Raw genomic sequence first — 110,817 nt, 5'->3', positions numbered from 1 at the left:
CCAAAATGATGTTCGAAGGGATGTTAAAATGATGTTCGAACTGGGGGCGCCAAATTGATACTCGAACTAGGGGGAGGGGGCGAATCGATGTTCGAGCTAGGGGGGCGCCAAACTGATACTCAAACTAGGGGGCGCCGAATTGATGTTCGAACTAGGGGGCGCCAAATTCATACTCGAGCTAGGGGGCGAAATTATTTTCGAACTAGGGAAGCCAAATTCAGTTCAGGGATGCCAAAATGATGTCCGAACGGGGGGGGGGGGGCGAATTGATGATCGACCTACATGTAGGGGCGCCGAATTGATACTCGAACTAGGGGGGGGGCGCCGAATCGATGTTCGAACTAGGGGCACCACATTGATGTTTGAACTAGGGGGCGCCGAATTGATATTCGAACTAGGGGCGCCAATTTGATGTTCCAACTGGGGGCGCCAAATTTATGTTCGACCTAGGGAGGCCAAATAGATGTTCGGCGTAGGGGGGCGCCGATTGAATGTTCGAACTAGGGTCGCCAAATTGATGTTCGAACTAGGGGGCGCCGAATTGCTATTCGAACTTGGGGCGCCAAATTGATGTTCGAACGAGGGGGGCGCCAAATTGATGTTAGAACTAGGCGGCGCCAAAATGACGTTCGAACTATGGGGCGCCGAATTGATGTTTGAACAAGGGGGAGGGGGGAATTAATTTTCGAACTAGATGGGGGCGCCAAATTGATGTTTGAACTGGGCGGGGCGCCAAATTGATGTTCGAACTAGGGGAGCGCCGAATTGATGTTCAAACTAGCGGGGCGCCAAACTGATGTTCGAACTAGGGGAGCGCTAATTTGATGTTTGACCATAAGGCGACAAATACATGTTTCAGAAGGGGAGGGCAAAGTGATATTTCACATGGCGCCAAATTCATGTTCAACCGAGGGCGCCAAATTGACATTGAACTTAGGGGGCTCCATGCAAATTCATGTTCGACCAGGGGCGCAACATTACTCGTATTGCCTGTTTATAGTGAAAATCATTTCCTGCCCAAAAAGGTTAAATTAATGCGGCTGATTTAAAATATCCCGTTTTTACGATAATAGACAAAAATCACGCGCTCGCATCACTGTTTAGTTATTTACGCATCCCGACCTCACAGTTTTTTTTATGCGAACGAGAAGCACAAGCTGAAAATATTTTATATTCTAATCTAACAACTGAAAATGTCCTTTTCATTTCATCATTAAAAAAGTTTTCAGCTAGCGCTTCGCGCTCGCATTCATTTCTTAAAGGACAAGTCCACCCCTCAAAAAAATGTTGATTTGAATAAATAGAGAAAAATCAAACAAGCATTATGCTGAAAATTTCATCAAAATCGGATGTAAAATAAGAAAGTTATGACATTTTTAAATTTTGCTTATTTTTCACAAAACAGTGATATGCACAACTCAGTGACATGCAAATGAGACTAATTCTCAGACCTCACTCACTAATTCCTTTGTTTTTTATTGTTAGAATTATACAATATTTCATTTTTTACAGATTTTACAATATGAACCAACTTGATTAAACCATTTAGTATTAAACAATGCTAATTGATAATGTTCAGAGAGGAATTAATCGTTGTTTCACACGACAACGGAGAAAAATGGAATGTTTCATATTTCATATACTAATATACAAAAAGAAGTAGTGAGTGAGTGATGTCATCAGTCTCCTCATTTGCATACCGACAAGGATGTGAATATAACTGGTTTGTGAAATTAAGCGAAACTTTAAAATGTTGTTGGCCTACCTATTATCTTTGTGTATTTCCTATAAGATTCTCAAAATATTCCTTTTTAGGTGTCTCGATTGTCAAAAATGAAGGCCTATGAGCTAGCGCTGTGCGCTCGCATTTTTATTGGTGATTTCTGTATACCTATACAGTGGCGTAACTACCAGGGGGCATGGGGGGCATGTCCCCCCCCCCCAAAAAAAAAAAAGAGGAGAAATTGTTGTTTATTATAATGTTATATTATATCATAATTATTTTACATAAGAAGCATTTTTTTCATGACTTTATGAAACAGTTTGCTCGGGGCCTATGTCTTCATTGTTCCTGGTGCTCGCATAGACTGTTTAAAGGAGAATGAAACCCTTGAAACCAGCTGAATCCATATCAAAGAGAAAAATCAAAGGAACACATTGTTGAAAGTTTGAGGAAGATTGAATGAATAATAAGAAAGTTATGAGCATTTGAATATTAAGATCACTAGTGCCATGTAGATCCTCCCATCGGCAATGCGACCAAGATCTGTGATATCACACACGTACAACTCCCTCATTACTTTAGTACTTATTTCACTTATATTCTCACTTTTATAGAGTCTATCACAAGGTGAGGTGTTCTCTTTATGTGATGACAAGTACAGAGGTTTCACAACATTATATCATTGATGAATCGTTTGTCATATGATTAGAATGAGCAAAAAGAAATGTTTTGGGGTATATTTTCAGTGTCCAAATGGGAGAGTTGTACGTGTGTGACATCACAGATCTTGGTCGCATTGCCAATGGGAGGATCTACATGGCACTAGTGATCTCAATATTCAAATGCTCATAACTTTCTTATTATTCATTCAATCTTCCTCAAACTTTCAACAATGTGTTCCTTTGATTTTTCTCTTTGATATGGATTCAGCTGGTTTCAAGGGTTTCATTCTCCTTTAACGAGATGTATAATCCTGTTGTACTAAAACCTCCCGTTTTCATATCAATATACACCAAATATATTTCCTCGCATTTCGAGTTATTATTGTTTTATGTAGTGACATTTGCTTCTTTTTCATGACTACTTAAAGTGATTGCCCAATTTTAGGGTCTTAATATAAAACATTTCCTGTCCGTGCTAACGTTCGCATTATTTGATTGGTGAGATGTCTGCTCTTCATGAATTCCTAAAATCAGTTCTTAAAATGTCAATTTTTCTGATCTGAATATAAAAAAATTTTAGCTCGCGCTTCGCGCTCGCATTATCTATATCAGTGAGATAATTATCCGTTTAATGGCATTGCATGTCCTTAAAATTTATCTATTAGGTCAGCATACCTGGCAACTGAGCGCGCTCCCTAAGTGACACCAAATTTGTGGTGGTGCCCCCCCCCCCCAATGCCGTGACCCACGGTACGTCACTGTACCTATATATTCTATAACAAACTACTTGAATTCCCCCCATTTAAAAATTTCGGATCGCGATTTGCGCTCGCATTATTTGCTATAAATGTATCAACCCATGAATGCTGTTCATGATTACAAAAATTATAGAATATCCAGTTTTTCAGGCCTCATGCACTGTCAACAGATTTATTAGGCTTATTAGATTAATAAATGAAGAGCTCACTTGCAAAAGGGGTTAGGTCCATTTTTCATCAAATTTGATTTTTATGTCTCAATGTATAGATTTTTAGTAGCTCTATGAGATGATACCAAAGAAAAGTTGAAATTCCTATTAAAAAGTGAACTAAAATGGCAAAGAAAAGCCACCTTTTTTTTCAAAAGGGGTTAGGTCCATTTCAGTTTAGTTGCAAAAGGGGTTAGGTCCAAACATAATTTTTTTGGAAAAGTATATCATAAAATATATGAAGACAGGTAGATTTCTTTTATACCCAATTTCATGTTCTCATGGAAGGGTATCATGGAAAATCAGTTTCGCATAAGAATATTGCAATATGGGAGAATTAAAAAAAATGATTTTCTTGGAGTGGACCTAACCCCTTTTGCAACAAAACTCTTCTGAAGAACTCATTTGTCAAAATGGGTTAGGTCCATTTTTCATAAATTTTATTGCTTTCTGATTCTAAACCTCTAAATTTTTAATCACTCTGATGATACGAAAGAAATTTGAAATTCAAATGAAAACGTGAATGAAAGTGGCAAGGAAAAATCACTTTTTTAATCAAAAGAGATTGGATTCATTTTAATTTAGTTGCAAAAGGGGTTAGGTCCACAATGATAATTTTTTAAAAGATATATAGAAAAAAATTGAAGACAGGTAGATTTCTTTTATACCCAATTTTATGTTCACATGATAGGGTAGTACATCATGACAATTTAGTTTCTCATAAGACTATTGCAATAAGTGAAAATAAATAACATGGTTTTTCTCGGAATGGTCCAAAGTGGACCTAACCCCTTTTGCAACTAAACTCTTCAAATATGAAATAAAATTTTATATGAATTCATAACTAAATTGTCCCTTTTTCAGAAAAAAATATCGACACGTTTTAGGAAGAGGAATAGAAGATAGGCATCATTTTTATATGACAAAATGTCCTTAGGCCTAAAATGTCTCGATCCTAGTTTAAAATAATAATAAAATATCAGCTCGCGCTTTGCGCTCGAATCATTTATTAAGTACTTTCCACATCCACTTCACAATTCCCCTATATACACAGTGCTTTTAATATTGCTTAAATTGACCCATTTCATATCGGAATTTCAAATATTATTTCCAGCTCGCGATCCGCGCTCGCATTGTTTTTTTTCATGATGAAAAATGAAATGTATTCAGAATGCCCAGATTTTGTCTAAAAACACGTGCATGCATGTTTATTGAGATACGCATCTTGATCTTATTAAAAACGTGCTAAAATTATCCAGTTTTAGATCAGAATATCAAAAATTTTCTGCTCGCGCTTTGCGCTCGCATTATTAATGTAGAAAGATACCAAAAACTACCCATCATTTTTCATGAGTGACAAAACATGAATCGAGTGTCCCGTTGGGGGTTTGAAATCTAATTTTTTAGGTTGGAATATCAAAAATGTTCAGCTCGCGCTTCGCGCTCGCATTATTTAATCGTTGAAATATGTATCGTCTTAATGGCTAACTGCAAAACTTCCTTAACAAGTCCCTTTTCGACCAGGTCAGAACGCACATTAAAATTTTCTGCTCGCGCTTCGCGCTCGTAGTAATTACCTAGTTACATACGCATCTTGTTCAGGTTCACAAACATTGCCCAGAATGTTCAATTTTCAGGTCAAAATACATGAAATTTAATTTTTTTTTTTTATCTCGCATAGGGCTTATGAGATTATTGCACATTAATGTTGTTTATAAAGTAAAGCTAGGAAATGACTGTTAGGACATAGGCGTTTTGTCCCCCCCCCCCCCCCAAAAAAAAAAAAAAAAAAAAAAAATCACGACCAAGAAAAAAAAGAGAGAAAAGGAAAGGGATTATGGTGAAATATAATATTATTTTCCAAATATAATGTCAAATATATCGCGCTTCGCGTTATCATTATTTCTTTAGGCCTTGTGAGATACCTCAATGTGTTTTTATGAATAAAATTTCGGAATTTCTTTAACTTCTACCGCCCATTTTATTTTTATTTGTTTACCTTGGTGCCCTCTACAAAAGTTCAACAAGCCCCCCCCCCCCCCCCCCCCCCCGTGCAACCCTGCTGAATAAATCACAGCTTCGCCACTGATGAGGAGATTGAGTCGATTGCCTCGAGATTGCATTATTCCCAAGAGGTTATCATTGATATTAATGAGGGCTATTCTAAACAACTAGTAAAGAAACTACAGCTCCCGTTCACACAATATTCCAGTAGAGCCTACTCTGGTGAGAAGTTAAACCAAATTGAGACCCCCAAAATCGCTCGCGCTTCGCGCTCCCATTGATAATACATTATATATTCATGGAATTTTTTTTTCAAGAACACATTAAAAAAGTGGTCTTTAATTGCCTTTTTTAATGTGATTATGTAATAAGATAATTCAAAATACATTCAAGGCATTTAAGTTACATTTAAGTTAGCCTGGCCGGGAGGGAGGGGGCGCCATTTTTCGAAAAGTACACATGGGCGCCAAAAATCAGGTCAAATTTGGGCCCCCCTCCCCACAAAATCTTGGATCCGCGCCTGCATGAGACATGTATATCCTATGACTATTTCTACTGAAATCCTTGCATTTGATTGGCTAATAGCAAAATTGTCAGGGAAAATCCAACTTCATGAAATGCTGCCGAGGCGATCAAAAGGAGACACAAAAGGTTTTATTAGTTTCTACAAAGAAAAACAAGGGGTTAAAATAATAAAAGGGGGGGAATAGAAAAAATATAACAATCACGAGTAGGATCACTTAAAAAATATCGCTAAATAAAGAAGGGAAACCATATTCAATAATAATAACAAAAGAAAAACAGATACAACGTTGCCACAGACATGACAGAGAAGGGGCGTGTGTCCGTTGTTCCCCCAACATAGATTCACGTGAATTTCTCGGAAGAAAACAAAACGAGTCATGAAAATAAACATATTTTTTTCAAAATGATAGAAAAAGAAATTCCTGAACAAATCATGTTGTTGTTTGATCAATTAAAATGCAAAAAGGGATAAGTTTGATTACACTTCTCTTCTTTTCACTTAAAAAAGATAATCTTTTGCATCCCCCCTCTAATTGCCGCAAATTATATTTCATAATAGGTAAGGCCTATACTTTAATGAAAATGCACCTGGGTCGAGTGCAGCACAATGTGGATAAATTTCTTGCTGAAGGTAATTACGCCATGGCTGGGATTCGAACCCACGACCCTCTGTTTCAAAGTCAGAAGACTTATCCACTGGGCCACAAATATTCTCAACAGTAACTTTTTATCAATTCCTCTTTAATTCCAAATTGAATATTTATTAGTAACCATTCGACAAACCAATCTATCAATATTGATCGATCAAAAAACCAAGCAAGCAAGCAATAAATGTACCGATAGTAGAACGTTATTTTATTCACGCTATGTAATTGAAGTTTAGATAATCATTTGTTTAACGCATGCATGCCCTCGAGCCGATCTTTGGCCTTCGTTATACACCTGTATCCGTAGGATGTACACAGTAGTTTAGTAATAATTGTATCATGTACATCAACATCAACAAGATCTTCTAGCCATTCACAAGCAATATTCTATATATATATATATATATATATATATATATATATATATATATAAAATTCTCCTGGCTATCATTTCGAGAGATAGGGGCCTATCAAAATCCAGAATTTATTCTTAAAATAACAATAGGCCTAAATATCCCGAAAGAGGTGGATTTGATAACAATTTTTTTTTTTTTTTTTTTTTTTGGGGGGGGATTTTTATCTTATTGATCGATTAAACATACCGAATCATTACACAAATGGACAAATCAAACCCGGACAATTATTTCCAGAGAGTAGAGTGTGCCAGAACAAGGACACTCTCTCAAATTTGCCAAGCAATGACGATCTAGACTGGATATAAGGAAACACTTCTTTAGCCAAAGGGTTGTCAACCAATGGAATAAAATCCCACAGTCCACAGTTGAGGCACCAACACTCCTGCAATTTAAGACACCATTATCAAAATTGGGTTTTTAAATGGGCTCTAAGAGCTAGCCTCCTTAAAACCATGCCACACTCATCTGTACACGGCTCGTCGTGAAGACAGTGAGATGTGGCCATCTAGGTAACTTCAAGGTAACTTCAAGGTAAACCACATTGTTTCAGTTGACAAGACCCAATAAATAAGAAAATTTACAATTAAATATTTCCAAGGTGTCATTTTCTATATAAATTTTGTACCGAGTCCGGAATCTGCTATTTGGGTCCGGTGTTGCCCAACGATTGCAAAACTGTTTCTGGAGCATAATTATGAATTCCATAAAATATTTGGGTCTTTGTGAAACTTTTCAAGGAAAAGTATACGTACATGTAAATGTCATTTTCTGAGCAAGTGCAAATGCTTGGAGATCGATCATTTTGAGTCATCCTTGATTGTAGTCATAGTAATTAAAATATATTTGGACTCTATCTCTGCCAACACACCAAATGAATAGATAAACTGGGGCGGTATTCTGAAAACGTTCTTATCTTAATTTTGTTCTTATCTACGTCACGTTCTCAAATTGGTATTCTGAAAACGTTCTTATCTTTTTCTTATCTTTTGTTCTTATCTTTTTCTTATCTTGCTTTCCATCGATGCTGAGCGCGTAAATTTATAATTCGCGCATATGATACAAAAGCGCGCTAAAAGATAAGAACAAAATAAAGATAAGTGGTATTCTGAAAACGTTCTTATCTTTTATCTTTCTTATCTCTTTACGATATTTATGATAATATTTAAGATAGCTAGAGGGTTATCACATCTCAGGATGTCCGCGTTCTTTCTTTCTCAAAATCGATGGCCACTGGTAGTAACAAGTATTCTTTCCACCCTTTCTTTAATTCACCCTTTATTTTGCCCGTCTCTTTTTCTATCTCTTATTTCTTTCTGTATTTATTTTCTCATTTTCTTCATTTCTGTTTGTCTCTCTTTCTTCCTTTCTTTCATTGTTTATTTATATCTCTTGTTTTATTCTTTTGAATCTTTTCTTTTCTTCCTTATTTTTCTTTGTTTTCCTTTTTTCCTTTACTAAGTCTTTATTTTCCCCCCTCTTTCTTCTTTTCTTTCTTCCCCCTTTTTTTCCTTCCTTCACTTTATTTTTTTTTCATTATCTTTTTTATTTCTTCATTCTTTTTCTTTCTTTCATTCATTCTTTCGTCTTTATATTTGTTTTATTTATTCATTTTGTTTGTTCCTTTTTTCTTCCTTCCCTTAATTTTTTATTTTTTCCTTATTTTTCTTTGTTTCTCCTTCTCTTATCATCTTTTCTTGTTATTTTTTATTCTTTTTTTTCTTTATTCTTTCCATCAATCTTAATTCGTTTCTTTTTTTTTCATTCATTCTTTATTTTTCCCGCCTTTTTATTTTCCTTTTTCGTTCTTTTTCTTTATTGCTTTACCGTTCGTTCCTTCAATCTTTCTTTAGTCTTTATTTTATCTTTAATTATCCTTTCATCTTTTCTCTTTCTTCCTTTTTTCTTTCTTTCTCTCCGAGTCTCTCTCTCTCTCTCTTTCTTTATTTCTGGTCTATTTTCCTTTTTTCTCTCTTCCTTTACTTTTTACAGTTTTTTAATTCCTTCCTTTTTCTTTTGATTACTTTCTTTCATTCGTTTTTTTTTTCTATTTCTCTTAAGGTTATTGTATTCTTTCATTTTATCCTTTGTAATCTTTTTATTTTGTCCCTTTTGGTTTTTTTTTTGTAAAGTTTCTTTCTTTTTCCTTCTTTATTTTCTTTCATTTTTTATTCCTCTTTTTATCATTAATAATCGTTCTATTCATTCCTCCTTTTTCTTTCTTTTATTCATTCTTTATTCTTTCTTTCTTTTCTTTTTTTTTAAAGTTCTTTTTGCTTGCTTTCTTTTGTTTACCTTTTCTTTTTTTCATTGTTTTCTGCTTTGTTCCTTTCATATTTTTTTATTTGTGCTTCATTCTGACCCTTTACTGTCTTCTTTTTTTTTAATTTTTTATTCGTATTTGCTTTATTTACCTTTTTTCTTTAATTTGTTTCTTTATTTTGTGCACGTGTCTCGAAATAATAATCAGTCATTGCGTATAAAATGCCTATTTCGCGCAATGTGCCACAAACAGTGTACGCGCAGCGCCCATGATATTCTCTTCACACAAGGAACGCTTCTATTGGTTAAACTTACAATATAACACGCATTTTGATTGGTAATATCCTAAAAATGGGCGTGTTGAAGATAAGAAGGAGGCAGTCCTTACAGAGATAAGAACGCGTTAAGAAGATTTTCAGAATAATACCAACGAACGTAGAGGGCAGCAACACACAAGCGTGTTGCTCTAAGGAAGGTCAACTCCGCTCGAATTTTGTGACCACTTTAAAAAATAAGGTGGGGTTTTGGGAAATTTGTCGAGTTGATTTTTTTTCATTTGTTAATTTCAAATATTTTTTAATGAACAATTATTAGATTGGTTATTCTGGGTATAAATATTAAAAATATTACTTACATTTTTAAAGAAAATATTTAGCTTAAATAATCATGATTTTGACATTTTTCCTCATTTTGGAATATTAAGCCTGTGACGAGGATACCTCATATCTCTTATTTTCTTCTGCTGAATTTCGCTGCACCACTAATAAATGCATAGACAACCACCGTAATAATCGAGGTCATTTTTCTGGCCTGGGTGCGCCCAGTCTGGGCCGGTCGCGCAGCTAGCTAGTGACGTTGATGATGCGCTGGGGCTTCAGGCGACTCGTCATAGATCTAGCAACTTAGACAATGACATCTAATTTGCCTGGCCTGATTTGAAGTGTAATGGCTTCAGGGCTGATGTTTATCAACGATGATTGTTCAAGGTTAGATTTCAAATTTTAAATGTCATTTGACTTTTAAGTCTATAAATCTGAAATAAAGGCGCTGTATCCCCGAAATCCGGGTCTAAATTTCAACTCTGAGTCCGAGACCATGGCATGGACGGCGAAAAAACAACCCATGCATCGGATGCATTGCATTGGCTGCGCGCTGCGCTGCAGCTGCACTGTGATGATGGGTTCAGCGAAGAGCTCAGAGAAAATAAGGTGGTTATATTCAATCCCGAAATGCTTTGCGAGTGGTCACAAAATCGTCTCGACGCAAATCACCTAATACAGCCGTCTGGTGAAATCGCTGATAACAACAATCACCGATTTGGTAATGATTTTAGTTTCTTGAAACTTATATTTGTAAAGTTTTAAATATCAAAGTATGTTTTTATATGTATGTATATTCCTCAACATATTTTTTAAGTTATCTTTGATACGTTGTAGTCATATTCTTTCATATTCGTTTTTTGATCGCTACTAATTTGTTGTTGTATTGGATCGGCATTTGATTTCGTAGGCATGAACAATAAAATACGCGCGCAGCTCAGCTGCATGCGCGTATCGAGTTGACCTTCCTTATAGCAACACGCTTGTGTGTTGCTGCCCTCTACGTTCGTTGGTGAATACCGATTTGCAATGATTTTAGCGTCTTCTTATCTCATTGAGATAAGAACAAAGATAAGAACAAAGATAAGAACGTTTTCAGAATACCACCCCAGATGTATAATAATACTAGATATATTATTTGGAATTTTCACACTGAGTATACAAAATAACATAATCTGTACAAACGCGAACGGCGATGGCGCTTTTGTACTTGTCAAAGAAAAGATGGCGACTTCCACGCAGAATGCGAAAAGACCCCTCGTCGATGCAAGCTATGATGACGATAGTGATGATGATTACGGTATCTATTCTTTGAGTTTATCATCTTTATTTTTTATATTTAATTTAAAAAAAAATTCACCAATAGTATCATTCATATCCTCGGAAAGCCATTATTAATTTAACGTTTAGATTCACTTTGGTCCCACTCCATTATTTTTCAAGTTGGCTAGTGCAGCTGTTCACATTGCAATTGAATTGGGCGCTAATGCAGTTTCGCACCACTCTAGAGTCTAGGCAATTTGCCTATTTAATTTCGTGTTGAGAAAGTGAGTCAAACGGGTGTGAGTTTGGTCGTTAAATGCCAGCCAAGTCCTCTAAATTTCGGTCTTACTTCTTCTTTGACTGTCTGTCATATTATTAATTATTATTATATTAATCTACGATTATGAATTATGATATTGATAATTGATATAAAATCGGTAGGCCTACTCGCCATTTCTTTTTTTGAAAAATTTGGTGATTTCATCCCCTCTTCTGGCCAACTCTCGCGACGGCTGTTGTCGCAATAGGGTCATGTACATGCAAATCCAAGGCGAGTTGTCACCTGACGCTCGCGAGTCTCTACTCTAGTCTAGGCTTATTGGCCTTTATTATTTTTTTGTCATAATTTTACAATGATGCTTATAAATATTGAAATCTGTAGACGAGTCTGTGCAGGGGCATAACAGGGGTATATATTAAGAGGGGACACAGCACATGCCCTGGTGGAAAATAAAAGTTATGTAATGTAACTTGTAAGTCCACAGTGAGCAAATAGAGCAAGAAAAAGATTTTCATGAGAATCTAACTTTGAGTTTGAGATAGATTTTGACAACGTTCTTACATTTTTTACATGCATGTGACCAACTTGTGATGAAATATACTTTTTCTTTATTTCATTCAACAGTTCCGTCTAAGATTCCAAAGCAACAAAGAGAAGACAAGAGCAGAAGTTGCCCCTATCTGGACACCATAAACAGGTGTGAACTACAAAAGGAAACACGGCTGGAGTGACAAAACTTTGGTTTAAGAAAAGTCAAAGATATGGCCTGCATAGCTCTGTTATCCTTTGGATAGTCTTCCCATTGACATTGTGTATATATAATGAATTTATATTCAGATAGAGATGGGGCAGCATCACTTGCTACATTACATGTACATGTAACTGTGTCATGCTATTGATATAGAAAGAAAATGATTTATTTCACCTTTGTGACAAAAGAGTGAATTGATACACTAACTTGGACTCATTTCACTAAATGCCAAATTCCTATTTTATCTAACAACATTTAGTCACAATCATGAATCGAGACAATTGTCTTTCCGTTGATGCCCACAATCAAAGTGTTGATTATTATGGCAAGGTGAAAAAAGTTGACTTGACCTTGTCTGCGATATCCTACTTTACTGTTAAAACATGTGATTTTTTTTTCTTCAAGGAAGAATAACAGAAAGTGAATGAAGAATGAAGTGTAAAATGAAACTGTGTTGTATATATGTAGTCCCTGGTAGAGCTATATAAAGTATTTATAAAAATGAAAGGTAATAAACAAGGACTTGCAATCTAACATAGTAAATGTAAAAATATGTTTTACAGGGTGAGTCCTAATGTGTGCTTTTTATTTTCACAGTGTTGAATTTGTTATTTCTGTCATACAGGAGCTTGTTGGATTTTGATTTTGAGAAGCTCTGTTCAGTCTCCTTGTCTCATTTGAATGTGTATGCCTGCCTTGTTTGTGGAAAATACTTCCAAGGTAAGAAAACCCATATTTTATCTGTATTTTTACTGTTTTAAAACCTTAGTTATCTCTTTAGATTAAAAAAACAATGTAGTTTAGAAAAATTAATCTACATTTTAGTGTAACACGCGGAAACTGATGTAGAAAGATGACACACGACACCATTCCTTGTGTTTCGGTTCGTTTAATATCGATGAATCGTTACATACAAAATTCAAAGTACAAGAACAAAAGATAGAAAAAACCTGTAAAAACCAATAAGAACAAAACCATTAAATAGAATTATATGTTTAAAAAAATGCACAGAATAGAAATATACACATATTTGCTTGTGACTCTAAGATAAACATTCATCAATATGACGTCAAGTGGACTCGTAATAATAAATGATAAACATGTTTTCTATATCCATTCATTAAACTTAATCAATATTGCCTGAATCCAACTCATCTAATCACAAATTCAGTTCCTCCATCGTTATGGATAACTCTTCCAACAAATAAATGAAATACATCCATCAAGTGAAATTTACCAAACAATAATTAGAATATGCCAACAAATTAACATTGAAATACAGTGGTTAATGAATGATAACCACTCACCCTGACAATCTGGCCTAGAGGACCATATTTCCTCTGGTGAGAGCCTCACCCGCTACACGAATGTCATGTCAAATACCTTTAAAAGGAAAGTAACAATTATTACACATAGTAAGCAATCATTGTGACCCTTTACTCTGAAGACACAAAACTGAAACATTGAATTAACAATTCAATAACCAAAATCAATTTAACCAAAATCTTTCACTCTAAAGATCATTTTACTAAATCGTTTCACTATAAGATTAGAACCGAACACATTTTATGTTTACAACTACATACTACAATCAAGTATACAAGTACAAGTAATTATACAAAATATAACAAAATGACATAAAAATCATCTGAAGTAACAAACACAGATGCATAACTAATAAACTATTTAATTCACAAAACCCCTTTAAAATAAGACGGATAACATGCTATGCTAGCAAAGATAGCACTTTAATATAACCTAACGTATTATTTAAAACAATAGAAAATGCATTGCGAACCAACTTTATAAACTATTATTCAAAACTAACAGAATCGACAAAATAAGATAATTATCTTACCTATAATTCTGACCCGAAAATGAAGAAGCCTCCCTGCCTGCCCCATGAATGGGGTGCAGTGCAGGAGTGAATTGGAGCAAAATCCTCTCTCCCTTTTATGCAGTTATCACTCTCCATTCACAGATGCTAAACCTTGACCATAATTATCTACGTCATACGAGCTCATAGCTCTGGAATGTGATGTTTTGACCCAAAGACCATTCAGCATCACTCTTACCCAGAAAGAGTGTGAATCATACTTCTTCAAAAGCATGAAGATTGTTAAATATTTCTACTTTCTACTACTTCCTGTGCACTTCCTGTGAAGGCATCTATCACTTACAGACAAATGATTAAGAGTTATGAAAATATTTGAATTTCCATTAAACAGTTCATTTTGACCTGTTACATAAGAAACATCAATTTGAGGGTGATTCTTTTATATTTGTATCTGTACTTAAAGCTGTAAATCTTCGTACTCTTTTCCTGATGATTGACTCGGCACTTATCCGTTATCGACTCTCTTCTATTATTGACTCCTCATGTTATTGACTCTTCATTATTGACCCCCACTCAACCATTATAATTCTTTTATTATTCCAGGTCGGGGTCAGAAGTCTCATGCATATACACACAGTGTATACATCAACCATCATGTGTTTCTTAACCTGCATACACTTAAGTTCTACTGCTTACCTGACAACTATGAGATTATTGACTCCTCATTGGAAGATATTACTGTAAGTATTTTTATTTATTTATTTATCTATTTATTCATTTATTTATTTTTATTTGTTTATTCATTTCTTTTTTTATTTGTTTATTCATTTGTTTATTTTTTGTTTATTTATTTTTCAATTTTTAGCATTTTATTATCATTTATTTCATTATTATCATTATTACTTATTAATTTATTTATTATTCTTTTTTTTTTTTTGGAGGGGGGTTCTTCCACTAAATTGGCTCTACAGAACCAGCTAGTTTGTGGACTTGCTATAAAAACAATCTAACACCATAAAAAGCATGGAAGTAAGCCAGTGATATTGTTTTTGTTTTTTTAGAGCATTACATTGTGTCAAAGAGTGCAAGCTGTTTCAGTTAAAGCAACTTTTTTTTGCAGGAATTCCACAATAACGTTGCTATGCATCTTTTCACAGCAACTCTCTCCTGTTCCCCATTGTTTTTTTCTTCGATGAAATGTTAGAAATGGTAATCAAAAGCCGCTTGGATGTTCTGGGTGGGAAAGACACAGCTCTGACATTGATAGAGCAAAAATAGGAATTAAGTTATGTGAACAACAAACAGCAGTAGTTAACAGTGGTACTCTCCAACATCGACAAGCATGGTCTGGGGAGTATTTGATGAAAGGGCCTGACTGATGTTTCAACAATTATATACATTTAGTGACTGTCGAACACCTGTTCTTAAAGCAAATTTAAAAAAAATATGGAAAGTTATCAGATCTGAGAACTTATCAGACAACAAATTAAGACAAAACACTCTCCAGTTCTCATTTACTCATTCAAGTGGAGGTGTCATAGTCTGGTGTTCATGACTCTCGTCTTTCAATCTTAGGGACCTGGGTTCCATTTCCATCTTGGCGTATTTTCCTTCAGCAAGAAATTTACCCAGATTGTGCTGCACTCAACCCAGGTGAGGTGAATTGGTACCCGGTAGGAAGAAATTTCTTGAATGCTTGAATGCCAATAGGGTAGCGCAGCTCTAGCTATAGCTATAATATGTTAATCAGGGCCTGTTGGTAGAACAGTTTTTGGAACTGAAGTTGGTGCCCTGGATAAATAGTATTAACATTATTATTATTACTATCATTATATTCTTCTACTTATACAGTATGTCCTGAAGCCTACCTTTATGAAGAAGCAGATCAGGCTGCTAGACAAGGACCAGAAGGCCTGCAGAGCTTATGATACCACCATGTACACGGCCGGTATTGTCGGACTCAACAACATCAAGGAGAATGACTACTGCAATGTTCTCTTACATGTAAGTCCGCTTCAAGCATGGTTTCTGTTCAATGTAGAATTGTTCTTTTTTTATGATTCTGCTGGTGATAATGATGATGATGAAGATGATGAGGAGGATGATGATGATAATGATGAAGATGATGAGGAGGATGATGATGATGGTGATAATGAAGATGATGAGGAGGATAATGATGGTGATGATGATGATTATGATGATAGTGATAATGATGAAGATGATGGTGACAATGATGAGGATAAGTGCAGTTCTCCATCTTGGGCCCTTTTCATAAATGTTACTATGGTAACTTGAATCTTCCATTAAATCTCTGATTCTGATAGGCTGTTGAGCCTTGTAACCATGGTAGATATTTCGTAGGAATTAGTAGGAATTATTTCTTACATTTGGAAAACTAAAGCAATGTGAACTGAAGATTCTCTAGAACTAGAAGCACTATGAAGCACTCAGGAACATTGTTCCAATGTGTTGTATATAAATGCAGATTATTGTTATTGTTACTGTTATCATTACACCTGTGGCTTGATTTTGTACATCTTCCCTCATCTTTTCTTTGTCATCATTTTTACTGAAGGCATTATCTAATGTTGTGCCAATGAGGAATTATTTCTTACGTGAAGAAAACTACAGCGATATCAAGCTACCACCTGGTAATATCATGAGCATCTTATCTCAAAGGTTTGTTTCTTCTATGAGATATTTATTGTTTTTCTAACCCCCATAGCAGAAAATATGTATTGTCTTATTCAAGCCTACATCTATTTTTTTGTAGGAACATAAAGAGGAATTGATACAGATTCTGTTTTATTGATTGTAGGTAATGAGGCAAAGAAAAAACTTTTTTTAGACGCTGTGAATTTTTTTCTCATTGCTATAAAAGCTAAATGTTATAAGAACAAACATAAAATGTTTTATTTAGTTGCAAAAAGCTAATCTTAAGCTTTAAAATTATATATTACTGTCAAAATTGATCAACAGTAACCAACACAACTACTTGAAATATTTTGAAGAAATTTGGTGAGAACTTCAAATAATAAGGGGAAAACAAGGACTGAAGTTTGGAGTTTGCTGAAGAATGAGATTTGCACACTGCAATCTCAGTGCAACTTCCAAGCAGTGTCTCTTGTCTTTATATCTACACCCTAATTTTTTTTAAATTATATGAAGAGGAATAATTGTTCTTTTACATTAACTAATTTTCTACATTTTCACTGTTTGAAGACCAAATTTATATTTTGGCTATTTACAGAGAATCTTCCCTGGTGATTCATTGTTGGTTTTAGGGTGGCTGGTCACATCATTTAAAAAAATGCATGATACTTACATGTATACAAGATTCTCAGCACACCTTAAAATTCAAGTTAATTATTTATGGGGGGGGGGGGGTTATCCATGACAGTTTTCATTATGCCGTCTGTGTTTTTACTGCTGCACAATGCCAATGTACTTTTTTCTCTGTATTTTGTAAAGGTCTATATCATAATTTTAATCTTATCTTGTAGTTTGCAGTATATTATTAATTGCCTGTCTGGTCCACTTTTGCTGGTGAATTTAGGTTTGGAGAGCTAATGCGTAAGATGTGGAATCAGCGAAACTTTAAAGCCCATGTCAGTCCGCATGAGATGTTACAAGCCATTGTACTGTGCAGCAAGAAAAGATTCCAAATCACAGAACAAGGTAAGATAAGATAAGGGGCCAGTTTTATAAAACTTGTTACAATAACAAATTTGCAATAACAGTTTAAAGCTACTGAAATCATTTGATCTGATTGGCTGACAGAAATTTTAAAAGAAATTGCTAATTTTCTATTATAACAAGTCTTGATGAAACAGGACCCAGAACTTAATTTCATTTGGTTTCTTCATATCATACTGAAGGTCTATATTCAATTGGTCTTATATTTACAGGAACTGGTCTAATACCACATGGGCTTAACCTCTTTGGTCTACATTTCAGAAACTAATCTAATACCATGTGGCTAAAACTGTCTGGTTTACTAACAATTTAGTCTATTCACCATTCGCTCTAGGTCTAATACCCATGTGTGTCTAAGTCTCATTTAGTTTAATGCCAAGTTGGTCTTATTTCCACTTTGCCAAATGAAGATTTGGTCCAAATCCAGTTCATGGAATCATAATATATAGACTAACGGTGTTAGACATGGTGGATATTAGACAAAGTGGCTGGAGTCTAAATAGAAATTAGACAAAATGGTAAATAGGTAACACAAGTGGCAATTAGACCAGGGGGGTGTTTCACAAAGATTTAAGTATGACTAAGGTCGCACTTAATGCTGACATGTACATGATAATGATATGCAACACACAATCTTATTGATCAATACGCAGTAGTGCACGTCCTGTTTGCATGATCTGACCAATGCGGTAATGCCTTTTCTACCGCACACAACTCAGCATTTAAGTGCGAATCATAAGTCATACTTAAGTCTTTGTGAAACACCCCCAAGATGGTTAGACAGCAAACTAGATGTAGACAAAGTAGGGGTAGACCAATTGAGAAGAGACCACATGTACACTTATCTGCAATTTACTAAAGAGTTTTTGTTTATGCACTGTCATAGTCATTTTACTTTATTCTTTTTGCCAGCTTTTTGTAACTTGATCTTTGTTGAAATGCCATTTAAGATAATAATGATGATCACAGTGTTTTGATAATCTTCATACTAGCTTTCAGCCATAATGCTGTTTGATAAGTTCATTTACATGTATAACTTGGTGAATTGCTTTGTAATCTTGAGACTCACAATCACCCTCTACTCATCAGGTGATCCTGTGGAAGTGCTCTCTTGGTTCATCAACGCTCTTCACGCCTCACTGGCCGGCACCAAGAAGCCAAACAGCAGTATCGTCTACAAGACATTCCAGGGAAGGATGAAGATCTTCACCAGGAAGGTGCTTCCTGCTGATATCTCCGATGAAGAGAGGACCAAGCTTCTCAAGACAGAAGAATATAAAGGTAAGGGAGTGGTTTCACAAAGACCTAAATTGATTTCCCAGGCTAATACTAAAATGATTGAATTCAGTTGAATTGACATGATTAATCCTGGGGCCCATTTCATAAAGGAACTGCAACTGGTAACTTTGCCATAATGGCAACTACCATGGTAACAGGGCTCAGCAGCCAATCAAAATCAAGGTTACCATGGCAGTTGCCTAATGGCAAAGTTACAACAGTTGCAAGTCCTTTATGAAATGGGCCCCAGATCTGCCAAGTAATACTGATGTTCAATACTTGGTACTGAAAACTGAGAAAAGTACTGACAGTTTCATTAAAAATACAGATTTCTTAAGTTTCAGCTTTATGTGTGGTATTTCTTTGAAAATACTGATTTCTTCACTAAAATACAAATTTTTCAGCTTCTAAACCACTGAAATGTTCTCATTCGGGTTGGCAGCGTTGTTGATCATCTAATCATATACACTAAGTGTGTTGGGCAAAGAGGATATTAGATGAAATGGAGCCTTAATGAAAATTAGACAAAATAGTTAATGGGCTAAATGGTAATTACACCAAATCATGGTTAGTAGATGAAGTAGGTTTACACTACAGTATGTGGGACGAGACTGAACGGAAAGTATAGATGAAGTATGTGTAGACCAATCAGCAATTTCCCATTGTCTATAAGGTCAATACTTATTACATTTTGCTCTCATTAGTTTGAGGAGTTGCACTTGTGTATATGTGTATGTAATTATAACAATAATATGTAGCATTTATGAGGTGCCGATCATCTAGTTGCCCATTCAGTGGTGCACTATATATTACAACGGCTTCATGTATAGCTGCAGCTGCTGAAGATACTTGATACATGCAAGGAATTAATCCTGCCGGGTACCCATTCACCTTGCCTGGGTTGATTGCAGAACAATGTGGGTTAATTACTTGCTGAAGGAAAACATGCCATGGCTGGGATTGGAACACATGATAGTCGTAACCACTAGACCATGATGCCCCCATGTTGCGTGTTCACAGAAGAAGCCCTTGCAGGTCTGCAGTGTGAAAGCTCTCTTTTGATTCATACAGTGATTATTACGAATTATTATATTACTTTACGTGCATGTTTATGTATTATAGAGACAGAGCAAGACCAGCCGTTCCTGTTCTTATCGCTTGACATTCCTCCTGCACCCCTCTTCAAGGATGAACTAGAACAGAACATCATTCCTCAGGTTCCTCTCGCAACACTCCTGGCCAAGTTTGATGGACAGACTGAGAAGGTAGGTTCTCACTTTGTGTCCTTCCCCCTTTGCTTAACTCGAAAAGGGAGGGGGCGACCCCCTCTACATTTTTTCACAATAAATCCGCTGCGCAAAATTTTTTAATCGCGCCGCTCGCTGGCTTTTTGCTTTCAAATCTCGCACAACTTTTGAGACCAAATTTGCGATGCCCGGGTACGCGGTTACGAAATGTACGCAACATTATGAAAGTGCATGTCAGACCCAAAATTGCTCAAAAACGTGAATTCGAGTACAAATCCAATGCAAATTGTGTATTTATCCAAAATTCATAAATGTATCATTATTTCTACTTTTACTGATTAAACTTAATTAATTTTGTCTTGTTTATGATCAGAATTAAGTCTGCAACAATTCCATCAAAAAAACAAAAAGTTGAAAAACAAAGAAATACATAAGAAATAAAAAAAACAATATAATGCATAAGAAAAGAATTGCGATACCAATCTTTTTTTTAAAGTTCATTTGATCAAGATCCTACAAAGAGTCTGTGAAAAAAAAATGAGCAGTTTTGGCCCGTAAGATAGTTGATTAAAGCAAATGTTTTATGTCATGCATAAATTAGCAAAATTAATTCATTAAATATAAAATCTTATTATTAAAAAAAAAATTAACCATACAGCCTTGTAGATTTTTTCGCACACTACCTTAGTGCAAATTTTTGTGGCGCTCGCGCGATTGAAGGTCGAGATCTCAGGGGGGGGGGCGGAATCCTATAAAGAGTCTGTAAACCAAAAATTTGCATTTTAGGGGCATTACTTAGTTAATTAGAATGAGCATTGATTTTATGCATAAATTAGCATAATTGATTAGCAATGAGATTTTTTGCAAAATTCGATCTAATAGTCTTGTAGATTATGCCATGGGTAACGCGCGTGCCAATTTTTTTAGCGATCGCACGATCGACAGCCGAGATTATAAGGGGGGGCTGAATCAGGTCCCCTCCCATCTTCTTAGGCATGAAACAGACTCCTGATGAACAAAAGCAGATTCTAATTATTACTATTTCCTTTTATTTTACAGGAGTACAAGACATACAAGGAATCCTTCATCAAACGTTACCAGTTAACCAAGCTTCCACCTTACCTCATCCTATGCATGAAGCGTTTCACCAAGAATACATTCTTTGTCGAGAAAAACCCCACGATCGTCAACTTTCCTGTAAAGTGAGTTCCTCATTTATTACAGAGCCATGGGGTTTTGCTTGTTCAACAATTTGTGCATTTCATAATACCTGCGCGCCCTTATTGTGACGTCACTCGTACATGTTTATCCTGAGAGTATTGTCGACCAAAGTGCTCTCTAAACCATTCATTAATCAGTGTTTCTCTTTCAAAGTGATTACAAACCTCATTTACACTGCAGGCCCCGTCTTACAAAGAGTCATGATTGATCCAATCAATCTCAAGTATTTGAAAATTCATCAATGTCCTAATTTTTTCTTTAGGAAATTCGCTCATTGCCCTTTTAAAACAAAGAGTAGCATACTGCATTGTAAAGAAAACAGTGAATGTATGAAAATACATCATTTCTAGAAAACATTTTGAACAAGCATGTATTTTAGATGTTGATGTTGCTGGCTTTCCATAGTTGCGATTGATCGGATCAATTGTAACTCTTTGTGAGATGGGCACCAGTCTTCCTGGGATCACACTTGTACGTCTGTTGATTAATCCTTATTCTTCCCTTTGCTTCGGATGCATTGTTCAGTCTTAATCATGGCCAGTGCTGTCTTGTATGTCTTAGGAAAAGTGAAACACACCGATAACTTTACATTCTACCAAGTTCTGAAGAATGCTTTCTTTCTATAAACCAATAGGTTTCAAATGGTTGCATCCTAAATGATACGTGTATCTCATCAAGATCATAGACCTTTCATGCGACACTAAATGTTTGTACTTTATCAAATTTTATGCATACGATGGTGACATGCTTTGAGCATGAAAACTACATCGAAAATCTGCACTTTCCAATAAGATTTGACAATTTGAAATATGTATATCTTTTTAGAACTTTTAGTGAAAAAAAAAACCACAACCACTGTCAGTACCACATTGTATAAATGGTGTATCCGCAAACTTCAGCCAATATGAAGAATGCTCAAATATGATTTACATCATGATTTGGCTTGGATGATCTTTGTAGGTTTGCATGGTGGAGTTTATAATGTGGAGAAGATTTACGGTTCACCATGTGAAAAGAAAAAATTAGAGGTATTCTTTTCTTGAAAGTAAGTGAAGTCCTAAATAGGACTGTAAACCAGATGAGATGAGATGAATATGGCTTGAGTAGCAATGATTTGAGTTGTAGCAGGTTGAAGTGAAGAAAGGTTACTCGACGTTTCGGGCAGGTTGATTGTCCGTCTTTCACTCGTTAAGACGGCCTTTTCAGGACTTCACTCACTTTCAAGAAAAGAATACCTCTAATTTCCTCTTCCTTCTTATTACACATGGTGAACCGTAAACCCCCTCCACGTTATGATTGGGTTTGTCTTTAGAGTGCATGAATCTGAAGTTCAGAAGCTCATCTAAGTATGTTTGCATTGCTTTGGCCACTACAGGAACATTGATCTTGCAGAAATGCTACCGGATGACCCGGAAGTACTAGCAGCCCACAAGTACACGACCTATGACCTGGTAGCCAACATCGTCCATCAAGGTGAACCAGGCAGGGGCAAGGGGACGTTCAAAGTCCATGTACTCCATCGGGTAAGCTCCTTCAAGATCCTATCCAATAACGAGTCCTGTGTCATGAAGCTTAGCTATTAATTGCAGGGGCTGAGTTTTATGATTAATTGCATTGATTGTGTATGATCAAATATATACACCAGCCCCATAATCAATTATTAAAGGTCAAGTCCATCCCAGAAAAATGTTGATTTGAATAAATAGAGTCAAATCAAAAATCAAACCAGCATAATGCTGAAAATTTGATCAAAATCGGATGTAAAATAAGAAAGTTTAGGCATTTTAAAGTTTTGCTTATTTTTCACAAAATAGTTATATGCACAACTTACTGCATGAAAATGAGAGTCGATGATGTCACTCACTATTTCTTTTGTTTTTTATTGTCTGAATTATACAATTTTTCATTTTTTACAGATTTGACTGACCCATATAGTATTAAAATAATGTTAATTCCACATGTTCAGGGAGGAATCAATCTTTGTTTCACTTGACAATGAGGTGAAAATTAGAATATTCAGTATTTCATATAATGAAATACAAAAGAAATAGTGAGTGGATGATGTCATCAGTCTCCTCATTTGCATACCAACAAGGATGTGCATATAACTGTTTTGTGAAATTAAGGACGTTCCACAGTTATGTTTGTGCGCATTATGATCTGCGCATATTTAACACTCTGCGCGCTGACGTCACAATGGATGAACAGGTGATTAATTAGCTGTGGGTATGAGCTGATTTTTCTCATCATCTGCACCCTAACTGCAGATCCGATGCGTTATTTTATGAAGCTAAAAAACTGGAATTATTCCATGGATCATTAAAAAAAATATCTCTACAATTTCAAAATACTTTACTCTGCAGTACTGCCAAGAATCACGAATATGACCCCGAGTTTGAATAAATGGTAGAGTGGTTTTGATTTTTCTTCACATATATACAAAGCTTTTGGCGCATTTTTGGTGTTTTAAAAAGCACATTTGCTCTAATAAAAATGCTGATAGTTTGAAAACAAGCACATGAACCCCTATTTTTTAATGTTTGTACCTCTTAGGTATAGCTTTCTCTACAACCTTGCAAATTTTGGTGAAAATGACATGGATTTTGAATAAAGTGCAGCATTTATTGTACTTTTGTAGTCTGTTATTGAAATTTCACATTTTTGAGATTGTGTTTTTATCTTTTACGCCATTTTTAAGAACCGACTGTGCTGTTAGACTTAAAGTTGCAAACAAATAGCACCATAAATAGATTCTCCATTCTAATGATACAATTATTAACTCTCTCGCGAAATTTGATGACTTTTTCATGTATTTTGACTGAGTAATAGAGGTTTAAACTCATTGTAGTATTCTTGCGAGGTCTAAAAATGCCAAATTCTTTTGAATGCGCAATTCTTAAGAACATCAATTTGGGTGAACTTTGAAGCTCTACAGCAAACAAGTGGAATGCCTCTGGCCGTCTCACCTGCATCACGCGATTCAATATAGCAGCAGTGCTGATTTTGAAAACTACTATAACTCGCACAAGATGTTCAGTGATACTTGGTTACTCTTATTTCCACGTTTTATGAACTAGACCAATACACTTATAGAGATATGATGGCAATTCAACAAATACCCCCAACGTGGCCAAAGTTCTTTGACCTTACATGACCTTTGACCTTGATCATGTGACCTGAAACTCGCACAGGATGTTCAGTGATACTTGATTACTATTATGTCCAAGTTTTATGAACTAGACCAACACACTTTCAAATTTATGGCTGTAATTCAACAAATACCCCAATTTGGCCAAAGTTCATTGACCCTAAATGACCTTTGACCTTGATCATGTGACCTGAAACTTGCACAGGATGTTCAGTAATACTTGATTACTATTATGTCCAAGTTTCATGAATCAGATCCATAAACTTTCAAAGTTATGATGGTAATTCAACAGATACCCCCAATTCGGCCAAAGTTCATTGACCCTAAATGACCTTTGACCTTGGTCATGTGATGTGAAACTCATGCAGGATGTTCAGTGATACTTGATTAACCTTATGTATAAGTTTCATGAACTAGGTCCATATATTTTCTAAGTTATGATGACATTTCAAAAACTTAACCTTAGGTTAAGATTTTGATGTTGATTCCCCCAACATGGTCTAAGTTCATTGACCCTAAATGACCTTTGACCTTGGTCATGTGACATGAAACTCAGGCAGGATGTTCAGTAATACTTGATTAACCTTATGGCCAAGTTTCATGAACTAGGTCCATATACTTTCTAAGTTATGCTGTCATTTCAAAAACTTAACCTCAGGTTAAGATTTGGTGTTGACGCCGCCGCCGCCGCCGTCGCCGTCGGAAAAGCGGCGCCTATAGTCTCACTCTGCTATGCAGGTGAGACAAAAATCAAGCACATGGACCTATGTTAATTTTTTGCATATTTCGAATATTAAGGTTCTTAAGTATCTATGTGCAAAGTTTGGTGAAAATGACATGGATTTCACTTCAACTGTGGAACGTCCTTAAGCGAAACTTTAAAATATCATAACTTTCTTATTTTACATCCGATTTTGATGAAATTTTCAGTGCTATGCTTGTTGGATTTTTCTCTTTTTATTCAAATTGACTTATTGTAAGGGTGGACTTGTCCTTTAACTTTCATGTTACTGGGTTTAGGGGAGCATTTTATCACAAAAAAATATAAGACAAAAAAATTGATTTTCACTAACTGGTGCTGTATGCTACTGAAATCCTTGCACCTGATTGGTTGAGAGCAAATACTTTTTAATGAAATGCTCCCCATGAATTTTAAACAAAACTTGAACATGTTCTTGGGTGCTATTTTAAAGTCAATACCTTGCCTAGGATATACTTCCATCATTTAACACAAGCAAGAGTCATCAGTCGCACGTAATGTCATTCACAACTTACAAACAGCTTAATGAAACACCCAACGGGGCGGGGGGTGGTGTCTGTGATTGATTGCATTGATTATTGTGTATTATCTATCATTCACATCAGCTCCACGATCAATTGCTAACTTTGTGTTATGTGGCCAATGGGATTTTACCTGTCTAGATATATGAAGTCTGAGGTCCAAAATTCAGCTACGGCATATTTTTTATTCTCTCTTTCATGTGTTTCACATGTTGACATACTACTGGTCGATACTGTACGTTTGTTTAATAAAATCAAAATAAGAAACACACACACACTGCTATGAATATTCTTTAATGGTTTGAAAAGTTACTTGAACTTCGGAACTATTTTTCTTACAGCCTACAGGGAAGTGGTTTGAAATTCAAGACCTTCACGTAGCAGATATTCTCCCACAGTTGATCACACTCTCAGAGGCTTACATACAAGTGAGTATCATAAATTTTCTTAGCACTACCTCACAAACTAGGTTTAATTTAGATCAGAGTTTGCAATTGGAGCAGTATTGTTGCTCATTTGTAGCTGGTCTTGGGTTACTGGTTGAGAGTAATTTCTTGAATTCTGTCAAAGGAAAGGGAATGAATGAGCAGAAGAGTGCCGTTTGTCTCAAAAGCTCTGTTGATAGATCATAGATCAGCTGAGGTATCGTCATCATTACCACCACTGGCACCATCACTAACATCATCTTTATCTTCATCATCATCACCACCATCATCATCTTCACAATCATTGTCAAATTATTCATCATCATGTCCACCACCACCATCATCATAATCCTCATCATACCATTATCACCATCATCATCTTTATCATCATCACCATCATCAGTCATGACCACCACCACCATCATTAGCATTGTCAATCATCATCACTATCATTACCATCATTATTATCACTATTACCATCATCAACATTATCATCATTACCATCATGTGACACTAGAAAATGCCCTTGTACTCTTGAACATATACAGTGCTTCTCAGAGATAAACGAATCCAAGAATTAATGATGATTCATCTTAACTAAATCACAAATATAATTGACAAAAGACACATCACCACAGCACGTCTTCCTTCTTTTCTTCTTTCATCTGGTATACATGTAACTTATGAGTTCTTATACTTGCATGAGTGATCCCTACTAAACCTAAAGCTCTAAAACTGGCAATCAAATATGAAATCGTATATTATTCTCTCTCCTATTACAGATATGGGAACTCAGGAAAGACAAACCCAGAGAGGCAGTGGTCAAAGCAACACCAACGGTCAAAAAGTTATGACACTGGTCAAGTCTCTGTCATTGTCTCCTGTTTTTTGATAATGTAATATACTTTTGTAGTTTGTTGTACATATTCACCAACTGTCTGCATCCGAGATGTCCATTCATGTGCCTTGTAGCCACTTTAACCGGTTTCAAACGCTAATAGGAAATTTTAGATATTTCCTGGAAAGGGCAAGTCTTCTATGAGATTGTGGCTTATCTAATACTTGTAAACAGACCAACAAAATCAAAGACGTGTTTTCAATTCATTAATTTTTGTTCATACCATAGTTGGCAACTTTATTTGAGTTACTCGTATGTTCATAAAAAATGGCAAGTACAATCAACTGGTAAATACAAAAGAAAGGCAAGTACAGGCTATTACATACATGTACATCTATAATAATGCTGATTTCAGCCAATTCTGAATTTCATTTTCAGGCTTATTTGTCCATACAAAGCTTGTTATAAATATCTCAAGAACTCTCCAAGAATAACAAGGTGATGAAATCAAACTGAATTTCAAGTAATTTATGATATGAAAGTATTTGTTGTTCATGCAATAGAAGGGACTTTACAAAGAATGTTGGAATATTTCACAAGGACAAATGAATGCTTGCAGTTGTAGTGGTTTTGGATTTGCCATCTTTTCTGATTAGTGTTGCAAACATTTGCAAACATTTCTTTGCAACATGAAGAGCTACTAAATAGCAAGTACACAAACATTTGAAGCACATTTGCTTAGTAGGTCGATTTTATAAAAGGGTCATGTGGTAATGTTGCAAGCATTAGCGAATCAAAAAGAATTTCAGTGACATTGTCTTACACCCGTTTTGAAAGGCTTACAACCATTTTGCAAACAATAGCTAGAGTTTGAAGGAAATGTGATTTGCAAAGGAAAACCTGTTTGCAACTTTTTGAAACGTGGAAAAATACGAAAATTGCTACATTTGCAACCATTCTCCACTCAGTGTGATACCCCCTGAAACCCTTATAAATCTAGCAAGGTACACCAAGAAACCAGCTGAAAAATGATCAAAAACTCAAATAAACAAGCACTTGTTTCTGACAATTTCTCCTCGTCAGTGTACACTGGGATTTCCTAAAAGGTTTAATCTTTCATCTTTTAACCTTTACTTCATTATAACCTTAACAAGTGTTAAAGTGCATAGGAAAGAAGCTGAATTCTTGACGACCTGTGTGCATTAATGTAATGCAGTAATAAAGTGACCGACATGATGGAAACGTTGGAAAATTGTGTCTGAACATTTTCATTTCATACTTCTTGGAAATATTTCAAGTGATCTGCAGGAAGAAAGTTTGAGGGAAAAAAAAAACTTGGCTTGGGCAGATTGGGGAAAAAAGAAATAAAAGGAATTATAGAATTCACTTCACTATGTTAAAATCAGGTTGTCAGTTTTGATTTCCAGCTGATATCAGTTTTAAGAGAGAAACAACCAATTCCAAGAGATTTGATTGGTCTAGAGCTGTTTATAATTGATTTTTGCTGTCAGTGAATAACTCCTGGCAGGACTGACTATTTTTTCATCCACTATTAAGGAAGACCAGACCCAACATCGCAAATATATTCTCCTTGTTCAAATTACAATACCTTGTATTTTCCTGAAGTGTATTAGCATGACATACGTATATATTTAGCTCAATGATCTACTTGAGAAGTTTCCTTATCGCTAATTATACTGCTGAAACTTCTTGGTATTTTGCTGACATTGCTATGTACAAAGAAAAGTACAATAATGTGGTATGTATATCATACAAATATAGGCTACACTTCTGAGAATATTACAAAATGAGGTCACTCATAATAAGTGTAGAATAGGAAAAAAAACCATACATTTTGTGCTAACAAAGTATTCCACAGACAAAAACAGTCCTTTCTTGTTGCAACAGAGTCTATGTATATCTGAACAAACTAAGATAAAGTTCCCACTCCAAGGAAATGAGACATCAAGTTGATCGTTGACTGGGATTTTTCATAGATCTGTATTTTGAGAGAAAAAAAGTATATATATAGAAGACAGTAAATTGTCCAATTATGGCAGACTATGTAAAAAAAAACCAGACATTTTCTAATATTAAGCACATTCTATTTGTTACACCTGCTGTGAAGGATCATGTAGATCATTTGCTCTCATCAATTTAGCAATTTCTAGTTGGAAACCCTGAAGTAATTGGACAAGATCTGAAGGGAATGCCGCCTGTTTTTTTCTTACACTCCCCAAAAAGTCAAATGAGTGTGAGACTGCATTGGTACATTATTGATAGATACATGTAGAATTGAATCAAACTGGATCAATTCTTTATACTATAAAACATATCAACAAATAGATTGCAATCTGAAAAGGTTTTTATTTACAAATGAATATATTCATATTAACAAAAAAGAACAAGAATTTAATCTATGCTTACCTTATGAAGGACGACAGCAGACTCCATGGTTGGAAGGTGTCATGAAGTTACAGGTGTAATTGGGAGGGCATGGAATAACCGAGTTACACGACTGGGTGGTTAGTGCCTGTCTGTTGCCACAAGCTGCCACTGTATATGTTACAAAGAAATGAAAGAAACCAAATTACGATTATATGTACCAACTCACATGCTCTTCCCAGTAAAATTAGTGGCTATAGTCAATGAACATATTTATTATACGTGTACACGACACGAAAAGCACTGATGTGGATATTTATCATGCCCAAAGGTAGAGTGTCTCACTTTTAATGAAGGTACTTTTTATTCTCTCAAAATACAGATCCACACAAATCACAGCCCACAAAGATGGCACAGTAAATAGAAAACATCACAGTTTTACAAAGATAGTTTAATATTGCGTACCAGAAAATGCTTTATTAGGGTCAATAATAGGGTCTCTTCGTATTGATCAGTACACACACATGAAATAAACATAAATATAACCTAGGTTGTTGATATGTGAGAAGAATATTTTTTTAGCTTGTATTGGTGAAATGATCGATCAAGGCACTGATTTTCCTGAACAACCCTACACAATGAAATACAATCAATTGTAAAAATCAGTCTAAAGATCATCGCTAAGCTTCATGTTATAGGGCCCACTTACAGCAGGTGACAGATCCTCCACTCTGCGTCTTGGTGTTGGGTATCATCGTACCATCTGGTTCAGTGCACCAACACTGGGCACCGTCTATGGTGCACTGCTGAGGTATGTACATGCCCTGGAGGTCACATGAAGGGTTAGAGGTCACAGTTTGGCCCAGTTCAAACTTTTCCCGGTTGGATTCAAGCTCCTGACGACAGGGGGCTACAAATGTGAAATCAAAGAAAAATGAAAAGTTGATGTTATACGAAAATGAAAAATATCAACAAGGGCCCCCATTTTGAGCATTTCCCTAACGTTGAGGGAGTGGGCGTAGCAGATTCATGTAGTTATATTGGCGGAGATCAAGGGGGTGGCAGAAAATGTGGACGCACCCAGTAAAATTTCAAAATATAATGGTGCACCACGTAAAAGCATTCATATTTTGCCTGTCAAGCTCTTCAGGAGACGAATCATCCTTCATTTTGGACTGATGACCTTTTTTGGGCTTGTCAAATTTTTAGGACAAATTTGCACCCCTCTGAATTACAGATGTCACCAGCAACAGTTATTAGTTTCATTGTGTATTTCATTAGTGTTTATTTCTGCTTGATTTATGCATGAAATCTGACTATGGTTAATATGGTACACTGCACAAGAATCAGAACACCACTGTTCAGTGTAGTAGTGCCTTGGCCTTTGGTTTCCATGCCTTGGCCTTGGGTATTAAAACCTGGGCCTTGGGGGGTTTGGCATTGACTACAACACTGCCACTGTTTTGGTCAAGGTCAGTGAATTTCACAATACATGAATTCTCAATTCCAGCCCACTATGAAATCAAGTCTACACTGAGATTGAACCTACATGTAATTCAACTTGGCTGTAAAAACCTGTTGACTCCTGTACGAAGCCTGTGGGAATTGGGCCTTTTCAGGAGTCCAAATTTAGAAAAGAAAAGGGGATGTTTTACAAAGAGTTAAGAGTGACTTTAAGCCATGCTAATGTGCACAAGATATGTAACACACAATCTCATGTATTATTACACAGTAGCATGAATTGACCAATGGGTGATGCCTTTCATACCACACACAACTGTGAATTTAAGTGTGATCTTCAGTCACTCAACTCTTTGTGAAACGCCCTATCCAAACAGATTTACAGTAAAAAAAAATGTAGAAAATCCTTTTTCTCACTATTTAGGTGCATGATCCTCCTAAACTATCCAAACAGGTTTACAGTAAAAAAGTGTAGAATATCCTTTTTCTCACTGTTTAGGTGCATGACCCTCCTAAACTATCCAAAGAGGTATACAATAAAAAAGTGTAGAAAATCCTTTTTCTAACTGTTTAGGTGCATGACCCACCTGCGATACATAACTCGGTACTATCTGCTGCCATCCCATTGTCAGCTATGTGCACTCCATCTGGGTTTACACACCAACATGAGCCGAGGGAATCACATTGCTTTGCTGAATAGGTGTCGTGTCCAGTGCATCGAGGGTAATATGCTGTGTCACTGGGAGTTGTCTGTTCCAGCAATGCATGGCAGCTGATGTTATGAGTCCCATACTGCTGAACTGTATTCACGCAAAAGGACAATTGGATCATCGTAATGACAATATTGATAATAGTAATTATGAAAATACTTACCATGATTTTCTTATTTACGAGATAACTGGATATACTCATTTGATTTGCTAGTTCATTACGATTAACTTGCACGCCGAATAAAAGTACACAGTTTTTCCTGCGCACGCGCAGCATCTCCCTACGCACGCACGTTCCTAAGATCATCACGCAAATAGGCGTCCATTTCCTCTTATGAGCCTGAACGCAGGACATGTTGCCATGCAAGGCGAGGGGTCGGTGGGGGGGTTCAAATAAGTACCGTAAGTAACGGTGTATTAACCGCACCTTTTTCTCGGCGGGATATAAGCAAAAGTCGGGGGTGCGGTTTATCCACGGTGACGGGTCTGAGCCCGCCCGCGTAACCCCTCCCGAACATGTAAGAAGTCTGCCAGTTCACAACACATCGAGTGGCCGGGCGTAGCCGCCCAGGGCAATGTCGTTTAGAGGGGTATGAGCCGCGGGTAATGGGAAGCGATTATTATGATCTTAATCAAATAGTGTCCATTACAAATGCACCGACCTTCATGACACTAATTTCGACTTTATTCTCGATTCAAAGCAGCGAAGTTCCCTGGCTAAGTTCAAAGAGACGCCAAGCATTCTCGGTAATAATTTGTCACAGCTGAGCAAGAGCCGAGAGCTAGCTTGCGTTGTATTGTGGTTTTAGTGCGACTTAAGCTGGCGCTATTCATTTTAACCCCTCAAAGTCCCGTTTCGCGCCAGCTTATTTTTTCTTTCCTGTTTGCTTTTCATAAGATACCATGTACATCGTGCACCACGTATGAGAGAGACGGCACAAAGCCGTAAAACAACTGGAAAAAATGCCAATTTCTTTATTTTGTAGATGAATTGATCAAGAACAGCAGATTTCCGCATACCGGTAATCTCTTTGAATACTTTGAAATCTTTAACTTAGTTTTTGTTTCTTCGTACCTCAAATATGCATGTAAATGTGAGAAGGATTTTTTTTTTTTTTTTTTTTTTTTTTAGTCCAAAGTTGGGGGTGAGGTTAATACACGGGTGTGGTTAATACACCGTTACTTACGGTATATCCAGTTATCTCGTAAATAAGAAAATCATGGTAAGTATTTTCATAATTTACTATCAATAACTGGGATATACTCATTTGATTTGCTAGACCAACACGGATTCAACGTGAAGGGAGGCATGTCTAGACTAAGAAGTGCGTAAAAAATAGGGAGATGAAGACACGAAGGCCGCTGCCTTAAGGACAGAGGAGGCAAATTAAGGCCTCATGCGAAGTAAAGTCCTTAAGAGCAAGGAAGTGAAGGAATAGAAGAGCGTCAATAATGCGGTCCTCAAGATGTCGTATACGACGATTCCATAGAAAGAGCCCAAGAAGAATGATACTATAGTATCATGGGCCCTCGGCCTAGTGTCAGAAGGAGAACATCATCACCAACTGACTTGATCGTTTCAACAATCCAGCGTGAAAAGATGTCTCAAGAAGCTGCCGCAAACGGCTCGCGCGACAAAACAACCAACTGCACAGAGTTGGGAATTGTCTGAAGAATGGCAAACAAAGACAAGGGTTAGAAGTCGCACCTAATCTAAGCCAATCCCGGCAACGGTCCGGGAGCAATGCATAAGTATGCAAAGCTCTGTACTGTAAATGGTTATATATAAACAGATACAGGAGGGATCTCGACTGATAGACAGACAAAAGATACCCTGAATACCGATCCAAGAGGGAGTTAGTCAAGCGTCAAGAACGACCGACAGGTGCCATGACGGACTAGGCCATACAAGCTCAACGTTTGAGAAGAACTTCAGAGGTTGTAAGATTCGGATTGAAGGTATTAATCATCCGTAACCGGAGGGATGATAATTGCCGATGATCAAAAAACGATCCGATTTTGTTGAAAATTTCGACAAGAATCGTGATCGGAAGACTGAAACTTGTATGGTTCAGTAAGTGATCAATCAATCAATTTGAGAAGGCGACAGCGGGGCTAATAAAAGCCACGGTCAAGTCACCGGCTTAATAATTTAAGCCAAGCCGCAACCATGCAAACGTAAGGAATGCGAGATATCTCAGAAGCCCCCGCATGGGAGAAAGCGCCCAGAATTCGATATCTGTCTCAAATGCGTGAGGGCAGAACATCTGCAGAATTCTGATAGAGAGCTGTGGCAGGACGTTTCCAGCGATCCGATAAGGACATGGAACGACAGAGAGTAAGGTTGAAGTAAACCACTCGTAAGGCAGTTAATGTGTCGAGAAAAGTGACTGAGTGCCATCCTGTTAATAAGAAAATGCCACGGACCTGCTGTCTATGTAGAATAGAACAGTCTGGTCAAAACAGCTCAAACGGGCGTGTCGGAGAAAAAACGCGGCACGCATCACGACATAATAAGTGTGATAGACAGAGCGATCGAGAGAGGACCCCGGATCCCCTTTCTCCCGTACTAAATAAAACACCCGCCCGAGGGTGCAGCGCCCGCGGCGGGAGAGGTGGGAGGTGGTTTGGCTGAAGCCACCATCGCAGAGGTGAACTGGCGAACAATGTCTCTGTCATGATCTTACTTGTAAACGACGATCAAGAGATGTCGGTCAAGATGCTCTGAACCAACAGACATCGCCAGACATGATACCCCAAACAGTTACGTTCCCGACGGAATCGAGTGAGGTAACAACGGCCCTGTCCTATCAAGGTCAGGGATGGAAACTGGCTAAGAGTGTCTAAGTCCTCGCTTGACGAAACAAGCGGAGGAGTAAGGCGACTTGAGGAAAGTAATCACCAATATTTCCCTCAGTCTGCGATGAGAACCAGTTGTTTACGAAAACAGCCACAAGGCCTGGTTTCTCTGGTGATCGCAAGGGCAAGCACCGCCGGCGCCGGTTGCGACAGCATGGAACAGTCCGATATCGGTAAGATAAGGAGTTACGAGAAGCTGCGGGGGGCGGCAAAAATGACGCCCTAAGCAGCGGGGGATGAGAATCTAAGCTTCTAAAAAGAAGAACTCCAGTGAAGTAAATCACTTTCATGGAGGGACTCATCCACAGTCGGCCCGAGAGAAAGCGGTTCGTGGTTAAACAGGCATAAGTATACATACACACACGCATACATTTTATACATAAATGTATATCCAAATATATATATATATATATATATATACATATGCATGCACGCAACATCTATCCACGATTACATCATCCTCGGTCGCGCAGTGACCATGGCCACATACATTGCATGGAAGGAGGATGAAAGCAGCCTGCGAGGCGACTTGAGTGTGCCGAGTGAAAAAGCTTCTAAATAAGAAGACGACTCGACAAACGGGCACGTTAAATGCATCGACCGTAGCCCACTCCACACAAGGAGAAGACGGCGGAGACGCCCGCAAGCTTGACCCACATAGAGGGCAGTCTATAAGATAGACTGTTAGAGCTCGACCGATGGTCTGGCGGCGGACAGTTTGGTGTAAACTCGCCGACCCAGCATGGTGGGTGCGCCCAGGAAGTAGGCATAGAAATGCCGACAGAAAAAGCCTGGGGCTTTAAACAAGCCTGAACGCACGTACACAGCCAACACTCTAATGAGATATACGGCTGTTTCTTTCTTCAGAGATGATGCTTACCCGACCGGGAAAGACTCGGGGAAGAAGCTATGAATGTCAACAGGAGGGGGTATCTAGCATATAAATAGCCGATTCCCTCCAGGTGTTCGGTGCGGGTGCTGCCGGCGGGGTCCGGGGGGGACGACCGATGATGGCAGCTCGGGCAGGGCTCGTACGAGCCGCCCGAATATGAGATAAATAGGTTAATAATAACCATAATGCACCGGGTGGTGAAGGCATAGCGATTACTAAGTATAGGTGAACTATTAATCGCCGTGACATTCAGATCCGATATTCATGCTCATAAGCTCGGAGAGCTACGAGATAGTGAGACATACCGCTGAGCGGTGATGGTGCAAATATCGGAGTCACCCTCTCTACAGCGGCGATCGCTGGAGGACTGGCCCTGACTCAAACCTTACAAGAGTAGGATTTAAAGGTAAAGACAGGGCACCCTTACTTTCGTATAGAAAGTGAGGTTCAGGCAAAAAGCTGACGGTCCCGTCGCCTGGGCGGACGGTCCGCGGGCGTGATAGGTTGCCCTCTCAAAGGCAGCCAAACATTCTCACGAGAGAAGGACGGTATGCGGTATGTAAGAAATTCTTACCTCCAATCTACAGGCCCGCCTAGGGGGTAGAATGGAGAGAGTTACCGCTGAAAGAGCCGTCGCCGTAAGTGAAACTTGACGTAGAGGGCAAATTCGGGAGTACCTGCATATTAATGGGGGATACCCATGCAGGTGAACTTGCCGACGGCTCCCCGGGGTGCGGGTTGGCGGGAGAAATCTCAATCCGCTCAATACCCGACACCGGCAATAAGACCGACAAAAAACAGCAAAGCAGCTTCAGCATCACCTGCGATTTCGGGAGCTTGCCGACTTACTGGGTGAGACCCATACGTCGGCAGCACCTATACATATCGAGAATTCACCCGTGTGGGTGAAAGGGCCGGCAATTTCATAAAAAAGAGCCAGCGGTTGGTGCGAGGCTGCTGATAAAGCTCGGCCGTCGCGTAGCGGCGGTCTTATAATGACGGAGAACACGAGGGTAAGAACCTGTAATGCTCGGGAACGTATAGATGCAACCTGTACGGATGCAACGTCCAGCCGTCGGTCACCGAGAGCTTGCCGACATGTTGATGCTTGAAAGCCGTATGTCGGAAGCACCTGCATAGAAACGGGGGTCACCGTGTAGGTGAATAGCGTTTCAATAAATGCCCGGCGTGAGAGGGCAGGTGACTGCTTCAACCGCACAGTGCTTAGCACGGCGGCTGAAGCTGATATGAAGCGTGGGGAAATTACCCGCACTGCTCGTGGGTGTGTGAAGCAACATGAGAGTTGCGACGCCTGACACAAAATTATCGGGAGTCTGGTGACATAATGGGGGGCTACGCCCGTATGTCGATAACACCTGAGTATTAGTGGGGATTTCCCTTGCAGGTGCGTGAGCCGGCGAATCATGATATTGCCGGTGACTCTCCGAGGTGTGAGATGGCGAATGTCTGCTTGACCTGCCCGGTGCTCGACACGGCAGTTTTAGCTGACAGGGAGCATGAGGATAAAGATCCGTGATACTCGAGGGCGTTCTGTAACATGAAGTTACGACGCCTGGCCATCGGCACAAGAATCAGAAAGAAAGGTCTGCCCCCAAAGCGGGATTAGCGACCTAGAATTTCTTCTTCTTCCTCTTCTGTGCGGCCCCCGCCGGGGGGGCAGAAGAGGGCACAAGAGACGGGGAGGGGGACGCGATATCTCGCATGAGAAAAGTCACCCAAATCTGATCAAGCCGTTCAGGCACATGAACGCAATTTCATGGTTCCACCTTTAAGGGCGCGTGGACGCGATTCCACGGTTCCACCCTGATCAGTTAATCGTGAGATTGACGGTGTCGAGCTCACGTGTCTCTAGCGACTAGGGGCTGGTAGCCCTTTGCTAAACTCCCTGACAGAGACTGACAAAGCATCGAGCCTAGTATGTGCCGGGAAAAGAGTCCCACGCTCTTAACCTGGACTTGTCGGACCCGATAGCCGGTGGGTCAAGCAGCCCTGGAGGAGTGAGGTTTTCTATACTAGTACAACACTCCCCAAATAGGTTCAGGTCCCGTCGAGGGAGCCTTGGCTATCACCTTTCAGGCACGTGGCCGCCGCGCCACGGTTCCACCCTAAAACCCTCGGACACGTGGGCGCGGTTCCACGGTTCCACCCTCTTGGGCACGTGGACGCGACTCCACGGTTCCACCCTTCTTTTTCCAGGGCACGTGGATGCAAACCACGGTTCCACCCTATATAGAGCCCTATGCAAAGGGTCTCACTCTCTTGCCCTCATACTCACCGCCGCTGATCACAGGGACAATACCATGTCTGGTTCTCTCCCAGCGGCAGGTTGGAGTCATCAAGAGATGAGTCGAAGAGCTCATCTACCTGGTAAGTTCTTAACCTGCAAGAACAAGTAGGGACGAAAACAGAGAGGGGGTGGAGGGGTGGGTGGGCAAGAAAGGTGACAAAACAAGATCCCTTCCAGAAATTATTAATAAAAAAAAATTAATAAGTCAGGTAATTAACAGGACCACCTTCTTAACATGAGTTATGAGAACAAAGTTAAAGTATACACACAAAGAAAATTCACGAAAGTGATGATTATAGACAAATTATATATGAATGGAAAGGTCTTGTCTTTTTATACACAAATATGTCACTAAAAAGTCTTATCGATGTCGTGGAAATGCAAGAAATGAAATTATTAGAGACCATTCTAAGCCCCCCAGCCGCCCCCCAGACCGACAGTTCACGCAGTGAAAACAGTCGAGAATAATGACGTCACACAATAATCGAGCTCATCATCCCTCTGTGCATAATACACTGAATCACCTTACTGACCTCTTCAATATCTTCCGAATTTACCGTTTTCTTCATGTAATGTGACATCCGAATTCTGTTTTCGACAACTTCAGACTATAAGGGAACCAGAACTGTGTTATTTTGCCCGTTTTTTATTGAATTGTGAACTGGAAAGATCGATTTTGTCCACTCGACAGTCTTCGTTGTGTTGCTCTACTAACTATTGAAAAACTCCAAGCTGCACGGTCCCATTCACTTGCTCCCGATGCATGTTGCAGGCTACGCTGTTTGATCCAGTCAAAAGTCAAGGTAAGCATGTTTGGAAACTGTACTTGTTCTGACGATGCATTCAGGTCAGATGACAGATACAGATCTGATATAAGTTTAGAATCATGCATTTTGGCATAACTACTATTAAAATTAAAAAGTTTTTATTTTAGAAATAATGTTTTTGTACAATTCCACCCAAGGCAAGGGTTCATTACATGCCGCCACGCACAGAAAAATCAAGCCATAGAAGTCGTGTGTTGTGGACCCAAGAAGTGAGATCCCAGACGCCTCCAGGCTAAGCACGCGCGACCCACTAGTTAGAAATCCACTGCCAAACGCGGTTCGTGGTGCGGGGTTAGTATACTTAATACGTGTGAGTGGCACAATTCCAGCAGATTTTTTCTTCAGATTTCTAAAACTGGTCAGGACTCAGGCAGGCAATTAAATTATTTAGGAGCACTGAGTGGTATGGACCATGGCTGAAAATCTGCTGTTTCAGAGGAATGTTTAAGTTTTTATTATACACAGAAATATATCACCATGATGCCGATGTCATGAAGCCAGACAAATTTTCAGCAGTGATTACCCTGATTCCTGGCCAAAATCACTCACACGTATTGCGAGTTTAGTATTAGTATACTACTAGTACGTATTGCGAGGTTAGTATTAGTATACTAACCACGAACCGCGTTTGGCAGTGGATTTCTAACTAGTGGGTCGCGCGTGCTGGGATCTCACTTCTTGGGTCCACGACTTCTATTGCTTGAATTTTCTGTGCGCGGCGGCATGTAATGAACCCTTGGGTGGGCCAAAATTAGAGTCTGGTGTTTCTTTCTGATTAGAGTGTTGCTGCATATATGTATGCGTAATGCCTTCAACAATGAAGATAAATGCAATCTTTGTAATGACACAGAGACTCAGAGAGCACCGTACCTCAAGTGATGTTCGTGTAGTCTCCACTTCACTACTGGAGTACTGCTACAGCCTACACTACGCTACACACTTACCCGGGTAGGTGTGGCGTACATGTACGGTAGTGTAGCGGTAGTGAAGTGGAGTGGGGCCTACACAAACATCACTTGAGGTAGAGCACCAGTGTTCTGAGTGGAACTTTTCAGGTGTCTAAACCTACTATCATTTGTTGTTGACCGGGAATTACATGCCACCGCACGTCATCAATCATCACGATAATTAAATTCATACTTTGATTTGATTATTTAAACTATTTCTTTTTTTCTCTCTTCTACACACAGATCTGCACAATTGCTAACTCTGGTGACTTCTGGTCTCTGCTTGCTACCTCAATCTGGGAGATTCCATCATGTCCTTTTACTATGATTTGGATATAGCCATTTTTTTCTTCACTCTTTCCAGGACCTACGGTTTGCAAGTTGTGGAATGATAATGATACAAAAGAAAAAATTTCTTTATCAATCTTGGAAACAATTTTGAGCACAGTTTTGGAGAGAACTAAGAAATTTTACTCGGACAGGAATACAGCTTGTCAAAAATAATAACACACAATTTAAAACGAAAGAACAATTTTAATGTTACTAGGGCATTTTGCGAGAAATGTTATACTCAATCACACGTCCCAAATCAAGGGAAAGTCCTTTGATTAAACATGTAGTTGAATTGCGATTGCAACTCGACCTTATTACGCTTGAATTTGAATTTAAGACTTACGCTTGATTTGCAATTGAACATAAGTTTCTTGCAGTGCCCCATAATTATGTTTTGTTATCAGATATTTAACGTGCTGATTTTTCTCGAAAGGTATAATATATTTGTCCTTTTAAACGGTATTTGAATATGGGTACGCCTTTTATTTGTTTTCCACAATATTTATTGCATGTATGAACAGAAGTGAAATATTTATTGTGAAGCACTGTGAATGTTGTGTGATGGTTCATCATCAGACTGAAAGCCTGGTGGATGTGAGGAAGTGGCCTGGATGAAAGAAAAGTGAACATGTGTCCAATTACTGATTTGCATATTCTAAGACAATTTTGTTTCTGGATAAATTTTGCTATGCATTCCCTACATTAAGAGTAAAGGAGAAGTCCACGCAATCAAAAATTCATTTGAATTTAAAGAAAAATAACAAGATATTGCAGGAAATTTCATAAAAACTTTGATTCAAATTTATATAATTACTATTTTAACAGTTCCGTAAATATAACCTATTGTGATCAGATGAAGAGTTTCCTATCGTCAAATCTGCAAAGAATAAAAAACAAAATGCCACAAAAAATAGAAACGAATGTGATGTGAGTGACAACTCTAATTTGCATATCATTGTTTTGTGTATATGACTGTTTTGAGTAAAAACAACAAGGGAAATCACTCTATTCAAATAATTTTTAGTTGATGTGGACTTGACTTTTAACTCTACCCCTCCCATCCCAAATAAAAGTAGAAATAATCTAATCAAGAACTTGAAAATCAAAAGCAGCAATTAAGAAGCAAGATTTGATAAATACAGGTCTGAATAGAATTTCACAAGAAAATAAAAAGAGAAAAAAAAGATGGGTAGGGACGGGGAAGGAATAAAAAAAAAATACCCAGAAAAAAAAAATCCGAGTTTCGAACCAGGGTCCTCGCACATGACAAAACAATGGCCAACGCATTTGGCCACAGACCATCGCCCTAACAGGAAGGCATTTTTAAGATATATGAAAGAAAGTCCGCTCGCCGCTGTTTCCTAATAATGCTTCGGCAATTCAACTGCAATTTCAGTCATTTCGCGATGGATATTGCCGTGTTTTTTTTGTGATTCCTGACTTTGCTACTTAATGAAATTTCATAATTTTTGTTCAGTCATAAAGAAGAATGTCTATGCTTTATATTGACTATAACATTAATGTGACGCAAGTGTGATTTCTACGTGAAAATATGCTTTGTTTATTCACCTATATTTCTTGAAAAAAAAAAAAAATTCTAATTAAGCTAAATATCGGTCACCAAAATACGTTAAATGTGCACTTTTTTTCACTGTTCAGTAAATTCAAACTTTTATCTATATAACAAGACCAATCTTAAGAGGAATAAACAATTCTAAGAGCAAAAAACGCTGATTGGAAAGATCGTCTCCAATGGGCTGCTGTCAGCTCAGCTGCTCACTGCTCATTGTGTGACGTCACTCAGCTGGAGCTCGCAAGAGGACCGGTGGAAGGCAGAAATATGGCATGAAAATAAATCATTTTTGAGAGCTGATTTCTGCAATCTCTGATCACTATTTTGAAAAGTGAAGTTATATATCTGATTAGTAATACTTCCCCTTTACAATGATGACCACATAAAGTCATTATAAAATACTTTTGATTCTTTGGATGTATACTTTAAGAAGCTCAAGTGAGAAAAAAAAAAAAAAATTTTTTTTTTTTTTTTAAATTAATTACACGAGCGGGCAGGGCTCGACATGACGTTAATGAATTAAAAACAGAAAACGTCTAAGTCCAAGACGAAGAGCAGGATCAGCTAAGAAAAAAAACAAGGATTTTTTTTTTTTGTTCTTTTTGACAAAGGTCGAAAAAGAAAAAAAGTAAAAGACAAAAAGTCCAAAAAAAAAATTTCAATACAAAATAATTATTAAAATTAATTAATAATTAAACAATTAACCAAAAGGTTAATTAAACAATTGATCAATTAATCAATTAATTAAGAACAAAAGATTGATTGAAACATAAGAGAACAATCAAATGACTCAAAACAAGAACAACAACAAGTTGAAAACAAGTTTGAGAACAAACAAAGGGCGACGCTCCTACCTGTCCAGCATAGCCTAAGCTGTGGAGAGGGAATTAAAATCAATTCAATTCAAGACGAGGCGAAGGAGCAAATCAAGAATTAAAAGAATTATAAGGAATTATAAAGAAAGGTGAAGCGTCGCATTAATGCCCGCAGCACGCAGTAGAGCGTGGAGCTATGGGAAAGGGAAGCGGAGCTATGGGAAAGGGAAGCAGAGCAACCCGTCTGTGAGCAAAACAAAACTGACGGTTCGGAACTCACACAATTTAATTAAAGAAAACGTGAATAAATAACACGAAAGCTCCACGCAGAGTAGATATAAATGAAATCAATCAGAAGCCGAAGCGCAAAGGATTGAAATAGGTAGTAAAAATATAGATAAATACGTCAACAACGGACACTTTAAAAGGGGCAAAGTGGGAGTGTACTTAGCTATACGTCTGATCACGGCGGCAGGCGAAAGTACAAGAGGAAATGGACGCCTATTTGCGTGATGATCTTGGGATAGTGCGTGTGTAGGGAGATGCTGCGCGCGCGCAGGAAAAACTGTGTACTTTTATTCGGCGTGCAAGTTAATCGTAATGAACTAGCAAATCAAATGAGTATATCCCACTTATTGATAGTAAATAATGATATTAGTAATAAGCAAATAATAATAATCATCATCATTATCACAACAATGATAATGAAAATGAGTATTATCTATAATTGCCTTAGTTGCCCAGAAGTGCCCTACATATCAGATTACATAGAGAAACTGACACTTTATCAATAGATTGAGTCACAATCTGTAATTATAGTGTAATAAAAAACAGTGTGTGAATTTAACCAATCAGTGATGGTTGAAATAATACACCCAATACTCACCTCTGTACGGAGAGTCAGCTTGTCTTCTACATTGTATTGGACCCGTGTTCTGATCATCGTAGAAGATTGCCCTGCAGCCACCACAGAAATTGGCATGGCAGATGGCATTGGGATGGGTATAGCAGGTAGCATCCAGGCATGGATCAGAGAAGCAACTGGCCACTGGTGTACCTGCTGGGCAGCTTGACAAGTCTAGGGAAGGATATTACGACTGAATAATCAGTAAAAAAGTTTTTTCACACATCAAGTTTTTTTAAAGACTATTGTTCACTAGAATACGATCTTGTCATGATCTTCTCTCGTCATTTACTTCAGCTGATATCGGCGATCTCTGACCTTCATGGAGGAAGGATGCAAGTCAAGACAGATAATTTTCACCATTTAATCTGCGTTGGTCACTGGGTGTCCTTCCTACTAATTCGTACAGATGACAAACTCACTCATTTAACACACAAAAAAATGGTTCATACATTTTACTGCTTGTCTTCTTGGATCATACAATGTAACTGTCTGAGATGACCTCTGAGCTTGTTTATATTAATGTGTATCATCTGCATATAATATGCATATATCAAAGTCCCTAACATTGAATATATAAAAATATTAATATTATTTCGGATTATTGCAGTGACTGTCAAAGATTCAAGATTCAACATTACGATCAGTGTAAATGGTGATTCACAACATGGTTTTAAGCACTTAGTCACAAAAATATTTCATGACTGCAATTCAGCTACATTGTGTATTGTAAAATTAGATTCCTCCATCATTGAATGGTCAAGAACAGAGGTTTACATACCATCATGGCAGACAACTACAGAGGGGCAGCAATCATCGGGTGATCGTTTCTTGTGGAAGCAGCCATCGGGAATCAACAGAGGTTCTTGACACGCTATGTCTTGACAAGTTATCACACCATTCGTTCCACACTCACAGCTTCTTGTGCAGTCGGCTGTGTGCCACAACTCACCAATACGTCTGATGCTGTGACGATCATCAAAGCAGACTGAATAATAATGCAAAGATATGTTTCATCAGTAGGGAACAGCTTCATATGAATATCAAACCATACTTATCGACTTATCTGGTGAAACAAAAGACATGGCTGCAACAACATTCTTTGGCAATTTTCCCCCATTCAACAATGTTTGTATTCACTTGGTTCACAGGTAGTTGGGCCTCTGCTCAGATAGTCTAATACCACATGGGCTAATACCACAAACACAGCGGTGTAACAGGGGTCGATGGCCAGGGGGGGCAAGAGCAAAAAATTTCCCGGTCATATCATGGTATGAACAGGCCTAATGAGGCGACGATTTTGAGAGGGCCAGACATTGCGTATCAGGCAGAATTTATCTTCTTTTTTTTTAAAGTTGCGAGCGAGGGAGCAAAAATTTTGACATTTTTAATACAAAAATCCAATTTTTTGATAGATTTTGACATGATATCCAGAGAATAATATATTTCACTCTTCTCTCTTTCCATTCCTTTTTTTGTGGTCTGTATGCCACTGCGTGAACATGATTCTTTGCGGCAGTAGCATGAAGAGAAAAAAAACGAGAGGCGCAGTATGGTGCATGTGCTAAAAAGCTGCTTAATATAAGTCCCGAGCGAAGCGAGCGAGAAAAAAAATCACCTTTTCATGAGAATCTAACTTTGAGATATTTTTTGACATTATATTCAGTAAATAAAAGCATATCCTACACTTTTCCTTTGTTTTTCTTGGTTGTAGAACTTTTGGGGACCATGGCCCAACCCTTCCATACTCATATACGGCAGTGCTATTCTGTTGGGGTCCGGCTGGAGCCCCCGGAACTTCTTGATATCAAAGCCATTTAACCCTAAAAAGACTGGGGGGGGGGGCTGATTCAGCCCCCCCCTCGACATGTTTCATGATAAATCCGCCGCTTGAAATTTTTTGACCGCGTCACTCGCTGACTTTTTACTTTTTAAGTCTCGCGCAACTTCTGAGAACAAAATTGTGACCCCCGAGTACGCGGTTCCGAAATTACGCAACATTTCGTAAGTGCATGCAGACCCAAAATTACTCAAAAACGTGAATTTGTGTACAAATCCAATGCAAATAGTGTTTTTAGCCAAAATTCATAAATGTATAATTATATTTCCTTTTACTGCTTAAAATCAATCAATTTTATCTTTTTAATGGTCAAAATAAAGTCCCCGACAATTTCCATTGAAAAAACAATAAAAAACAAAAAGTTGAAAACAAAGAAATACATAAGAAATTTAGAAAACAATAGAATACATAAGAAAATAAATGTGATGTTGAAATTTTTTTTAAATAAATTTGATCAGATGCCTATCTAGAGTATGTGAAACAAAAATTAGCATTTTAGGGGCATTATTTTATTAATTAGAGCAAACTTATGATTTTACGCATAAATTAGCATAATTAATGAGCAATGAGATTTTTTGCAGAATTTGATATTATTGTTTTGTAGATAATGCCATGGGTAACACGCGTGCCAATTTTCGTTGCGATCGCGCGGTCGACGGCCGAGATCATAAGGGGGGGCTGAATCAGCCCCCCCCCCCCCAGTCTTCTTAGGCGTCGAAATAGCCCAGTCTATTTAGGGTTAAACCTCACAGATTGCCGTTATTTTTAATGAAATCGCAGGTATATACAGAATATAGCTTTTACACAACACATTCATTCAACCCAGTTGAACCAAATATTTTGAGGGGGCAAAACATAGCAATGTGGGAAAATGTGTAAAAAGTCGCCAGCGAGCAAAGCGAACTGGAAAAAATGCCTATTGAAATTAAATTCTAATTAAGTGATAGATTTTTCCATTATATTCAGCAAAGAACACATTTCATTGTTTCCATTCATTTCATTATACATTGTCTCCTATAATTTCTTTTATTTCCTCTTGGTGTGGAACCAAGACCCCCCGGGGGGGGGGGGGCTGTACGCCAGTGATTGAACTTAAAGCTTAATGTAGGAAGGGTCCCTATAGGGGGTGTTATAGAGCCATTTGAAGGTTATAGATGAAGAGCCCCTACTGCGTGGGGTCTGGGGCAAAGCCCCGTTACTATAGTAGCTTATTTGCATGAAATTTAGCAAGCTTATAGCACAATGTTGTATGCAGTCCATATTTCTTCCAGCTCTTTATTTTCTATCCTCGGCAGCCCGGTCATGTTATTTTTTTTTTTTCTTCTCCTTTTTCTTTCTTTTCCAATTTAGCTTTTGACTAATTCCATTCTACCTTCATTTCCCGCTATTGTTTGCCATTTTGTCATCTTTTCATTTATTTCCCATCATGCTATTGCATTACATAGGCCTATTTCGGAATGATTTGTTCTTTCTCAAATGTCCTTTCGTTCCTTTTCCCGCTTTTCCATTTAAACAAAATCTGCCTTTTCTTTTCTCTTTCCTTTTCCTCCTTTCCTTTTCCCCTTTTCTTCCCCTTTCCCTTTTTTTTTTTTTTTTTTTTTTCCCCTTTTTTTTTATTTTCCCGGTGAAATCTGCCAGGGGGGCAGCTTGCCCCCCCTGCCTCCCCCCCGCCTGTTACGCCACTGCACAAACACCCATATAGTCTTCTTACAATGTGGTCTAATTGTCGCTTGGTCTATACTACACTTGGACTAATTCCCATTGTGTCTGATTCTAATTTTGTCTATGCCCAGTTGGTCTAAAATTGGGTATCAGGACAACTACCCCCTGGACAATCACCCCCCGGACAACTACCCCCGGACAATTACCCCCCTAGGACAATTACCCCCCGGACAATTACCCCCGGACAATTACCCCCTGAGGACAACTACCCCCCGAGGACAATTACCCCCCGGACAATTACCCCCCGGACAACTACCCCCCGGACAACTACCCCCCGGACAATTACCCCCCGGACAACTACCCCCCGGACAATTACCCCCCGGACAACTACCCCCCGGACAATTACCCCCCGGACAATTACCCCCCGGACAACTACCCCCCGGACAACTACCCCCCTGACAATTACCCCCCGGGCAACTACCCCCCGGACAATTACCCCCCGGACAACTACCCCCCGGACAACTACCCCCCGGACAACTACCCCCCGGACAATTACCCCCTGTATAGACAAAGGGAGTGCACAGAGTCATACGTCGGCCGTACGTTTGACGTAAGAAGTACTCAAGGCATTCTCGAGTATCTTGGAATCAAACGTACGCCGTAGGAAAGCTGTAAAATTGAGCTCCATCCATAGGCGGATCCAGGGGGGGCGAGGGGCCCGCCCCCCCCTATCGGCAGAGCAAAACAAATGAAGAAAAAAGGAGGAAAGAAAGAAAAAAGAAAAAGAAGGGGAAAGAAAGGAGGAAAAATAAGAGTTAAAATAAGAGGGAGACGAGTGAAAAAAAAAAAGGTCAGGGGATGACTTGGAAAATGATAAAAAAATATATTTCATGTCACTATATTAATTTTTTCGCTCGCGCTTCGGGCTCGCATAGCCTGTTCGATGAGATACACATCTTGCTAAATAGGCTGATATGTAGCTTAAAATGTCAAGTTTGAAGTCGATTTTACAAAGCATATTTCAGCTCGGACATTATTCATAATTTTGTTTGATTTACAAACTGATTTTTAAGTGCTCTGTTAAATGTCCGTTTTATGGTGTGAATATAACTTGCAGCTTGTGCTATGCGCTCGCATTATTTGATTTGCCAAATTATATAACAAACTACTTAAAACCCCCCTTTATGACAGTTTACCAAAAATTTCGTCTTACGATTTGCGCTCGCATTTTTGTTAAAAATATATCAACTCACATATCCTATTCATGATTACAAAAGTGCTTAAAATATCCAGTTTTCAGGCCTCAGTGTCAACACATTTTACTCACTCATTTATGCTTATTACATTAATAAATATGATAATAAAATTTTCATGAATTCTTAATGACTAAATTGTCCCTTTTCAGAAAAGAATATCGACAATATCACAGTTTCATATGTTTCATCTCGCGCTCAGGAAGAGGAATAAGAAAGTTGTCATCATTTTCATATGATGACAAAATGTCCTTAGACCTAGAATGTCCAGGTCCTAGGTCAAAATAATAATGAAGATATCAGCTCGCGCTTCACACTCGCATCATTTATTAAGTGCTTTCCACATCCACTTCACAATTTCCATACACAATGCTTTAGATAGTGCTCAAATTCACCATTTTCATACCGGAATATCAAGTATTTTCCACTCGCGCTTCGCGCTCGCATTGCTTTTTCGATGAGATTAATATCATGCTCAATATAGGCTGATATGGAGCTTAAAATATCAAGTTTCGAAGTCAATATACAAAACATATTTCATCTCGGATATCGAGCTTTCATTATTTTTTAATTTACAAATTGATTTTTCAAGTGCTCTGTAAAATGTCCGTTTTATGGTCTAAATATTAATATTTTCAGCTCACGGTGCTCGGTCGCATTATTTGATTTGCATAGGCCTACTTCTTTATAAATTCTTACAAACCGTCCTTAAAATGCACCTTAAACGAATTGTATACTATCATGATAGCCAATTTCTATAGAAAAAACACTGTATTTGATTATGTCATATTGTTTACAATTTAGTAAATTTGGTACTTAATTTCCTTCTTTAATGTTTAATTGCTTTCACCCAAGAATAATACACACAAACACACCTTGTAATTTACAAGGTGTTCTTGTGTGTATTATCTTTGCATAAAGTTTTTTAGCTAACTGTATTAAGTTATAAAGCCACATCTTAATCTGGAATGTGCACCAATTGTTTCATAATTCTTAGCTTCTTGTTAGTTGAACTGTTAAAAAACAGATTTATAGGTCTACTTGACAGTGTTAGTGTTCATAGTTGCGTTATCGACTTTCAATTTTTCTACCTATTAAGGTGTTTTTTTTACGTTTTATCTATTTGCCTGATTTCTTACCTGAAATTAAACCCAAAATAAATATTTAAAAAAATCAGATCAGTTGGAATCAGGGATATTCAGCATATGTGATTATTATGACTAATCGTGTTCAATTGTTCTATGAAAACTTAGAATGAGGGCCAGTTTACAAATTTTCTGATGTATATATGCATAGCCAAACGGGAGGTTTCGGGTGCAAGCCCCCCCCCCCATTTTTCATGATGCAGAAGGCGCCGCTAAACAAAAGCAAAAAAGGAAAAAAGAAGAAAGTGAGAAAACAGGAGAAAGAGCAATATAAAAGAGAAAGAAAAAGTTATTAAAGTAAGATAAAGTAGAAAATATTTCGGAAACCTGTGCCACCAACCAAAACTTACAATGGGTCCTGCCTTATTCTAACATTGATGCTGGAGAGAAGGGGGGATTTTCTGAAGGTAATTGTCTGGGGGGTAATTGTCCGGGGGGGTAGTTGTCCAGGGGGTAATTTTCCGGGGGGTAAATGTCCGGGGGGTAAATGTCCGGGGGGTAATTTTCCGGGGGGTAATTGTCCGGGGGGTAGTTGTCCGGGGGGTAGTTGTCCGGGGGGTAATTGTCCGGGGGTAATTGTCCGGGGGGTAATTGTCCGGGGGGTAATTGTCCTCGGGGGGTAGTTGTCCTCGGGGGGTAATTGTCCGGGGGGTAATTGTCCGGGGGGGGTAGTTGTCCGGGGGGTAGTTGTCCGGGGGGTAATTGTCCGGGGGGTAATTGTCCGGGGGGTAATTGTCCGGGGGGTAGTTGTCCGGGGGGTAATTGTCCGGGGGTAGTTGTCCGGGGGGTAATTGTCCGGGGGGTAATTGTCCTCGGGGGGTAATTGTCCGGGGGGTAGTTGTCCGGGGGGTGATTGTCCAGGGGGTAGTTGTCCTAGAACCCTAAAATTGGTGTCACTTTCTTCTACTTGTGATTCTTTACTTTGTGGAATAACCATAAAGACAAAGTTGTTTTAGACCAAGTGGATATAAGACGAAATAAGTATAGCTTCAGTGAAAACTAGACAAGGTGAAAAATGGACTAAATGGCAATTAGACCAAGTTGGTAGTAGATGAACTGGTTGTAGACCATGTGGGATGAGACCAAACATAAAGTAGAAGAAACAGGTGCAGACCGAATGACAATTTAACTTCCACATTCCACAAATGACATCTTATTAATCTTCATGTATGACAGTGACCCCATTTTGCAGTTTGACATACATGTATCATAGTATAGCGCTTTCATCTTCCAGCTTAGAAACCATGGACTAGGAACTATGCCCTCTGGCAACTGCTCAGTGACAATCATCATACAAATAGAAATGCAATTTCAGTTTAAACAACAACAAATTCGAAATTTGAGAGTGACTTCATTAAAACATCGCACAATTGATGCTTCTTGATTAAGAGTGTGTCTGGATAAGATTGGGAAATGTTTGGATCATACTCACAACCAGTGCAGATGAACCGTGGACATTCACAGTTCTCCCTTTCTTCAAACACATCACATCCCCTGGGAGGGCTCCTACACCGGGGACCCCTGCAGACCAGTATGCCTTGGATGCACTGGCATGTGGTGCATTGATCACGGTTCCAGGTGTCGTTCTCACGATGATAGTTTCCCTGGAGGTCCACACATCCATAATCCCCTGGGGGAAGAGTAATACGAATACATGGAATTAATGGGATGATGATAATGAAAATAAATCATGACTAGAAGAATATTGGCAGTAAGGGAGAGGGAGAATGTGAGCATGAGTGTGAGGGGGAGTGTGAAATATGAGGGTGAGGGAGAATGTGACGGTATGAGTGAGAGAGAATGCATGGCGAGTGAGGTGAAGGAGAATATAACATATGTGAGGGTGGGTATGTGGGTGAGGGAGAATGTGAGAGTATGGGTGAGGGTGGAAGGTGAGGGAGGGTAGAGGGTATGAAGTTGAGAGTAAGGGAGAGGGAGAATGTCAGCATGAATAAGAGGGTAGGAAAGAATGTGAGCATGAGTGTGAGGGTTAAGTGTGCAATGTGAGGGAGGGTAGGGGAGAATGTGAAGGCGAGTGTGAGGTAGAATGTGAACGTAAGACTGAGGGTGAGTTTGGAAGATGAGAGTGGGTTTGAGTTTGAGGGAAATTGTGAAAGTGAGTGTGAAAGTGAGGGAGAATGTGAATGTGGGTGTGAGTAGAATGTGAACATAAGTGTGAGTGTGGAAGTGGGTTTGAGGGTGAGGGAAATTGTGAAGGCGAGTGTGAGGGAGAATGTTAACATGGGTGTGAGGGTGAGTGTGGAAGGTGGGAGTGGGTTAGAGGGTGATGGAAATTGTGAGGGTGAGGGAGAATGTGGTGTGAGGTGAGTGTGGAATGTGGGAGTGGGTTTGAGGTTGAGGGAGAATGTGAATGTGGTGTGAGGGTGAGTATGGAATGTGGGAGTGGGTTTGAGGGAGAGGGAAATTGTGAAGGTGAGGGAGAATGTGAATGTGGGTGTGAGTATGGAATGTGGGAGTGGGTTTGAGGGTGAGGGAAATTGTGAGGGTGAGGGATAATGTGTACATGGGTGTGGGGGTGAGTGTGGAAGGTGGGAGTGGGTTTGAGGGTGAGGGAAATTGTGAACGTGGGTGTGAGGGTGAGTGTGGAATGTGGGAGTGGGTTTGAGGGTGAGGGAAAATGTAAAGGTGAGTGTAAGGTTGAGGGAGAATGTGCGCATGGATACGAAGGTTGAGTGTGAGAGAGCAAACGTAATAGCAAACGCAAGTGTGTGGGTGAGTAGGTTTGAGGGTGAGAGAAATTGTGAGGGTGAGGGATAATGTGAACATGGGTGTGAGGGTGAGTGTGGAATGTGGGAGTGGGTTTGAGGGTGAGGGAAAATGTAAAGGTGAGTGTAAGGTTGAGGGAGAATGTGAACATCAGTGTAAGGGTTTGTGTGAAAGGTGGGGGAGGGTGTGAGTATGAAATGGGAGGGAGGGTATGAGGGTGAGGGAAAATGGGAAGGTGAGTGTGAGGGAAAAATGTGAGGGTGAGTGTGAAATGTGGGGGAGGTAATGAGGGTGAGGGAGAATGTGAGGGTGTAGGTGAGAGTGAGTATGATGTTAGGGTTAGTTCGAAATGAGGATTAAGATGAGTACACAACTAGACATTCTACAATAATTGTTAAAAATCATGCCTTCACCACTAGTGATGCCCTGGTGATAACCTCTTCAAATGAATCTACATTTGTTCACATGCATCTTTCTCTTTCATCTTCATTACTGAATGCCTCTTCACCCCTCTATCTTCCCTTCTTTCTCCCACAATACCACTAACGATTCCACTTACTGCAATTTGGAATGCCATTTCTTGTCCTAGTTCCGGGAACCTCTGTACCAAGGTGATCTGCACACCAGCAGAGACCTTCAGCAGGGTAGCACTGGGTAGCGTTGAAGTAACCGCTCTCGGGGACACAGGAAGGGATGTAAGGTCCAGGTTGGCGAGTGGGGCTATCATCCAGGAGCTGCAAGGGATTCCTCAGGGAGCGTATTGCCTCACAAGGTCTCTTGAAATCTAGATTGGAAATTCACAAAGTCTCAAATCTCACATAATTTTTCCTCTTAAAAAATACTGAACTTTGACTAATGTTGTTTTTAATATGGTTCACATGGAAGATAAACACCCAGGAAGAAGAAAAAATGTCGAATTAATGCAGACAATTTCAAGAGTTCTATGATATAAAAAAAAATCATCATTTACTAAATTTCCTTGGGAGATTGAAATAACACAAGTTAGTGTATGGAATATATTAAGATGGTATTTCAAGTCACTTCATATATTTCCCTTTGTGGTTTTGGTTGTGGTGAATGTGGTAGGTATTACTTGACTGCAATTAAAGCACAATGCTTGTTAATAAGCAATATTGGTTTTGAAGTTACAATTGTCATATATATTTACTGTTATGTGCTTTAATCCAAAATATATTAATTGTTGGTTAGAATATGAACAATAAACTTGTAATTCTTTCATTATACATGTATCTTTTGTTTTTTTTAATGTTTGTATTCATGACCTTCAACATTGAACTACAAAGTTATAACCTGCAATACATACACGAGGCTGGGCCATAAACATCATATTATTCAAATTCTTGAAAACCTGATATTGGGCTCATCCAATTCTTGTAAGAAACATGGATATTATAGTACAGGTTACACCAACAAAATAGACTCCAAACCGAACAATGGTATGTAATTGTTGAATAATGTAATAGTTCTAAGTGATCTGATTACAACTATTGCAAATTTGCCATTATGGCAACTACTATAGTAACAGGGGTCAGCAGCCAATCACAATGAAGCTTTCCATGGTAGTAAAATAATGACAAAGTTACAATAGATGTATGCCTTTATAAATCTGGCCCTTGAAGTCAGTTTCATCGGTGAATCTGGCAGTATCAAATAACGAAGAAAAACACAAATTAAACTTGCTCACCTCCAGGGCAAATGGTTTTAGGACAACATTGATTGGGCAGATATATTTGTTGGCATTCAGGACGAGGGATCTCACAGGTCATCCTGCGACACGACCTTTGACCTTCCTCACAGACACAAGAGGTACAAAGGTTGTCATTCCACATCTGACCTTCAACCTTCAGGTGACCTCCAGCATCTCTGCAGCCTGAACAAAGAGAATTGATATCATGTGAGGGATTCATACAATATGAGACATATTGGGGTAATTCCATGAAATATGTATGTCCATCCTCCTATATGAGGGACCTTCATGAAATCTCCTGTCTCTGATTTCTCATTCTTTTGACAGTCTGTCATTCTGTCAAATGACCATGACTTGGTCAGTTCATAAAGTGAAGCAAGAATTGAGAAAAATGGGCGTCAGATGCACAAAAAAGGTTGATAATTTTATGAAATTGACCATTGGTGAATCGAAGAGGGGGGGGGGTATGTCCTGAGAGAGAGCCATGGTTTTTTATTCCTCTGGTCATGCTAAACAGCATTTTGTATCTATCGTAATCCATATCCACAGTAGCCCTCCAGGAATTCAAAAGGGTGTTTTATTTGAAGGTATCCCAACTTTTACCTCTTTATATATTTCCTCTGCTATGTACGGTAAAATATACTCAATTAGAAATTGAATCAACTGACATTTCGATGAGTGTACGCTTGTAAATAGTACATATTTCCAATTTCAATTCTTTTAATCTCTAAAATCAAAATTATAAATTCTAAGGGATATGAGAAGGCTTACTTCACAGCAGAAATAATTCATTACTAATTATATCTTCATCTTTGATTTTGTGAAATGAAATGAAAAAAGGTGATGACAGTTCTCCAACTGCTTAACCCGGTGGCTTCTGGAATAGCACGAAGCTATTGGTAATTACAGTTCTGCAGAAAAAAAGTTTATGGGCAATACCTGGACAAACAATATCAGGGCAGCATGAATCCTCTACTGCAGCTACGTGACATCCTTTGGGAACCTTTGGGCAAGGAAGGCGGGTACAGACAGGGGTAACATCATCTAAGCGACAAGAGCACTGAGTGCATTCATCAATAGACCAGGAGTTTTCTGTGTCCTGGCATGTGCCATTCACTGCCAAATAAAATGATTGAGAGTGTTTTCTAATATTGTAAAGTCATTTAGTAGTACTCTAATATTCTATCACATCCCCTGAAAGTGAAGACACATTGAATATTCAAGATCAATTGTAACATAAAATATAACTAGATTTTAATTCGTCATGCGGACGAATTAGGTGGTCTGTCCTTATTCTCGCCATCATGATCACCATTACCATGTTCCAGCAGATCAATATGATCTTCATGATGACAACGGAATGTTCATTATGGATGGAATACTTGTGAAAGACGGGAGATGATAAAGCACTGTGAAAATGGTCTCTTTGATATATGACAATACATGTGATATGAAAAAAGTAATTATAGTCTGTTTTATCTTGCTAAATTTTAACTTTTATACCTTTTAATTATCATAAAGGATCATGTACGAGGTGGTAAAAAAGAAAAAAAAAATGGAAAAAAAATCATCTTGTTTACCCCAGGACTCGAACCTGCGCCCCCGAGAACGCAAGTCAAGTGCGTTATCCATTGAGCCACGACATTCCCCATAGAGATTACACGTAAGCAAATTTGAGAATTGCAAATCCAATTTTGCAAGCGAAAAACGGGCATGATCCCGGCATCTGATCAAAAAATGGAGGGCACACTTCCGAAAGCTTAGAATCTCAGCTAAAACATTTTAAAAGCTCAGAGACAACTGACAAGAAAAAGTGGAGATATAGCTCACGAAATAGAGGAATGTAGAATCTAGTTTTGAGAAAAAGTCATGTCCCATAGAGATTACACGCAAAATGAGGAAAAATGACATTTTACGCCATGATGCGTTTTTCAAAATGAAAATTTATGTTAACTAAGGAGAATGAGTACATTCTAAACTACAACATATCGAAAATTGGGCGAAAATTGACCAATATTCACGGAGTTAAAGCCTAATTTGCATAATTATTATGACGTCATAACAAGGAAAATGGATATTTTAACTTCCGACGCCATTATGATGACGTCATGATCAAATTGAGGGACAATGGTGACATGAAATCAAATCTACAACTCATACTCTATCGATATATGAAAAAAAAAATGGGGGTCAACGCACTATTTAAGGAGCTACAGTGAATTTTTAATAGGCATGTTTTTGCCCATATATGGCCTATAGTAAGAGCTCGCGCGCACACGTGCTTCAAACTTTACCGGGTGTTAATTTCGTTATTAATGGTCGTAGAAGGTTGATGAAGGTATCACATTGCTCAGAATTATATTATCAATGCAATGATATTAAAAAAAACGGCGTTTCTGTGTTGCGTTGAAGGCGTTACACGCGGAAACGCGCGCGCATACGTGTGCGTGCGCAAATTTTTGAAATGCTTAAAATGACCTGAAACGTACTCTACTTTGGTCAAAAAGTGATTTTGAGCAATTTGAAATTTTGACGAGCGCGTACGCGCGCGTCGTGACCACCAGGTGACCTTTGATGACATGAACTGTTGACCCTTGACCTGAAGTTAATGTGATGTAAATATTGTTAATTTTTGATAATTGATAATGGAGATATGATTGATAATGTGATTTTACAAAATGGCGTCTAGATGACGTCATCATGACCTGATGACCTTGAAAATGTTATTGTCACGTCTTATGACAATGACCTTTGACTGTGCCAAAATTGAAAGAAATTGACAAAACCGATCTGGAGTTATCCTTGGAACAAAAAATTGGCGGAAATAAAAATAAATAATAATAATAATAAAGAAGAAAGAAAATTCTGACAAAACTAATAGGTGATCTGTCGTTGACAGACCACCTAATAAATACTTTTAAAATGGGCCATGTGCTATTTTTGAGCATTAACAGACTTTTCTTTACTACATAAGAAATATATTCCTTGGATTTGATACAATAAATATGATAAATTAACCATTTAAAAGTTGCTATTTTTTAATTATCTAGACTGCCTTCAGAAGATAATGCAAAATCCTTATAGAAATACACAGGCCTCTCAAACTGCTGACATTGATACCTGACAAAGATATTACCAGAAAATAAAAATAGAAACAGCTGAAATGAGCTCACCACATGTGTAGCTGTAGTAACAATGACCGGGTGTGACTTCATACTGGCAACCCTCAGGAATGGATTGGATCTGGAAATGTGTGTGTCTAATGTTACCATGGAAACAGCTACACTGCGTGTCACATTCCTCGTTCCACACCTCTCCATGGCTGTGGACTCTGCCATAGTCATCTGTACAACCTGCAGTGTAAAAAAAAGAACTCAGACTGATGATACAGGTAATAGGTAATGTGGAATCATGAAACCATGAAAGTAATGCAAAAGAAAAAAAATATTTCAATTTGATTTTTTTTTTTTTGTAATTCATATATTTCACATAATAGAATGTAAATTGAAATCTCAAAAATCCATCTTCTGCTATTATATGTAGCTTTTCCTAAGTCAAATATATTGGGACCAAACAAATCTATTTGACTCAGAAGAAATTTGACTTCTATAAATAATAAGTCTGGTAAAAAATGTTTTGACTTGAGGAAATATTTAACCTATGAAAGGTTGACTAATGTGAGTATATTTTTACTATTTTAGGACTGTGGTCTCAAAATTAAGGATTTTTTTCCCAACTAGAATCAGAAATACAAATGTCCTTGAATTTTCAGCAACCACTATCCCTCTTTCTAGTAGGACAAAAATCTAACCAGAAACCTGAAGCTTTATCATAAAATTTGGCTAATTCGGACCGAATCAGAGTTAGATGTATTAAATTTGATGCAGATGATCAATGTAACATCCATCCTACTTACTGTCATCTAGTGCATCCATGCACATGAAACGAGTACCGGTAAAACAACATAGCTGATGAGGGTTCCTGCAATCAGCATTGGACTCGCATTGTGTTTCCATGGCAACCATCGGTTCAAGGAGGGATGGGCATCGCAACCCTACATAAAGGAAGACGGAGAAAAGAGGATAAGAGTCGAGATAAAACAATGGAGACACAGAGAATTGTGTCAGAAATAGGTGTAAAAATAAGATGTTTTGAAAAAAAGGTAATAAATGATAATTCTACTTGCTCATGTTTGCTCAAATAGATGCAGTATCGACTTTGTGACATTGGAATATCATATATTCTTTTCTTAAATTTAGCCTTTGGATACCTACTAGCTCATAACTATACTTTCAATGCTCATACAGTTCTCATCACTTACTTTGTCAGAAATCTCTATGGGGATGTTTCAAGAAAATATTTCAATACAGTGCGTATAAAAAAATGGGACAGATTTGAACAGTTTATAAAACTTTTGATTCAAATCATGATGTCCTTATTTTGATGTTCATAAATGCTCTTAAGTCTTATCTCTCAAATGCTATTACAAAATAAGTTTCGTTCATGATTGAGCGAACACGGAACGTTCATATCAGGGTCCAAAAAAAGACTTTCGCCAAAACTGCAGAAAATGAGAAATATGGTCATCAGACTTGCTTATCAGTCGACTCCTCATAACCTTCTCATTATTTTTTCCATTATTTTCAATATTCATTTACAAAGCTATTTATTTATCACTGGCTCACAAAAAAAAATCAAGACCCCCCCCCAAAAAAAAAAATAAGGAAGGAAAAGGAAAGGGGGTAAATATCATATCACTTTCTGAATATTGTCAAAATCTATCACAAACTCGGACGTTTTGTAATTAAAATGTCGAAATTTTTGCTCGCTCGCAACTTTTTATGAAATTTTACAAACTACGCCATATTGAGCCTCCTAAAACTTTTTGGCTCATTACGCAACTACCTGATTTTTTTTTTCCATTTTAGCATTGAATATATTCCTTCAAGAAAAAAAAATGGTCAACTAAAGTAAGGGGATTTGCATTTCATGCATTAATGGGAGAGGTTGTAATTTATTCAGATGCTTTCAATGTGTGCAACCAAGGTCATGATGCCATTGAAAGACATGAATCCTCTCCGGATAAATTTATTCCATGTTTTGTCCTTTCAAGCACATAATTTAACATGTTCAAGGAATCAATGTCCCACTGGCACAAGGTACATGACAGTAACATGGCAAGACCTCAGTTTACCAGTTTACAAAGAGCGTTCTTAGTTAGAGAGTATCACTGCACAAAAAATCTGAATCATGTCCTTCGGCGTTTTCGTGAGGTTTCCCTAATGTAAGATGTCCTTCAATATCAACGGTTTACAGAAACATTGAGAAGTATGCTGCAACTGGTACCAGCCACAACCTCAATCGTGGTCGATCTGGACGACGAAGAAGTGGAAGGTCTGCCGAAAACATCACCGCTGTCCCTCAAGCCATCCAAGATCATCCTGATGGGTCAATCAGTTGTCGTCGGAACACGCTAGGACTTCCTTCGGCAAAATTTAACAAAATAACACGCATTGACCTACATCTTCATCCATATCAGATGATAAAACATCATGAACTTAGGCCAGGAGATCGCCAAAGACGTCTCCGTTTTTGCAGGTGGCTGCTTGACCAACCAGATAGGTTCATTGACGACCTCCTCATAGGAGATGAGGCAGGTTTCGCACTAAATGCAACGGTCAACACCCATAACATCAGGGCATACAGACCAAAAGCCAGGCACCCTTGGCATTTGATTACAGGAGGAACGACAGTCGAATGAAGATAACCGTGTGGGCCGGTCTCTTTGGAAATGGTAAGATATTTGGCCCTGTCTTATTTGACCAGAATGTCACCGGTGAAAGCTACCTCAACTTAATCAACAATGAAGTTGTTCCTGCAGTTGCCAATCAGCGCAGATACCGTCGCCAGGGCAATGGCCAATTCCGAAGAGTTTGGTGGGCTCAAGATGGTGCCCCATGCCATAGGAGTAGGGTGATAACAGACAGGTTGACAGAACTGTTTGGTGAGCGGGTCATCACTCTGAACCAACCTGTGGAGTGGCCACCGAGGTCTCCCAATCTCACACCTCTGGACTTTTTCCTGTGGGGCTATTAAAAGTCCAATGTGTTTGTCACACCACCAACAGTGTCCAAGACATGAGAAGGAGGGTCACTGCCGAGGTTGCTAGTCTAAGGCAAGAGTAAGAACTGGTCCGCAGAGCCAAGAGCGACATGATCCAAAGAGCGAGGAAGTGCGTGGACAGAGAGGGAGGATACGATGAAGATTAAACTGTTAGAAAGCAAAAAGGCAGCATGCACAGCCAATGGACATTATTATTTTTTTTTTTTCTAATCATTATGAAAAGTTTTAACCCACTGTTATGCCTGAAAATAAAGAAAAGTATGAAAACATGAATTAACTTGTTTTGATGTTTATTACATGTGTTTTTCACATATGAAAGGTTGATTGTGGCCTTTTTCAGAATTGAGAGAGAAATGATTCATGGGTTGATTTGGTTGATCGATCGATTGATTGAATGGCAGATATACTTTTTGAATGATTGATTGTTTGATTAATTCAATGTTTATTTGATTGCTTGATTGATTGTTCAATTACTTATTGATTATTTGCGTGATAGATTAAATCATTGAATGAATCATAGGAATTGACTAAAAAGATAAACATAATACCTGATTCAGAATGACTAGATTCCCTTTGGATTTTGGCGCAAACTTATTTTGGAACCCCCAACAAAAACTTTCTGTGCTCGCTCAAGCATGAACAAAAGTTATTTTTTTAATGGCTTTTGAAAGATAAGACTTCAAAGCATCTATTAACATCAAAATACATACATCATAATTTGAAACAAAAAAAATAATAGGCTTTTCAAAACTTTTTTTTTTTTTTATACGCACTGTATATTACAAATTTACCAGAAATAGATTTTATCCACAGCAAATTATTGATTTACATGTTGATGCAAGAATCAAACCATCAATCGATTGTAAATTTGCAATGAAATGCATCACTTTCAATTGAATTTTGGACCTGAAATTGACTTGCGATCGATTGCAAATTTCTTGCAACTCCCCAAAAGCGATCTAAAATAATGCAGCATAACAACCCTTACTTAAACAAAGCAGCTGATATGGATAGCTATTTCAAAACAGGGATGAATGGCAGATAGATTGATACTAAACAATAAAGATAGATGAATCTTACAGGTCAAGAATCATTTTCTTTCTTTTGGAGCTCATTGAAATATGCCACAAAATGAATTTTTTTTATATTGTTAATTGAGTTTTATGTACATCTTTTGACCTGAAATATAAAATAACCTTGATCTATTGACCCAAGTGCTGATACTTGATAGCATGGATGATAAACTCACTGGTTTTGCAGTGGCAGGACTGACATCCACTGATGGGATCTACTGCATAACCAAAGTGGCAAGCTTCAAGACAGTTCAGCTCAGGACACACAACACTATTAGAGATTTCAATCTCTTTGGATTCATTCCAGATGGGGACAGCAGTCAGGTCGGAGAGAACATGAAGCGTGTACGAATCTGTGAGCCAAAATAAATTTCATCAATATCATATTATGATATAATTCATATATGCTCTTCCAAAGGACTTGGGTATGATTTCCCTAGCATTATAGTTCTAACATCTCTTTCCAGCCTACAGTGTAATCAAGTAAATGAATCCTGCAAGATCACCAATTAACTCACATGGGTTCAGTGCAGCAGGATATTGAGGTGCTCCTGCATAAATGCTGCTTAGGTGAAGCAAATCTCTAGGCTCTTTAAATTGGCTACATAATGACAACAATGACATCACTGTTTGGAAAAGTAACCAAAATCTATATTTTGGGGTTAATCTGAACTTGTGTTACAGGTGCATGTTAACAAATTGAAAAGAAATGTGATTGTTGCCAATTTGAAGAGTGAATACCGATCACATTACACCTTAGAAAAACTGCGTTCCTCTATTGACACTCTAAACTGCATGGATTGAATGGGATTGAACTAAATAAAAAAAAAATTGACTTACTTGGAAGCTTGCACTTGCAGATCTCGCACCGACAAGGGCAGGTGGCTAGTCCAAAAGGACAGGTCAATGGGCAGGTTTGAAGATCAGGGCAGTCTTTGAAAAAGAACAGAATGTACAACAAAAATTGAGTTTATACATTGATGGATGGATGGATGGACGGATGGATGGATGGATGGCTAGATTTGATCAATTGATTGATAGATTGATTGATTGTCTGACTGATTGATTAATTGATTGATTGATTTGAAAAATACACTAAGAATTTGATGTCTAAAATGAACAAGTCAAATGAAAATAGAATTATTACATTTTCAGTTTAATTGATAAATTGGGGCTGTACACTATCAGTTATATTATGTTTTACTTTACACTTTTACATTGTACATCCGATATGACAAAAAAATATTTTGTTGACAAAAATCACTCCACTGATTCCTTGAAATGTGTAATAATTTTTCAGCCTAGATTTCATGATTTCACAATGAGGTTTATGTAAATGAACCAGATCCATATACAAATTCATGATGACATTGTTACCTCTAATTGAAATCATTCCTTGCTGAAACTACCCACCTCAGCTTTAATATTGTTTTTGTCACCGCAAACCAAACCTCAATATGGATATGAAAACATGACCAAAGACTATATGGTTGAACAAAGGAAGAAAAGAAAGAATGCCTGCCTTACCTTTAGCTTTCTTGCACAGGCATTGTTCACACCCAAACTTATCCGTTGAATAACCCAGTTCACACTCAAGATCACAATAAGATGGAAGTGGGTCACATACACCTGTTAGAAGACAAGAAAGATAATCATTGCTATCTATGAGTTGCAAGCCATTGGTCAATTCATCAAATTGTTAGGACAATTTTTTAGGAAATGCAAAGGCGATGAAGTACCTGACAAAACTCTTTTGGTAGATTGGAAAATAAACATTAAAAAAGATAGTTTCGATAAGTTTGTTACCTCAATAGACACATAATTCATCCTTTTCAGAAGACAGAAATAAAGGATCAAGGAATTAATTCAATAACATTACATCAACAACATTATAATACCACTGTGAACAGGCATCACTTAATATGTAAAACAAAATTATATAATTGTTAAGAACAGGATAATTTCAGGACACAATTTACACAGGTATAAAAACAACAAGCAGAAAACTAAACTTGTATCTCAATACCTTTTTAAATCACAACTTATCGCAAACACATTGGGCAAGTATTTACATAGCCTTTCATGATTCTGTGATATGTTAAAAAAAACGTTAATAATTGAATTACATATATAGTAATCAGGTACATGAATTTGAGATTATAAAAACTTATAAGAGAAATATGGGAAAAACCAAAAAGCTACAAGGAGCTTGAAAGGGGTTATTCCCAATTAAAGAATACGATTGCAGAAATACATATACATAACTTGATAAAATAACATACAAATAAAGCGTAAATAAACTTAACTGTAACTTGCCCAAGAAAACTCCTAAACACCCCCCCCCCCTTACATGAACAAAATCGACCTATCTTCCAACTAATATGTAGATAAAATGTGGTATTTTAATTTTCTTTTGAATGCCGATAAAAATGAGTATTGCTTGATCTCAGTGGGAAGTGAATGCCAGACGTCGGGGCCCCTGTGTCTTATTGATTTAGATGTTAACAAAGTTCGCGGATTTATTAAATGGTAATTTTCTGAGCCTCTTGTGTTATACGAATGAATTTGGTAATTACATATGAACATAGAATTGAATTGGGAAGGCAATATTTTATTTTTCAATCTAAACATGAAAAGTGCTGTCTGGATGGTATTTATATCCGCAACTTTTAGTAATCCAAGCTCTTTAAAAATTGGGTCGGTGTGGGCTAGATAATGAGACCCTGTACACAACCTTACAGCTCTCTTTTGTAATTTGAACAGCATATCTATATGTTTGGAATAACAATTTCCCCAGACAATAATTCCATATGACAATGAAGACAAGATAAATGAGTTGTACAATAAAATCATCGCCTTAGTGGGAAGGTAGAATTTAAGCTTAGACATGATACCAAGCGTACGTGATACATAAAGTTTAACACATTAACAAATGTTCAACCACAAACCCGATGAACACACGCTTCCATATATATATATAATACACAAGGATGTACATTTTTAATATTCCTCTAATCAAGATTGAAGGTAATGATAGTAATGATATCAATGATGTGACTTAAAGCACCAAACCCAATAAGGCACCTTAAAAAATGAATAAATAGGTCTTGAGAAGATTTTTTAATACATGATGAACAATAAGTGTCAATGAGAAAAATTAATGATGATATCATTAATCTATGTGCCCAAACCTCTATGTATAATGCTCAAGGCACATAAAGATAATACTAAAATGTAAACAAATAGGTTTTTAGATCTTTTAAAACATGATGAATGGTGAACATGAATGATGAAATCATTAATCTATGTGCCAAATCCACTTGGTAGAGTGTTTAAGGTTCATAGAAATTTAAGACGTAAGTAAAAAGGCTTTGAGAAGAATTTGAAGATCTACATGTATGAATGATGAACAATAGTGATTCACCTGGATGTTTACATGCACATTTTGGACAGCCATGTTGATCTGAGGCCAGTCCATATGGACATCTAGATTTGAGTCTGCAACTGACCATAGATGGACACGCATCTTCAAAAGAAATAAAAGCAACAATGAAAAAATACTTAATAAGAGCTCATTTCTTTACCACATCTATTAAAGTTGGATCATATTAAACAAGTTCCTTGATAACAATTCTTGCCATACATTCCAAATGATAATTTTTTACAAAGGAAAATCATAAGAGGTACATCTTCAAAAGAAGTGGAAGATGAAATAAAACTTGCTTTCAGCTGATTAATTTACCACACCAATATTCAAAAGTAAAATAAAGAGGTTGGCCGGATCAAAGAAAGTTCAGTAGCCTTTATCCTTGTCTTACAAATCCAAATAACATCCACTGATTCAAGAAAACTATAAAACAGAAATGTGTTGGCAGGCTCAAATATAAAATGCCAATATTCATGTTCATATATTGGAATGGAAAGAAGTTCCATCATTAATAAAATGCGAATTAGAATAATACAATGAAAGATTATGTGACATAAACACAATCTAACAAATAATTTCCAAGGTTGATTTTTTTGTAACACAAGATTTTCCTTCATTAAAAATTGCCTATGATTTCAAATTTTCAGAATTACATATATTCAAAAAACCTAAAAATCACCTCCTCACCAAAATAATGTTCAAAAATGGAATTAATGTTATTGATTTTATTAACAATCTGCTTTTAGAACTTCATACATCCAAGTTATTCCATAACAAAGATATTTGCACACACAAAAACCTGCAACAATTACCCCAGGATGGATTTTGTCTAAGATGTAGAGTTTTAGGGCTAGGGATGCAGTAGGGTTTTATATTAGGTTTAGAGTAGGGTATAATGTTGAATCCAGGGTTGAAATTAGTGGAATTCATAGCAAAGCAATTGTTGCCAGATCATATTTCCTGGAATCTCCTAGAAAGAAGAAGCATCCAAACCTTAGTTATGCATTTAATACTCAATTGAATGATAGGAGTATCATACATCTACAATGCTTGTATTTGTCTTTAATATACTTTTCCTTCTACCTCTTCTTTTTCCTCTTTCTATTTCGCCCCCTTTTCAAACTTTCCATGTATTCACTACTTGAAAAATCATATCCATTAAGAATGAAAGCTTGACTCTTGCGCCTTGGCGCCAAGTGATGACGACGGTTTCCCGCCCATTCAGACGGGCTGAAGAAGCATCAAGAATCAGATGTGAAACTGTTCTCCATTTTATAAAAGTACATGTATCTCTAGATGAATAGATTGATTTGTTTTATCCTAATTTAAAGCTCAATTAGGCAAATAAAATGTGTATACCTGATTGATTCATACACTGACATATCTCACATCCATGTTGGTCTGTTCTGTAGCCATGATCACATGTTAAGTCACATGACTGGGTAGAGAGAGCCACACAATCCTTGGGCTTGGTGTCAGGTGCAAGGATTAACCCACTGGCAACTGTTAAATTCATCACAAAAACAAATTAGAAAGGAAAGGAATGTGATAATATATCAAATATTGGATGAAGTACATGATTTGTATACCCGAGCAAATAAGTACCCAACACACTCTCTCTCTACGAACAGATCCTTGTAATAACTGCAAGTCTACCTTAGATATAGGCCTACATAATAACTTTGGGCCATGCAACATAAAATATACTGTCAATCAAATAAACAGCTAAAGCATACATGCTTAACAAGGCTATCGTACACAAAATCATGTAATGAGTATGAATTTGTTAATTGTAAATTAGCACACTCTGTGTATCTGGTACACAGCATTGAAGGTATAAAGAAAATACAGCCAGATACAATAAACTTATTAACCCCATATATATTCTTGAAATAAAGTGGAACTAATATAAATTGAAATGGATTTTTTAAAATAAGACCAACAGCAATTTCAGCAGCCTCATTGGTAGCTGTTTATTTGATGATAGAGGCCTTTAAAAAATAAAATAAAACTGGAAATGAATAGATGAGGGACAAATGAGCATTCCAGAATTTTAACTTTCACACATTAGAATTGGGAAAAACCATGTATAGTCAAAGTTTGAACTCATTTTACATAAATATTCTTTGGAATCTACAACCTACTATCATGAGGTTATTATGTAATCTAAAGGTGAGCTGACTTAGCTCTTCATTTTAACAAAACATTATTGGGTTTGCAATATGATACAAGAGGCAATGGGTACAAATTCCTACCTGGCATTTTACAAGAGCATATCTCACAGCCAAGGTGATCTGTTGCTAGGCCAAAGGCACAATGCATCATGGGAGAGAGGCAGGTGTCATTACATGCTGATTCTGTTTAAAAGAAAGTTATTTTGTCAAATGTTCAAATGTAAAGTTACTTTATCATTTTTTTAAATAAAAGTAAATGAACTGTATTACAAGGAGTTTTATAAAGTCTTCTGCAGAATGAATAAAAGAAATGTCCAATATACGTAAACTAATGTCACTCACAAAGGCTTATTGAACTTCTTATTTAAGCAATGATCAATTTTAAGAATTCTGTATCAAAATGATATCTGTAGTACTACACAAAGTGATTGTTGGCAGTGAGAAAATCCTTTGAGAAATGCAAAACTTGCAAATGATAACATAAATTGATGAAACATGGCCCCCCGCCCAGTAAGGATAAGATTATTGGGAATAAGATAATCACAAAAATATGTTGCTGCCTGGAATCTCAAATGCTCTTTAAAAATATATTTATATCATGTTTTGGGGCATAAAAGATATTGACAGATACACCTCATACACACCAATGCCAGGGCTCGACACTAGCGGCGGTCCGACGGTCCCAGACCGGTAAAAATCACTGTCGGGCCAGTAGATTTTCAGAAATAGGAAGATTTACTGGTCCGACATGACCAGTAAAAAATGTCATTTTCGGGCCAGTAATTTTTCCAAAAATAGCAAGATTTAAGGGTCCGACATGACCACTAATAAAATCCACTGTTGGGCCAATAACTTTTCCAGAAATTGTCAAATTCACTGCAAACTATTTCCCCCCGTTAAAATCTGTCATTCACACACAGAATACACACACTAGAGTAGCATACAGTGTACATGTAGCCAGCCACACAACCCACGTGGTAAATTCTCTACTGGCTGCGCGAACGAAGCTTGGCTAAACTCTGGCAGAAATTTCTCACAGAACTGTAAAAATTCACGGTTCATACTCATGAAAGGCTCTTATAATGTCCATATTTCCTTAAAATTTGAGTAACTCTGTCATTTGTAAGCAGTAAAAGGAGAAATTTTCACTTCTGTTTTGGTTCAAACAGATCGGGTTTCGGGTGATATCTTCTGAATACATAATAGCCCCACATATGCATTTATGTGTGTGTTGATATACTTGGTTTCTGACTTTCTTTCGTAGTTATTTTAATTGAGCCAAAAAGAAACTGATAAATTATTTGATGATAGTTTTAGCTTTCTTCCTCTGTTTTCTTCCTATCTTTCTTTCCTTCTTTCTTTTCAATCTTTCTTTGTTTCTTCCCTCTTTTCTTTCATTTTTTTTGTTACTGTCTTACTTTTTTAATTTCCCTTTTTTCTTTAATTTGTTCTTTCTTTCCTTTTAAAAATATTTTTCTCAATTTCTTTTTTCCCTCCCTCCCTCCCTCCCTCCCTCCCTCCCTCCCTCCCTCCCTCCCTCCCTCCCTCCCTCCCTCCCTCCCTCCCTCCCTCCCTCCCTCCCTCCCTCCCTCCCTCCCTCCCTCCCTCCCTCCCTCCCTCCCTCCCTCCCTCCCTCCCTCCCTCCCTCCCTCCCTCCCTCCCTCCCTCCCTCCCTCCCTCCCTCCCTCCCTCCCTCCCTCCCTCCCTCCCTCCCTCCCTCCCTCCCTCCCTCCCTCCCTCCCTCCCTCCCTCCCTCCCTCCCTCCCTCCCTCCCTCCCTCCCTCCCTCCCTCCCTCCCTCCCTCCCTCCCTCCCTCCCTCCCTCCCTCCCTCCCTCCCTCCCTCCCTCCTTCCTTCCTTCCTTCCTTCCTTCCTTCCTTCCTTTTTGATATTTTTCTTTCTTTAATTCTTGAGTCCATCCATCCTATATTCATCTCTTCTCTCATTCCTTTCTTTCCTTCTTTTTACCCTTTTCTTTCCTTCATTCTTTGTTACTTTTTTTGTTTCTTTCTTCCTTCCATCCATCATTTATTTACCCTTTCTTGTTGTTATTTATTTCTTCCTTCTTCCAACCCTTTCTCTCTTTCTTACATTCATTCCTTCCTTTCTTATATATGTCTTGTTCTTTCCTTTTTCCCTTTGTTAAATCTATCCTTTTACCTTTCCTTTCTTTTTTTGACTGCTTGCTTCCTTTCTCTCCTTTATTCTTTCATTCCTTCCTTTCTTTGTCTCTCAGTCTTTCTTTTTTTCTTCCTTTCATCTATTCTTTTCTCTTTTTTTTTTATATTGCTTGCTTCTTTCCTTCCCTTCCTTTATTTCTTTCCTTCTATCTATCATTTTACCTTTCCTTTATTTCTTCCTTAATTCCTTCTTTCAATCCTTCCTTCCTCTCTTTCTTTATTTTGACCTTCTTTCTTTCCTTTACTACTTACTGGATTTGTTCTTTCTTTCTGTATTGCTTGCTTCATTTCTTTCCTTCATTTCTTTTTTTCTTTTCTTTCTTTCTTTCTTTCTTTCTTTATTTTCGTTCCTTCTTTTTTCCTTCCTTCCTTTCCTTCTTTAGTTCTTTTTTTTTTCCTTCCTTCACATCTATCCTTTCTTTACCTTTTCTTTTTTTCTTCCTTCCTTCCTTTCTTTTTTTCTTTCTTTCTTCGTTTCTGTCTTGCTTTCTTTTTGTCCTTCATTTTATTTGGGGGGGGGGGACGAAAGGCTAGAAAAATAAACTTGCGCCTTTTTTAAATGTTTTCTTTATTTTTTGGGACCAGTAGATTTTAAGTTCGGACCAGTAAAAATTTGAAAAACTGGGTATCTACTGGTCCGACATGAATAGGTTGGACCAGTAGAAAAAATGGGTTAGTGTGGAGCCCTGCCAATGCTAACTTGGTACCCATTTCCCGGGACCCATTTATGCAAAATTGAGGTGTGGCCCTTTATTTAATAAAGAAATTAATCATTCATGATGAATATCTAGACTAAACAGTGGTTATCAATTAATTAGATTGTACATTTTTAGCTTCCAATATTTCAACTCACCATAGACATCAAAAGATAAAATAAAAGCATATGAATATTACACCTACATGTACTTAATAGCAATCATTTCTTTTCTTCTTAATTCTTACTTTGTATTTTGCACATGCAGATATCACATCCATGAACATCAGTTGCATATCCATCATTGCATGTCAAAGGGCAGTTGAATGGTGTGATCTGCTGGCAATACACTGTAATAAAAAACAAACAAGGGAGACAAATACACTCAGAAAAACAAATGAAATTGGAATGCCTCTGGCAGCCTTGCCTGCATTATGCAAATTCAATAGAGCAACAGTGCTGACATTGAAAAGAATTGAGATGAATAAGGTTTCAAAAGAGAGAGAAAAAAATTAATCTAATAAAAAAACTACCTTTGTTGACTTCAAACAATCCTTTATCTTGACTTAGAAGTTGTCATTCATTTCATATCATTTATGATCAGTAACAACCATCTTGCATAAATTTCATTTAGTTTAATCAAATGGGTTTTTTAATGATGAACAAATATCAATTCTTATCTAAGTAAATTCATCTGAAATGACCTTTGACCATGACACAGCAACTTGAAATTATATTCATTTAATTTTTTTGTATGTGTACTATATAAAAAGAATACTAACTAACGATTTCAAGATTATCTTTAAATTTCAAATTCTCAAATTTTGGTTGATTTCTTAAGGTAGATATCAGTTTACTGAACTCCAAATTACCTTTTACCTTTATCCAGTGACCTAAAAGTAAATTCAACTATTTTTTTGTTTTTGTATGTATTTTTTTAGTCAAAATGTAACTTATCCATACTGTACACTGTCATTTTATATTGTTATTAAACTTGTTTTGTAATATGTGTATGAGATGGTTATACTAAATAAAAACGTTGAATTCAACTATTTGCAGGTAGTTGATGATGAAAATTAAAAATATGTTGATGCCAAAGTTCATTGACCCCAAAAGACTTTTGATCTTATAATCCTATGACCTGAAACTCATGCTCTATAATCAGGGATACCTCATTATCTTTAGGTTCAAAGTTTTATAAAATAGATCTTTCTACTGTCAAAGTTATGTCAATTCAAAAACTTATTCTTGGTTACTATTTACATGTTGAGGACACCATCACCACCACCGCCTTCAGAAAAATGACACTCTGACTTTCTACTAAAACCAAAAACAAAATGGAAAACTCAGAAAATAAAATATGAACAAAAATGGTTATAAACTATTTCAAGAGAAAAGATGAACTTACCATTTTCTTTACAAGTGCAGATCTTACATCCAGTTTTATCAATGTCATATCCATATTTACACTTGGTTACACAAGAAAGAGGAGGGCACAAACGCTGGTCTGGAATGAATTTTTACGAACAGAAAAAATATACCCACATTATTTTTTTTTTCATAAAATAACTCATAGCATTTTTGTTTAGAGAGTCAAAAGGGGCCTTTTGTTTGTTAATCTTATCAAAAATCTTATCAAGAATCAGACAATAGCTGAAGTAAAAAGATTTGGGGAGACATAAAATTTTATTTCATGCCTGTATTATTTTCTTACTTAAAAGAATCAAACTTTGTTAAGCACCAGCAATGAAAACATGATTTTTTTTTCTACCCTTACACTCCACTATGGAACAAATGTTACAATGTTTGAAATTCACATTCAACATATGCACATATAGGTGATGAAGTTTTGAACATTCTACTTTTATCTATCAATGCAGAAACAGAAAAGCAAACGATCATGGAATTTGTTAAAAAAATCAGGTTATTTTTTTCTTAGAAATGATTTTTTTTAACCAGTCATCACACTCGAACAATACAAGATAAAATTATTGCAATTAATGCAAACTGCATAATTCATGCCAAACTATTTTTCAATATCATTAATGACAAGATTCCTCAACACCCTAATTCCTACATATAAAAAGTGTTTGATATCCCTGCAAAATAATCTCTGACTATATTGAAAATTAAATGGTTAATATCGAAAAACAATATCTCATGATAACCATTGTAATGGCCGGTTGTTTGGATTTTACTCCAGACAGAAATCTCAAAACTACACTTTCAAACCTATTCTCACTTTTTTTCTTACTTATTAAGATCATAATGCTACCTACTGCACATACGCCCGGGGGGGCCCCTCACATTGACGAGTGGATACCATGCGCGACCAAAAAAACATGTAAAAAGGATGTCTTTTTCAAGATAGGGCACGTTACGTACGTAACATGATAAGGGTGTCAAAAACACAAAAATAATGAAAAAGGGTAATTCACTAGGAAAGTTACGTGTTTAGGGTCAAATTTGCGGGGATGATAAAACAAAATTAAAATATTTTATAAAGGATGTCCTTTCTGCCCCAACACTGCGTGTCTAGAGTCCTATTTGCGCGAGGTGTAGAAGATGGGGTCGTATTAAACCAAATGATGTGTATAAAGGTAAAACCGATGACCGAAGGACCCGTGACATAACAATGAAATATTCCTATACTTGTTTTGGGGTTCATTTCAGGAAAAATTTGCCAAGAGTATCGTTTTGTTTCCAATACTTGTTAAGGGTAGGGTTTCATATGCCAATACTTTTCGAGATCCTATGGTCGCGCATGGTATCCACTCGTCAGTGGAAGTGGCCCCCCCCCCCCCCCCCCCGGGCACATACGTCACATGAACTGGGATCTTTAACAATGTTTGTTCACAATTAAAGTATTTTTTATTTTATCTTATTATGTTTTATGATTATTTCTGTAGCCAATTGATCAATTATCATCTTCAGAGATACTAGTTATTATAAACTGTGAGAACTGCTAAAGGGTCTCTTGCAATGCAGGCACTGCAAAGCTTGAATAAATGAATGAATATATGATAGGGCGTTGTCAGGCTAGACCAAAGAATCCTTCATCAGGCGATTGTTCGAGATCACGTTGAATTTCTCTCCTACTTTTCTGACCTTTGAGCCTACAGTGATCTGTATCAGTTTGTTTGCAATCCTTCAATAATCATTGTATAATAAAAGTGTGATGATAAGTTCATCATTATATTAAGAAAATATTATGTTCTGGGGAGCAGGTTTATGAATTTTTCACAATTATAATAAAAGGATTTCATGAACCGAACTGTTGACAAGCAAATTTTTAAGCCTGGAGCCAAGGCTAATAGTTGATCGATTGCGCAGCACTCGTCTACAACGACATGAACTCCGCAGATAAAGAGACAACAAAATGGCTTTTAAATTCATATTCCGCTTGAGTATTATTGTACATTTTTTCACATTGTCAGGCTCTCCACCGCCTTTAGCAAACAACAAAATTATTGAGTGTAGTAAAGACATTATGCTACCATGCATACTGTATGGAGAGACCCAAGAAGTAATACATAACCAGGACATGGCACATTATATTATGGAAGTCTTGCTACCAAATGAATGGGCTAATGAACTACCTTTGAAGGATATTGTACTGAAGAGTGGCGAACTTCCCATTTTTGCTGGTATAACGTTGAAATATGATTACATTCAAGAGGAGGACAGCGGAAGATGGGAAGTGAATTACCTGTCTTCCCGACAAAATCCTAATACTACCAAACTAAGGATCACAGTTCTGGTCAAGAATGTTACATCAACTGACCAATTTTGGTCATATTGGGAGTTTTTTTTCAATGGAACAATCTATAAAACAAAACAAGTTATGATGTTCAAGCTACAAAAGAATGCTACACCACCATCCAACGCATTAACAACATTGGCAAGTGCACTGGAGGACATATTGATAGAAACCACATCTTCATCAAGCACTGTGTCAAACGACTATTCCACTGGTGCACCAGACAGTCCATGCCCAACACCTCCACATAATTCTCAAGTTGCTGATGGCATCCAAAATGGTTTTCGTGACATAAAAATAATGATTATCATTGGATATTTTATCTTCGGTTTCCCTGCTCTAATGAAACTTTATAAGCTAATAATGAGGAAGTTCAATGCTTCTCAATCATATTCTCTTGCTACAAGGCTAAATCCGTCTCAAAGACAAAGGCATACATCTGAATGTGAGTCTCCTATTGAAGACAATGAAAATTCAGGTAAGGGCTACCCATTATGTCCTTATATGATGTACTTCTTTCATTCCCTTTTTTCTTTGACTTCAAATGCAATATGATAAGCTATAAAAATAAATCAAACCACCTCAAATCACAAACGGTATAACAATAATAATTTGCAAACGATGATGATTAGTTTAGCAGTGATATAATACCAAAAGAGTTTGTCTTTATTATCAGAATATTTTTGGACTATCAAATTTGTTTAATTTCAAGTAACATTCAAATATGGGTTTAAAAAAACATTCCACAATCTGGGTCCCGTAACACAAAGGTTAGCGATTGATCGTATGCTTGATTTTCACAAATTGTAGTCAATGGAATCAATCAGAGAAAAATGTTCTTCGATCATGGCTAAGCTTTGTGTTACGGGCTCCTGATCTGAAAAATCACCTCAAATTTGGCAATTTCATTACAATAACAAAAAGGTCATGTTGCATATAATCATCACACATGTTTGGACCATACAACATCTTAAGTCAACTCTCTGACCCCCCCCCCAAAAAAAAATAATAATAATAATAATGATAATAGATAAATAAATAAATACCCCCTGAAATCTGTTCAGACCATGAAGATTTGTAAGTGTCAGCACAATCAAAATGAGCAGGTCCCCCGGAGACCATAATGGTCCTCCTATGTATTGTAAAAAATATAAAGGTATTCAAAATATTGACAAATTAAAAAAAACATTGTTATTCTTTAATTTCAGTTTGAAATGATAGGGATAAATGTAATGATTGAAGTATGAGAATACTTCACAATTTGCCATGCAGTCATTGTGCTACATGTACACATTGCTGTGGAACCAATCTTAGGTGATTTCAATTTTCGAGTATCAGATTGTACTACCAACTAGTTATGTTGTTGGTTTCTTTGTTTGTAATTCATGTCCATACTCTTATGATATAGATAGGTCAGGTAGGCTTATAGTTATATATGTACCTCAGACTCAGAGTAAGTCTTCTTTTTTTTTTTTTTTTGGGGGGGGGGGGCATTTACAGTTAAGGATTGCCAGAGTATCTATTAAGGGGCTAACTGCCAACCACATTAGTTTCACGTACACCTTGACTAATTTCATATTATTTTGCTTCTGTCTATGAGCTCCATGGGGTAAAATCTAATGACCAAGTGGACTTTTCTAGGGGACCTGCAAGGCTACCCCTGACCTTTACACAGCCTGACACCAATTTGATAAAACTTATTAACAATATTCCTATATAGCGCTTATTCACAAAGAATGTCTGTAAGCTAGCGCTTAAGAAAATACAAAAAGGAAAGGAATTTCAGCCAAGAGTAAGATATACATGTATAATTGACAGTAGAGTAGTAGATAGTTGAATCAAATTAAGATCTGAATAGATTTCATGGCTCAAATTTCATGCGTAAGGCTCCCTGACTAGTCTAAGGTGTGAATAACAATTAAGAGACTGAGTAGACATCGGACATTGTACATTTTATTCATTTCCACAATCTGATAAAATACATTAGTATAAAAACAATAAGAAATACATTTAAAATTAAAAGGGTACAACATAACAGAAAGTGGTGGGATTGACAATAGGCCTACAAACCTTATGAAGGTTCAATTCACTTCAGATATCGTCAGGGTCAAAAAAGTGATTTTGAGATTTTCGTAGAAAATGGAAGTATATGCATGTCCTATTCTATAGATCATTATATTTATGTTAGTTTCTGAGATATGTGCGGATTTTCATAGGGATGCCATACAGATTTTTGATAAATAACATAAATCCCATTTGAAAAGTGAACTAGTAGCAAAGCAAACAGCTGTGAGCACTTAATATGTCGACATGTGGTCAGCCAAACCATCATATCTGCAATGCATTGACTTTGCGCATGAAAGAGTGATAGGTGTTATAATGTTAACGAGCAAAAGGGATTCAACTGATAAATTAACAAATTCTGGCATAAGAATGATTACTTTCAATAGAGAATATAAATCATCATACAAATGTGCAGAGAGTATATTCACTGTTTGAAATAAAAGAGACAAAAGTATTCTTGTTATGAGCATTGAGAACTGATCAGGGGCTACTATTCCTTAAAAAGCACCACCAACTGAAAATGCATGCTTTCCACATTATTTTCATAAAGCCGCTGTTTTCACACTTTTAGCTAATGACATGCAGTACTTAGGCAAAGTGAACATATCCTTCTGTTCTGTAGGAGAATATACAAGATGCACAACTTAGTCATTATCATAGTACCTTCATAATCTTCCAATCAGAAATTATAGAATTATATCCAAATAGAATGCAGAATGTTAAAATATTATAATGTTAGCCTTAGGTAAAGTAAAAAGTACACTGGAATTTCAATAATCTACAGCAAATGGGATTCCTTGTTAAATATATAGACAAACTCCAAAATACTAACAGAAGTTAAGTTTTTTTTTAATATCTGCAAGATATTGATTGTCTTAACTATAACAATTGTTCCAAACCTGAATGCATTTCATGCACGTCTGAAAAATTGAATTCTTAAATATTTTTTTTAAATTCATTTTTATGAATGTCCAAATTAGCAATATTTGAGTGCCAAGTTTAGAAAAACTTTTTTTGGGGGGGGCAAGTACTTCTTATTCGAGATATCATAATATTTCACGATTGTCTATAAAGGGAAGATAAAGACGTATTCATCATGGAGATGTGATGTCAGGCAGTTAGCATAATTATCATCTTCACCATTATTTTGCAAACACAGAACTTGAAAGAAACCCCGCAGAAGAGATGGAGCTAGGATCAACTTCCCAACAAGATGAACCTGGACCTTCATCATTGGAACAAGACTCAGATCTAATGAAGAAAGATGCAACACCAACAATTTCCTTTCAGCAAGACTTTGATGAGATGGCTGAAAGAATGCAGAACTCAAGGAGACTATGTACGTGCAAATTGTTTTCACGTGTTGTTTATTTATTATTGTGTATCATACAAAGAGTTCAGAATACTTACAGAATTTTGTTCAAACAAAAAAATAGAAAATAGCAATGAAAATACACTTGCAGAATTCCTGCCAAGTGCAAAGACTGTGGCTCTAGCTTTTGGGAAAATACCTGCTGTAATTTCACTATGAAAAAATAACATGCCAAAAAAAAAGGTCACTACTTCAAAATGTTGATACTTTCCCCATACAAAGACAGAACCCATTTTGAATGCAGGTAATGCAGGTTGGGTAATCAACTTTCACACAAAAGTTACAAATCTAAATTGGTGCCGGGTGAGGGACTGTCATTAAAAAGTGGACATCATGCTCATCTACGGACTTTCATATCAGAGCCCAACCCAAAGGGGCTCAGAGTACCCTAAGCAAGTATTCTTATTTTTCTCTACCCTAAATTACGCCTCAAATGTTCTACTTCCATGATACAGTATACAAATAGCGAATAGGCATGAGTGCGATGGTGCAAGATTTCGCATGAGGTGAAAGAAAGATGCTCTATTCGACGAGGCGTTAGCTGAGTTGAATAGAGCGTCTCTTTCTTTCACCGAATGCGAAATCTCGTACCATTGCACGAATAAGAATATTCGCTATTTGTGTTGTACAACGTCTCGGAATTTAGCGAAAATATGAAAAACAAGGGGTTTATCCCTGTAGTTATCTATGAAAAGGGAGCAAAAATACTAAAAGCGAAAAGCAAAATCCCACAAGCGCACCTGACCTTGGGATGCATTGCGCATTTAGCCAGCAGGCTTATACGCGTTTGCACCTTCATTTTTATTGAGCGCAGTGAATTAAATCGTATTGTGACGTCACCTCCTAAAGCCGTGCAACGGTACATTTTGGACGGTACATTTTGGATGGTACGTCTTTTGTGCAACGGTACGAATGTTTGACATTCAGCCTCCCATTTGCTTGTGTACAACAAGCTAAGTAGGCGTTGTACAATATACCTTTTCCATTTATCCATCCTTGAAAAGTATGTAATTTTTTCCTTACTTTTGAATTTTTGATAACCTTTTCACTGTACATCACCTAAATGTGAAAAACTACCCTTTTTGCACACTTTTCTGGACAATAATGATGTTCACCTTGTAATGGCAATAATCCCACCCCATCCCCTTCCCTGGGATTTGTGCATAAGCAACAAGAAAATTATCAATGTCAGTATTAATCCTAAGAAGTAATTTTCTAGTACAGTTCCTAATTCATCTAATAAAAGGACAGTAATATTTTTGTTTCCACTTCACAGGTTCCTTTCCCATAGCTGAGAAATATAAACGGCAAGAAATGGAGCTAGATGTGCAAGAGCCATCGGACAGAGATTCCAAGCCAGACGTGGCAGCTCCATTCCTACCCACCGAAAAGTGCACAGGGCTGTACTGAAAAATACATCTTTTTGCCAAATAGAGAGAAGGAATTTGTGAGGTATATCTGCAGAAGCCCTTCCGCCATATACAGACCAACACGGCTTTAGTTTGATGTTGTTGGGAAAAGGGTGTCCTGGATATTAAAAAGGGGGCAATTCCACAAAATGATCAACCTTTTTGTATTTCCGACCCCCATTTTTCTCAATTCTCACTTCACTTCATAAACTGACTAAGTCATGGTCCTTTGACTGCTTTACAGACTGTAAAAAGAACCAGAAATCAAATCAGAAAATTTCATGAAGGTCTCACATATACTAGTAGGGGGTCGGATGTACATATTTTATGGAATTGCTGATTAGTAAAACAGTGAAAATGTCAGATATATATGCAGAATGATGTAGTCAGGAAAAGAATACTAGCTATGCATTTAAACATTTGTTCAAGGTAGTTTGTAATAATGTTATCTTTTGAAGTGAATGCCAATACATGTACAGATACAAATGGCAGTAAAGATGAGAAAAAAAATTTAAAAAATTGGACAGTAAATAATTTTTTCATTTGTGACATGCTTTTTATGCTTAGAGTTGGAGAAATTGAAGATTTACAAGAATATATTTTGTTCCAACCTTAGTCTTTCTCTTCATTGTCTTCATTTTATGTTAAATGTAATTCAGTACTGGATTTTGTACCTTTAAGACTCTTTTCATCACTGGTCCTTATAAGAGTAGTTTAATTAGTTGTCTTGATTTGTAACATTAATACTGTCATGCATGTATTCAATATCAGGATTCCAGTTGTCAGTAGATCCGATGACCAACTCTTTTTAAAATGCACTTGTATATGATCTTTGTTCTGTTCTATGTATAATGTTAATATTCCTCCTATGTTCCACAACCTCATATTTATTTCATCATTCCTTGTTGGGCACATAGGGGTATGTCCTGTGATTGATCAATTTTAACAATGTTTTGGAGCATCTGTAATGTTATTTATTATTACGTTTTAAAAATTTACATTTTATGGCAAATCAAGGCATGGATATAAGCAGTATCCTTATTTTAGTGATCTTATTCCCTCTTCTTTTTTTTTTTTTTGGGGGGGGTGAATAGTTTTCCTACATGTTTGGGTGTAGTGCATACACTTGTTTATTTTGTTTCTTTTTATAGGCCTGTGTACATTCCCATACATGATTTTTCACATCAATTACATTTTATACATTTTTTTTTCATTTTATTCTGTTCCAAGTTTTGACTGTTGTTTATCTTTTAGAACTTTCATAGTTTTCATTGTTCAGGCATTGGGCTACTGCTTACTCCCTCTTGTTTTGGAAATAAATTTTTTAGCTATTTTTTAAATTTTAGATATGTTCTATATATCCTTTCTGGACAGATTCATGTGGTGGCATAACAATGTGCTTTTGGCTATTTATAGAATGATTAAATAAACTGTTACAAGCAACTTCAATCTTTATTTAGACCTCAAAGGTTATTCTGTAGCCTAGGGGGCACCATCCCTCCGCATATCCTCATTACAAGCCAACGGCCTGACATGGTCACAGTTTGGGAAGACACAAAGAAAATGCTTTTGGTAGAGCTTACAGTCCCATTTGAGACTAATGTTCAAGACGCACATGAAAGAAAGCGCGAACGATACAAAGGTTTGCTATTTGACTTAAACAAAACCGGTTACTCTATTCCTTTTGAAGCCATCGAAATAAGGGCAAGAGGTCATATATCTAATGAGAACATAGCAAGACTTAAGACAGTGATTCGGATGTGTAATTGTACCTTAAGACCAAGGAATTTGACAAAAATCATAAGTAAGCATGCCCTTTTATCATCTTTTGTTATTTTTTACAGTAGGAAGGATCAGCATTGGGATAAGGTACAAAATCTTAAGTTATAATTTTTTCCCCCAATAATGAACCCATCTGTTTTGTTTTGGGTTTTTTTTCTGGTGTGATAGCCCACTTATAAGTTGAATTATTGAACCTGTTTTTTGTTTCTCTTCTGCCTTCCTTAATGTAAAATACTACATTATTATGTATAATGATTATTGCTACCATAACGGATGTATGGAATGCTCCATTGTTGATGCCATTACATTGTGCCTTTGCTCAGGTAAGCAAGTCTCTATTTAAAGCCAGTTTTTTAATGTTAATGCAAATTCACCTATTCAGTTTTATTCTATAATTGCTTTTTTGTTTGCAATCATTATCTTATGTCTTTGTATTTTTACTTTTTATGTAGGCCTACATTTCAACCTGCCTTGAACCAGTATAGGTTCGTGGACCTGGTTTTGCTTGTTACTCTTTCATTGTTTCACTTTGTTCATTTGTATACTGCTTTTCTTTTAAATAAGAAAGTATTACAATATGGTGGATGACAGGTGGATTGTGTACTATGGATGTAGGAATATTTGAGAAAAAATGGGATTCCAAACATTCCAGCTTGATTGTTTGAATTTTAACATAATCATTGTAGATCTGTACCAAAGCTAATATGTGGCAATAATATCTTTATGGAATATGTCAAATCCAAATTTGTATTTTCACATACATGGATACATTTTTACCATTTTTATCATTACAGTAACAGTGTTCACATCCATTTGGCGGTTTAAATGTCCCACCTGGTTTTTTTAATACAGACTTTTAAAGTTTTCAATTTATATTACTTATACTGAGATGTTACAATGTATATCTATTGACATGAACTTCACTCAGTTCAAGGATAGAAAAGCGATGTGTGGAATCTCAAATGACAAATTTTTTAGTGAACATCAATGTTTTTGTTCAGGAAGGGAGAAGATAAAAGAACAATGGTCATAAGAGAGGATTGGTGTACATGTACTGTATGTGATTGTCAATGATATACCCTCTGGAGACGCTTGTCAGCGCAATGCCTCACTTTATGAACATCATGTAATAAAGGTCATCACTTGCTCTGTAAACTTATCTTAAATTGCCTCATGTTTCATTCTTTTCTTGTGCATTACACATGATAACTTTTTTGACAATTGTTTGTTCAGTATATCAGATATCAGATATATTTTCTCTTTGAAATTCAAAGAACAATGCATCGCTAAATAGCGAAATTTGAAAATATCATACAACTTGCACTTGGTTCTCTTGCATGCTTCGAATGTTGGCCTGAATTCACAAAAGTGTGTTTCAATTGAATTGAATTGAATTGAATTTATTTTCATACTTCACAAGATAGCAAAATAATAACATAATAAAATTGAGAAATACATTTGATTACATACAAAATACAAAATATAACATGTATAATAGCAGTAAATAAAGTGAAATATGAAGGAACCTGCATAAAAAGCAGAGCTTGTAATGTCTGCAGGTTCCTTAAAGTAATTATGAAATTGGTAATCAAGGAGATAGGACACAAAAAAATAATCAGACTACAAAGGAAAAGCCAAAGATTAGCGGAAAATTGCGGGGTAAAGAATGAGAGGGAAAGTGGACAAATGTGAAATAGAAGTGGGGGGGGGGGGGGTGAGCGAAGAATGAAAAAATTCAAACTAGGCAGTATACCTTTAAAAAGGTACAAATCAAATACATTATATATATTCAGCCAGTGCGTCTTAACGGGGTCCATAACTGGACAAAAGAAATGATTTCAGTTTACATTTAAACATACTTAAAGGAGAATGAAACCCTTGAAACCAGCTGAATCCATATCAAAGAGAAAAATCAAAGAAACATATTGTTGAAAGTTTGAGGAAGATTGAATGAATAATAAGAAAGTTATGAGCATTCGAATATTGAGATCACTAGTGCCATGTAGATCCTCCCAACGGCAATGCGACCAAGATCTGTGATATCACACACGTACAACTCCCTCATTACTTTAGTACTTATTTCACTTATATTCTCACTTTTATAGAGTCTACCACAAGGTGAGGTGTTCTCTTTATGAGATGACAAGTACAGAGGTTTCGCAACATTATATCATTGATGAATCGTTTGTCATATGATTAGAATGAGCAAAAAGAGATGTTTTGGGGTATATTTTCAGTGTCCAAATGGGAGAGTTGTACGTGTGTGACATCACAGATCTTGGTCGCATTGCCAATGGGAGGATCTCCATAGCATGAGTGATCTCGACATTCAAATGCTCATAACTCTTTTATTGCTAGTCCTATTTTACTCAAAGTTTTGTTGATCTTATTCTTTGATTTTTCTGCTTTCACAAAAGCTAACTTGCTCCAAGAGTTTCATTCTCCTTTAAGGATAAACAGCTAGATATTTCGTTTGGAAGATGATTCCAAAACCTTGGTCCTTCAAATACAATTGTTCTTTGAGCAAATAACGTTCGAGTATGTGGAAGGTGAAATGAGTCCCTTTGGTGGGTTGGATAAGAATGGATGAGGTCGTTTCTTTGAAACAAGGAAGATAAAATTTCCGGTAGATCATCTTTTGAGAGTTGAAACATGAATGTACCCAAATGAAATTCGTAAAGATCATGAATTTTCAGGATTTTATTTTTTATAAATAATGGATTTGTGTGTGCATAAAAGTCAGATTGGTTAATCAACCTAATAGCCCGCTTTTGTAATTTAAATAACATTTCTAGTACCGTCTTGTTTGTATTACCCCAAGCTAATATACCATAATTTAGTCGTGATGAAATGAGAGTCATATATAAGTTTAATAGTATATAATCAGGAAAAAAGAATTTTAGCTTGCTTAAAATACCGATACTTCTAGAAGTCAATTTACACAAGTAATTAATGTGACACTTCCAAGACAAATCATGATCGATATAGAGCCCAAGAAATTTGGTGGATTCAACCTGTAATAAATTTACATTATCCATGACTACTTGACCAGGTAAACTTTTAAGAGAATTACTAAAAATCATAAAATTGGTTTTCTTAACATTAAGTGACAACTTGTTAGCTCTAATCCAAGACTGAACTGATTGAAGTTCTGTATTTAAAATATTAAGTAGTGTATGTGGGTCACGGTGAGACAGAAAAATATTAGAATCATCAGCAAACAAAATAAATGACAAAATATTGGAAGAATTTTTCAATAGATAGAGTCTGAAACCATAGAATCAATAGAGTCTGAAACCATACTTAAAGAATGAAACCCTTGAAACCAGCTGAATCCATATCAAAGAGAAAAATCAAAGAAACATATTGTTGAAAGTTTGAGGAAGATTGAATGAATAATAAGAAAGTTATGAGCATTTGAATATTGAGATCACTAATGCCATGTAGATCCTCCCATTGGCAATGCGACCAAGATCTGTGATGTCACACACGTACAACTCCCTCATTACTTTAGTACTTATTTCACTTATATTCTCACTTTTATAGAGTCTATCACAAGGTGATGTGTTCTCTTTATGAAAGGACAAGTACAGAGGTTTCACAACATTATATCATTGATGAATCGTTTGTCATATGATTAGAATGAGAAAAAAAAGATGTTTTGGGGTATATTTTCAGTGTCCAAAAGGGGAGAGTTGTTCATCTGTGACATCATAGATCTTGGTCGCATTGCCAATTGGAGGATCTCCATAGCATTAGTGATCTTGACATTCAAATGCTCATAACTCTTCTATTGCTAGTCCTATTTTACTCAAACTTTTGTTGATCTTATTCTTAGATTTTTCTGCTTTCACAAAAGCTAACTTGCTCCAAGAGTTTCATTCTCCTTTAACAAAGATGAAATACTTAAATTATTCATCATTTTTATTAATGAGTCAAATAATTACCGGATGCATGCTTATGTCACACTCACAGGTTGGTAAATTCATGCATGATATTTAGTAAACCCACTGACTATGTAAATTGATTTACAAAAACAATTTGTTCATTATAAATTCAGAACAGTGGACTGATTATAGCCTTATAGTAATCAGTATGAATTTAATGCCCTGTGGCAAAAGTTGGTGATCATTACTGGATCTGCACAACTCACGATTTCAGAATAAAGAATTGAAACTTGATTACCCTTATGTCAAGGTTTCATGGAATAGGTCCATATACTTTCTAAGTTAGGATGACATTTCAAAAACTTAACCTTGGTTAAGACTTAGATAATGATTCCCCTAACATGGTCTTAGTTCATTGACCCTTTAATAATGACCTTTGACCTTGGTCATGTGACCTGAATCTCAGGCAGGATGTTCAATAATACTAGATTACCCTTATGTCCAAGTTTCATGAACTAGGTCCATATACTCTTCTAAACGTGTTATGATGACATTTCAAAAACTTAACCTTGGTTAAGATTTCAATGTTGACGATGCCACCGTCGCCACAAAAGCGGCGCCTATAGTCTCGATCTGCTTTGCAGGAGAGACAAAAAGGGAAACAAATCATGTTCACCCTCGGACTCGAACCCGTGCCCCCATGACCACTTGGGACGCAAGTCTGACGCCTTACCGATAGAGCTCCAATATTTCCCATAGAATTTACACGTATGCAAAATACAAGAATCTCAAATCCAATTTTGCAAGTGATATATGGGCATGATCCCAGCATCTGATTGGAAAATGAAGGCCACAGCTTATAATCTCAGCTACATCTTACTAAAAGCTCAGGGAAACCCGACAAGAAAAGGTGGAGAAATGGCTCATGAAATAGAGGAATGTAGAATCTAGTTTTGAGAAAAAGTAATCTCCCATAGAGATTACATGCAAAATGAGCATAATGCCCGGTTGACACTTGCATGCATTGTGGTGCCCGCATTGCCCCGCATTGATGCGTGCCAGTGCGGGACACTTTATGGCACGACTTGACTTTGTCAGTTCATGCATTGTCCCGATATATTTGCGCATTGCTTGCGCATAGTTCATGCAGTGTTCTTGCAATGTCCCAATGTGCTTTCAGCAAATTTTGTGACATACACCTAGCGCAAATTTCAATATTCCAACGTTCTGGTGTTGACACCCTCTACGTTCATTGATTAGGACGACTTACACTGATCATCTGGTCTGCACTCACAATATTGTGCATATCATTCACGAACTATGCGTGAAGTATGCTTAGCCTATTCCATGAACTAGTCGTGAACTGCGTGCCACTACCCCGCGGGTTGTGCCTACTATTTTTTGCACCCAATTTTTTTTCTAATTTGATGCCACACTGTGGCACAACTATAGGTTGCGCATAGTTCACGAACAGTTCACAAATTTGTAACCGCATGCCAATATTTTCAACGTGTCTTAAATTTTGGCACACATTTCACGCACTGGCAAACACCTATCCGCAAAGCTGGCACACATACTTCGCGCATTGGCCCGCATGAGTGCGTGTGCATGCCCCTGTGCAAACTTTGCGGGGACCACAATACCTGCAAGTGTCAACCGAGCTTCAATGACATGCCTCTATGAATTGCCATTTTTCAAAATGATCCATTTATCAAAATGAATATTAAAGGCATGAATTCAGAGGAATAAGCCCTCAGCTATGAAATATTGAAAATTGACCAATATTTACAGAGTTAGAGTCAAGATAAATGAATGCTGCAAGATAGCACTGGATAGAGACAGATGGAAAACCATGACATCCAACCTCTTCAAAGAGAAGGAACAGCGGTAAGGTAAGTCATATTTGCATAATTACGGTGACATCATAACACGCAAAATGGAAATTTTGAGTTCCGACGCTATTTTGATGACCTCTTGATATAATTGAGGGTAAAATGAGACATGAAATCATATCTGATTCACAATCTAACGAAATATGAAATAAAAATTGGGGGTCCCCACTCATTCAAAAGAGCTAAAGTGAATTTTCAATAGGCTTGTTTTTGCCCATATATGGCTTATAGCTAGAGCTTGCGCGCACAATGGCTGCAAAATTTAATGGATGCTCATTGCCTCATCGCTGAGCCGGCCCACATGAGTGCATGCCCATGCCCTCCTGTTGGGTCTCTTATGCTGTAAACCAAGAGGCAGTTTTTACTTGCACAGTGCACACTCACTTTTAATGTATATAAGTGAAATTTCAAATTACTTCACCATGGCACCTCGCACTGATACACAGAATGTTTTCATCCCGGGATAGCTTTGAAGCTGCTGAAAGGGATTACTCTCCAAGTTTCAAGATGATTGTAGAGAACTGATCGAAGTATCAATATGTGGTTTCAAACCGCCTCGATCACAAGAATCCCCGTTAAATTACGAGAACTTTTTTTAGGCTGAAAAATACCCATTAATTATTCCTGCATTCACACCGCCCTGAAACATACCCTTCGGGATAAGTTCCTGAAGTTACGAGCATGCGCAGTATGGTCTGATAAGCAGGCAAGGCGCGAGATTCAAAATCACTAGCCAAGCAGCCATCCACGGCGCTGCACCCAACGACACGCTGGGCTAAAAGTTCCCGTAATTTGCTTTCACATCGCCAAAACACATGTGACCTTGGAAAAATCCCTGCGAAAGTTATCGTAATTTCGCCAAGTACCTACTATTTAGCGGGTATTTTCTTTCGGGGAAATTACGCGTAGTTTGCTTTCACATTACCAAAATACCTGGTATTTTCTGATCGGGGTAAATTTCCCGATCAGAGAATACCTGGAACTGACGAACTTCGAGGCGGTCTGAAACCACCTTATTTGATCAGACTTAAAGGGATGGTCGGGGCTGAAAATATTTAAATCTAAATAAATAGGGTAAAGTTCACAGAGCAAAATGCTGAAAATTTCATCAAAATCGGATAACAAATAATGAGGTTATTGAATTTTAAAGTTTATCAATATTTTTTTTTAACAGTTGTATGCACATGGTCATGAATATTCATTAGGTAGGCTGATGAACTAACACCGCCACTTTCCTTTTTCTTATGTTATTACATGAAATCATAGATGTTTAATTTTTTTTCATACATGTGTAAACAATGTGTCTGCATTATGATGAAATAAGTTGTGGCAGTAAATGAAATGCACTTATTCAGTTGTCAATCCAATTGTTTTAGTTCTTGGTAGAAAAATATTGAATAAACCTAATTTTATATACCATGATAAAATACAAAAGAACAAGTGGGGATATGACATCATCAATCCACCTAATTAATATTCATAAAGACATGCCTAAAAGGCTTCATCGGAATGATGCAAATCTTTAAAAATCAATAACTTCATTAATTAATGTTATCCAATATTGATCAAATTTTCAGCATTTTGCTTTGTGAATTTTATATCTCCAGCCTGGACCATCCCTTAAAATTATCAATTCAGACACAGAAAAAACTGCAATTTCATGTTGCGTAATGGTAATGTTACGCACTAAAAGATGCCCACATACATGAGCACAAAATGTTGAAATGCTTCAAATACCATGAAACATACCCAAAATTAATCACAGGCAATTTTAAGCATTTATTAATTTTGATGCGCACGTACGACATGACCTTTGCATGACCTTTGATGACATCAACAATTGACCTAAATTTATTGGATGTAAATATAATTGATTATCCGTTATGTTGATATGATCAAATAAAGAATTTTACAAAATGGCACCTAGATGACATCATCATGACCTGATGACCTTGAAAAGCTAAGCTGCACGTCCGACTTTATACGATGAAATTAAAAGAAATTGACCAAACAGATTTCAGGAAAACTTGGAAATAAACATTTATGCTAAAAAATATATAATAAAGAAATTTCTGATCTGTCATAGACAGACCACGCCTCATTTATAACATGCCATTAGGCAGGATGTTTTTTAGTATCAAAACCATTGTAGGGATGATACAGTTCATGGATTGTATTTCTATCGGACAGTTATCTTCCCACCGTCGAACAAGCAGTCATTGAACAACGTGTATATGGCTTTTAGTGCTTTTTAGATACCTCTCACGGACAAAGTTGGTAAGTCAATACACTTAACTACACAAATTATAAATTTATTGAATTCAATCAATGGAAGATTTATGGGGGATCCTCTTGCTTATCACATTTGGCAAATGCGGCAGGTACAATGGTTAACTTTCATTGCGCTGCGTGCTCGCCATGTTGCCTACAGGACAAAACAGGTAGTACACTAGCTGGTGCTAAAGGCATATTGCCCATCATCTTCTACAGTATGTCAAGCGATGCACTAAATGCCATTTGAAAGACAATATTACCGATCACACGACAGTTATTTCCAGAAAGATTTGCTTTGAATTTACTGTAGATACTTTAGGCTAATCAGAGCTGCCAACCAAACCCTGTGGGATATTACCATAAAGACCTTATTTTAAGAAAAGAATACTTTTTTATACTGCCATGAGGAATTTTTACACAGTACATGTATCTCAAGATACAGGCAGGCTTTTTACGGCCTCTCTGTAGCTAAATTTTTATTTGTTCATGCATTTATGGAAGTAAAGGTTAGTATGTGATGTATTCATTGACGTAACTACATGTATTCATTTTTTTTAATTTATTTATCTATTCATTAGTATCATCACTATAACTACAATAATTCATTGAAATCAGGCTAGCCAACATTTGCTGATGTGATAATTTGATGCTTGTGGTTGCTCTCTTGACTTTTGTTAAATGTGAGGAGCAATAGTTAGAATAAACCTGAAAAAGGAGGAAATAAGGGTGTATTCTCTTCTGTGTTAAAGTTCCATCAGAGTTTTGCCTAATGTTTCTATGCTTCGTAACGGCTATTCCTTGACATTGACCAGTCCCACAACATTATAGAAATAAAAAAAAATATTATTTTTTAAATATCATATAGAGAACCATTGTACTGTTTAAAAGCTATATATATATATTTTTATTCACATATTTACCTTCAGCTTAATTTGTAAAAGTAACCTTTTGAACAAACTTTGACATAAATGCACATGTTAGCACCTGCATTTCATTGAAGTCATGCAAGTCACTTGTTTGGTTTCATCTTCAATATTCTTACAATAATTTCCCTTAATTCTCCATCAAGTAAGCTTGGGTTTGAGAAGTACATTTGATTTTGTGGAAGATATTTGATTTGTTTTAATTGTTTTGCTTCGTTTTAAAGTTTCTTATTTTCTGGTGCAGTAAGAAGGTGCAATACCTTGATAGGTCAATGGCCTCTGGCATGTACCAATTACTTGCCACAAGACAGTCATTAGTCATTATGAAGTAAATTCATTGATGGTCGATATATGAATGTTATTTTTACATTGGTTGGATTGTTCATTTTTTTAAGATGCGAATCTAATAAATTGAATTTAATTGAAATGAAATTAAAATGGAATTATTTACTCATTAATAATCGTTCCAAAGAGTACTACTTTCAAATGTGCATGCATGTAACTATTTCATTTACTATTTATTTCTTGAATCAAAAGTTTAATTATATCATTTATTTTATCTTGTACATACATTGTAACCATTGCAATTCAGTCTTTGGACTGCGAGAATGGATATTTTCAATACAATCCTTCAATCAATCAATCAATCAATCAATCAATCAATCAATCAATCAATCAATCAATTTATACTTATATTGACTGGCTTTGAGATAAATGATATATATTTCCCAAGGTGTTCTCATAGTCCAGAATCTTGATGAGGGCAATATGGGTCTACAGAGGGAAATATAATTTGGTATCTCCCGAAAATTAACGCTTGTCAATATTATTAAAATTACCTACAGCAGTATGTTTAATTTAAGCTATTATTTGTAGCGATTTCTGTGCCTGTTTACCTGTTGGTACTTCTGATTTCAGGCTATTCACGAAGTTGATGAAATAATCCTGGCGAATTGTGACATAAATTCTTACAGTGCAGGAGCACATGCATAATGCGCACATGCACTTTGATGCATACACCCTCAAGCTTGGGTTTGCTGGGAATATGGTTATTATGGACAGATAATTATTGCACATTGGCTCAATAAAATATTACTCTTTTTGCGGAATGGTCACTCGTAATTCAGCCAGGGATTTTCACTGATTGAGCAGAGACCTGGCCAAGCAAACGTGAGGTAGCTATTTATCAGTTAGACAGACAAAATATGAGTTCTTGCCACCTACATGTAAATGCTTCATACAGTTAACAATCAATATTATGTCATTCCATTCACTACAAATACAGCACCCAGACCCAGAGATGAACAACATGAAGCCTCTAAGACTGGTCATGATGAATATCTTCATTGTTGCTTGTATGAACAGTTTGCCTCCTATAAATGCCTCAACAGAGGTAGTTATTGGTGGGTGCCCCCAGTACCCAAAACCAACATACTTTTGTGTACTGGACACCCCAAAGGATGAAAATCTTGTAAATGAGGGAGACAATTTAAATCTTCAGTGGCAAATGCATTCTCCTTCGAACTTGAGCGAGACACAAGTCTCTGTCTTCAACGGGAAAGATACCATTATAAGTGGTACACATGTCACAGCCTACCTGGAAAACGCCAATAAATGGATCGCAAAATGGAATTGTACACAGAATAATGGCATATATATATGTAATTATACTGTGACCTTACATAATGCAGAACATACAGATGAGATTGCGGCCAACTTAAAGATCAATCATGGAGAATGTGTATACATATTTGGTGATTTTCGCATCAGAGTACCACCTGTGACCCCAACAAGTACAGAAATGAATACACCTGTACAAACTGCAAATGGATCTGAGTCCTTTGCTACCACCACACCCACAACAGTTTGTCCAAATCATCGTGAACCATCTACAAGTGGACCATCAATCTGGGGGATTATTGGCTTTGCCATACTTAGTTGTCTGGTGCTGAGGAAAGAGATACAAAGAGCCTTAACACAGCTTTCTAGATACATTCATAGCAGGACTGGTAAGAACATCCAACTTTTCATTCATCTTCATTTTGATCACAGCAAAATAATCATATAATGTCAAACTGCCATCATAAGGATATAAAATCCAGAATTAATGGAATTTTAATGGAATGAAATGCTGAACGCGTGAAAGCTGCTTGAGCTACAGCCGGGGTAATAATATCCAAGTCCTTTGGAAGCGCATAGAGACGTTATTTATAATGTGTTATACAAGAACCGACTATTATTATCTAATTGGTTGTGTATTTAAATCTTTTTTAAGTACTATCTAGATTGTCATCATGGAGCAAATTGTTACAGGTCTTTGAAAGATAGTAATCACATAATATTGCATCTCTATCCGGGGGGGGGGGGGGGGGTAAGGGCCCTTCCATTAACGAGTGGAGACCATGCGCAACCAAATTACCCCATAAAAAGGATCTCCTTTTCGAGATAGGGCATGTTACGTACATAACATAATAAGGGTGTCAAAAACACTAAAATAAGAAAGCTACGTATTTATTGCGAGGGTACAAAATATTATAATACTTTATAAAGGATGTACATTTTTGCACCAACACTACTTGTTTTGGGTCCTCCTGGAGATGAGGTGGTATGTATTCCCAACGGCCTTAACTTCAAAGCAGACATCCATTACTCGGTTCGTTTGCGTGCTTCTCTTGTATTGTAATGTCCCTGCACAGACTAGAAAAAATATTGCTGCCAATGCTGGGGCTGTTGAGCTATCACTGCAGATCTCCCGGGGGGGGGGGGGGCACTTCCATTGACGAGTGGATAACATGCACAACCATGGGGTCTCGAAAATCACCCTAAAGACGTACTTTCCATATTCTGAAAATGCACCCCTTAACAAGTATTGGCGTGTGAAACCCTACCCTTAACAAGTATTGGAAACAAAACCACACTGTTGACAAGTATTCCCTAAAATGAACCCCTAAACAAGTACAGGAATATTTTGTTGTTATGTCACGGGTCCTTAGGTCGTCGGTTTTACCTTTACACATCATTTGGTTTAGTACGAGTGTACGACCCCACCTTCCACACCTCAAATCGTCGCATATCGGACTCTAAATACTGTGGCAAAAAGGACATCCTTCATAAAACATTTTCACTTTGTTCTATCATCCCTGCAAATTTGACCCTAAAAACGTACTTTCCTAGCGAAATAGATACCCCTTTTTCATTATTTTTGTGTTTTTGACACCCTGATCACGTTACATACGTAACATGCCCTATCTTGAAAAAGACATCCTATTTACGTGTTTTTTGGGTCGCGCATGGTATCCACTCGTCAATGTAAGTGCCCCCCCCCCCCCCGGGGTAGATTTACTTGTTTAGGGGGTCAAAGTAAGGGAATACTTGTTAAAGGACAAGTCCGCTCCAACAAAAAAATTATTTGAATAAAAAGAGAAAAATCCAACAAGCGTAACACTGAAAATTTCATCAAAATCGGATGTAAAATAAGAAAGTTATGACATTTTAAAATTTCACTTAATTTCACAAAACAGTTATATGCACATCCTGGTCAGTATGCAAATGAGGAGACTGATGACGTCATCCACTCACTATTTCTTTTGTATTTTATTATATGAAATATGAAATATTCTCATTTTCTCTTCATTGTCAAGTGAAAATTGATTAATTCCTCCCTATACATCTGGAATTAGCATTGTTTAATACTATATGGTTCAGTCAAGTCGGTCCCTATGGTCAAATCTGTAAAAAATGAAATATTGTATAATTCAAACAATAGAAAACAAAAGAAATAGTGAGTGATAGACATCATCGACCGACTCATTTGCATGTCACTGAGTTGTGCATATCACTGTTTTGTGAAAAATAAGCGAAACTTTAAAATGCCATAACTTTCTTATTTTACATCCGATTTTGATAAAATTTTCAGTGTTATGCTAGTTTAATTTTTCTCTATTTATTCAAATCAACATTTTTGGGGGGTGGACTTGTCCTTTAAGGGTACTGTTTTGTTTCTAATACTTGTTAAGGGTAGTATTTCATGCGCCAATACTTGTTGAGAGGTGTATTTTCAGAACATGGAAAATACTTGTTTAGGTTGCTTTTTGAAACCCCATGTTCACTCATGGTATCCACTCATCAATGGAAGTGCCCCCCCCCCCCCGATCTCTATAGATACATGTAACCTACGGACAACTATATACATTCATTCTGAAGGATATCCCCACATTCTGTAAATTTGCAAGACTGCCGTGATAATTTCAACATTCTTTTGCCCAGAAATAGTTTTCTCCAGGAATAACAGTTTTCAGACAATACAAACTTACCAAAGTTCCTAGGATAGGTTTGAAATACAGCTTTTTCTAAGCTGCCCTCGTTTTTTTTTCACTTTGAAATATACAAGGTTTTAACACCCCAGAGGCCCATTGCAGAAAGAGTTTCAATCAAAAAATCAACTGCAACTTGATTTGTAACCAATGAAACTCGCATATTAGGGACTTGATTTCTTAAGAAGAGTTTAAACGCAACTCTTTCTGCAACGATCAGGTCCCCGGGATGATAAACATTCATCTCATATATCAAAATCAAGATTTTGTAGGCTTGTATTTACTGATGTATTTCATTGTTTTCCTTATTCATTTGCAACAGGGACACCCAGAGCTACTTCCGAACGACGGGAACAAGAGGCATCACCCATTCCTACTGAAGGTAGATCTCAAATTTGAAAGTTCTGCAAACCATATTGCAATTGAACCCCAATACTAGTAGTCCTGGCCTATCGAGTCTGGTCATCCCGAGGGGGGGGGGAGGGGGCGTTATGGCCTTCCTATGATCTTGGTCACAAATTCCAAGATCGCAACAAAAAATTGCACAATGGTAGAAAATTATGTAATATACAAAGTTACATAAATATAGCTAAATGTCATAAAATCTATGGGAATTCCTCATGCTAATTTGTGCATGGAATTAGAATTTGACAAGCTTTAAAGTTCTTTAACTACTAACTTACTGTTAAGAGATATTCTTGTAATATTCTGATCATATGAATATTAATGTATTGGCATAAAAAATATCTATTTCGCTATGTTATTGTTAATTCTAATTTATTCCTTTGGGGTTTTTCTAATTAATTTTTTTTGAAAAAATCAATGGAATTGTTGGCAATACTTTTTTAACATGAAATAAATTGACGTTAATTACTTAAATAAAAATAATGGTGCAGTTATCAATTCTGGCTACAACAGAATTTGCATTTGATTTGCACAAAAAAATCATAGGTTTTTAAAAGCAATTTTTGGTTTGGCATACACTTACATAATGTTGTAACAATCTACCCAGGCACTAGCGTACCTACGGGGGGGGGGGGGGGGTCAGAGGGGGCAGTCTGCCCCCCCCCCTGACGACCCACAACCCATGCAAAGGACGTATCCCTGCCCCCCCCCCCCCTGACGAGCATGAAAGACCTTTTTTGCCCCCCTGACGAGCTTGAATATCTTTTTTGCTCGTCAAATTCTTTTCTGGTACGAAATCCTTTATTTGTGATTGAAGTCCTTTTTTTTTTTGGGCTTGTCAAATTTTTTGGCGGATGGTTTCCCCCCCCCCCCCTGTGGAAAATCCTAGGTACGCCACTGTACCCAGGTATCACAAATTCATTCTCGAATGATGTGCAAGACTTTGAAAAAACAAAGATGGGGCAACCCCCCCCCCCTCCTATTACACATTCATCACAAAAACATTGCGGTGGGCCATTATCCCCCCTCCTTGAAGATAAGAATTGAAAATTCAAGCTAGAGTAATATCTCTACTATTAAACTGCCATGTATCCTTGGCAAATACGTTTTAAACCTTCCCTTTTAGCTGTAGACTCTTTTAACCTCTTTTTTTTAATATGGCCTACGTGTTTAATGAAATAGCACTTAATTACACTCATGCCAAATATTCTTTATAACGTCTTGCATCTGAAGGTTTAAACGAGATTGTGATAAATGAACCAACTGAACGGCTTCATCAGCAAGAACTTAGATCATCTTCCACTGCAATAACCATTCAAGGTAGAAGTACATCATCTACAAAATAAATCTAAAGTACATGTGATTTGTCTCAAAGGGGTACAGGTAGCTAAAAGAGAAACATCCACACATTTCCTAGTTATTATGCACCATGCAAACATATTTATTTCTTTTGGGAAAGGATTACTTGTCAACCCATAGGAAAAGATCACCTAGTATTGATGTACAACTACCACAATGCTTATCTATTTCTACTGACCATATAAAACAAATCAGAAACTACATGTGCATGTCAGGTTCAATAGATTTGATTACTTAATACCTTGATAACATGTATCTCCTTTATCAGTCACCTATGATGCATCAACCCAAGCAATCCGGATTGAAACCACAGACCCTATTGAACCACTCGACCGACAACTGACACCATCCACTAGTGAAGGAATCAGCCATTCTGTTCTTCCTCCTAAAGGTATATCTCGTAATTGAACTGCATACTAATTTAACTGACCAATTATGCTACTTCATAAACTTCAATTTCAATTTATTTAATTCAAAATTAAAAACAATTACAAGGTAAAAATAAAACATAAAATGGAATGTGAAGACAGCTTAGAAGAACATTGAAGTCTTATGAAATGCTGCCACCAATGACACAAACAATTAAAACCAAGTAATATACAAGAACAAATGAAAAGAGAGCATATTTCAAATGAGTAACCAGATGATACATATGAAATAAATTGAGCGATAAACAGACATAGCAAAGGACACATTCAGATGAAAATGAGCCTGATAATTCACATGTAGTTTTGAAACCGTAGTTTCTTATAATACTTTTCAAAAACATTTAATGAAGGACTTGATTAAATTTCTTCTGACAGAGCATTCCAAATTTTGGGTCCTTTATAAAAATAACTGAATTTACGCCAACATTTGTTTTGTAAGAGGTAAATGAGAATTAAACTGGTTTCGCATGTCATAAGATGTCATTTCAGAAATCAGAAATATGCATGAGACATATTCAAATCATATAACTTGAGTGGTAATAACTGAGATATCAAAATGCCCTCTTTACTAACTACCATCAGTACCACCATGCATCTCATACCCTTTCATTTATTTTCTAATACATGTTTCGACAGTTATTTCAAAGAGTACCCGTACTTGTGCACAATAACTGCATAGGTGCTAAATACTTGCAAGCTTTAAACTATAACAATGTCATGTATTCCTACTTACTATATAAAAAGTGAGGAATTCGTGACTGGTATAATGAAACTGCATTTGATTATTTTCATACTTCGAAACATTTACCTATATGTGTCAACAGCCCAGACTAAGATTTTGACCAGAGAACCTACTAAGCCACTCAGCGAACAGGCAACATCATCCGCCACTGAAGGAATCGATCAACCTGTTCAAGGTAGAACCCATGCAAATTCAACTACATTATTGCATGTATTTGTATTTATTTCATAGAAATTTAGGATAAAATGAAACTTTCCTTCAGTTGTCTCAGGATGAAAAAAAGAAAGGATGGATGGAAAATTGACCTCAGAATATAATGCTTCTTGCATCCACTTACAGTGGGCGGTGGCATAAAAATGCACTACAGCTCCAAAATATATGAACATGAGATAAAACAAGATAAAAGTTGAGTTATTCGATGTGTTTCTGGAACAAATATATATTACAAGAATATATTACTGCCATTTTCTGGAACAATATTTCTATGCAAGTTTACCAATGTATGGACAAATAAGGCAACTCAATTTGATATGATTTTATAACTTGTGCACAAAAAAGAATCAATCCCAATCTAGATCTGGTCAGTTGTGTTAATCAAGAAATGAAGCACAAATTATTGGGCCAGCCCAGTAGAAAGCACTCAGTCTGGTTGTTTTCCAGTGTAATATAAGATATACTATTGGATATCATGGGGAGGCTTCAATGGCTTCTATTTTATTTATCTTGTTTTTCAGAACTGGTATCACACTTTATCACAAAACCATGTTTTTATTATAAGAGACTGAGAACTCTGATTTATATTGTTTATTTACAGACATGGAGTCTTCCAGTATGGAAGTTGAGGGTATCCTCTCTGACCGCATGACATCCGCACTCGGGGAAAGAGAGAAATACTCTGGAGCTGATGAGCAACATAGACTGCTTCAACCAGAGAGTCAAGATGATTGTGCAAATCATTCTTAATTCCTTAATTCCTTAAAGGTCAAGTCCACCCCAGAAATATATTGGTATGAATCAAAAGATAAAAATTAAACAAGTATAATGCTGAAAATCAGTGATGTGCAAATAAGAGAGTTGTTGTTGTCCCTTATTTACAATTTTTGGGGTATTGTTTGAATTATGGTAAAGTGTCTGCCTGTCGAACCAAAGATCATGGGTTCGAGTCCATCATGGGTGGATGAGTGAAGCCAGTGCATTGTGTGTAAATGTCTCTCCCCTGTTTCATAGATGCAGGCTATGTTACAGTAGAAAACACTCTGTCCGTTCGGATAAGGACATTAAATGGAGGACTCGTGAGAGGACAGTCACCACCTTTGCACGTTCACACTGCACTATTCGAATAAGAGTAGGGGAAAACCGGTTTAGTGGTCCACCTACATTCCCCCAACCAGTTATATCGGGAGGAGAGACCTGCGGGTCACAGTTCTGTGTGCGCGCCCTTCTAGGTGACCCAGATTGGCTGGCTCCTCCAAAAATGCGCCTTTGAATGTCTTTGACAGATACATGGCGCTATACAAATGCTGTGCATCATCATTATATAATATTTCAACGTTTGCAGATGTACTGACCAGGATGGGCATATAACTGTTTTGTGAAGAAAGCGAAAATTGAAAAATGTCCTCATGACTTATTTTACATCTGATCTTGATTAATTTTTATTGTTATACTTTTCGGATTTTTCTCTTTTTTATGAAAGTCAACTTTTGTTTGGGTGGACATGTCCTTTAACCCGTTCAACCCGAAAAGCCAGAATACCAGCTTCAAGTCATGTGATTCGAAAAGCAAGGGTATTAGGTATCAGGACCTTTAAAAATGACATCATTTTATAGATATTCAGTTGATACTTATTGTTTATAATTCCGTTGATGATTGGCTTTCATTGACAAGGTTTTAGCTTATGAATAATAAATGACCCAAATATACTACCTTACCTCGGAGGCTTTTGTTATAATACATGGTGAGTAGTATGGACTATGCATAAGCTATTGCTGAATTTTACTTCCGTTAAAACAGCAATTTTAAGACAAAATTTGAGACTATGGTTAGTACAGGCAGCTAAACAACATCAGCCCGGCCAAGCCGGGTACCAGCCGAGAAAGGTGCCACTGACATGACTGGGCTCGAGTCTTGAGAATAGGAGATCATTCATTTCAAATGTAATGGGTTCCTTTATTTGTCCAATAATCTTGATATCAGCAAATAATTCAGGATGAGGGTCACAACTGTCCCAATTAATTTAGGGTTCAAAGGATTAATACATCTTTCTCTTCTAGTCATATGGGCATGTTTCTTATCTTCAATTTTAATCCATTTTCTCTCTCTCTCTCTCTCTCTCTCTCTCTCTCTCTCTCCGGTGAATGCACTGCTTTTACAATGTGGTCACCATGCTTTGCATCTCCACAAAAGCATATATGAAGAAATTTGTTATGATCAGTTGATGTATGGCATCAGAATAGACTAATCGGTAAATAATAAGTATTTCTTTAAAAAAACATGAAAACAACAAATTAAAGTTGAAACATTTAAACATTATTACATGTACTTTTGCTTATACTATACTGTGCTTTTCCTTTTGGCCCAAATCACTTGCAGTATAGTTTCTTGGAAATATATGAATAACCAAAGTTAAAGGATTTGCTAAGGAACGGCTATCAAATGCCTTGAAATTTGAGACTATTGGATGTGTACAAACAGGAATGGAGTACAGCAATATAGTCCAACCCCCTATGTAGTAATTATAGAATGTCTAATAATTAGCTAGTCTTTTTAGATCACATAGATTGCATGTAAATAATAGTAGGTTTGACCCCACTTTGTAGAATGAGGAACAATGTACTCTATGTTCATCTTTGGATATAGGGGAAGAATGCCAATATATTTGTATGCCCATTTTAGGAAAAATTTTCTTGCCAAGAAACTGATTCACATCCACACAGTGTGATAAATAATATTTACTATCAATAAAACTTGCCTTCTGAAAAGAAATGTGCAGGAAATGTGTAAAATAATTATGCTGCACTTTGCACATGAAACAAGCAGAAGGTGGTATATTTATGATTGATTACAGAATAAATATGTTTCCTTACTCGTAGTAATTTTCAAAAAATATTGGGTAAATAAAAATTGCATTTCACAGTGCAGCTCTCTCCCACATTCTCCATGGTTTTGTCAATGAAGATATAGTGTGACAATGACATGGCTCTGAATTTCAGCAATACAGGTGCCTAAAAATACATACTTCCATTGTGTCTTCCTTATGATGAAAATCTATTTTCAAAATTCATAAGTTACAATCTATTGCTGAGAAGATTATTTTTATACAACAATGTGTATATGTGTAGCTTGTTCCACAGTTGCTGAAGTTTTAAAATCAATCTATGTCTCTTTATCTCTCTTATCCACTATCTTAGGTTTTTCTTCTTTCCAATGATTCCCCATTTCTGTATAACTACTTTATTTGTTTTTCTTTCCTGCATAATTTGCTTTGAAATGTGCAAAATGTTATGGACATTAAAATATTCTTTAACTGTACCTAAAAATGTGTTTTTGCAAGATTTTTTTTTTTTTTTTTTACTTTTATGGTACCAAATGCAGTATCTTCTTCTATACACCCTTAAAATTCAGGTTTTTACGGGAACAAGGACACAAATGTAAAAAAAAAAATTGAAAATCTAACATTCATATTCTATGGGACAAAGGTGCACTTACATGTTTGGAAGCTTCACAAATTGTTCATGGGGATGCTTGGTGTCAGTTTTCCTTTGGAAGAAGTGCAGAAAAAAAATCATAAATGAAAAAGTAACTCCAAGTTACCCCCAAAACAGTTAACAAGGCTTCCAAACACGTTTTGGATACCATTAATTTCAAAGTCTGATTTTGCCTTTTACATTTGCGTCCTTGTAAAACCTTTACAAAACACTTGTGGGCCTAGTAAAAAAAAAGCACTTTTAAGTATCAGTTGGAAATAGATGATGTATGATGTCATTCTAAGTAACAATCTTGGATTTTTGGCATGTCATGTAAGTCTTATCAGTTAAAATCTTGTTCTGTTACAAAAAATGCCCATATAAGTTTTATATGTAATCAAAATCAAATACATGTAGTTTTAAGACTAGAAAAAGGCAGTTTTATTGAACAGCAATGCCAGAAGCTTCTATTAATTAAAAGAATACAGATGCATTGACTGTGATCTTGTGTTTATTGGTATTCTTTGTCCACTTTGTTAGTTAGCCTATTATCAAGGCCATCTGCTATTGCATTATAGCCACGACCCCATTCTCATAACCGCCCGATAACTAGTTTATTTGAAACTGGTTTAGAAGAAACTAGTATAAAGTGTAATGAGAACGATCGAAGCGGTCTTGGAAGCGATCTCTCAGACCCGTTTGGGAAACCACCTCGCAATGTAGTTTTCAACATCACTTTGCCTTAATTGTTAAACTGGTTTTAGCGTGAGGACAAAACTGTTCTTCGGGAAGCAATCTTCGCACATTTGGAGCCTGCTTCTCCACACACTGTGTGTAGAATGTCTATAGCACTGCAGTTTGAATTTCGAGCAAAACATGTCACCAGCACTGAGAGCATTCCCATAGCAACAAGGCCAATTTACGTGGAGTGGTTTTGAAAATCGCCTTTGGATGATCAAATGGGAACGCTAGCAAAGCGATCTTCCACACTGGTTTCCTGAACCGATTTCAAGTAAACTAGTTAGAAAGTATAATGAGAACGGTGTCCATGACCATGTTCCAATCTACTTTTTAAACTGATTTACTGGAAACCAGTTTAGTGTAAACCAGTTAATCATGTAATGGGAACACTTGAAGAGGTCTTGGGAGCAATCTTAGGTTGTTTTTTAATGAAGTTCAGAAAACCACCTGTGTTATTCAAAACAGCTTTGCCTAGTTAAACTGATTTAATGAAGTGTAGGTGATGACTTAACTGTTCTTTGGGAAGCAATCTTCAACCAGTAGAACGAGAGTGTATGCATGTTGGACGCACTACTCAGCACTGTGTCTGGAATGCCTATGCTGTGGTTTCAAATTTTGCACCATCATTAACATAGCAACAAGACCACTTTACACAAGGCAAAAGTGATTTTGTGTTTCGCCCACTTATGAAAATAACCAGAAATATCGTGATTTGCGAGGGCACACAACAGAATTGTATCAAAACTTCATTGTGAAATGACTGGGATGGAATTACACTTGTCATAAGAGAGTCTTGCATGTAAACCTTAATGTTGACTTGAAAATGACCTTTGACCTTACCATGTGACCTCCGAATGCAGCATAACATGCAGGTCCCCCAAGTCCATCTACCATCCAAGTTTGGTTGAAAAGTAACTTAAGGTTGCGGAGTTAGGTGTCATAAGAGAGTCTTGCATGTAAACTTTAATGTTGACCTGAAAATGACCTTTGACCTTACCATGTCACCTCCAACAGCAGCCTAACATGCAGGTCCCCCAAGTCTATCTACCATCCAAGTGTGGTTGAAAAGTGACTTACGGTTGCCAAGTTAGGTGTCATAATAGAGTCTTGCATGTAAACTTTAACGTTGACTTGAAAATGACCTTTGACCTTACCATGTGACCTCCAACTGCAGCATGACATGCAGGTCCCCCAAGTCTATCTACCATCCAAGTGTGGTTGAAAAGTGACTTACGGTTGCCAAGTTAGGTGTCATAATAGAGTCTTGCATGTAAACTTTAACGTTGACTTGAAAATGACCTTTGACCTTACCATGTGACCTCCAACTGCAGCATGACATGCAGGTCCCCCAAGTCCATCTACCATCCAAGTTTGGTTGAAAATTGACTAACGGTTGCGGAGTTAGATGTCATAAGAGAGTCTTGCATGTAAACTTTAACGTTGACCTGAAAATGACCTTTGACCTTACCATGTGACCTCCGAGTGCAGCATAACATGCAGGTCCCCCAAGTCCATCTACTATCCAAGTTTTGGTTGAAAAGCGACTTACTGTTGCAGAGTTATGTGTCATTAGATTCGTGACAGACGGACAACATTTGGATCCCTGAGTCTCGCCTTCACCTCTGGTGGGCGAGACAATAAAGTGATTCTGGAAACCACCTTGAGATGGTGATGAGAATGCTAGCGAAGCTATTTTCTTCAGTATAAGACCTGTGATGTTCTCTGGCATGACGAAAAACCTCCATTTGAGAACCCTATACCCCAGTTTCCCTTGCAATCAATTCTCTTCTCCAAGTACGACAAACCCTACTGCCCCAAGCATGCAATGTAAGTATCAAAACACCTGTTTCTTGACCTCGGTCCGAAGATAACACAACAGCCCGGCATATACAGTCACAGCAGGGGGCCACACACGATGGGATGCATGCGCAGCGCTGAGTAAGGACCCGGTAAGCATGCCGTCATTTCTATTCGCTTACTTTCCTTATTTCGAGGTCGATTTTCTTCATTCGAAATTAAAAATGGACTAACATTGAATTTCTGAATACAATAAGCCTTTGTAAACGTGATTAAATATAGAATACAATAATTTCATTCAGAAGGTCCTACTACAGGCAGAGAAGTCTTACGTACAGCTGTTGTTTATCATTTCGTCCTTGGCTCAACGCTCATAATCTGGCCTGTGGAGGTGAAATTGAGACAGCGGGGATTACCTGGCCAAGCGGGGTTGATCAGGCGGGTGTTTCATAAAGCTGTTCGTAAGTTAAGAGCGACCGGTGATCCTGTCTTGCAGTAAATGGTACACACCATTGGCGATGATCACCAGTCGCTCTTTAAGTCGCTCTTAACTTACGAACAGCTTTATGAAACGGCCCCCTGGGCTTGGAAATGATGTTTTAGATTTTCAAATGCAAAATGGGGTAAAATACTGCAGTTTGCAATCTGAACTGCGGTCCGTTCTCAAACGGGGGTTGGACGTAATGGGTTTAATTTAATTTTCTTTATTAATATAAAAATACCAAAATGCAAATGTAGATGGCCTAAAAAAAATCTGCTGAAAAATGCTGCAAACACCCAATTAACAACACAGCCCCTAGTCTTAATCAATCAACCATTTGATCTGACAGGCTTGCATGTCTCACCTTGGGATTTAATCCAGCTGACCACAGTTTAGTGTAACCCTAGTAAAAGACATGAACCACTAGTTTTCCAAGCCAAAATGCTCCAGATGGGAATGGGGTATACATTAATAGTGACCACTACAATTATTGTATAGATCTGTGTTCATCACACAGAGCTTTCTGGTTACCAATAATATGTATATCTTAACAAGGGGAATGCCTCTGGCGGTCTCATCTGCATCACGCAATTCAATATAGCAGCAGTGCTGAATTTGAAAACTACTATAACTCGCACAAGATGTTCAGTTATACTAGGTTACTCTTATGTCCACGTTTTATGAACTGCTGTAGACCAATACACTTACAGAGATATGATGGTAATTCAACAAATACCCCCAACATGGCCAAAGTTCACTGACCTTGCATGACTTTTGACCTTGATCATGTGACCTGAAACTCGCACAGGATGTTCCGTGATACTTGATTACTCATACGTCTAAGTTTCATGAATCAGATCCATAAACTTTCAAAGTTATGATGGTAATTCAACAGATACCCCCAATTCGGCCAAAGTTCCTTGGCCTTTGACCTTGGTCATGTGACCTGAAATGCGCACAGGATGTTCAGTGATACTTGATTACTCTTATGTCCAAGTTTAATGAACTAGACCAATATACTTTCAAAGTTATGATGGTAATTCAACAAATACCCCCAATTTGGCCAAAGTTCATTGACCCTCAATGACTTTTGACCTTAATCATGTGACCTGAAACTTGCACAGGATGTTCAGTGATACTTGATTACTATTATGTCCAAGTTTCATGAATCAGATCCATAAACTTTCTAAGTTATGATGGTAATTCAACTGATACCCCCAATTCGGTCAAAGTTCATTGACCCTAAATGACCTTTGACCTTGGTCATGTGACGTGAAACTCATGCAGGATGTTTAGTGATACATGATTATACTTATGTCCAAGCTTCATGAACTAGGTCCATATATTTTCTAAGTTATGATGACATTTCAAAAACTTAACCTTAGGTTAAGATTTTGATGTTGATTCCCCCAACATGGTTTAAGTTCATTGACCCTAAATGACCTTTGACCTTAGTCATGTGACATGAAACTCAGGCAGGATGTATAGTAATACTTGATCAACCTTATGGCCAGGTTTCATGAACTAGGTCTACATACTTTCTAAGTTATGCTGTCATTTAAAAAACTTAACCTTCGGTTAAGATTTGGTGTTGACACCGCCACCGCCGCCGTCGGAAAAGCGACGCCTATAGTCTTACACTGCTATGCAGGTGAGACAAAAATTAATTTCAAATTAATTTCAAATTCATTTCTTTTTTTTCAGAGAGGAGGGAAGGGTTCAAGATTTTATATTTCTAAAATTAGCACAAAAAAGCCCATTTGTCCGAATGTGCACCTTAACCTTTTTATATTTGGATCATGGTCTGTGTACATGCACGTTTATAGCCTCGAGGGGGGATTTAAACCCCTTTGGGCTTCAGACATTTTTGTGAATTTCAGCAATATGGTTGATGTATCATGTATGGTGAATCATTAATTTTCACACTTAAGTTTCTTATTTTATTTCTAAACTGCAATGCGAATTTGATTTGAAATTGAATTTACACAAATAATCCCATTTATTGTGTTTCTTCAGAATCTGTGAAGTGGTTGAATGAACAAGAAAAGATGTCTGGATACCTGGAACTTCCTGAAGTAACCAAGCTATGAAACTCAAACTTCCATTCAATTGAGGCGGATTGATAATCGAGTCACCCCACTATATTGAAGAGAACCAGTGCATTATGCCCCATCAACATTTGGTATATGATTATCGTAGGGTCCCCATAAGATCATATTCATTTTAATCATAAGATTATCATACAAGTATCTAACGGATTCACAATTATTGCGGGGCCTATGATGTTTTTCAGTGCAGTTACATAAAATCACAGGATTGTAGCCCTTTAATACATCAAAGGGGTATAGTACAAATAGCACAAGGGATGGTACAATATAAGGTCAACACATATCAGCGTAGGGCATGGTATTTTGTAAGGCAACCTACGATCATGCAAAGCAGAGACATCATAAAATCTTGGTACGTAATTATGTGGTTTTGTTTCTAGGCCCTCAACAACATTTGCCCTACATGAAATCCTATGACGGCAATACCAAATAGGCAATGTAAATACAAAAATTATAGCCACCTTTGACACAAAAACATTACAAATTAAACCATTGTATGATGATTGTAGCAAGATAAACTCAGTGTGTTGATTGGGGTACTTAGTCATAAAGGGGAAGTGACGAGGAGTGTAGATAATTTGTAATTTGCAAAAATATATTTCAATGTATTCTTATTAACATATTTCTGCTGATTTGAACTATTTGCCAATGAATTAACATGCAAAAATCTGTAAGTTCTGGAAATAGTGTATTTCATGATAATAAAATATGACTTGGAACTCAAAGTTCATCAATATTCAGTAGCTTATTTAACATGAATCTACATACATTTCTTCTTTCATTTGCTATCTGTGTTAATTTAGTGTTAAGTGATTAAAATAAACATATATAGAATTGTCCCACCAAATTCTAAAGTTTGAAAAGAGCATTACAACTCATGCAATCATCAAGTTAACAATTTTCAAGTGTCTTGGTATTGGTTTGAAATACACCCTTAATTAATTGATTAGGACTGTCAATTTGAGATTTTGTAACTTCCTTTATACATACAAGTGTACTGTAATTGATAACCATGAGATAATCATATAACTGTGCACTAATGATAAGAATATATAATTGAAATTTTGTTGTGTGCAAACAGATTTGTAGTATTTGCCAATGCTTGTCATTTTAATGATAATTTTTCTGACAATATGCTATCATAAGTGTAAAAACATGATAATGATAGACAACATATATTGCACCATATATCTGTATAAAAATTCAAAGGTGCATTATCATATCAGAAAGATGATATGACCATATTGCATCAAAGTGATAAATGTAAGTAAAATAAAAAAATATTATTATTATTATATATTTATTTGTTTTTTTGGCGTCACCTGTGCCTGGGAGGCGATCTGAATCACTGTGACCCACAGGTCTCTCCTCCCGATATAACTGATTAAAGGGAGTGCAGGTGGACCACTACACCATCACCATGTTTTCCCCCTACTCTTATATGAATAGTGCAGTGGGTTCTTAACGTGCAAAGGTGGTGACTCTCCTCTACACAGGACCTCCATTTAACGTCATGTCATATCCATCATGAATAGAATATAACCATTTAAGGGAGTTTGATATCAAATATCCAAATCATTAGAAATCTAATATGATTCGTGATCTGTTGATTTCATAAAACAACAGAGTCTGATGTCAGATAGTCATGTAACAATTTCATAAATCATATTACTAAAACCATGGAAACTAATAAATACATGTAGTTTTATAAAATATATACATCAGACAGAAAATAATTATATACATGTTGTGTTTGTTTGTTCTGCATTTCCCGACTGCATTTGTTTATATTGTGCAGTTTTGTGTTTGTTTCAAGATCATTCATTCAAAAGTTCTTTGTAACATTTCTTTGATCCTTCCACTATTCTTAAATATTCTCACTTATGTTATAATGTATTTTATTTGAAATATTCATATTTCTTGATTTGTATATTTTTTATAAAGATTGTGGTAAATAAGGTTTCAATTTCAATGCATCACTTCTACTCATTGAAAAGTAAAACATTCATGTTTCGCTTTTACTTGTTTGTAATACTTCACATAAAAGTTAACATAAATACAAGTTTAAATTCAACAATTGCCTACTGGGCTTGCGATGTCCTCATACAAAGCCATTGGGACCACAGAATGCAGCAGTCAACAGGTTAATGTAATTTTGTGACCTAGTGTAGAATTAACTAAAATTTTTCAAAAGTATGTAAGGGTAGAAGCATCACGAGACAGTGACAAAAAAAATTCCAAACCACAGGGTAGATTGATGACAATCATTGTAACATTATGATACTCTTACATGTATATTAAGATTACTGCACAAATATTTATTTTGGGAGGCAGGTCTTTCTTTTTTATCATGTCTGGTGGATGGATTTCAATATTAAACTTCAATAGCTTTTACATGTAAATGGGTTATTGTTTTCATTATCACTGTGTTCGCTATTTGAAAATGCATACAAAAACAAAGCAAAAAAAACATAAACACAACTTTAGATAAAATAATGCAATGTCCAGGCTGTCTGTAAAGACAAATTAACAACACAGACTCTCTACCTAATGTGTTCTAATTAGAGAAAATAAATATAAAAATGTCTATGTAATAATACTTTTCTTTGACCTGGATACTAATAAGCTGCAAAGATTTTTTTTTTTTAAGGAAAATGAAACCTTTGAAACAAGATAGCCTGTGTTAAAACAGAAAAACCAAAGAAACAGATCAACGGAAGTTTGAGAAAAATCAGACAAATAATGAAAAAGTTATGAGCATTTGAATATTGCGATCACTAATGCTATGGAGATCCTCACATTGGCAATGCGACAAGATGTGTGATGTCACTTGTGAACAACTTTCCCCATTACTTAAGTATATATTTCACTTAAACTGCCTATTTTTTCACATCTTTCAGTAGAGCATATATTCTTTCTATAGGAGGGCATATAATTCAGATTTTTGAAGAATACATAATGGATAAAGAGTTTGTATAACCATAAGAAAAAACAAAAAGAGACATTTTGGGGGTATTTTATAGTCCATCAAAGGGAAAGTTGTTCACATGTGACATCACAAATCCTTGTCGCATTGCCAATGGGATGATCTTCATAGCATTAGTGATTGCAATATTCAAATGCTCATAACTTTCTAATTTTTTGTCTGATTTTTCTCAAACTTTTCTTGTTTCTTATTCTTTGATTTTTTCTGTTTCGACACAAGCCTAGTTCTTCCAAAGTTTTCATTTTCCTTAAAGTATTATATACATGCTGAATCTCTCATACTTGAAACCCTCTAGTATCATTTTTCTGTACCTGCAGCATAAGGTTGTCAAAATATAATTATTATATGAAATGGAAAAATAATAATGAATTTTAAATGAATTGTTACATCATTTTTCCATGGATATGTAAGAAATCTGATGAAACATGGCTTTCCATAAATGGTGGAATAAAATCCTTTAGTCTCAGGTTAAACCAAGGTTTAATTGCTATTGGAATACAACCCACATTGATCAAACTCCAGCAAGATCACAGATCCTCATTCTACTTTTTATTTATAGAAGACACACCTTTTCATGACCCAATATCTAAGGGGGAAGGCTGTTTAATAGTAATGTCACCTCATTCAACCAATGGAAATCCTTTCTGCTACAAGGTTGGGCAAAGTGCAGTGAGTTCATTAAAGGTCAAGTCCACCCCAGAAAAATGTTGATTTAAATAAATAGAGAAAAATCAAACTAGCACATTGCTGAAATTTCATCAAAATTGGATGTAAAATAAGAAAGTTATGACATTTTAAAGTTTCACTTATTTTTCACAAAACAGTGATATGCACAACTCAGAGACATGCAAATGCAATGGTCAATGATGTCCATCACTCACTATTTCTTTGTATTTTATTGTTTGAATTAAACGATATTTCATTTTTTACAGATTTGACAATAGGGACCAACTCAACTGAATCATATAGTTTTAAGCAATGATAGGTCCAACTGTTCATGGAGGAATCGAGCGTTGTTTCACTTAACAATGAAGAGAAAATTAGAATATTTCATATTTTATGTAATAGAATACAAAAGAAATAGTGAGTGGATGACATCATCAGTCTCCTCATTTTTATACCGACCAGGATGTGCGTATAACTGTTTTGTGAAATTAAGCAAAACTTTTAAATGGCAAAACTCTATTTTACATCCGATTTTGATAAAGTTTTCAGTGTTTTGCTTGTTGGATTTTTCTCTTTTTATTCAAATCAACTTTTTGTTTGGGTGGACTTGTCCTTTAAATGGAAATGCACTTTAAGTATATGCTAACATGTCTTTACAGGGATTTCTTTTTTTCAAATATGATAATATTACGTCTCATTTTATTATATAATTTCAAGGACAATATCAACAAAGTCTTTTGAAATATTTCATCATTCTACAGTAATAGTGTTCTGGTAGTACTCTCATAGATTATCTCGTTTTCTGTTTCTATTTAAGCACTAAAGCAAATTCACCTACATGTAGAAATATTGCTGTAATTGATGTCACAGATATAAAATAGCCCCCACCCTATTCCAAGTTTATCCTTTTTTTTCTTCAAAGCAACTTACGCATTACACGTCATCTGCATTGTTACGATTACATACACAGTGGATATATATCTATGCAGACGCTGTTCGGATGCCTACTATCTTTAGACACACAAGATAAAATATTAATGTCATATTATAATTTCAAATCATATCTGAAAAATAAAAAAAGATATGTCAGAACAATTTCATTTTTAAGATAAAATACAAAAATTAAAGATGAACAAATTTAAAGATAAAAAGGGTCTAAGAATACTGACCGTGAAAACTGCAGTTTCCATGCTTAACATAATACAAATGTCAATTGACAATTTTGATGAGTTAATACCATTTTGACATCAGATTCATAGCAGTAGGCCTATATCAGTTTAAAAAAAAAATTAAAGGGGAATCCATCCCAAATAAAAACATGTATTTCCAAAGAGGAAAACAAATATCAGACATGTTGATAGGTGAAAATTTGAGCAATATCAGGCAAAGAATAAGAAAGTTATGAATTTTAAAAAGTTGTAAATATCAAGTGGTAATCACTCTACCCATGGAGACTTCAAATTGGCTGCATATGTGATGTCATAGTGAGGTAAGACAAGGACCACTCATCCATATACTCCAATACACAAAATGGCTAAAATTTAATTTTTCCCAAAGCTTTTACTTACAAAATATATTTGTCCTTCCTGATGACTTACAACTGTATACTACTTGGGTTATATCTAGATTACACACAAAGATTTTCTTTAAGATAAACCAATCAAAAGTGAAACAGTCCATGCTAAACCAATCTTCCTTGCATAAATGTGGCACATCCTGACAGGAGGAATAATGTTGATCGGAGGCAAAGAGTTAAGTTTCATATCCCTGGGGGGCCATTTCCATTGACAAGTGGATACCATGAATGTCCATGGGGTTTTGGAAAGCACCCTTAACAAGTATTTGCCATGTTCTGAAAATGCATCCTGCACCCCTCAACAGGTATTGGTGCATGAAACCCTTACCCTTAACAAGTATTGGAAACAAAACTGTACACTTGACAAGTATTCCCTTAATTTGACCCTCTAAACTAAGTACAGCAATACTTTAATTGTTATGTCATAGATGTAATCACATGGATCACAGACATCGGCTTTTACTTAGTTCCACCCACCTCCCAAAGCTTGCTCAAATTGGACACTAAACACAGAAGTTTTGGGGCAATAAGTACATCCTTTATAAAGCATTTTAGTCTTTTTATATACCATCGCAAATTAGACCATAACCATATAGCTTTCCTTGTCAAATATATACCCTCTTTTCAGTATTTTGGTGTTTTGACACCCTTTTTATGTTACACACGTAACATGCCCAATGTTGGAAAAGAGATCCTTTTTTCATGTTTCTTTGCATATGGACAAGCATGTTATCAACATACGTCAATGGAAGTGCCCCCTAAAGTTTGAGGACATAACTTGGTGCCAGGCTTGTACCACTGATATAATCTACTTAATATCATTTCATTGCATTTATTTTCCATTCATCATCCCTATAAATCTTATAAAGAGATTTGAAAGAGGTAAATAGACATAAACACTACTATTCAATACACAAAATATACATGTAATGCCTCCCACAATCACTTATGGTAAATGGAAACAAAGAAATTGTGAACAATGAAATGATGAAAGGTATTAAAGTTAATTAAATCCCAATTTTTATAAAACTCTCTGGGATAAGAAAATTGACAGTCACTCCGCGATCTATCTACTCTTTC

General features: G+C 36.8%; 3 protein-coding genes across 5 annotated transcripts; 2 read left to right on the top strand and 1 right to left on the bottom strand.

Annotated features, from left to right (window-relative positions):
* The first annotated feature begins 10,806 nt into the window (after positions 1–10,806).
* Positions 10,807–28,309, top strand: LOC129282099 (ubiquitin carboxyl-terminal hydrolase 39-like). Its single transcript, XM_064112985.1, has 13 exons — positions 10,807–11,102; positions 11,970–12,042; positions 12,722–12,816; positions 14,537–14,673; positions 15,785–15,937; positions 16,509–16,612; positions 17,490–17,611; positions 18,719–18,910; positions 20,030–20,172; positions 21,214–21,356; positions 22,751–22,898; positions 26,146–26,232; positions 27,012–28,309. Exons 1-13 carry the CDS (start codon positions 10,832–10,834, stop codon positions 27,081–27,083), a joined length of 1,740 nt encoding a protein of 579 aa, XP_063969055.1. The 5' UTR covers positions 10,807–10,831; the 3' UTR covers positions 27,084–28,309.
* Positions 27,346–72,792, bottom strand: LOC129281491 (kielin/chordin-like protein). Its single transcript, XM_064113452.1, has 21 exons — positions 72,686–72,792; positions 70,495–70,593; positions 69,335–69,436; positions 66,295–66,396; positions 65,399–65,542; positions 64,037–64,138; positions 62,140–62,241; positions 61,453–61,545; positions 60,789–60,965; positions 57,333–57,470; positions 56,590–56,769; positions 54,356–54,532; positions 53,414–53,599; positions 52,268–52,492; positions 50,414–50,611; positions 43,863–44,069; positions 43,064–43,255; positions 31,501–31,713; positions 30,162–30,362; positions 29,495–29,623; positions 27,346–29,066 (listed from the first exon to the last, which is right to left on the bottom strand). The coding sequence occupies exons 1-20, from the start codon at positions 72,723–72,725 to the stop codon at positions 29,496–29,498; spliced, it is 3,006 nt and encodes a 1,001-aa protein (XP_063969522.1). The 5' UTR covers positions 72,726–72,792; the 3' UTR covers positions 27,346–29,066; position 29,495.
* A 12,357-nt stretch (positions 72,793–85,149) lies between these two features.
* Positions 85,150–104,498, top strand: LOC135157486 (uncharacterized). Of its 3 annotated transcripts, XM_064113219.1 has the most exons (7): positions 87,442–87,529; positions 89,735–90,458; positions 93,085–93,144; positions 94,795–94,917; positions 95,779–95,871; positions 96,511–96,703; positions 104,418–104,498. In XM_064113219.1, the coding sequence occupies exons 2-6, from the start codon at positions 89,750–89,752 to the stop codon at positions 96,657–96,659; spliced, it is 1,134 nt and encodes a 377-aa protein (XP_063969289.1). In that variant the 5' UTR covers positions 87,442–87,529; positions 89,735–89,749; the 3' UTR covers positions 96,660–96,703; positions 104,418–104,498. The 3 variants fall into 3 exon arrangements, with proteins under 3 accessions (XP_063969291.1, XP_063969290.1, XP_063969289.1); XM_064113221.1 differs by lacking the exons at positions 87,442–87,529; positions 104,418–104,498 and adding an exon at positions 85,150–85,252 and having other exon boundaries at positions 96,511–99,875; XM_064113220.1 differs by lacking the exon at positions 104,418–104,498 and having other exon boundaries at positions 87,412–87,529; positions 96,511–99,875.
* Positions 104,499–110,817: the final 6,319 nt, after the last annotated feature.

Source organism: Lytechinus pictus, chromosome 18 (genome assembly GCF_037042905.1).
Source record: "Lytechinus pictus isolate F3 Inbred chromosome 18, Lp3.0, whole genome shotgun sequence".
Lineage (NCBI taxonomy): Eukaryota > Metazoa > Echinodermata > Echinoidea > Temnopleuroida > Toxopneustidae > Lytechinus > Lytechinus pictus.
This window is presented reverse-complemented; position numbering and strand designations above follow the sequence as displayed.

Excerpts from the sequence above, each read along its gene's own strand:
- LOC135157486 (XM_064113219.1), top strand. The coding sequence starts at position 89,750 with ATGAACAACATGAAGCCTCTAAGACTGGTCATGATGAATATCTTCATT. Across the intron at positions 93,145-94,794 it reads ATCACCCATTCCTACTGAAG|TCACCTATGATGCATCAACC; the intron begins GTAGATCTCAAA and ends CTCCTTTATCAG. Across the intron at positions 95,872-96,510 it reads AATCGATCAACCTGTTCAAG|ACATGGAGTCTTCCAGTATG; the intron begins GTAGAACCCATG and ends GTTTATTTACAG.
- LOC129281491 (XM_064113452.1), bottom strand. The coding sequence starts at position 72,725 with ATGGGAAGTTCGCCACTCTTCAGTACAATATCCTTCAAAG. Across the intron at positions 70,594-72,685 it reads CAGTACAATATCCTTCAAAG|ACCAGCGTTTGTGCCCTCCT; the intron begins GTAGTTCATTAG and ends AATTCATTCCAG. Across the intron at positions 30,363-31,500 it reads TACCGAGTTATGTATCGCAG|CCCCCTGTCGTCAGGAGCTT; the intron begins GTGGGTCATGCA and ends TCACATTTGTAG.
- LOC129282099 (XM_064112985.1), top strand. The coding sequence starts at position 10,832 with ATGATTTTAGCGTCTTCTTATCTCATTGAGATAAGAACAAAGATAAGA. Across the intron at positions 16,613-17,489 it reads ATGAGCATCTTATCTCAAAG|GTTTGGAGAGCTAATGCGTA; the intron begins GTTTGTTTCTTC and ends TGGTGAATTTAG. Across the intron at positions 17,612-18,718 it reads ATTCCAAATCACAGAACAAG|GTGATCCTGTGGAAGTGCTC; the intron begins GTAAGATAAGAT and ends TCTACTCATCAG.